This window comes from Euleptes europaea, chromosome 12, assembly GCF_029931775.1.
Source record: "Euleptes europaea isolate rEulEur1 chromosome 12, rEulEur1.hap1, whole genome shotgun sequence".
Lineage (NCBI taxonomy): Eukaryota > Metazoa > Chordata > Lepidosauria > Squamata > Sphaerodactylidae > Euleptes > Euleptes europaea.
In genome coordinates this window covers 62218198-62362376 of record NC_079323.1, presented here as the reverse complement: position 1 = coordinate 62362376, position 144179 = coordinate 62218198, and the positions used below count along the sequence as shown (strand labels likewise).

Here is a 144179-nt window from a genome sequence, read left to right as displayed (position 1 = left end):
TGTCATGGTCCATGCCTTATTTTGGGGTGCAGAGGTCATGTAGCTGTTCCAGTTCTGTATTCAAATATTCTTTACAATACAGGCCTCTTGGTGGTGACCCAAATATAAGCTCATGGTGCCAGAACCGGTGTTTGGACCATGCACCATCCTATGTCTTCTGGCAGGGGACAGTCTCTGGAATGTGAGGATATGTGATTTGGGGTGGTCCAAAGATTTTTGGGGGGGATGGACCAGGAACCAGCATATGTCCTCTTGGAGGGCAGAGTCCCCTGAATGTAGGGGTGTATGATATGTGGTGGCCCAAACCTTATTTTGGGGTGTAGAGCTTTTAAATTGTCCTCAGTATTTGTCATTGGGTTCACAAATAAGGGACTAGGAAGTGTGAATAAGGGAACCAACTTCAGCCTCCTCCATTCCTGCCTTTTATTGGAGTTGGCCTTCCTTTTAATCCCAACCTCGCAATCTCCTCTCCCATTCTTACATTCATAGACCTTCCCATCAGCACTGGCCTCTCAGACTGGCATCTTTTGTTAACTCCACCCACTACACTTCTGGTCTCGCGTAGACTATTTTTATTTTCCCAAATACTTGCTGTTATAAAGGAGGGTTTTAAAATTCTGTTTCTTCATAGTTCTTTCATTGATGTCTTTTTTCATAACTAATGTTGTTTGTGAGTTGGGGTAAAGTGTTTGAGACAGAAATTATATGGTATGTGAATTAGAAACTGCATATAAAAAGCTCATTTCTTCATATAGAATCATATGGAAGGGACCACCAGGGTCATCTAGTCCAACCCCCTGCACAATGCAGGAAATTAACAACTACCTCCCCCCACATCCCCAGTGACCCCAACCGTCCCCCCGCCATGCAGAATCCCACAATATAGAAATATGTAACACGCCCCCCTTCAATTCAACCATATTCTGGATGTTTTACTCATATACTTCCTCTTCCATATGGTTTAGGTATTCCTGAATTGCTGCTCTGTATGAGGGCTCATAGGCCATTTATGCAGGGTCAATTTTGATGCTCTCACAAAGCTCTTTTTTTTTTTTAAGGTGACCTTTAAAACGGTCCCGATGCAAAAGGAGAAATTCCACACACACCCCACTCGCCTGCTCCTTTGCTTGCATAGCCATTGGCAATGGACATTTGCATAGCTAAGTCGCGTTTGTGATTTTTCATGATTCTTTCAGTAAATGCTTCGGTGCGGGGGCAGAGCAAACACAAAAGGTCGCATTAAAGGGGCTCTTAAGGAATGCGAAACAGGTATGCGCCAGTTTCCAGTTACTTCCTGAATGACGGTTCAGCGTGAAAAACTAAAAACAAATACGCAGGGCGCTTCAGCCTGGAACGCGCTGCTAAATTACCAAGCATAAATGCCCACGGATGCTTTTTATGGGTGGCTCAGCCTAGCCCAATATCAGATCTCGGAAACTAAAGGGTCGACCCTGGTTAGCATTATGATGGGAGACCACCAAGGAAGTTCAGGGTTGCGATGCAGGGGTGTCCTAAGATAATTGTTCAGATCCATACTTCTCTGCAAACATTCATTCCATTTCTGGCAAAACTGCAGCTTCTAAGTTCTGAAGGCACTCTGGCGAATAAGCATGAGCCATTTCCCATCAGTACTTTTCAAAAAGGACTGGTACTTGAATACAAAAATATTTATTAAACTTATCTTCTGACAACAGATAACAGCTGCAGTATTCATTAGGTTTCGTTCAGTCTTTTCCACAGTAAAAATGTGTAAGTGTGTGTGCATATATCTGTTGACCTCCAAGACACTGAAGAGGAAGGGAGGGGAACAAAAGACTTTTTTTCTCCCTATCCCATTGATCACTGGATTGAGGTTGACATTTACAGAATGCTTCTATAGGCCAAATCCTGCCTTCCTTCCCTGCAGTTATATTGGCATGGAAGACGGGCTGAGCCCAGTCAGCCCAGCCTCGATCCCTGAAGTGATTGCAAGATTGAGTGCATTGAATGCAGGGAAAGCAAGCCACAGCCCAGGCTACACCTACACATAACTGGATCGTAAATATTCATGTCTTGTATTTTCTTTTCCAGACAGGACAACGGCCTTTGGCTCCTCCTTTACTCAGTCAGCATAGGCCGCCGCCGCGCAGAAGGCGCGATCAGGTGGGGTGCCTCATGTTTTGTTTTTGCAGTCGGAGGGGGCCATTAGCATCAGTAGTGAACTTCTACTATTCCACCCTTGGGTTTTCTGAGAAGATAAATATGATCAATGCAGCTTACATACTCTAACTTTAAAGAAAGGCAGCTGAGCAATTCAGTACATAAGTAAATAACATACAACATGTAAAATCTACACATTTCTTAGACGAACCAAAGATTTTTACAACATCCTTCCCCTGGCCTCTCCTTGGCACCAGACCTGTAAATCTTTCAACACTTAGGCTATTTATTCATGGAAGGTTTTGCCTTGGAGTTGCCATTCTTTAGATGCACTTTTCCCCCCATTCATATTCTCAAAACTCAACAATAAGCCCCCATGCAGAGTTTTGAGAATTCAGATGGGGGAAATGTGCATCTATAGAGTGGCAACTCCAAGGCAAAACCTTCCATGAATAAATGGCCTTAGGCATCTAATTCACTCAGGCGTCTCCAGAGGGCAAGCAGCTCAGGAAGGAGAGTTTGCTTTGTCTGGGGAAAGCACCAGGAAGCAGTTAATACCCTGCCATACCCAGCCCCGATCTGCATGTGGCCTCCACATAAGGTTGCCAACTTCCAGGTGGTAGCTGGAGATTTCCTGGGATTACAACTGATCTCCAGGCGACCAAGATCAGTTCACCCGGCCACTTTCGAAGGTGGAGTCGATGGCAGTATTCCCCACTGAAGTCCTTTCCCTGCCCAAACCCTGCCCTCCTCATTCTCCATCCCCAAAATCTCCAGGTATTTCCCAACCCAGAGGTGGCAACCCTACTTCCACATGGCTTATCAACTGCGGTTGTCTCTCTGAGGTTTTTTCCTCTTAATATATTTTCTATCAGCATAATCCAGTTGTGACATGTATTGCCTTTATTTTGGCTTGTTTTGACTTGTGCTTTGTTTTTTGAATTCACACTGCCGGTTTAAGCACTAGTAGCCACTCTTTGATTAATCACCTGGAGGTTGGCAACCCTACTTACTCACTATGGCTGGTCGCCATTGATGGAACTGTCCTCCATGAACCTGTCTAATCCTCTTTTTAAGCCAGCTACATTCATGGCCCTCACTGGCAGTGAATTCCACAGTTTAATTACTCATTGAGGGAATAATATTTCATTTTGTCTGTCCCAAACCTATCGCCCATTAACTTCATTAGATTCTCGTGAGTTCTAGTATTATGGGAGAGGGAGAAAAAGCTCTCTGTATTCACTTTCTCAACTCCATGCATAATTTTATAAATCTCTATCACCACCCCCCTCCACTTAGCTATCCTTTTTCTAGAATGAAAAGTTGCAGATTCTTCATTCAGTTTCATGCTAAATAGTAATAACTGGTCTGGCCAAACAAAAACTATTCTAGAAAGGGGGGGGGGTGAGAAAAGTACTTTCTCCAATCTAATTAAACAACCAACTTTTTAATGAGATAGAACACCCAATAGCTTAAAGTAGCTGGAACGGAAGATGAAATCAGCATTGTTGTGCCTTGTGGTACATATCCCTAATCACAATCTCTCTTATGCAGTGCAAAGGAAGAGATCAATATACACACATCCTGTATCACTCACAGGTTGCACTAAGTTCTTGTTCAATTAGCTCCCATCTTCAGCAGTCAGAAGTGCAGAGCAGTTGCATGTGGGACACACCCCATCTTGCCCCAGATTTGTTTGGAAATCCACAGTTACCAAACAGTTATAACTGTCAGCATTCTGGGTCCTGCAGGGTATACTGAAGAGACTTTCTTTCTAGGAACTCTAGGTTTGTTTATGTATTTATTTACTTACTTCATTTATACCCCATCTTTCTCCCCAATGGGGACCCCATGTGGCTTACTCCATTCTTGTCTCCTCTCTTTTATCCTCCAGCATCCCTGTAAGCTAGGTTAGGTTGAAAGTAGGTGACTGGCCCAAAGTCACCCAACAAGCTAACACGGCAGAGTGGGGATTAGAACCAGGGTCTCCCAGATCCTAATCCAACACTCTAAACTCTGCATGACTCTGATTCTTATTATTACAAATTGACAGGACATCTATTTGGTGAATTTCGGGAGACCACTTCTAAGATTCATGCATTTCTGGGTCTCCCAATCCTGTACCCTTTTAAATATAAAGACTGAGAGGCTACCTCAAGCAAGTATTCCAAGCCTAAGTATCTGAAGAGCCAGTGTGGTACTTTCCCATTACGGTAATATAGTCACATGACTCAAAAGGGAATGTATTTAAGGACTTTTCAATGTCAGGGCAGCATGCATGGCCAAATGGATTAAGATGAGATATACGGAACAAGCCACACTTGTCCTTCTGGGTTCTATTGAATAAAGGTAATGAAAAATTAGGGTGGTTCTAATTAGGGGTGCCAGCCTCCAAGTAGGACCTGAGGATCCCCTGGAATTACAGCTCATCTCCAGACTACAGAGATCAGTTCCCCTGGAGAAAATGGACACTTTGGTGGGTAGACTCTGTGGCATTTTACCCCACTGAGGTCCCTTTCCTCCCCAGGCTCCATCCCCAAATCTGCAGGAGTTTCCCAACCTGGACCTGGCAAATTTAGTGCTAATGCTGAAAAATGCTTCTCAGCAGCTTCAAGAGAGGTGAACATTTGAAGCCCTTGGCATTTCACAGCACAGCTAACCCTCCAAACAGAATTAAATAGCTGAAGTTTAAGCCTGAGAACATAAAATGAGAACATTTTATGAGAACATAAAAATTAGATGACTTCTTGTTGTCTGACTCTCCTGCACACAAAGCAGCATTCAGAAAAGGACAGCTCAGGTTTAATTTGTGACATCCCTGGGACTTTAAACAAATACCTGGGATTGTCACAGGAGAATCAGGTCAGTTGCGGGGATAAGGCAACAGGACATACTCAACCAACTGACTTAGGCCAATGAACAGCTACCAAGAGGGCTCTTGCTAGGCTGATGGAAAGCAAACAGTATGCAGCTTGTTTTTCTTCAGCCAGCAAAGATTCCTGCCCCACTGAACTGTCACCAAGGGCCTGAGCATGTGCTCTGCTTCCATGGATAATATCCGGTCCCATGAAGGAAGCATGCACATGCAGTCCTCACCGGCAGTTTTGGGGAGCAGCCCTGGAGGTAGGAGGCTGTGTGCTTTTCCTGCAAGGCTAGGCAACCTCTCACGTCATGGAACACCCTCTGCTATCCCAAGCCATCAGTTTTGTGCAGACTTGGATTCTGTACACCACACTGATTTTACCTTTGTGGGGAAAAACAAGTTGGCAATTTAATAAACAAAGAGCACAGCACATGAAAAAACTGCACATTTCTTACAGCTGCACCAAAGATTTAATTATAACTTCTGTAACAACGTATTACTTTAACTTTAACATGAACATCACTATTTGGAAAATGGGAAATGTGAAGGAAAGTTTCACCATCATATCTTAGTTGTGATCTGGTTGGACATTGCTGGACAAAACGGATGCAACAAGGCAAGTCTCATATTCTGATGGTCACTTCATATCTTCTGTTCCCAGGTACTGGCTTGTGCACGTGTTGACTTTTGGTGTTCTCTTTTCTTGCTGGTATACTTGAATCTAATATGATGCCATTAGTGACATGACTCATGCTGGCATTTATCTTCACGGCTCTTACCTTCAATGACATACAATTAAAAATACATCCATAGAACTAACCTTTCCTTGGCCTATACGAGATCTCAGAATTGCAGAGTGAAGTCTGTTATGGAAGCCACTGGGGGGAGTTCCGTGACACCTTAAAGACTAGCAAATTATGGTGGCACCAGCTTCTGTGGCATCCACTTCATCAGATGCATGAAGTGTGCTCTTTGTTGACAAGGACGTTTTAATACTGCCATTTACAATATTTGCCCCCATATCCATCTGTCAACCAAAGGCAACATACATTCAACGTTATGCCACAGTAAATTTGACTCTTCGAAACATTTTTTTGTGTGGGGATACAGAATTATCACTGCAGTAAGGGAGGGAAACTGGCTCACTGGCTTACTTCATAGGTGCAATGGAAGAAAACTGTTTATGCCCTAATTCCAAGAATACAGAAGACCCATCTCAACAAACAGTCCGTGTTGAGAACAATCTGTTCCTAGGGTGTACTAGTTCAGATAAGTGGCTGTACATCTGAATATTTTCTCACATAAAACTAACAAACCCTACTCAAAATCTGGCATATGCTTGGAAGAAATGTAGGCTACAACTTTTATTCCAGGAACATATTTTTTTTCTATACATGTGGAGGTGGGTTGTTTTTTGTTTAATATGGTGAAACGATCAGTCATCAAATGCCATAACTGCAATCCGAAGCAGCTCAAGCCAAGAACAATTTTGTCCTATGACAATGAGTTTGTGTAAACCAGGCCTAGTTTGAAAGTTAAAATAATTTAAAGCAATTAGTCTTATTTCCAAATAAACATGTTTGGATCAGAATTTTGGAAAACAACAAGACGAAAACAAAGGAAAAGCCAATGGTGAATGGGTGTTTTAAACTTTTAAAATGCATAGTAAAAATTTCAAAACAATATGTATAGGGCAAGGAAAGATTAATATTGATGGTTAGTGAAAATTAAATGGTATTGCTTGCAGCTTCTTGTATCTACCTTGCGACTGGATAAAGAATGCAGCACTCGGAACTTAGCCGTTTGTTGCCTATATAAAATGAGTATTTTTTTATCCTTGAACATCCTTTGTGAATTTAGGGATGACCACTTGGACATTTTTCATCGAAGGACTTCTCCAGTCCATTCCAGAACACCATCATCTCAGTATGTGTGACAAAATGGCTTGTGACAAGTTTCCTGTAGCGACATGGAGAGAATTCAATCCGGTCTACAAAAAATACTGGCTCTGAATGAAGTGCTTCCGGTTTGATTTTGAGATGAGAAAGACATAGACCTACAAATATGCCCTCCAGTTTAAAAAAAGGGATATTTTTAGAAACTGTGTACATACGACTAGCGACGTCGGTGGAGAAAACAAAACCAGCTCCTGAAGAATAGGGAGGGTAGTTGTTCCATGGAAACTCCTCTTTACTCACATACCACCTACTCTTTGGGTTCCTTACTGGACGAGCTTGCATTATTAAAGCGCCTGTAAAGAACCTGGTGGTTCTGTTTCTTTTCAAAAGCAGTTCTGTCAAATAAACGGGATTGACAAACATATCGGAGTCAGTTTTCATGACAAAACTAGATTGTGGACAGAATTTGTGAACCCATTCTAGGCCCATCAAAGTCTTTAAAGTTAAATTATAATAAGTATCCCAAAAATCCTTTTGGATGATGTCTTTGTATACTAAACTTTCCATCATAACATCCCTGTTATAGGGAAGCAAAGTACTTCCTAAAAGAAAAAAAGCCACAATGCGTTTGTCAGTGACTACTCTTTCCTTGCCCCACGTCTCCCGAATAGCCATCCGGGTTTTAATTTGGTTAGGATGAGATGTTACAAGTATTATCAGGAAGGGCGGGTTCTTTCTGCAATCCATATCCGGCACTTTCACAAAACCTTTGTTTGTCTGGAAAACAGACACGTCCTTCAGACAGACTGAGCAGATTCCAATGCATTTGAACAAAGTGAGTAGGTTGAAACAGGCTAGCGCCAATGCAATAATGACAATAAAGATCCGTCTCCTGAAGGCCATCTGAAAGAGGAAAACATAGTCTAGAAATTCCAACTTTCTTCAACACTATGAAAAGTCAGTGTTATAAGCTGTTTCTGTTGCAGAATAGCCTAATGAAACAAACAATTTTATTTGCAAAGATACAAAAGGTGAAAACACAAATGATATCCTGAAAAATATAGCGTCTCCATTGTCCCAGGTCTTTACAGAGTTTCCAGCCTTCCCAAGAACAGCTTCATGGATTCCAGTGACACACAGGCCAGTTTTATAGCACCACCATGGTGTAGTGGTTAGAGTGTCAGACCAGGATCTAGGAGACCCAGGTTCTAATCCCACTCTGCCATGGAAGCAGACCTTGGGACAGTCACACACTCTCAGCCTGACCTACCTGACAGGGTTGTTGTGAGTATAAGATGAATAACTATGTAAGCCACTTTGGGTCCCCACTGAGAAGAAAGGCAAGGACCCAAAGGAAACAAACAAACTCCACCACCAGGGAAACCTTTGAACTGGTGCTTATGTGCGGTGCAGTATTTTAAAATAAAAGCAGTATCATGTGGCCAAATTCCAGATGGATAGCTACAGTAGTTTAGCGCAGCAAAATAAAACAAAATGTTCTGCAGCCTCTCAAAGACTTTATAATTTGACATAAACTTTCATGGATTAGAGCTTGCCTCACCTGATGCATGGAGGATAGTACTCCATGCCTCCAATTAAACTAATGTAGTCCACAAACGTTAATCCCACAATGGCTTGTTTGAATGGATTTTTGTTTTATATTGTTGTATTGTTTTAGTTGTAAGTCACCTCCAGCAGGATACTGTAGAGGAGGCATTAAAATAATATAAATAAATAAAAAGTAATTTTAGTGATTCTATCACTAAATTTTATTTTATTTTAGATGTTTGTATTGTAGTTATTTTACTTTTATTTGTGATGTTGTAGACTGTGTTATCTTTGTTTTCCCTGCCTTGGGTCCCAACTACTGGGAGAAAGGTGGGCTGCTAATTTTTTTCTATCAGTACATAAATGTGCACTGACACAACAGAAATATATGATTTAACTTTCTACAGCATTTCATTGACTATTCCAATAGTGTTTCACTGTAGACTTTGAAGCTGTACCGCTACATTTTGCTAATGAGAATTCCTCCTTTTTTGTGTGCTTACACAAGAGATCCTTTCCTGAATTGCAACAAGAATTATTACACTAATATCAGGATTCACAATAAGGCAGAACTTTTTGGCATAAGCATAACACTGACATAACAAATTGAATGTCAGTGAAGGTACTTGTGAAAAGATGTAATTTGATGTATGCATTCTGACATAAATCTCAAATTATTAGCATTTAGTAATCATGCATAAGGTTGAACTGGGAACATCCATTGGGAACACCCAAATGACAAGAACTTGGCTTTTTAAAAAGCTTAATAATTATCAACAGGTTTTTTTTTAAGGAAAAGTAAAGTTTCCAAGGAACAGAGAAAGCAAAGGTCTCTCCTGGCTAGGGTTGCCAACCACCAGGTACTAGCTGGAGATCTCCTGCTATTTCAACTGATCTCCAACCAATAGAGATCAGTTTATCTGGAGAAAATGGCTGCTTTGGCAATTGGACTCTATGGCATTGAAGTCCCTCCCCTCCCCAAATGCCGCTTTCCTCAGGCTCTGCCTCCAAAAAACTCCCACCGGTAGCGAAGAGGGACCTGGCAACCCTACTCCTGGCCAAGTTCAGTGCCTTTTCAAACCATACCCACATTCAGCCATTCCAAATCCTGAAGAGCTGAAAAGCATACTTAATAGAGCTGTATGTGCCAAGAAAAAAATGAACAATTAAACTGCAGATAGGAAGGGTGGGCAGTGCACACCAAGTAGATGTGTATGGCAAGGATCCATAATGAGGATGCCAGCTTCCAGGTGAGACCCGGGGATCCCCCAGAAATACAGCTCATCTCCAGACTATAAAGAACAGTTCCCCTGGAGAAAATGGATGCTTTGGAGAGTGGACTGTATGGTATTGTACCCCACCTAGGTCCCTCTTCCCCCAGGCTCCATCCCCAAATCTCCAGGAGTTTCCCAACCTGCATCTGGCAACCCTACCCCCACCCATCCCCCACCAGTGGCCAAAGAGGACCTGGCCACCCTACTTCAAAGAACCATCCAACTGATTCTGCACATCCAAGAGAAATGTGGGCAGATCATGAAAGGGAGGCCAGGAAGGGTTGTGTCTGTGCTTGGCTCTTGTGGCCCTTTTTTTTATATGCCCAGGGAAATGCCAATCGCCCCTTCCGGGTGAGGAAGCAATTTTCCTCTAAGCCATATTGATAGGGTTGCCAACCTCCAGGTAGTTGCACTTGTCCACTTTGAGACCTACATGAATTTCTTTTGGTCCTATGAGACTGTGTTTTTTCTTTGCACTTTATTGATACAGATAGCTGATGAAGCCATGAGCGAAACGTGATTTGGATCTAGACAACACGTCCTAACAGCTTCCCTCCGTGGCTCCTGCCTGGGACTCCGCTTTCCAGCAATTTACAACACCTAAAGAAGTCTATATTTGAGTATAAAAATTTTCTTACCTGTACTCAGGACACTCAGGAATTGACATTGACTTACCTGACTCCCAGGATATTTATACATTGAACATTTTTGCTGCTGGACTGCTATTGATATCTATATGTGTATCTGGTTATTACCTTGTTGTATATATTGTTCACTTTTGCACCTTCCTTCACCTTTATAAATTAGTACTTTAATATATATTGTGTGAGTGCTGTCTGGATTCTTTCCAACCTCCAGGTAGTAACTGGAGACCTGCTATTACAACTGATTTCCACCTGATAGAGATCAGTTCACCTGGAGAAAATGTCCGCTTTGGCCATTGGACTCTATGGCATTGAAGTCCCTCCCCTGTCCAAACCCCGCCCTCTTCAAGCCCCACCCCAAAACCTCCACTGGTAGCAAAGAGGGACCTGTCAATCCTACATATTGACCAGTAGGGTTGCCAGGTCCCTCTTCACCGGCGGGAGGTTTTTGGGGGTGGAGCCTGAGGAGGGCGGGGTTTGGACAGTGGAGGGACTTCAATGCCATAGAGTCCAATAACCAAAGCAGCCATTTTCTCCAGGTGAACTGATCTCTATAGGCTGGAGATCAGTTGTAATAGCAGGAGATCTTCTGCTATTACCTGGAGGTTAAGCAACAAAACATAGGGCACCTCCGTGCCTGTACCAATAGGTTTGGAAAATAATCCAATTCCAATTCAAATGGGAACTTGCTGACAATACTGCTGCAGACTGTCGAATTGGAATTGGATTATTTTTCTATGTAATTGATTTACTTCAACATGGATGACGTATTTTGGGGCTGAAGAAACTTATGTGAAACGGCCGTCCCCCATTTCTTTGGATTTATACCGATACTGGATATCCTGTGGAACTGACTATCTTGAAATCCAGAAGAGGACTGTTACTCTCAGATGCATGACAAGGACTGTTTCAGATTTACCTGAGAATTTGTACATAATTAGTTGCTTAGTTTTTGTGTTCTGCACTTGTCTTGTCTTTCAGCACTTATTATACACTTGTCATTTACTACCTGTTTATGTGCATTTATGTATTGTAACCCCGTGCTAATTACCTGGAGGTTGGCAACCCTATTGACCAGGGATCTTGGAGGGGTGTGTGTGTGTGTTTGCCATCTTCTGGGCATGGAGTAGGGGTCACTGGGGTGTGCAGCGGGGGAGGTAGTTGTGAATGTCCTGCATTGTGCAGGGGGTTGGGCTAGATGACCCCGGAGGTCCCTTCCAACTCTACGCGTCTATGATTCGGTATAGAGGCTGAAAGAATGTCCTGACCTGGGAGGTCATTGTTGCACACATAATCTCTGCCACAAATGTGCTTGCTAGGGTTATGCAAGGCTCTCTCTCTGTCTGTCTCTCAACTGCTGCCCTATAGGGATTATTATACTGGCCTACTTTACTGCATTCTTGCACAACTACTACGATTAACATTGCATTGTTGTTGTTTTTTACCTTTGATGGAAAGAAACGGCAAGATTCCTCAAATACCAGAATTAGGCCTAGAGTTGCAACCTGGGCCTTCCATGCAAGTGTCCTCTTCGTGTCCGGGACCATGTGCTAAGGGAGGCCGGTGCCACCACTTCCTGCTTGCAGGGGGAGGTCTCTTGAAGGACAATCTCTGCGCTGCTGCACCCTGTCGCTGCTCACCGATGGACTCGCCCAGCCCTGCTTCTGTCCAGGGGGAGGCCGCTAAGCGGGTGGCAGCTGGGGGTTTCTAGCTGCTACTGTAATGCCTGAAATCATTATATGCTATGGGAAATGTATTGGAAATGCATTCATTGATTCTAGCTGCTACTGTAATGCCTGATATCATGATATGCTATGGGAAATGTATTGGAAATGCATTCTTTGATTTGAAATATATTCTTTGTACTCAATAAAGTATATCTGCACTCATGGACATGCCACACTCAGCATATTAGAGGTGGCTTGTATAGTTACCCCAAGCACTTGCATACGTTACAGGCCCCAAGTATAAGAAGCCCACTGTTGCTCCTTAGAAGCTAATTAAAGAATCCATAGATGGCCTTAGTATGCTTGCAAAAGCTGGTTTTCCAGAGATAAGAACCAGCTAGGAACCCTGTTCGGAGCCCCGTGGCGCAGAGTGTTAAGCTGCATGACTGCAGTCCAAAGCTCTGCTCGCGACCTGAGTTCGATACCAACGGGAGTCGGTTTCAGGTAGCCGGCTCAAGGTTGACTCAGCCTTCCATCCTTCTGAGTTTGGTGAAATGAGGACCCAGCTTGCTGGGGGTAAAGGGAAGATGACTGGGGAAGGCAATGGCAAACCACCCCGTAAACAAAGTCTGCCTTGGAAACGTCAGGATATGACATCACCCCATGGGTCAGGAATGACCCGGTGCTTGCACAGGGGACCTTTACCTTTACCTTTAGGAACCCTCTTTGTTAGCCTTGGCAGCTGCCAGGGTCCAAGATAAGAAGAACTGCAGTAATTTAGGACCAAATAGAGAAGCACCTGGGAATATGGGTCTTCACCGCTCATTAGTGAGAATGAGATCACCATTTCTATGTAACGCCTCCGAATCTCTAATAGGGCATTCAAATCCTTAAATATCTATTATTGGTTCTATGTATTGACGCCATGTATTTCGTCTTTTGTACCTCCCATTACCAAAGATTATATCCGTGCTTGCACTCCTCTGATGGGTGTGTGAATTGTCCTGCGCATTTGGGGCAATTTTCACCCAGTGTGTCTATTGGGCCTAATAAACAAACTGCTTTGAACGATCAGCCTCCTACTGTGTTCTTGTCATTGGGAACTGATACAGTCATACAGGCATATCACTACCTGGGTGGAGTTGGGGACGTCAATGACTGAGCCTTCTTCTGTCACTATACACATGCGCTCTAAATGTTTAGTTTAATCCACGCTCTAGGATCTCAGTATGCTCTGATTGACAAGAGCGTGAAGGAGTAGTTGGAAGTGCTTGGGTTGGGGGGGGGGGCGCGAATCCCTGCTTGGTGTGCGGGACTGAAGTAAGAGAAACTAGAGCCTCATTAATCCATCTTTGTTTTCCTGAACATAATGATATCTGTAGTAGGAAAGGGCCAGAGTCCAGTAGCCCCTTAAAGACTAACAAAAATATTTTCTGGTAGGGTAGAAATATTTCTGGTAGGGTAGGAGCTTTGGCTCACGAAAGCTCCTACCCTACCAGAAAATATTTGTGTTAGTCTCTAAGATGCTACTGGACTCTTGCCCTTTTCTACTACTGCAGACGGACTAACACGGAGACCCGCTGTGAATTATCATAATGATATCTGTTCCTTGAGCTATTTTAGAGCAACTGAAGGTAGAAAGGCATTGTATACGTTGATTATACGGGCTTACCTCTGGCTGTGCAGGACAAAAGGAATGAGCAACGGGGTCTTGTGGAAGATGTTCCTGCGCACCAGTGTTGGATGCAAATGCACTTTGATTGCTAGTTAGATTTTTTTACTACGAGCAGAGACGACACCAGCTTTAAGAAGCAAAGGAAGAAAAAAGCTTTTTTTTTTTTTATTTTGCCAGGCAAAAGAGGAGAGAATTTCAGCCCTTTGGCTTTAAAAGTGAAAGTCTCCTAACAGACCTCGCCCATTTCTCCATATTTTATACTCTTTCAGAACCTTTTGTTTTCAAGAGCCATCCTTCTTTTAAGTCCATCCCAGTTATGATCTCATCTTCGTAATCACGTGTTGTTTTTCTATACCACTTTGTTCCAGATACGAAAAACCACCCTGCTTTGTTCAGTTCAAATTAAACATCTGCTTTCTCTACTGGCTTATATAAGTAACTACAGCTTACAAATATAAATGTTATATTATATTTCCAATATGCTAAAATTAAATTAATTAAAATCTTACACACCCCACAGTCCCCCCTCATGATCAAAATTATTTTGAATTTTGATCACTTTATTGTATTTTATTAACTTATAATTGCAAAATAATAATAATACGGACACAGTGTTTCCCTAGCCACTTTTTTTTAACTTAAAAGACCAAATAATACATCAAAATGGCTTTTTAAAAGAGTTTTAAAAATTCATTCTTGTTCTTTAGCTAACAATTGTGCTTTGGTTTCCACACTAGAGTCATCACAAGCATGTAATAATGACTTGCCACTTGAGTGTTGAAATTAACCCTTTGGATTTGATCCTGAGCACGTAATCTTATTAACTGCTTCACAGAAGAGATTATACCTCCCCAATACTAATAACTAGGGTTGCCAACTGCCAGGTTTTGATAAGTTTCCTTTGATGTATGTTTACACTTTTCACTGTTTGCACTTTTGAATACATGTTTTTGCAGCTAATTGTGAGCCTTGTACTATTTTTCCTATAAACTGCCAGGTAGTAGTAGGAGATCTCCTGCTTATTCAACTGATCTCCAGCCGATAGAGATCAGATCCCCTGGAGAAAAATGGCCGCTATGGCAATTGGACTCTATGGCGTTGAAGACCCTCCCCTCCCCAAACCCCGCCCTTCTCAGGCTCCACCCCCAAAATCTCCCGCTGGTGGCGAAGAGGGCAACCCTAACTATTAACAGCTGCATTCGTGTATTTAATTTAATTTATTTTATTTAATTAGTGTATTTTATTTTATTTAGAATATTCTAGATGGTAAATAAAAAGAACTAGACTGAAATCCTCACTCACACCTAGGGTTGCCAGGTCCCTCTTCGCCACCGGTGGGAGGTTTTGGGGGTGGAGCCTGGGGAGGGCGGGGTTTGGACAGTGGAGGGACTTCAAGGCCATAGAGTCCAATAACCAAAGCAGCCATTTTCTCCAGGTGAACCGATCTCTATTGGCTGGAGATCAGTTGTAATAGCAGGAGATCTCCAGCTAGTACCTGGAGGTTGGCAATCCTATAAAAGCAGTTTACATCATTCTTCCCTTCTCTATTTTATCTTCACAATCTTGTAAAGTAGATTAGGCTGAGAGAGAGTGACTAGCCAAAGGTCACCCCACAAGCCCAGGTAGAGTGGAAATTAAAAACTGGTTCTCCCAGATTTTAGTCCAGCACTCTAAACACTATACTATGGTGGCGCTTGTTATGTTGTGCTTTTGGTTGTGCTTTATTAAGATGCTTGTATTAATTGGTAACCACCTTGGTTATTTTGGCGGGTGACAGCAAGTTATTTCTGCTAACGTTGAGTGATCACAAAAATGAAGCAAGTTGAAAGTTGTTGTTTTTTCCACCAGCCAATAATGTACCGTATTTGATCGTGCATTAGGCTTAATGCATGTTGATTTAGACATTGCCCATTGCACATTTATGTTTCCTGTAAACAGTGTGATTCAACCTAGCTCAGAGTTCAAGATGAACGTGTGGGAATGCCTATTTATTTATTTAGATTTTGCAGATTGCTTTGCTTGCTTAGATCCAAAATATACAATGTTTATATGGTTGGTAAATCCATGTTCTTTTAGAACCAATTATTGTTACCTGAGACACTTGGGAATGTTAGTCTGGAGAAGAGGAGGTTGAGGGGACAAGGTTGCTCTCTTTAAGTATCAGAAGGGTTGTCAGTTAGAGGAGGGCAGGAAGCTGTTCTTGTTGGCAGCAGAGGATGGGACTTGCAATAATGGGTTTAAATTATGGGTGGAAAGTTACCAGCTGGATATTAGGAAAAAACTTTTACAGTAAGAGTTGTTTAACAGTGGAATCAGCTTCCTAGGGAGGTGGTGAACTCCCTTTCACTGGCAGTCTTTAAGCAGAGGCTGGACAAACACTTGTCAGGGCTGGTCTAGGCTGATCCTACATTAAGCAGGGGGTTGGACTAGATCAGGGCTTCTTAAACCTTTTCCACTCGTGACCCCTTTTCACCCGAGAAATTTTTACGTGACCCCAGGTATATAGGTATATAAAATAAGTATACAAACCTTTTACTGTTGCCAAATTTTTTGCGACCCCCATATTCAGTTACGCGACCCAATATGGGGTCACAACCCATAAATCTGTACTAAGTCCTGTTGAAATGGATAGGGTTTAGTTCCAGCTCATGTGTGTAGAAAAAATTGAGACAGCTTTATTGCACTGAAATTTAAAAAGAATTAAACATGTTTCTATGAACGATGTACATCGCTTTGGCATCCCATCGCAATCAATAGACAATTCCAGAATGATTTGCAAACTGAAGCTTAAATATCTGGCTCTTGACAATATAATATTTTAAATCATCAGAATATCCCTGTGAAGTATAAGTGCTGGTACATGACACCCATTTCACAGAGCAAAATCTGAGACTTGGAGGCTATGATTTACTTTTGAGCATCATCTGACTCTATAGTTCAGTCTAGTCTTGAACTTAGAGCTAAAAGCCTTGATTTCTAAGCATGGAGGCACAGGTACTCTTGCAGCAGGAACTCTATGATGTTCTGAAAACTCATATTCCAGTTGAAAGTTTCACTGCATTAGATGACAACATGAAGCCAAGGCAGTTCCCCACAACAACGCTCAGCTAAATTCCTTTTGTGCCTTCTTAACACTTCCTTACATTTGAGTTAGTATGTTAGTTTATTCTAGAAGTAGAGTTGTTTTTTATATGCTGACTTTCTCTACCTTTTAAGGAGAATGAAACCGATTTATAATCTCCTTCCGTTCCTCTCCCCACAACAGACACCTTGTGAGGTAGGTGGAGCTGAGAGAGTTTGGAGAGAACTGTGACTAGCCCAAGCTCACCCAGCTGGCTTCATGTGGAGGAGTGGGGAAACCAGCCCGGTTCACCAGATGAGCATCCGCCACTCATGTGGAGGAGTGGGGAATCAAACCTGGTTGTCCACTGCTCTTAACACAACACTGGCTCTCTACACAGCTAGACCTTATGCTGTTGGGCTCCATAGCTGCCGATGCGGCCACAGTACATGTTAGGATTGGGTTGCTGACGCCTTGAAATTGGTGAAGAATTTGTCATAATGGGCTTCTTACTTCTTGTTCAAGTGTATCTTTGTCATGGTTTGAGTATACCTTTGGCAGAATGAGGTTCAGCGCAAAACAAATTGCTCCCTTACGTGAAAAAAGTAATATGGTATTAGATACCATGGCATCTACTACTCTTGTAGAACTCATTCAGAGATCCAGTGGAAAGCTGTTTGAGTTCTTCCAACACAAATTAACATCAGCTCTACAACTACAGTCATGACATCCTGAAATCAGGCCCAGTCAATGGGACCTGACCTTCCTTGATTGAAAACAAAGCAAATTCACACAACATGGCTATATCCATACATACTGGATATGTAATGCCCAGATATAAGGGCTGGTTTAGAACACTATGTATTCATACGCACACACATGGAAGCTTTGGGAAGTTGGCATCCGGGAGCCATGAACCAACAAATCATGCTCTCTGTGCCTGGTACGGCCTCTCACCAGTAGAGAGCTCTGAATTACGTTCATCTTCAGGAATGTGGTTTCTGGTTACTGAGCTCACAAGATCAGGCACTCACTAAGTGACGCCTTCAGCCAATATCTATAGGTTACGTTAATTAGAGTGAAGTAGACGCTTAATGTGCATTGGTGCTTTTGTGTCTCAATCTGCTTGTCAGCAGCCATGGGCCTGCCCCATGTGAATGCATAAATAATACTGACTTTCCTTTGTTTCTGGGGTGAGTAACTCTGCATCTTATTTGTGGGTTATTTCACCCCCCAGGTCTGTGTTTAGCTAAATAAAGAACTGTTGCTCTTTTTAACCTCCTCCTAGTTGCCTTGATTGGACTCTATAAAACAACCAGGGCACTTCAGATATTGCACTCATTATGCTATAGCAATCATCACACACAACTGCATTGGCATGTTACCATCAGAAAAACCAGTTACGAGTGGTTGCAGTAATAAAGCAAGAGCTTTTTTTTTTTTAATTTATGGCCTACCTATCTCACTGGGTCTCAGTGGCATGTTGATGCAGCCTAGAATGTTTTCTATTGGACACTGGGGAGACTCTGCATGTCTAGCTTTCAGTTTCATATATTTAAGAAAAGAAAAATATATATATATAGTTAAAAATTAGAACAAAATTACTCAGATCCCTTAATACTCGCATCTGCTTACATTGTTAAAATGCATCCCAGTCTTTAAAATGTTTGCATGTTTTAAAATGTTTGCAAGGAAGCACTCATAAAGTCATCCTGGACTTATTCACATCTTATTAAGGATCCTTGAGTAGACAAAAAAAAAGTCTTGTTGCCTAATGCCCTGTAAGAAAGCAAAATGTTGGTACATGAGTAAGAACACCACCACAGGAGGAATGGCCTTTTAATTATATTGTTAGAATCCCTTTGACTATATGGATTCTGATAACAGTACTTAAGTCAAGAATGCAGGATCTTGGTATTTTATATTTTGTGATGTGAGTAGCAATTTTAGATTGTTTTCGATGGTTAAAACATATCAATCACCTGAACACACTTTATCCATGGATGTCTCCAGTGCATTCCAGCGGACTAGCAAGTCATGAGGTTTGACAAAATGGCTTGTCACAATTTTCTTAAAATGACATGCAGAAAACGTCACTCCTTCTGGAAAGAATGTTTGCTCTGAATGGAGTTCCTCTGGTATAATACTGAGTTCAGCAAGGCACAGACCTATGAAAACATCTTCCAGTTTAATGAAAGGGATATTTTCAGAAACATTATACACCTGATTAGCAACATCAGTGGAGAAAACATAACCAGTCCCTGAACAAAAAGGAGGATAATTATTTCCTGGAAATTCACAGTTACTCACAGACCACTTGCTAAAAAATTGTCGTATTGGATGCTCATTCAGTTTTAAAAAGCCAGTGAAAAATCTGGTGGTCCTGTTTTTCTTTAAAAGGAGTTCAGTCAGATAGTAGGGATTGATAAACATGTCAGAGTCAGTTTTCATGACAAAGCTAGATTGTGGACAGAACCTGTAGACCCACTCAATGCCCATCATAGTCTTTAATGTTAAATTATAATAGGTATCTATAAAATCCTTTTGGATGATGTCTTTATATTTTTGGCTTTCAGCAGCAACAACAATCTGATTGTCATGTTTCAAAGTAATTCCCAGAAGAAAAAATGTCATAATGCGTTTGTTGGCAATTAATTTTTCTTTGCCCCATGTGTCGCGGATAGCCATCCGAGTGTCTGATTGGCTATCAGGTGATGATGTTACAAGAATTACCAGGAATGGAGGGTTCCTATTGCAATCTATATGTGGCAGGTGCAAAAAATGTCCACTAGCCCTTTTAAATAAAATATTTCCATTGCCTGTTGGAGAGAATATACAAATTCCGATAGAAGTCAGCTTGTAAAATAAATAGAATCCAGCAGAGAACAAAAACAAGGTGAAGACAAGATTCTTTCTTAGTCTCTTGGAAGTCATCTGAAAGAAAAGGAGGACAGTGGTATAAGGAACATTCTCGAATGCTTCACTGGTGACTAGTAAACCGAGGACTGATCCACACATCTTTGGGTATGATTGATTACAGATCACTCTGAGAGTAGCCGCCATTGAAACAAATTGTTTAAAAAAAGATGGCAGCTGTACAGTTGAAGGAAATTTGCAAACTGGAAAGCTGAGCTTTTGATACGGACTGCAGTTAGAACTGGTTTAAATGGTTTGGAACCTCTCTGTCCACGTTGGGGGTTGGATCCTGCCAGCTATTTTTGCTCTACCCCACCCCATTCCCCTCCTTACACCAACTCTTGTCCCAAATGGCTTTTATACATGCAGGCCCCATGATCCCAAGATAGCCTTTTTGGTGGTCGAAGGGAAACTCATCTTCCCCTTTTCAACAATGGAAAAGCTGGCTAGATCCAACCCACTAATAACTAACCACCTTGGTTTCACACAGGCAAATTGGTGAAGGAGAAGTACTACAAAGGCCGCATATTCCCTTTATGCAGTTAAGTTTTCAATTTCAAAGGGACTAATTCCACATACATCTCTTCACCTGAAAAGGGTATGGTTAGCATGCCTTTATTACTTCAAAAATCAAGGTGTTCGTTTACAGCTAACCAGCAAGAGGAAATGGGATAAGCGTACCCAACCAGGCTGTTATGACTTCATACTTTGCTCATTTGTGTCATAAACTGCCAAAAGGAACTTGAACCATCCTTGTCGTGGGCACACAAGGATTTACAACGTACATCAGCAGCTTGTTAACAAACAGTTTACACTATATTTATTTTGTAAAAAAAAAACAATGCTTGACCTAATTTCTACTTATTTTGTTCCTTAGCTGTACAATAGAATCAAAGGCTTCATGAAAAATTCAGATAAAAGTGAAAACTATAGAACATGTCCTGTTGCACTGCCCTTTCTACAACGATATAAGTTTGCAGTATAGTCTCCCCGTTTTGTCAACTTTTCCTGGGAGATCTGAAGAATCTAATGTTTCCCTTCTCTTAGCAGACTTTTATCAGGAGATAACCACCCAAGTAGCCAAATTTTGTCTTCAGTCTTGTGGGATGCGCAAACGGTTGACTTAAAATCTCACCCCATTGATGATTCTTCCTCCCCTCTCTACAAACCATCTTCCCCAGAATCATCACCATATTTTATTATTTTAACTTTTTAATTTTTATTCAATAAAACTGTTCCTCATTTTTATTCAATAAAAATTTAATTTTTATTGTATCGAAATAAAGATTTGATTTGATATTCAGATAATTATTATTATTTAGTGTAATTACATTTTCTTGTTATAAACAAATTATTATAGATAAACTAAAATCTACATGTATCCACATACTTCTCTTACCTTGGGCTGAAATTAGGAAGAAATCTTGAGTGCCAAGGCAGCATCTGATGAAATCCAGAACAAGAAGCATTTTAGTGAGGCCCAAATAGGTTTTACTCCCATGAATTTAATGAAAGTGTAAATCCTTACATTTATATTCACAGATTCACTTCCCAAAAGCAAAAAAAAGCATACTAGGAATTCTTTGTGTAAACATTTTATCTAAATTGAATAAATAACGCTTTTTCTAGTGTGGTTTCCACATGGGGATGAGTGTTGCCAGCCCCCACTTCATCTGCACATCCTCCCTCGCAGTCTGAATGGATGTACTGCCAGAGTAACACCATGAGCAAGTCCCACGAGGCACACATCAAACACGGGGAGCAACTGCCATATTGTGTGTCTCGCAGGGACACCCTTATCCCCCTTTTTTAAGTGGGGCAGTTATTTTGGCTGTAAAACCGTGATGAATAGCATGGCATTGTAATCTTCCTTTTTGTATTTTGTATTCCCCTTATATTGAAAATAAAATATATTTTTTTAAAGCTGCTTTCCCACAGCATTTTCTCACAATGCTTCCCAACACTGTTGAACCCAGAGCAGATAACCTGTGTGGAAATAGCCTAGGTGTTTATTTTCCATTTTAAGTATTATTCTTTCATAAGAACATAAGAAAGGCCCTGCTGGATCAGACCAAGGCCCATCAAGTCCAGCAGTCCACTCACACAGCGGCCAACCAGGTGCCCCCAGGAAGCCACTAACAAGACGACTGCAGCAGCACCATCCCGCCTGTGTTCCACAGCACCTAATATAATAGGCATGCTCCTCTGATACTAGAGAGAATAGGTATGCAGCATGACTAGTATCCATTTTAACTAATAGCCGTGAATACCCCTTTCCTCCATGAATATGTCCACTCCCCTCTTAAAGCCCTCCAAGCTGGCAGCCATTACCACATCCTGGGGCAGGGAGTTCCACAATTTAACTGTGTTGTGTGAAAAAATACTTCCTTTTATCTGTTTTGAATCTCTCACCCTCCAGCTTTAGCAGATGACCCCGTGTTCTAGCATTATGGGAGAGGGAGAAAAACTTCTCCCTGTCCACTCTCTCCAAACCATGCATAATTTTATAGACTCCCCTCAGCCGCCTTCTTTCCAAGCTAAACAGCTCTAAGCGTCTTAACCGCTCCCCATAGGACAGTTGCTGTAGTCCCCTAATCATTTTGGTTGCTCTTTTCTGCACCTTCTCAAACTCTGCAATATCCTTTTTTAGGTGTGGAGACCAGAACTGCCCACAGTATTCCAAGTGTGGTCTCACCATAGATTTGTACAAGGGCAGTATGATATCAGCAGTTTTATTCTCTATTCCTCAACTAATTATTATTATTATTATTTATTAGATTTCTACCCCGCTCTCCCCAACCCAAAGGTTGGGCTCAGAGCGGTTTACACAGTCTAAAAACACAATAAAACAATAACCCATTAAAATAGTTTAAGATAATTTAAAATAGCCCAGTAATGCCCCCCAATGGCGCCAAAACTCCAGAGACAGAAATTTGTATAAATTAATCTGACCACACCCTCAGGTGGTCTTGAAGGGGTGGTGCTCAGCCGCGGGGAAAGGGGGGCGAGGACTAGGGAGGCCAGTAATTATAATGAGAACCTTCGCTGGCCTCAACCATAAGCCCGGCGGAATAGCTCCATTTTGCAGGCCCTGTGGAAGTCCTGAAGGTCCCACAGGGCCCTGATCTCATTAGGGAGGCTATTCCACCAGGCAGGGGCCAGGGCCAAAAAAGCCCTGGCCCTGATCGAGGCCAGCCGGATACTCCTTGGGCCAGGGATCACCAGCAAGTTGGAATTACATGAACATAAGCTTCTCTGGGGAACATACTAGGAGAGGCGGTCCCGTAGATACGATGGTCCCAGACCGTGTAAGGCTTTAAAGGTCATAACCAGCACCTTGAACCTGACCCGATATTCCAGCTGGAGCCAGTGCAGTTGATGGAGCACTGGCGTGATATGTGCCCACGGTGAGGTACCAGTAAGAAGCCTCGCCGCGGCATTCTGTACCAGCTGGAGTCTTCAAGTCAGTCTCAGGGGCAGCCCTACGTACAGCGAGTTGCAGTAGTCTAGCTTGGAGGTGACCGTTGCATGGATCACCATGGCTAAGTCAGGGCAGGAGAGGTAAGGCACCAACTGCCGGACCTGGCGGAGGTGGTAAAATGCCGTCTGGGCCACGGATGTGACCTGTGCCTCCATTGATAAGGACAACCAAGAAAATTAAACACCCAATGCTGTATCAAGACTATGTAGGAAAACGGCAGCACACAGGCTCACAAGAAATAAAATAAACTACAATTTTTAAAGTTTCAATTCTTATTCTTATCACTATAATTATTTACAATATTTACAACCACATTCAAACAATACACTCACAGGTGTTTCAAAAATCATTAACAGAGAATGAAGCGAAAAGGGACCAAAGCACTTGCAGTTCCCAATATAATGGTGAAGAATGATAGAGCTGTGGCAGGGCGCAGATACTTCATCAGATAAGTCACAGTGTGATCCTAAGAAAGCGTCCAGAACTCACAGCACAAACACCCAGCTGGCTGAGGTAGTCTTCACCCCACAGGGCGGGAGACCGGGAAACTCCGGCACAACGAAGGAAAGTAGATGGAAGTAAATGGGAACGCTTTTCCCTGAATAAGTTCCCGCGTTTTCGCTATTAAGCTTCATCAGTCAATATCTCTATAAATACAACAATAAATGTTCTATAATACTAAACCTTACATAAACTTAACAAAGTTGAAAAAGAAATCAAAGTTATACATACCAGCAAATACACATTTTCATTATCCAACCTATAGGTTCTCTAGCAGGATTCACAAAGAATTCTCCAGCTGAAGTTGGAGCAATTGCTAGTCTTTTAACAGTGTACAGGTGGAACAACTGCAGCGCATTACACCCGTTTGTAAAGTGACATAGACTAATTAACCTCAATACGTTCTTTTTTGTTACATAAATCAAACAAGGAAACAGGAAAAAATAAACAAGGAAGTATACAAGAAAGTTGTAGCCAAGTTACAACAAGCAATTACAAAATGCATTACAAATAATGTTACAACGATGTTATAAAAAAGTTGTTATAAAAAACAAGACAGATCAAACTCGGTATTGAGGCCTCTAGGGGTAAGCGTTTGAAGCATATAAATCAGTCTCATTTCTTGTCTATGAAGAATTTGCTATACATTGCTCTCATTGTAAGAGTGCCCTTTGTACACCCCTACAACGAAGAACCTGAGGTCATTTTCATTATGACCCAAAGCGGTGAAATGGGAATCTAAGGGAGAGTCCAAATCTTGGCGCGTATGCAGGATCAATGTTCCCCAATCCTGATCCTAATAAGACTCGCCCACCTGTGAAGAGTCTTGGTATCCCTTTAAGTCTGAACCTAAGCAAATAGTGATCTGTCCATGACAAAGGAACCTCCACCCTCAGATCCCATTCCTCCTGCTCAGAACAAAATACCAGATCAAGAGTGTGACCTGCATACTTTTTTGGGTGGGTGGAGGAGAAAGGGTACTTTTGAATATTTTATATGACAATTGTATTGAATATTTGTATAAATACCCTTGTACACTTTTCTTTTTTCTTTTTTTAGTAATGTATTTCTTTTTTCTTTTTCTTTTTTGCTTATTTTATATTGTATTAGTTTGTTAAAAAAATTCAATAAAAATTATATTAAAAAAAAAAAAGAGTGTGACCTTCACAATTGTTTGGATTATTTCCAGTCTAGTTTCAAGCCAACATCATGACATTGTTAGCCAAATTGCCCTTTAACTTGGGGAATTATCAAGCAAGATGGCAAATTACAATATTTATTTTTATAGCGGTATCGCAACCTTTGTATATCAGAGCCGGTAACTGTGACCCTTAAATAAAGACAGAAGCAATGGATTCCAGATTAAAAGAGTTTATGTAGTTTTTCAATCAAATCAGTGTTGCATACACACATACAAAGAAATCTAGGAAAATCAAAGAGAGGAATATAAGCACAGATGCCAACGTGGCAGGAATCATTGGTGGGGTAATATCTACCTTCTTGAAGCGGATTTGTCCAAGTTCACATAGACTAAGACAGGGTGGGAAAATGAGCAAGATGGGGCAAGGGGTTCCCGTGGACTTGACCAGCAAGGCGGGAGGGAGCGTGGTCGGGCTGCGCAAAACCCAAACCGACAGAGTAACGGCAAAGGTGTCAGGAAAGACCTAAGGTAACATAATGGGATGGGGGCACCCCAGATATACTGCTTTTCTGGGGGCGGGGAGAGGGGGTTTACCCCTCCTAGGTTCCCAGGTGGCAAAAGGTGACAAAAGAATTAAGCTGTGGCTACCGGGGTGGGGTAGTGAGAATTTGGAAATCTATTCTAATTCCAATGGCTTTTGCAACCCGGGAGAAACCGGGAGATCTCTACTGAAGTGATTAACATTCTGGAACAATGGGTGCGATCTCTGCAAACGTCCGAGGATCGCTGCTGCATAGCTGGAGGAACGACTCATCGCTCTTATCAGGATCGCTGCTGACTGTCCATTAAGCTGCGGATGTCACAATGGGGAAGGGGGGTGTTGGCACTGACTATGTGACTGTCTACTTTCCATGACATGGCTGAGGCTGGAACAGTGATAGCACAGGAACATGGAGTCTCTCAGGTTCGCTGGAGTCTGCCCTTGCATCTGCTTCCTAGCTGCTGGCTCCACTCCTGTGAGTGGCCGTGTCCGTTTCAATGGAGCACGCAGCGACTGTCCCGTAGCGTTTGGGGCGGGCGCGCAGCAAGAACAGTAGTCGAGTGCCTGCATATGGGGCTGCCATGTCCGGTCCGGGAGTTTAGGCAGCCCATACGCTATCAACATCACTTCCAGTTTTTCACCGGAATGGTTGTTACATGCCAATGTGATGCCAATGTGTCTGTCCCTTCCCATACAAAATATTCCCGTTAGGCTGCTAGCTGTAACTGGCTGCAACTGGCAACCCTACCAACACCTTAGATTCCCCCCCCCCGCTTTTTTTGTTTCTGCAAACTGCTCTGGAGCCACTATTGTGAAACATTTTAGCCTACGTTTCTCTAAAATATGTACACTGTAAACATATACAAGCCAGTGTGGGATAGTGGTAAGATTGTGGGACTGGGATCTGGGGAACCCCGAGTTTGAATTCCACTCTACTATGGAAGCTTGCTGGGTGACCTTGGACCAATCCCACACTGTCTGACCTATCTCACAGGATTGTTGTGAGGATAAAATGGAGCAGAACAATTTAAACCCCTTTGGATTTTCCCTAAATAAACAAATAAATATCATTTAGAAAACTAGTTCTCAACCTTTTGTTTCTCACAACCTGCTAATTACTGTATCAAAGAACATGGGTCCCACCATGATAGAAACAAAAAAGCCCAATTTTCCCAAGAAGGACATTTATCTTTTTGTAGGCATTCTGCCATTATATGTATTGAAGTAAGTTTTAAGGACATTAAAATTGCAGAAGCACAGTGAATAATCCCTGACAGGTAAGGTCAGCATGAAATAGCACATCAAAGACATTTGCTAGTGGGCAGTGGGATACAGGGGATTAAGAGAACCACCAAGAGTCCCAGTTTATGGCTTGCATACCAAAAGGTCACCGATAGATAATCCACAGCAGGTAGGGTCAACACGAGATGGCATGTCACATTTGTAGGTGGACATGGGGAGAGTGAATTCTTAGTAGTTGTTGTGAAAACCCTGGGCCCGCCTAGACTACTCATGTACTTTAATGGTGGTACACATACCACGGGCTGAGAACCACAGAGTTAGAGGACATTGGTCCGATTTTACAGCTACTTAGGGACGCTGAGGAAGACAGTAATAATTGACTAGCCCGGTATCAGTTAGTACATCAACAGAAAATAATTTGTATTCAGGAATTAAAGGAATAATAAAGTATCTCTGAGTATATCCCCTTACCACTGAGCAACTATAGTCTCCCCTTCATCCATAGATTTAGAATTAAGAATTTACAGGTTGATGGCATACCTGCCACATGGTTAAAAGTTTCAGCACTTCTCCCTTTGGAAATTAAGCGTTTCCGTTCTAATTAAGCCCATTCTTTGTTTCCTGCTACCTCCAGCAAACTTTCCTTGGCTCTTTTTACCCATTGTCTGCCATCCCCCTTACCATTTGAACAGGACTAATATCAAGAATAGGGAAATAAAAATACTTCTGAGGATGTAGAGTGCCTTTTCCTCATCACTCAATAAGGACATCCTCCTGCCTACTGAAACACTTTGACTTCAAGAGCAAGTTTCCTCTGAGCATAAGTTAGGAGAATCTTCAAGCAGCGTGACTTTACCCCACTTCCCCCGCATTTCCTTCCTTTAGCAACAAAGATATGCTTTAAAAAAAAACTTGATTAACCTTGCTGAAGAAAGCAAGTTTCATTTTTTTAATGTTCAGCGTATTGCTTTGCCAATAAACTAAAATGCACGCATGGGTCAAGAAACCCATCTTCCACCACCTCTGTCTGGGTTCTGAGAAAAAGAATTAGCCTGTATCAGCTAAAACATCTAATCTATGTTTAACTGCAAGGATTTGGGGACAGCAGTTCAGTGGAGAAAAATCCACACGTGCATCAAAGGTCCATTTTCTGTGTCACCGTCATTAATTACATCAGAACTATCTGTACAACTTGGGGAGAATTCCTAGCTTGTGCTGCCCACTTTAGCTGCCATACCAGGACCAGAAAATAATAATAATAAAAAAAACAGCCATATCTGACTAGGTTAATCTGTGCTTTTTCTATTACAAAATTTACAGCCTTGGTTCTCTGTTATGAAAGGGCTCATGCACCTGTCACAATCGGATAGATGAGAAATGCAGAGAGTGCCCTGTTTCCATGCATTTATTTTGTTTAGGAAAAAATGTGTTGTGCCTTTCTTGCTTTCGAACTGGCACACAAAAAAATCTGCATGAGATCCCGAATCACCTTTCCTAGTTAACAAAAGCTGTTGAAGACTTTACAGGAGTTAATGGTTTCGTTTCAAATGTGCATAAAACCTGGGTTTCCTTACCTTCCTCTTCGGCAATGCGCACCTTTGCTTTACGAGCCAAGCGTGAGAGCTCCAGTCAGCCGTCTCAGATCTTTTGTTCAAGAAAAAAGATCAGCATTCTGCGCCTTTATTTCCAGACGCATCCTTGTACATCAAAGGAACTAACTTGATCTCTGACAACCTCTTTAAGCATTTTGGCCTGGGAGGGATAAAAAAAAAAACACCATCCATGTAGTAGAGGAAACCGGAGCCCTCTTCATTTCTTTCTCTCCGTCTCTCACAGAATCCCAATCGGCAGCAAACCACAAGTCAGGGACAGTCTGCAAGTGCTCTCGCTTTGTGCTCTGTGGCAAGGGGTGCGGGGAGCCCATGCCCATGCATCTTCTGAAGTTCTGCTAACGCGTTGTAAAACAGAAATAGTTAATGATTCAAGAGATCTGGAATACTTCCCAATTCATCATTCCTTGTTTACAATGTATCAGGCACTGTTAAAGACCAGACAACACATAAATCTCTGGGGAGCCCCTCCCTAAATCCCCCATGCCCCTGCCTCCATAGATAGTGGCAACGATGGCCCCTCCCTGTAATGTCATAGGAACACCTCTGGCCCAGCCCCAGCCCCCCCACCGAAACTGGAAAGTCTACGCCCCTGTGAGGAATGAAATGTTTTTGTGGGCCAAGATGGGAGTTGTCCAGTGGTTATAGTGATCAGCGATCTCCTCCTGTGCGTTTTTGAAATCCACTTTTAGGATAGTTACTTTTAAGATCTGCAAATATACATACCATGTGCACCGGACAAACTAATGGTCACAAACTTGACACTAAGAAAGGCAACACAGAAAAGCCCGAAGGGGGAAAAGTTTTCCTGGACGTTCGATTACAAGAGTCTTGTTTCTGCCTTGTTCATAAGGGTGACTTAGTACTGAAATTTACTAAATTATGGCATCATAGATGCCTTCATTTGGTAAATGCACGGTTGAAGCCTCTGAGCCAGGGCAGAATACAAAACAGTTGCTGTGCACTCAATTTCTGAGCAATGTACAGAGTTCAGCGTAGTAGCAGTCTTCTTCTCACTTCAAACTCATATCTTATAAGTGAGTACAAGCACCTTTTGAGGCAATTCAGAACAGTGCCCATAGCCATGACCCGAAAGAAAACCCACAGCTATGCCACCCAGGATTTTATGTACAAGAGGAATCTTCAGCATCAGAAAGAACTTTCCTCTTTCTTTCTAATTACAAATCTATCCATGGCAAATCGAATAGAGTGGTGGACTGAAAACAATTCAAAGGAAAATATCAGGATTCTGAAGGAGGAGAAATTACATATAAAAAAATAGAAGGGGGGTAGCCATGTTAGTCATAGTATCAGAGAACAGAGATTTCTAACCTGATCCTGAAGGCAAAAGGAAATGGTTAAAAGGCCTCAGATCTGCATCCCCCCCAGCCCATCTTGTTCATGCATGTTCTCATTGCTTCAGGGACACAGCACCCAGGCTGCCATTGTAGGAATTGTCCTTTTCTTCAATAGATACCACCTCAACATTTAAAGAAATTAAAAATGAAAGAAGAGCAGAGGAGGGGCTGAAGCGCCCCCTCCCAACTATCGTGACAAAAAAACCCGTTCTCAATCAAGGATACATGGACCCATCCCATGCCCAGCAGAAAGCAACGACGGTAGCAAGAAAGCAAACAAAGCTGTTGCAACAAGGAAACACAGGCACTACCCTTCCCTCGTGTTCACTTTCCAAACTACAATGTAATGATAGCAAAACTGAAAAGTAAAATAAAATAGAGACTTAGGTTTTCCCCAAATGTCAATTGGAGCCAAGCAAGTATGCTGGGCCCAAGAGAGGCAGCCTGACCGTTGCTGCCCTGGAAGTGGGTGCAGCCAGCCAGGGTTAACGGCGAAGCTCTTTTGTGTGAGCCGCAGGCACCGGTCTTTTAAGGCAGGGTATACATTCTTAATAAACACACAAATACATACTCGCAAACAGGAACCTCAGTTTTATTAATTGTTCACCACATCCTTATTTTGCATAATTCAAGATGGATTTTCTATTCTAATCATCAGCATTTTATACTCGAATAGCGAAATTGGCCAAATCTTGGGATTGGGCTGCCCATTAATAAATTTTCTCAGCACAAATGAATCACAAATTTTCCAGAAAGGAAAAACTGTAACTGCCATGAAGTGACTGAAAAGGCTTGATTTCATTGTTTGAACAGCACCTCAGTGGGGAGAAGAAATATTGGCAACTGACAGCGCTGTGAGAGATCCCCTCTCTCTGAGTTTACTTCTCCAAATCAAATGTTCAGACGTTGATACAGAAACAAAGGATTTATTGAAGACATCAGGAGATGAGACAGGCACAGGTAGAAAGTTGCAAGTGAGGCGCTTATCGGGGTTACAGAATATATTGACTCCAGGGCACTGGGGCACTGGGGTTCACACTTATTGTTATGGGAAGTTACAAGCTTGGCATAATACAAAACATCAAACGAGTCCCAGGAAGTCTGCTGGAGCTATCACACTTCCAAGGCCGCACCGGCCTGAGGGAGTACTGACAGGAAGAACAGCGGGGGGGGGGGAGATACTTGGGGCAATCAGGTCAGGCGCCTGAGACCAGTAAGTGTGAACTGCTTTTATGAGTTCACAGATAACAAAGCAGGTGAAGGAAAGCAGAGACACAGAGACCCTCACATTCTGCCCCCCTTAAGGCCCCCCTCCCGTGGCCTCGAGAGGACAAGGCTTATCGGGATAAGCGAGGTGGAATTCTCGAACTAAGCGAGGGGCCGCCATGTGGGGCGCGGCCACCCACTCGTCGTGAGCGGACCCAAGGTTTTTCCAACGAACAAAGTAATACAGTTTCCCTTTCTTCCATTTGGAATCTAAAACCTTGGATACTTCCAAATGGGTATCCCCTCCCACCACAGTAGGAATCTCTGGTTCGGGAGGGGGGTGGAACTGGGGAGCCGCCACATAGGGTTTGAGGAGGCTTATATGAAAGACTGGATGGACTCCCTTGAGGGTCTTTGGGAGTTCTAGTTCCACGGTAACCTCGTTGATCACCCTGGTAATGGAGAAAGGTCCCACATAACGGTCACTAAGTTTTTTGCAGGGACGAAGAGAGCGGAGGTTTTTGGTGGATAGATAAACTTGCTCCCCCACCTTAAGCTCCCATCCCGGAGACCGGTGTTTGTCTGCCTGTTCCTTGTACTTGCTTTTAGCCCTCTCAAGGTTTTTGAGCAGCCACGGCCAGGTAGACTTAACCACCTGTATCCACTCCTGAAGTTCGGGAGTGGACTGGAGATCTGGCGTGACGGGGGCGGAACCGAAAGGACCAAATTCCGTCCCGTAAACTACTTGAAAGGGACTAAAGCCGGTAGAGGAATGGGGCGCATTGTTGTATGCATATTCGGCAAATGGCAGCAGGTCGACCCAGTCGTCTTGGTGGAAATTCACGTAGCAACGCAAATAACATTCTACCACCGCGTTTACACGTTCAGTTTGACCATCAGTTTGGGGGTGATAGGCGGAAGAGAGGCCCTGTTCCTCAACCCCCATCAATTTTAGGAAAGCTCGCCAAAACTTGGCCACAAACTGGACCCCCCGGTCGGAGAGGACCTTCCTCGGGATCGAGTGTAGCCTGAGGACGTGTGTGACAAACAGTTTGGCCAAGCCCTGAGCTGAAGGAAGACCCGCACACGGAATGAAATGAACCTGTTTGGAAAAAAGGTCCGTGATTACCCAGAGAACCGTCTTTCCCCGACTAGGAGGTAGGTCGGTGATAAAATCCATGGCTATGACTTCCCAGGGACGGGAGGGGTTCTCTAGCGGTTTGAGAAGTCCGGGGGGTTTTCCCATCCGTTTCTTAGCTGTGGCGCAGGTGGGGCAGCTGCGCACATACAGCTCCACATCGGACCTCATACTTGGCCACCAGAATTGCCTCCTTACCAGGTGAAGAGTCTTTACGAAGCCAAAATGACCCGCCAGCTTGGCACCATGTACAAGTCCTAATACTTCCTTGCGAAGGGAAGATGGGACATATAGCTTTCCCCCTTGTACCCACCAGGTGTTTGTTCGTTCCATGCCCGTGGGGAGGAGATGGTGCTCCTCCTCCTGCAGGGAGGCGTCCCGGAGCCGCTGCTGGAAGGCTTCCGGAATACCCTTGAGCATAGGGGGGGTCCCTGGTCAATGGGTCTGGGATCGGGTAGTGACGGCTAAGCCCGGGACCTCCCCTCGCTGCTCGGGAGTGAACAGGGAGTCGACCGGACGGTCGAAATCGTTGCGATACTGGGGAAGTCGTGACAGAGCATCGGCTAGGGCATTCTCTTTGCCAGGAACATGCTTGAGAGTGAACCGGAATTTGGCGAAAAATTGGGCCCACCGAATTTGTTTGGCGTTGAGCTTTCTAGCTCCCTTGAGAGCCTCAAGATTTTTGTGATCGGTACACACCTCAAATGGCAGTTCGGCCCCTTCTAAGAAGTGTCTCCAAATGGTGAGTGCGTGTTTGACTGCTGCCGCCTCCTTCTCCCAGATGGCCCAGTTGATTTCGGACTGGGAAAACTTTTTGGAGAAGTAGGCGCATGGCCGCAACCGCCCCCCCTCATCTCTTTGCAATAGAGCCCCGCCCATTGCCACATCGGAGGCATCCACTTGCACCACAAAAGGCTTAGTGCAATCCGGGTGAGCTAAAACTGGTTCGGACGAAAAAAGTAGCTTTAAACGTTCAAAAGCCTGCTGGCAGTGGGGGGACCATTGCAAGCGGGCCGAGGGAAGAGCGGCGCTAGCCCCCTTGTCTTTGGTACACAATAGGGCAGTGAGGGGGAGCGCTACCTGGGCAAAGTTGGGAATGAAGTTGCGGTAAAAGTTGGCGAACCCCAAAAACTGCTGAAGTTGGCGGCGGGTAGTGGGGGTTTCCCAATCCCGCACCGCCTGGACCTTATCGGGGTCCATTTCCAAACCCTGGTGGGAGATCACGTATCCCAGGAACGTAATAGAAGGTTTGTGGAATTCACACTTAGACACTTTAGCATATAATTTGTGCTCCCGCAGCCGCTGGAGCACGTCTCGAACCAAACGCACATGTTCTTCCATCGTTTCAGAGTAAATGAGGATGTCATCGAGAAATACCACCACCCCCCGGAACAGCAAATCATGCAAAACCTCATTAATTAATTGCATAAACACACTCGGAGCCCCCGAAAGTCCGAACGGCATGACTAGGTATTCAAACATTCCAAAACAGCTGGAAAAGGCCGTTTTGGGTTCGTCTCCATCTTTAATGCGAATGCGGTGGTAGGCTTCTACCAAGTCCAGTTTGGTGAAGATTCGGCCCTCCTTCAATTGTGCTAAAAGGTCGGGAATAAGAGGGAGAGGGTAAGCGTTAGACTGGGTGACCGCGTTCAGCCTGCGAAAGTCAATACACAGTCTTAGATCTCCCGTCTTTTTCTTCACAAAGAAGGCTGGGGCCGAATAAGGGGCCTTGGAGGGGCGTATGAAACCTCTAGCCAAGTTGACATCCAGATAGTCCCGTAATACTGCCTTTTCACTGGGGCTCATGGGATAGACCTTCCCTTTAGATAATTTGCCTTTCCCCACAATTTCGATAGCACAGTCCGTCTCTCTGTGGGGAGGCAGTTCGTCACATTCTCTAACATCAAACACATCCGCAAACTGCGAGTATTCGGTAGGCAATTGGGGAGAAACCGAGACTGGGGCGGGGGACCCTACCAGTGCGGCGGCCGGAGCACTGAGCACCCGTTCCTCATCGTGTAACCTACAGGGGTTTTCGGGAAACGTGAGCAGCCGCTTAACCCAGTCGATGGAGGGGTTGTGCCCCCGTAGCCAGTTCATCCCTAACACCACCGGGGTTACAATAGGGGCAATAGTAAAATACAAGCGTTCCCAATGCTCCCCCACAGACATAATCACAGCCGCAGTTCTGTGGGTCACCGGGCCCCGTTTAAAATCACTGCCGTCCATTTGGGAAAAGCGGAGGGGTCCCGGAAGCCGCTTGCGCCGGACGCCCAGCTTCTTGGCTGCCTCCTCACTAATCATGGTGCGGGCACATCCCGAGTCAACCAAAGCGGGGAATTCTAAACGGGGACCCCCTTTGGGTAGGGATAGGTGAACCCTTATATACACATTGTCCTCTTGGTCGCTTACCATCGGTGGAGCTCCTTGCACAACGACAGGGACGGTCTGCTGCGGAGCCCCCTCTACAGCAGACCGACGGCATTTTTTGCCGGTTGTTCCCACTCCTCCTCCTCGCTGGAAGAGGGGGACGGGGTGGTGGCGATCTGAGACCCGTCAGAATCAAAAGTGGTACTTATAATCCGGGACCCCGTTGGGCCCATGGAGGTTGAAGCTCCATCCTGGGGGCGCGCCTGAAGAGCGGAGGGTGCGCCGGCGCGTCGGCCCGGTGGTCCGCTCCTGCGGCGGGACTGATCTTCGGCGGGAGCCTTCTCCGGTTCGGTCTGAGCCTGGCGAGGAGGGGTTGGACGGCCCGAGCGAGAGGGGCATTGCGACGCAAAGTGCCCTTTTCCCCCGCAGGTCAGGCAGACACCGGTCTCGAAGCGTTTGCGGCGTTCAGCGGCCGAGGGGCCTCCGCTCCCTCCCGGTCGGAAGTCCCGGCCACGGTCACTCCGGGGTCTCGGGTCCCGTCCGATGCGCTGCTTGGACAACGTTAGGAGTTGCTTACGGTTCTCAATGTCCGCAGCGTGGCGGACCCAGCCTTCCACGTCCGGGGGGTTCCCTTGCATGAAGGCCCAATGTTGGAGTTCCGGGTTGAGACCCTCCCTGAAGCACTGTACCAGAGTGGCCTCACTCCAGTCCAGGATTCGGCTGGCCAGGGACTGGAACTCGCTTGCATACTGCGCCACCGACTTGGTCCCTTGGCGCAGTTGCATCAGGGAGGCCTTAGCCCGCTCACCCAGAGTCGGGTCCTCGAAACGGTTTCGGAGTGCAACCATAAACTCGTCAAGGCTCCGCAGCACGGGCGAGCGGAGCTCGTACTGCAACACCATCCAAGCGGCCGCCTCCCCTTGCAGTAAAGAAGCCACGTACTGCACCCGGGACTCCTCGGAGGTAAAGGTCCGGCCTTGTTCCCTCATAAAAATGTCCACTTGGACCAAGAAAAAGGTTAATTGGTCTCCTGAACCGTCATACGTGACTTTCAGGTCCCGACGGGTCGGGAGGCTAGGAGGTGCGGGAGGAGCTGCCGGTACCCCATCCGGGGGATTACCGGTGGGTGGTTGCACTTTAAGCGCATCTAAGGCCGCGGCCATCTCACCCATCACGCGCTGCATGGTCTCAATCTGGTCCTGCATAGCTTGGCGGTCCTCCTGCCACTGCCTCCGTTCTTCGTCCATCACGACTTCCCTGCGTGCAGGGTCCCCCTCGAGTCCTGTACTGGGGAAGGTCAACCGGCGTCCCTTTGCCGCAGTCCGGGAGAGAGACCAACCCTTGGGAGAGTCCAGCCAATTGTTAAGGAAATCTCGGGGACGTCCGTCCCGGCCTTGGTCGGGGACAGGAGCCCTAGGTGCCTTCGGCTTGGCGCCCTCCTCCTTGGGGTCCGGTTTCTCCGGCACCTCAGGTTTCTCTGGTACATCGGGGTTAGGGGTGGTGTCCTCGTCGGCTGACATTCTGTCCCAAAAGGTACAGCTGCAGTCCGAGAGGCAAGGACTTGCAACTTAATGTGAGAGATCCCCTCTCTCTGAGTTTACTTCTCCAAATCAAATGTTCAGACGTTGATACAGAAACAAAGGATTTATTGAAGACATCAGGAGATGAGACAGGCACAGGTAGAAAGTTGCAAGTGAGGCGCTTATCGGGGTTACAGAATATATTGACTCCAGGGCACTGGGGCACTGGGGTTCACACTTATTGTTATGGGAAGTTACAAGCTTGGCATAATACAAAACATCAAACGAGTCCCAGGAAGTCTGCTGGAGCTATCACACTTCCAAGGCCGCACCGGCCTGAGGGAGTACTGACAGGAAGAACAGCGGGGGGGGGGGAGATACTTGGGGCAATCAGGTCAGGCGCCTGAGACCAGTAAGTGTGAACTGCTTTTATGAGTTCACAGATAACAAAGCAGGTGAAGGAAAGCAGAGACACAGAGACCCTCACAAGCGCATTCCTGAGAGGAATGCCTGCTCCGGGCTTAGGAGGCAACACAGCAGCGTTGCCTCCTAAGGAGGTTTCGGCACAGCTGAAACCTCTACCCAGCGCAAAAAAAAACGTACAACCCTCATAGGGTTGCATGGCAGATACACCAGCAAAAAGTGTAGCCAAAACGGCTCAGGAGGCTGACTGACGTCGGCCCCGCACCCTGGGAATGCCTCCTGGCTCGCCACCACAGCCTGTGCTGGTGGCCGGAGGTCGGCGGGAGGCTGCTGTGGGGTCCGGGCCCAGCGCTGCCGCTGCAGCGGCCAGAGACCAGCATCTGGGCCTGCACGCCAGAGCTGGGGCCACTCATTGTGGGCCCCTGCACCGGCGGAGGCCTTCGTCGGCCTCCTAAGGGCTTTGGGCGCGCCCGCCGGTGCACCTCAGGAATGGGCTGCTATTCTGACAAGCTAATCCATTTAGCTTGACATTTGATTAGTGTATCATGGGGTGTGTGTGTGGGGGGGGGATATAGCCTCCAAGTTTTAATTTTTATTTTGGGCACAGCTGAATTCTTGGTCACCACCCTTCCTGGTCACCTGGACCCAAGGGTAGGTGTAACAACAAATATTGTACCTTGCCTTTCTCCCAGTCATCAGCATCCTTCTATTGTATGGATATAACAGGTTTATTGGGTCTATTTCAATAAATTTTTGCCCAAGAATTATTCAGAGTGCAGGGATAAGACCTCTTTGTAGGTGGGCAATATGCAAATTTAATGAATTTAAAATTGTTCAACTAATTAAACTAATGCTTCTTGCTAAAACAATTAAATATGCTAACTCTTGCAATTTGCTGTAGTTCTCAGGCTCACGATGCATGTGCTAATATTTCGATCAGCCTTGTTTCTGTCACCCCTTCAGAAGAGAAAAGCTTTTGTTGCACAGATTAAAACTCGAGGACTGAAGCCTTTCAGTTTGAGAAAAGTCAAGACTTCACTTGCGACCAAGTAGTATCCATGGTTATTAAGCTAATCAAGCATATTTGCTTCAGATAAAGGCATAACTGAGAATGGTGGGAAAACAAGAGAAGCAAAACTATATTCCTAAGTAATGTCCCCTCTTAAAAAAGAACAAAAAGAACAACAGTCCAAGAACTGAGGGATAAGAATGGGCGATCAATCAATTACGGTAATGTATTTCAATAACCATTGAAAACTTTCATTAAATAACCGTTGTCCGTTACATGTGGCTATGAAGTGAAGGCACTTTGTACTCAAGAAAGAATTCCTGCACCATCGTGAGCTAGTATGTTGTTGCACTGGCATAGCAGTCGCTGTTTCCCAAGGTTAAATTGGATGTCACATTATTGGTGGGAATAGTTAATACAAAAATCACGACTTGTCTGCTAAACATAATGTACATACCCACAGTCGTATAGGTTTGATCAGCGGTCACACTTGTTTGGCCCTTAAAAGTCATTTCAGTTTCTGACCATGAGGAAGGTTTATATATAGGGTTGCCAACCTCCAGGTACTGGAGCAAAAAAGGCACGTTTACTATAAAAGTCAAGCTGAGAGAAAGTATAGTAAGCGCTCTATAAATGACATACAAACTCTTATTCTATAAGCCAGGTACTAGCTGGAGATCTCCTGCTATTACAACTGATCTTCAGCCAATAGAGATCAGTTCACCTGGAGAAAATGGCTGCTTGGGCAATTGGACTCTATGGCATTGAAGTCCCTCCCCTCCCCAAACCCCACCCTCCTCAGGCTCCACCCCAAAAATCTCCTGCTGGTGGTGAAGAGGGACCTGGCAACCCAACCCTCCCTACCCCCACTCACAACTACTTTGAAGCCTTAAAAAGAAGTAGAGTAATCTGATATCAGATTTCTCTTATGACGTATAGTTAGAGTTGCCAATCTCCAGGTGGTGGTGGTGGTGGTGGTGGTGGTGGTGGTGGTGGTGGAGAGAACAACAGCACGTGGCCTCAAAGGATTTTTTTCTGTGAAATAAATGTTATATTAAATGTCCATAAATAAAAAGGAAAATACTGTCCCAAAGAAACAATATTCAAAAAAGCTCAAATGTTAGTGTATTAAAGTCATACCACAATGAGTATGTGTCATACCACAATTTGGTATGACACATATTTTGTCATACCACAAATGCCACGCAGGGCTTAAGGCAGGGGTGGGGAACGTCAGGCCCGGGGGCCGTTTAAGGCCCGCGAAATCATTTGGTCTGGCCCTTCGTGGGTCCTGGCAGATCTCTAGCTCAGAAGGATCTAAGACTGGTGATCCACACCCTCCCGTGGACAGGAATAGCCTCTACTTAAGGCAAATGTGTGTTTGTTTTACCAAGAAAAGGAACCTTCCCCACCTTGCAGAAGAGTCATTAGCTATGGAGCTGCTAGGACCACCCAAGAAACCATGTTAACCCTTTCCCACCCGGGCCGTGGAGATACGTATTGGTAGGCTAATTTTTAAGTTGATAATTTTGTATGGCCCGTGAATGATGTTATAAATATCCAAATGGCCCTTGGCGGAAAAAAGGTTCCCCACCCCTGGCTTAAGGCAACAACAAAAAAGTGCCAAGGAAGGCTACAATACTCCGCTCCAGTAGGCGCCTACAATGAATATTGTTTCTTTGGGACAGTATTTTCCTTTTTATTTATGGGCATTTAATATAATGCTTATTTCACATTAAAAAAAAATCTTGAACCCACGTGCTGTTCTCTCCAGTTGCACTATTTCAGCATAGTTTTATTGTTGCTTGCAACCTCCAGGTGGTGGCTGGAGATCTCCTGCTATTACAACTGATCTCCAGGTCACAGAGATCAGTTCCCCTGGAGAAAATGCCCACCTTGGTAATTGGACTCCATGGCATTGAAGTCCCTCCCCTCTCCAAACCCCACCCTCCTCAGGCTCCACCCCCAAAATCTCCAGTTATTTCCCAACCCGGAGCTGGTAACCCAGGTATAGTTTGGCCCTCATTGTTCAAAGGAGGCAGTACAATTTAGTTTGTTTCCTATTTCCTTTGAATATGACTGGAGGGAGGCTTGAGCTGGCTTTCAAAGATGAAACACAGAATTGTGCCCTGAACACATTTACCGAATTTCATTCTGATCATTCAGTGTTCAATGGAGTGATTGCATTAAAAATGACATGACAAGCGGGCGACTTAAATTAAAGGCTGCAACTTTTCTTTTGTCTATCCAAAGAGGAACATACCTGTTAAAAAGCCCAAGAGGCTCAATGTCATCCAAAAGCATTTCTGAAGGCTATCCATTTAGTATACTCTTCCCTTGAACCTGAAAGAAAGAGGCATTCACTGTGTGGTCACGCATGTCAGGCTGCTATCTCGGTTTCGTTATTGCCTCTGTCTCTGTGCTGTATTGTCTACCCCCAAGGTCGCATACCTAGGCCTGGGAACTCAGCTCCTGGGAAACTGTATTCATGCGTGTAATCTCCCGCCTTTCCTGCCTTATAATATCTCCCAGCTAGTGAGCCTCTCATAGCTGTCATTTTATTCGTTTGCACTGTATGCCTATTTGATCAGTAAAAGCCATCTGTTTGGACTCTATATGACTTTGTGGTGATTTCTGGTTCTGTGGGCCAAGGGCTGACATTATGACAGCTATCACTCATCTTCACCGTTCTCCTAGCCAGGCTGGAGCCCAGGGGGGTTCGCCTGCCACTTGGATGGGAGCTGTGCAGCTCTCCAGGTGATCTACTACCCTGGAGCCCTTCTCAGAGGACCCTACTCTGTTACAAGACTTAATCGCTGAACTTTTCCGGACGACCCGAGAGGTTTGCCGCTTGAGGGGACTGGTACAGGCGCAGTGGCAATCTCTTACAGGACGTCTCTGGATGTTAACATCGGAGGATACTGATGCTCGTTTAGATCTTCAGGACTTGGATCAATTACTGGACGATGCCCGATTGGCGACTGAGGATTTACAAATATTAACTGGACTTCTGGATAATCTTATTTCTCGACAAACTCTTTCTACCATGGCGGGAGCCCCGCCGGAGGGTTTTTCCCTGATCCCGGATGCGGCCAGCTGCCAGGCTGAGGCCAAGCGAGTCGCTATTAGCACCGCTCTTCTCCTTGTGGAATGTACAAAGGACACCCCGGTAGCCACCTTGGCTCAAGTTTTGACCCCGACGTTTGGAGCCGAGGCATCCGCACTGGCGGTTCGAGTACAACCTCTGCTGGGCGGGGAACCTGACCCCATACTCTTGCTCCTCGAGACAGAACTTTTGCCGCGCATTACGGCAGAGACTGCCCTAAGACTTGAGAACGCCAAAGTTCTTGCGGATCAGCAAGCCGCCGAAGCGGCTAGGGTCGCAAGAGAGAGAGAGGCGGCGGAAGCAGCCAGGGCGGCTGCAGCAAGGATTAAGAATCAGGCGAACGTGGACACGCGCCCCAAGGACTATGTACTGGGACTATCAGGTCTAACTTTTTCCCCGGCGTTTGTCCCGTCGCGTGCGACCCAACGCGCACGCCGTTTGGCTGACCGACGTCGAGACTCAGATGAGTCTGAAGACGAGGATTTATATGGGGATAGCTCTCAATGGGCCACGAGCTTCCGAACCAGTAAGCCTCATCTTACTGGTGGCCCAAGTGAGGAGGTTCATCTTTTACGAGCCCAGAATCTGGAGCTCTCCGACCGTGTTGATCAACTCCAGGAAGTAATGGAACTTATGCTTCAAGAGAACAGGCAATTACAACAAACCCTGATAGCTCAGAGACAGCCCGTTCCGATACCGGGTCAGGGGGTACCCGTACAACCACCCGCTAATGTGCCTGCTCCACCCTTACCTCCTGGAGCTCCTGTTGCTCCTCCGCCCGGACCACCCGTGCAACCACCTGCTAATGTGCCTGCTCCACCCTTGCCTCCTGGAGCTCCTGTTGCTCCTCCGCCCGGACCACCCGTGCAACCGGGTCAACCCGCGCCCGGCCCTTGGAAGCAACTCAAATTGAGGACTACGTATGACGGATCTCTTGAGACTTTGCCTTGTTTCTTGCATCAAGTGGACAGTTATATGCGAGAACAAGGTCAACTTTTCCCCACGGAAGATAGCCGGGTGCGGTACGTAGCTTCCCTCCTGACAGGCAAAGCGGCTGACTGGATGGTCCTCCAGTTTGACACCCGCTCTCGTGCGATTCGTTCCCTCAACAACTTCATGACTGCCCTGAGAAGGAGGTTTGAGGACCCCTTCCTGGGGGAAAGAGCCAAAACGGAACTCTTACAATTAAAACAAGGCTCTGCTACAGTTCGGGAATTTGCCGATGAATTTCAGCGACTGGCAAGTAAAATTGTAGGTTGGCCCGAGACCACCCTAATCCATCATTTCAGGGAAGCCTTGCATCCTGACATTCTGAACTGGTCTTACATGCGGGGCGATCCCGATACCCTCGAAGGCTGGATCCTATTAGCCGAGGAAGTGGAAAGCCGCCGACGCTTTATTTCTCTCGTCCGTCAAAAGCACAAGGAGAAGGGCACCCAAAAGCCTCAACCCAAGGCACCACTGCTCGTCCCACGAAATCCCCCACGTCCGCTCCAGGAACGTGAAGCCCGATTTCAGAGGGGTGCCTGTCTTACATGCGGAGAAATGGGCCACTTTGCAGCCGTTTGCCCACGCCGCCAGGAATTATTTCGTCCCAGCACGACAACCCGCGCCCGAGGTCGTCCACCACGCAGAGGCACCGCGGCCACCCGCAGCGCAGCTCCGGGAAGGCCCACACCCTCTGCACTCCATGCCGGGGACCCAGCCTCCCTGCCTGCTTCCAACGACCCCGCCGGGTCTCGGATTACAAGTGCCCCATTGGGGGACAGCTTTCCCTCTTCGGATGAGGAAAATCCTTGGATTTCTCCAGCCTTAAACCTGGAATCTCCCCTCGACTTGTCAAAAAACGGCTCCGGTCTGTGGTGAATGGAGCATCTCCACAGACCTCTCAGGATCTTCCTATCAAACCGAATGCTCCTACCAAAATCAAAGAAGTGGACTCCACCGTCTACGTGGATGCAGTTTTACAACAACTTAACGGAGGTCCACAAATCCCCGTCAAAGCACTAATTGACTCCGGTTGCTGTCGCACTCTCATAAGCGAAGCCACGTTTGCTGCACTCAGAGCCGACTCAGAGGCTTTACCCGCCCCCGTCCAATTTGCTCAAATGGACGGGAGCCAATTCCAGGGGGGTCCAGTTGATCACCGCACCATAGGGGTGGCAATGGGAATTGGTTCCCACTGGGAACAAATAGACTTCACTATAGCCCCTATCCGATTTGAAGTGGTCTTGGGAATTAACTGGATTAAAGGACATAGTCCCAGTATTGATTGGGAAACAAACACTATCTCTTTCGCTAGTCCCACCTGCGACCAGCATCGGCAAAACTTTGCTCTGCCATTTCCGCCCGTTCCAGCATTAACCTCTACTGCCCCAGTACCACCCGCTCTACCCGCTGTATACCGGGACTTTGAAGATGTCTTCGACCTTAGGGAATGTGATGCCTTACCCCCCCACCGGGCCTCAGACTGTGCGATTGAAGTAGTAAAGGACTGCACATTAACCAAAAGTAAGATTTACCCTATGAGCGCTTCCGAGCGCACTGTCCTCCGGGACTTTTTGGACAAAAACCTCGCCAGAGGGTTCATTCGCCCTTCGAATGCCCCAAACTCGGCCCCCGCGTTTTTCGTCCGGAAAAAAGAGGGCGACCTTCGCCTGTGCATTGACTTCAGAAAGCTCAATGCGGTTACCCAGACCAACGCCTATCCTATCCCATTAATATCGGATATTTTGGGACAATTACAGGAAGGCCGTGTGTTCTCTAAATTAGACTTGGTGGAAGCCTACTACCGAGTCCGTATCCGCGAAGGAGATGAACACCTCACTGCCTTCTCTAGCTGTTTCGGAATGTATGAATTCCTTGTAATGCCATTCGGATTAAAAGGGGCCCCGGGGGTCTTCATGCAACTCATCAATGAAATCCTACATGACCTTCTATATCGTGGGGTGGTGGTCTACTTAGATGACATTCTCATTTATTCGAAAACTGTGGACGAGCATGTGACTCTGGTCAGGGAAGTTCTACAACGCCTGCGTAACCATCAACTGTTCGCTAAACTAGCTAAGTGTGAATTTCACCAAAGCAAACTCACGTTTTTGGGATACATCATCTCCCACCAAGGTCTTCGCATGGACCCCGCCAAAGTCCAAGCCGTCCTCGATTGGACTCCCCCCACCAACCGTAAGCAAGTACAGCAATTTCTGGGATTTGCAAACTTCTATCGGGGATTCATCCCTAACTTCGCCCAAGTGGCTCTACCCATTACGGACCTGCTGAAAACTAAGGGAAAAATAAGCTCGGCTGCCTTGCCCTCCGCAAAAATCCTATGGACTGAGCAATGCCAAGCCGCCTTTCTGGCCCTCAAACGCCTCTTCACTTCGGAGCCGGTGCTACGGCACCCAGACCCAAATCAAATGTTCATTGTGCAAGTCGATGCTTCCGATGTAGCCATGGGAGGGGCTCTCCTCCAGCAAGGACCGGACGGTCTTCTTCACCCTTGCGCTTACTTTTCAAAAAAATTTGCGCACGCTCAATTAAACTGGCCCATCTGGGAGAAAGAGGCCTCTGCAGTTCATCATGCACTGACTTTATGGCGGCAATTCTTGGAAGGGTCTAAAGTACCCTTTGAAGTTTGGACCGATCACAAAAATCTAGCTGCCCTCACGGGGTCCCATAAGCTATCGGCGAAACAACAACGGTGGGCGGAGTTCTTTGCTCAGTTCCGTTTCACCCTGAAGCACGTCCCTGGGAAGCAGAACGTTCTCGCGGATGCCCTCTCCCGTTTACCACAATATCCGGTAAAACTCGAAAGACCCACCAACTCTCTGTTCACCCCTATGCAACGTGGGGCCCTACCTATGCTGGCTGTGCAAACCCGATCCCAGCATCAGCACACCTTCCCTAACTCGCAAGCTCCGCCAGCCCAACCGGCTGCCCAGCCGCCACCGCAACAGACCGGAGTTCCCGCCCCTCCTACCCCTCCGACCGCTCAGCCGCCTGCAGTCTGCGCACCGCCGCACGTAAGCACTAGCCCTATAACTGTTTCTCAGATCTCCATGACCGACGGGGGGGCTCCCTCCAAAATCCCCATCTCCGAATCCTTTTTAACTGTCCTTCGGGACCAGTGCCTTTTAGAACGTTCCGCTCATACCCTACCTCCTGGTGTTTTGGAACAAGGGGGGTCCTGGTACAAAGACTCAAAATTGTATGTACCCAAAGCTCTCCGGAAGGACGTTTTACATTTAGCTCATGGAGCCAAAACAGCTGGGCACTTTGGGTTTCTGAAGACCCTTCACTTATTGCGCAGACAGTTCTGGTGGGGGGGAATGCGTTCCGACATTGACTCCTTCATCCGCAGCTGTCCCGTTTGTGCCGCTGCGAAACGATCGCAGGGCAAACCCCCGGGACTGCTACAACCTCTTGAAACGCCCAGCAGACCTTGGGAAGTGATTGCTATGGACTTCATGACTGATCTCCCTCTCAGTGGGGGTAAAACTGTGTTGTGGGTTGTTACTGATTTGTTTTCTAAGCAAATACATTTGATTCCATGCGCAGAGATCCCCTCTGCTCAGAAACTGGCCCGCCTCTTCGTGACGCATATCTTTCGTTTACATTCGTTTCCGCGTAAAATAATTTGTGACCGCGGAAGTGGTTTCGTTTCTAAGTTTTGGAAAGCTTTCCTCAAGTTGGTGGGGGTGGAACAGGGATTGTCTAGTGCATACCATCCTCAAACTGATGGTCAAACTGAACGTGTCAATGCTGTACTTGAATGTTATTTGCGCTGTTATGTTAACTACCACCAGGATAACTGGGTGGAACTGTTACCTTTAGCAGAATATGCCTACAATAATGCCATGCATCAATCCACAGGTTTTAGCCCGTTTTTTGCTGTGTATGGACAAGATTTCAGTCCCATCGCTCCTACAGATGATGTAGAGGGGGAGGGGAACCCCGACATTGCCTCCTGGGCACACGCCCTCCGTACCACTTGGCCCTGGCTCGTTAGCAACCTCGACCGGGCCAAACGTAAATACAAAGCGCAAGCTGACAAACATCGCTCCCCCGGGGGTGATCTGCAAGTGGGTGCTTTGGTTTACCTTTCCACCAAAAATCTCCGTTCCACCCAACCGTGCCATAAGCTCAGCGCCAAATTCATTGGCCCTTTCCCCATTACTCGGGTCATAAACCCTGTCACAGTGGAACTGGCTCTCCCCAAATCCTTGAGGCGTGTGCATCCTGTTTTCCACATAAGCCTCCTCAAACCCCATGTTGCTTCTCCACGGTGGCATCCGGACCCACCGCCTGCGCAACCCATCATGGTGGGGGGGGAAGAACACTTCGAAGTCTCCAAGATCCTTGACTCCCGTATTCACCATGGCAATCTGCAATATCTAGTTCGTTGGAAACATTTCCCCCCTGCCTATGACGAATGGGTGCGCGCACGGGATGTCTCCGCTGGCTCCCTCGTGTACAGTAAGGCCAGCTTGTGTGTATTTAAAGTGCTCTCAAGTCGCACCCTAATTATGGTGACCCCATAGGGAATAACTACCCTGGAATTCCTTGGTGGTCTCCCATCCAAATACTAACCAGGGCTGGCCTTGCTTAGCTGCCGAGATCTGCCGAGATTGGGCTAGCCTGGGCCATCCAAGTTAGGGCTGGATATAGTTTGTGTGTGTGTAATGTTCCATCAAGTCACAGCTGACTTATTATGACCCCATAGGGTTTTCAAGGCAAGAGACTAAAAGAGGTGGTTTGCCATTGCCTTCGCATAGTGACCCTGGAATTCCTTGGTGGTCTTCCATCCAATTACTAACCAGGGCCGACCCACTTTCTGAGATCTGATGAGATCTTGCTAGCCAGGGCTATCTAGGTTAGAGCTGGATAAAGGACTCTGCAAACCCAGAACATTCTGAGGTGTGCCAAAATGAAAGCTTCCAGTGGCCAGTGTGAGAATGAAGCAAGAAGTGAGCCAGAGCCAGTGCAGGGAGGGAGAAGGCGAGACAACAAGCCCTTAGAAGAGGACAGAGAATCCGGAGCCAACAGAGGCAACATGCAACTGAGAGAAGGAGGAAATGAGATTTTTCTCCTCATGGGTCTCCTCTTTTGAGTTTGTGTGCATATTGCATATGTATATATTATACATATGTGTGAATATGTGTGTAAAGCACAAAGTAAAGAGCAGATAAATTAGTCCAGAGGGCTGTGCAACCATAAGCACCGTCACACATTTCTAAGTCCATTAACTTTAATATTGGAGGGTTAACATCCATTTCCTCAAGAGCTTTCTTTTATCAAGTACACAAGCTGTGGATGGTTCCACCTTGGGCAGAAGACAAGAAAGACGGGAGCAATTTAAGGCTTCCTTCCCAGTAATTTCTCGAAGGTGCTACTGGACTCAAATCTAAGCGTTCTACTGCAGACCAACACGGCTGTCCTCTGAAACTATCTTATCTGCTTAAAGTCTCCCTTTTCTCTGTTTTTCCCCACCCCAGGAGAGAAAAGATACAATGACCTGTGCCTTTAATTACTTGGAGACCAATAGCCTGTCCACCCACAGATTGGGAGTTACTTTATCTTTTTATCTGTGGATCATAGCTCGAAAGCCTCTTGTGAATTCCCAGTGATACTCTCAAAGAAGAGAATTTCGTCTTTGCTGTCTTTAGCATCTGAATGACCCCACAATATGTACAATCAGATTATCCATTTGGTTTCACTTCACAATTCACTGGAAAAACATTTCATGCCATTTTTGTTTGCTCTGGCCTGCAAGACTCTTGTCGGTAAGGTTTTATGCCCTGGTGAATTTTCTTGTGTGGACAAGTCAGTCAAGCTATGGCCCCAATGATAGCTCAGCACTCAATAGATGCAGCCCGTCTGTTTCCATTAGACATTTAATTCCATACTCTGGGCCTTCCATCGATGGGCAGCAAATTGTGTATTGTAAATGCTAATAAGCCAACCACATAGTTCCAGAAAATAATAACATTAAAAACCCAATGTTATAAATAAGGAAGTCTTATAAATAGTTTAACGGGATATTTACACGATAAATAAAACTGGGCTTTCCAAATTTTTCCAGATCTTCCCATATCCCTCTGACCTTAGAATACAGAGGAGGATTAATTACACCATTCTGGGAGCCACAATTCCTTGCTTTCAAAAAAAAAAATCCTTTCTGTTTATTTTTCAGTTTAAAACAAAAATCCTGCTGACTATAAAATTCTCTACATGGACAGCAGATTTTCCTATAACCCTCTTCTTATTTAACACCAAGCACTGTGGCACTCTCATCTTAGCTCAGAGGGCATCTTAACTTACCCATTCTCTCTAGTATCAGAGGAGCATGCCTATTATTTTGGGTGCGGTGGAACACATGCAGGATGGTGCTGCTGCAGTCGTCTTGTTTGGGGGCTTCCTAGAGGCACCTGGTTGGCCACTGTGTGAACAGACGGCTGGACTTGATCCAGCAGGGCTTTTCTTATGTTCTTATGTTAACTCAGAATTTGCATATGAATTTTACTTCCTTTTCCAACTGTCCCCAGAGTGCACATTTCCTTGTTCAGCCCTTAGAAGCTCCTGTCACTTTTTCCTCAAAACCGGGGCATAAACTTCAGGGGGGGCAGCAGGGCTCAATCTCCTACTGGGATTTCCATGTGGGGGCAATGCCCCGACCCCAGTCTGCCAGGTAGCATCATGAAGCTGCTCAGTCTGTCAAGTTCAGTCAGGCCTGTTTGTCTTTGTAGCAACTTAGCAAGTTCATAGGAGGCACAAGTAGGGTTGCGCACTCCCAATTGGGAAATACCTGGAGATTTTCAGGACAGAGCCTGAGGAGGGTGGTGTTTGGGAGGGGCTTCAATGGGGTATGATGCCGTAGAATCCACCTTCCAAAGCTGCCATTTTCTCCAGGTGAACTGATCTCTATCAGCTGGAGATCAGTTGCAATCCCAGGAAATCTCCAACTACCACCTGAAAGTTGGCAACCCTAGGTACAGAGCTGGTTTTGTTTGTGTTTGTAAAGTTAAGAGGGGAGGGAGATCTTCAGTGGGGGTGCAGGACATGAATCTTTCTAGGTCAGAAAATATCTAGTTGAACCATTGATCTTACGTTCCCTTTAAGAAGCTCAGGACCTGTATCCTTTTCTTCAGCAGTTGGTGAAGACTGTTTGGTTTTGTTTGGCGTCCAAGAAACTTTTCCTCAAATAGAATTGGACCGGCTGGCAAGACCTAATCTCATGTGACCAAATAGGTCTTCCCTCAATTAGAATAGGATCGGCTGGCGTTTCTTGGACTTACTTACCATCTCTGAAGTTGTGGATGAACACACGGAATCTATATCCTTGTGTTATATTGAAACAAAACGAAGTGAAAGCTTCAAGCATGATCATGGCTCCACTCAATCCTCTCCAGGCTAAACTTACCTGGTTATTTCAACCTTTCTTCATTTTCCAGATCTCCAGTCACCTTTGTTACCCTCTTTTGAGCCCTTTCTCATTTGTCTCTCTCTTAAAGTGTAGCATCAAGACCTAGACACAATATTCTAGATGAGGTCTTACTAGAGGGGAATGGAATTATTATAACTAATCCTTGTTACCCTGAAACAACTGTAGTTTGTTTCAGGAAAGCATCAATTACAGTATCTCCTTTTGGTAGTCTATAGTAGACTCCAGCCGCTGGAGAGAAAGGGGCTCTGATCTCCAAATTATTGAGGTTTAAATTTGGCACTGGGGATGAAAGTCTCAATCTGGGCTTCCTTGGACTTCCTCCAAAACAACATCAACTGACTTAGCCTCTTCCAAGATTACCTTTATGATTGTACCAGAATGAAACTCTTGAAGGTCTTTTATGCTCCGCCATCAAAATTCTTCTCTCATTGCTTTGAGCATATCATATCCCTCCTTAAATTCCTACATTGATTTACTGTCTCCTCTCAGACCCAGGATACACTCCTTGTTCTTTCCTTGAAAGCCCTCGGTGGCCTTGCCTCCCTTCATCTCTTGGTTCTCATATCCCAAAACGTCTCTGCCTGTTACTTTTGCTCCTCTTATTCCACTAATCAGAACCATCTAAAGGTTGCCTGCTCCCTCTAAAAATGCCAGCCTTTCTCCCTTGCTGCCTTATGCCTCCCAGAAACACCCTGATGTGATATTACCTCTTTCATTTCCCTCAAAGCCAACTTTTCCCATGAAGCCTTTGGCATAATCTTTCCCACCATCCCCTACTAAACCTAAGTCTATGGCCATTTATGCAGGGTCGATTCTGCTCCTCGCTCAATGCTGATTTTTTAAATTTGACCTTTAAAATGACTATTCACAGACCCAACTATTTACAGACACCCCCCCACTCACCTGCTCCTTCGTTTCTCCATTTGCATAGCCATTAGCAATAGTCATTTGCAAAGCTAAGCAGCAGCTGTGATTCTGCATGCTTCCTTCAGTGAATGCTTCGATGTGGAGGAGGAGCAAATACAAAAGGTCGTGTTAAAGGGGCTCTTAAGAAATGTGAAGCAGGTATGCACTGGCTTTGCAATGACGTTTGGAATGACGGTTCAGCGTGAAGAAATTTAAAAAAAGTACGGTACTTCAGCCTGGAACGTGCTGCTAATTACCAAGCGTAAAAGGCCTATATGTATACAATGAAATGAATGTATATTCTTCCCCTATTTTCCATTCTCTCCTTCCCTGGTGACAAACTTTATATAGGAAGCTACTTGGGCAGTGACCTATTTTCCTGCAGTAGGTATAGTATAATGCACATTGAGGGTATTATATAATAATATAGTTATATACTAAGTCATTTATTGCATACTAAGCATGTTTGCTTTCAATTTCAAATGTACACCTTTGTTATGCATCTCTTACAGAGACACCAAACTTCTCCCAACATTCAGGCTGCACTGCAGTATTTTGTGCCTACATTTCTTCTCCCAAATGGTACATTCATTCTGATTGAAATTTCTGTACAGTATCACTGGCTCCTCGTGGAGAGTATGACGAAGAGAGTGAAACAACTTCTGTTCCCCATTTTCCTTCAGTTTTATTTTTATTTTTTAATGGAGAATAAGTGTCCCCCTGACCCACTGTGCAACATAAAAATTTCATCAAGTTTTTTCTTAAAAGATGGGAACTACAGACTCTGCTGGAGCACCACCATAGCAAGGGTACCTTCTCCTCTTTGCCTCAATGCTCCACCATTTTATTGGTTTAATTTACTCTTATTTAAAACATGTTGTCAATCTTGGCCAAAATCCAAAGAACAGTGCAACTCACTCCATGTACCCAAGGGCACTCTGGATTTCTGCATAGCCACAAATACAAAACACTTTTCAAGTTGAGAGTACTTTCAAAGATAGTAGCTGAAATGCCAAGGGATTCTGCTATCCCAAGAAGAAATTTGAACATCCCAATGAACTCATCCAAGACTTTATGCCTGTCTAATGTAGCTCTTTGGATCGTGGCCTAAGTGTTCAGTATTATATAAATTCTTTTGGGCTGTGTACTCCCCTGTCTTGTGTAAGAGGGAACTCTTAGCACTAGTAGCAGATCAACACCAAGATCAGAGGATGACACTGATTACCCACCCACCCCTTAAGTTTGTTTGGCCAGGAAACTTCACTGTTGTAAGTGGAAAGGAGCGTAGGGCACTATTTAGTCACCAACACTACAATGCAGATGATTCTGAAATATGATTTTTAACTGAAATGAGGGGGCGTGCCAGAGAGATGGGGATGGCAATAAGTAAACTAATTCCTGAAAAACGGGGAAGCTGACTGTTACCATTACCAGTATTAATGAGATCTGATTGTATCTAGATGGGAAATGATGACTGCGAGCCCGGACATGCTCTTTGCGCACTGAGAGCATGAACATTCAGCTCCAGTTTGGCAGCTGAAGGGTAGAACATCACCTGTACTGGATGGCATTCAAATGTTGGTCACCAGAAGAAACTACAAAGCATACTAGGGATAATTCCAAATGTTTACATTGTTAAGGTCCTAAAAGCAAACCTAATGTGATTCTCTTTGAACATTACTTTGTCGTATGAAAATAAATGGAAACAGACAAATGGATAAAAAAGTTGCTTTTAAATACACTGAAATCACCAGCAGCTGTCACACCATACAAAAGCACTGGCAGGAATAGTCAAATAATTTGTAGCACAGTTGTTAAGGACACACAGTCAGCTTGCCTCTTTTGCTCTCTTCTGCAGCCAGGAACTCATCTCCAATGGAACCTCATGTGCATAACAAGAGAGATAACAGGCTTGGCCTACACGGTCAAGAGGTAAAGTTCTGGTTCTTCAAATAATTGGGAGGAAATGGTCAGCCCCAAATTTTAGGTTTTATCTACAATGCCAGTCTTACTTGAGCTGGTTAGATGCTGTGCTGCCAATTGTATAATTAAGCCAATTGTATAACTAACCCAATCCTGCCCTACTATGGACAGCAATATTTACTATTATTTTCATTAATACAAAGGTCTGTGTTGGCAGTCATTTGTAAAGCCTGCCATTCATGGGCTGCTATGACTCCCAATGGTTAGAACAGAGAAGCGTTCTCAGTGGAGACAGAGATCTAGACTCTCCCTCTCAGATATAAATCAAGAAAGTGTCATTTCGTTAAAGGAATTTGTGTAAGTAGGACAAGACTAAGGACACCATTAGCACATTATTAGTGCAATCCTAAGCAGTTACAGCCTTCTAAGTCCATTTTAAAATATAACTATGTTTAGGATTGCACTGTGTGTAATCATGGTTTTTAGATTTTTCCATGAAAGTGCTTATGTGCTTCACAGTTGGAAAAGGGAGAGTAACTTTCGTTTGGCCACAATCCTCGTACTTTAGAGAAGTTTAATTCCTTTTAATGAAACTATTTCGGAATAAATGGTGTTCGCTTATTAGAATCATACTGGGTATCTATAAAAGTCATATATCCTCTTAAGTGGAGCTTGAGCCCTTTATAAACCTGGTATTTTTTTAAGACACATCACTTTGCAATGAGAACTTCCCACAAAAGCAGTCTGGCTGAAAATGCAATAGGATGGCCTGGAAATTCAAAAGGAGAACGTAGGGTCACTGTTCTGCAAATCATATGCTGCTGTCTTTTAGTGAGTATCTCATGCGCAGCAGTATGTTTTGCAAACTTCCACCTTTATGAACAATTAAATCAGGGCAATAAAACTTAATGTTGTACAAGACTAATGTCCAAAAAAGATGAGTAAGAAGAAGGCTTACGCCAATAATTGTTCTTCAGTGCAGCTTCCACACAGGCTATAAGCATACATTTAGCTGTTGTGGTTTTATCACTTACTGTAGTCAATGCCGGTAGGGAACAAGCAGAGAAAATCTGTTTATTTCTATTGCTGTACATTAAAAATCATATCCATTCCAAAATCCAGTTTAGAAGTAAGCAGGCACACACACAGGGAGCTTCTTTGGCATTTCCAGTTACCCTCACTGCCACGTGCGGCCAGTGCAAGCCCTTGGGGACACAACCACGGAGACTGAAACATTAGAACCTACATCCTAACATCAAAGTCACAATGTTCATTGGCCATCAAGTTCTGAAGATCTCAAGATCCACTTTACACCAAGCCAGGATACCAAATATATAAAGATTGCCCATGGGACTGTCTTAAGTGACATCGATGTCCATATATGGTGCTGGAAAGAAAAGGCAACACATTCACGGAAGGAAAGGGATTCTTTTTATCTTCACACTGTGGTGATGACATAGGCCTCTGCTTCCTAGAAATAAGATTTAAAGGTTGCTGTCAGTATCAAGTTAAGCACACAGCAGGATAGACTCAGCCCCAGACAACATATATAACAACAATAAGAAAGCGGAAGGACAGTGGTCAGTCATATTGTGTGTGATCTGCAGATTCCTATAAATGCAGACTCTGCTCAAATAATCTTCTGAGTCAATTAGATACCAACAACTGTGAGGAATTTGTCTGGATCTGCAATGCTTTTGTAAGTTGTGGACACATTATAAGATGTATGAAAGTGTGAGGGGTTGGATATTCCCTGGCAAAAGCTGCTTAAGCCAGATACTTCTTTGACCAATCTTGCAAGGCTTGAACCTGGACACCCCCTCTTCCTTGTGCTGAGAACCTCTAGAGGAGGAGGAGGTCTCTCCCTGTGTCGGAGAAGTGGTACATACCTTGTAACTCTCCCCTCCCCTGCTTATACATGTGTGAGGAAGGATCTGGAGCCCATGCTGAGATATTCATCTTGACTATTTCTGAGAAAGCTGAACTATAAATGCTGTAAAATAAATAAAAACAAAATACCCCATGCTACTCAAGCTGTAGCTGGAATCCCAGGATTTATCCAGTTTCTCCTTTATTTGGGTATGCCAAAATACAGGCAACAAGGAAGAGAGGCAACAGATGTCAAATGCAATGCAATGCAATGAATGAACAAGAAGCGGCCCTTTTTGGTGGCAATCATACAGGATTTCAAATGAGAACACTGTGAAGAAAATAACAGCATTCCCCAAACTGTGAAGAGCCAGATCCTACCCTTATGTAGATATGCATGAGACTTAGGCTTACTGATTCCACTGGGGCTTATGTTTTGCAGAAGGTTCAAAGCTAACTATAAAACAGCCAGTCCTCCCTTTCTGTGTACCCATTGGCTTGGATCCATCAGAAATTTCCATGGACAGAAGGGATTTCTGTCTATCAAGTGTGATTTTCTAGCTTCCCCCTTTCCGTGCAGCTGAAGATGCCTCCTAAAATGCTGCTCCTGGGGAGGAACTGGAGTTCTTCATCAGGAGGGGAGTTAGTGAAAATCATCCCTTCTTCTGCTCATGGAAATTTTCCATGGGACCCTTTAGGAGTAGTTAGGGGGAGTTTAGTGATTTGAAAGGACCGCCACTGAGGCATCTGGCTTGCTCTGAATTAGGAAAGGAACTCAATGGAACCAGGGGCTTTTCCAGTTCAAGTGGAGGTTGAATTTTCCCATCAGAATAACAAGAAGGAATGATGTGGCGTGTTTTTTTAAAGGATGTTTAGCCTATCCAGGATGCCCAGATGATTTCTGTAGTTTTGTAATATCTACTCTTGTTTAAATTTTTTGTCTCCAGTCTTCCCAAAGGTAAACATATTTAAATCTCATTGATGGCAATAAGCTTGATAAACATGTACTTTCTCCCGCTGAAAATGATGTGGAAAGAAGTGCCTTATAAGGATTGGATTGTGCCTTATTTTTCCTCCATTAAAATAATGAATGTGAATGGCCATGCTGGGGAAAAAGTGATAGCTATTATTCGAATTTTACACATGTTGGGTTGGATTCAAAAACTCCCTTTCTGTATCCATCCCATCTGCACCATCATAGACCTGTGATGTCTTGGGGCCATAATTGCTATGAATGCCAACATGGTTACTGCCTGTACGGCCCTGCTGCAAGGCCATTTGTTTGATCCCAGGCTTGTGTGGTTTCCCCTTAGGAGTGGACCAGTGGTGCTGCTGTTGTGCTGGCCATCTCGGCCATGGCAGCCCTCAGGATTGTGCCCATTAAAACAGAGGGCTTAAGAGTACTGTGTTCAGTTTTGGGCACCACAATTTAAGAAGGATGTAGACAAGCTGAAATGTGTCCAGAGGAGGGCAACAAAGATGGTAAGGGGTCTGGAGACCAAGGAAAGGTTGAAGGAGCTGGGTATGTTTGGCCTGAAGAGGAGAAGACTGAGAGGGGATATGATAACCATCTTCAAGTACTTGAAGGGCTGTCATATGGAGGATGGTGCCAAGTTGTTTTCTGTTGCCTCAGAAGGTCTGACCAGAACCAATGGGTTGAAATTAAATCAAAAGAGTTTCCGTCTAGACATTAGGAAGAATTTTCTAACAGTTAGAGTGGTTCCTCAGTGGAACAGGCTTCCTTGGGAGGTGGTAAGTGGTCCTTCCCTGGAGGTTTTTAAGCAGAGGCTAGATGGCCATCTGTTAGCAATGCTGATTCCATGACCTCAGGCAGATCATGAGAGGGAGGGCATCTTGGCCATCTTCTGGGCATGGAGTAGGGGTCACTGAGTGTGTGTGGAGGAGGTAGTTGTGAATTTCCTGCAATGTGCAGGGGTTGGACAAGATGACCCTGGTGGTCCCTTCCAACTCTATGATTCTATCGGAGTAGCTCTGTATAAGATTGCACTGCCAGTCAACTATAAAGACTGAAACAATAAAGAGTAAAACAATAAGGATTTTCAGGTGAAGTTTGAAGCAGATGATTGTCAACAAAATTACCTGGACAATATTTGAAGGAAAAAATTAATAAACATATACTAAGATTCTTCCTCCTCCTCCTCTTCTTCCTCCTCTTCTTCCTCCTCCCCTTCTTCCTGTGCTTCTTCCTCTTCCTTATTTAAAAAAAGATATAGAATGTTCTAATATTAGATTTTTAACAATTAGAAAAATAATTACACAAAGAGATAAATCTCACCTAAGTATTTTTCCTGGATTTTTTTTAATGTGTGTGTGGGGTTTGCTACAAAATCTGGGCACATTTTAAAGGCAAACAGAAAAGACAGAATCTGGTTTCTTCTTCAGGGAGATCTTTCTGCAATATTTTTACATTTCAAGTGTGCAATTCCATGAGAATGATGTACAATAATCCATTTGCAATAATAAGTTGCTAGTAAATTTCATTTTTTCTAAATAAAAAAGGCTTTTAAAAAAAGGTATGCTGCTGAGTTGCCTTTTTATAAACTTTCACACAGGACAGCAGCTTTAATGTATTGATATGATACAAAGAACTCACTAAAAACTGTACAGTTAAGCTGTAATAATAAACAGTAGTTGGCTCTGCAAACAATAGTACAAGTGTAATAAAGTACCAAACAGTCAGAATACCAAATAGTTAGAATGATGGTGTGACAAGAACAAAGTGGATAACAATTACAATAGTGTACACAATAACGATAACAACAAGGTCAAGCAACAATATTTACAGAACAAGCAAAAATAGTGCAAGCAAGCGGACGCAACAGCAAACATTCACTGTCTTTTCATAAAGTTCATGGTAAAGGGACAATGTCCAACAAAGTCGTCTTGGCTTGTTGCTAGACGCTTGCGCAGTCAGGCAAAGCGGAGGAAATGCCTTTCCGGATATGAAACAGCGCTTTCGCCACAAAAGTGGCTTCTTCAGCCTTCAATGTGCTATCTATCATGTAATTTCAAATTTCACTCTCCCAAATGGGCTGCTATTTCCTTGTTAATTAACAAGGAAAGGCGTTTCCTCCGTTTTGCCTGACTGCACAAGCGTCTAGCAACAAGCCAAGATGACTTTGTTGGACATTGTCCCTTTACCATGAACTTTATGAAAAGGCAGTGACTGTTTGCTGTTGCGTCTGCTTGCTTGCACTATTTTTGCTTGTTCTGTAGATATTGTTGCTTGTCCTTGTTGTTATCTTTATTGTGTACACTATTGTAATTGTTATCCACTTTGTCCTTGTCACACTGTCATTCTAACTGTTTGGTATTCTAACTGTTTGGTACTTTATTACACTTGTACTATTGTTTGCAGAGCCGACTACTGTTTATTAATGTATTGCTAAGCAGAAAGGAATATAGGCATCCTTTGTTACTTGAAATACACAATTAAGGTAGTAAATCTGATAACAATACACACACACACAAATGTTAACTATGGATAGTTCCTCATAATAAGTAAAACTATTATCTACCTTAGATATACTAGGCTACATCTTATATGCTATATATCTCATTTTACTCCTACATCCCTAATATAAGAGTTAACTGTACACATGATCAGAAATAACCTCTGAATAGAGAAGCAATGTGTTTTATTGGAGTGGTATGTAGAGCATCCAATTTAAAAGTATAGCACCAATCTGCACATGTTGCTGGTCCCTATACATGATCATACTGAACTGAGTCATGCTGTTCATTTAGGCTCAGAGTGACATTTGTCTACAATGAAATAGGAAACACACATGGGCTGTTATTCTAAGCACTCCTACTTGAAACTAAGTCCCATCAAAATCATGGGGTTTACATCTGAATTAAAAGACCTGGGTGTGAATAGATTTCTTTTGGATTGGAATGTCAATTTGGATTTCAGGCTCTTTTTGATAAGCTTGATAAATGGTGGTTCATGTGCTGGTCTATGACCATAACAATAAAACTAAGACTAAATGGTGGTTCTGCTGTGTAGGCAGAGACCTGCAACGAAATGTTACAGGGCATTTCAGCTTGCTGTGTCCATCTCCCCTTCTCCTCAGCCAATTTGATTGGTTTTAAAAGGCCTGATGATAAAGCTGACTGTGGTATCACAAAGTTCGGGATGACTTTTGTTGTTGTTTTGAGTTATAATGTCTGCATTCTTTTGGGATTTTTCTTTTGGGATTTTTCTGCAAACTTGGCAGTTTCCCCAGTCTTGTAGAAAAATCCCTCCTATCTATACTTTGTCCTATTGCTCAGATTTTTTTTGATCTGCACTCCAGAGCAACATTCAGAATTAGATATCAAGCCTTTGTATCATGATAACATTTCAATGTACTGGGCTACAGAACGGCACATAGATAAATAGACTGTTTATTTTCCCCTCTCTGATAGAAGGAAACAATAGCCAAAGCTAGATATCAAAACCTTACCCATTTGGAAGTGGCTGTCTGAGACCTGTTATCTACATAGTGCACATAACCTAAAATATATTTCTTTGCTTTCCCATCAAACAGCAATGATGGCAGGAGTTTCTGCCATTGTGCCACCCTATCTACCTCCACCAGGCTTCTGCAGGAGACTTCCCCACACAACATAATTGGGATCCTAACTTCTGTATTTTGCGGCAAAAACCAAGAAAAAAACTGCATGTCACCTTTCCATTTGTAAAAATCTACAGACAGTTTACCAAAAAAAATACAAATTACACAAAAGCAACAAAATATTGATAAAATGGCAGGAGCACCTTAATAAAAGTCAAGGAGAATTAAACCAAGCATCAGCCAAATACCAAGGAGAACAGAGAGGCCACAAGCTAGTGCCTGAAAGATTACATTGGCTCAAGCTGAGTATCATGATCAGGGCACCACCACTGAAAAGGTCCTGTTTCCAGTCAGCCTATCCTTAGAAAGCGAGGGCACCCCAAGGAGAACCTCAGAAGATATTTCAGACTGACTAAGACAATGACTTTACAGGAGCTTCCCAGATCAGTGCACAGCACACAACTGAAAGTAAGAGTACTGAGGGAGGTAGAGAGGATTATTCTACAAGAGATTGTGTGCATTTTCCCACTACATGGATTCCATTCCAATCACTACCAAAGATGGAACACAGGGCCCAGTTACTATGCTACCCATCAGAGGTGGATATAGGGCCAGAACGAGTGTCATGTGGCTTTCCAGGACAGGACAAACTGAATCATTGGTCTTCTGCCAGGATCACAGTGGAATGTTAGAGTGTTTGTGAGTGGATCCAGCTCAGGTACATGCAAGGATCCCCAAGATTCCCAGCTCTCCACTTTCCCAGCAACCATTTCAGACCCTGGGAAAGTTTTTTTTCCCCTGGGGTCACAGGACCCACATGGAATAATAAAGCCATGGGGGGCTATCGCTTCTTTCTGTCTCTTCCAGCAGTGGCGCTCCAATCAAGCAAGAGGAAAGAGGGAACAATATTAGAAGCAAGATATTAAAAGCCTTCTTAAAAAATAGATTCTAAACAATCCAATAGGTGGTGACAAAACTGATTTCTACCTCCCAACATGCATGGCTATTACTCCATGCAGGTACTCTTGACTCCAGGAAGAAACTTTTCCAGGGATCGAAATAACTGCTTGGGGGGAAGGGAGAGCCAGAAAGACCCACGGCGGTCAGTGCTTGCTGCTGATGGATCATGGGATCCAACTCTGTATATGAACAAACACACATATTTGCTCAGGTTAATGTCGGAGTAGTTAAGTAGAAGCCATTTTATTGGGCTTGAACAGGTAGTTATCTTGCAGATTCTAGTTTAGATCACAGTTTTGGATGTTTTGACACAGGGGGCCGGAGAGTTTGTGTTTAGGTTCTTGTGTAAATCTGCAAATATGCATTTTCTCACTGTTCTAGCTAACTTAACAGTTTTCAGCCTTGAGACGAATAACTTACGAATCAGCGGCTTTATGCCTTGAATAGATCCTAGAACAAATGGAACAGAGTTTACAACAATTATGTTTTGGGTTGCTCAGAGGTGCCTTTAGAAAAGCAGATTAGATGGTTTAATAAAGTCCTGTGAGGCTCACATAATTGTGTCTATATGATAGCCACACCATAATTCCCCTCCCCCAGTCTCTCAAATATAGGTTGTGGGCTCCGACTGACCGAAGAGTCCCAGTTTGCGGGCCAGTGCTGGGGAGAACTGGGAGCCAGCATCGGTTCTCCAGTGTGGGGGCTGGGAGCTGAGTGGGTGCTTCAGGGAGGCCCTATTGAGCCAGGTGCATGTAATGGCAGAGGGCAAGGAGGGGTGGGGGAAGGAGCCGTGGCTTCCTAATTGTGGCGGGAACAGTCCAGCCTTGCCGTATTCAAATGGGCCAATGACTGGCAAGCTACATACTTGAGTTTTTCACTCAGGTCCGTCGGGCGGGTATTTAAAGGGGTCCTCACTCTGCTCCTGGCTCAGTTCTCTCTTGGAGTTTTCCCACCCACCCTCCTCATTTTCGGGCTGTGGAAATATATATATGTGTGTGTGTGTGTGTTATATTCGTCACAACTTTGTGGCTAGCTGTTTTGGCATGGGGCTAGATCCAGTTTGGGGGGAAAGCCGGCCTGAGTGCCCCCTTTCTCCCACTCCGGGGACCCCAATAAGGGGTTTTGAGTGAGGCCTGGATTGGGACATGCCCAGCTCGGGGGCTGTCAAGGTGGCCACCCACCAAGTGGCAGGGGACCACAATGCAGGCTTCTGTCCAAGTGGGTCCGGGTCCCTCATACTGCCATCCCAGGCTACTCCCAGTAGGCGGGCTGGGTAGTAGGAAGTACATCGGTTGGCAGGTGGGTCAGCTGATGTCTTGGATCCAGCTCCTATGCTACACCAATGCCTGATGCTGTAACCAATAAAGTTGTGGCCATTTTCATTCCAACAATGGTCTCTGTGCCTAGTAAACGTCGGGATGTGACGTCACCCCATGGGTCAGGAATGACCTGGTGCTTGCACAGGGGACCTTTACCTTTTTTTTAAGGCATCTTAGCTCAGGGGTATATGTGGGATGGTTGTATGCCGAGGGTAGCTGGGTTGTGGGTTTTGCGAGTAGCCGGCTTCAGGACACTTCCCAATTAGGCACTGGGTCAGCAAACTATTGTCTCTTTCCTGAAAAGGTTTGGCAAGAATTTGAGGCAAGAATTAAAATTGCATTTTATCTTTAAATGCAGGCTAGATGTCACCCCATGGGTCAGGAATGACCCGATGCTTGCACAGGGGACCTTTACCTTTTTACCTTTAGGTAGGAGAATGGATACATGTATGCTTTTTATATATGATCTCATTTATATATGCTGGTGTTTTCTGTATACTGATTCTGGTTTATTTAATCTGTTCAAGAGTAACTACAGTGATTTTAAATAATGTTCTTAAAATACAACATAGAGTGATCATTGGCTGGGATACAACATTTTCACCAAGACCTGGAATAAATAAACTCCTGACCTCTTTCCAGTCAAAAGACTGGAATGAATGATCATTGGAAAGACTGAGAATTCTTCACACAGCCTTGTGATTGCTTGGTTAATATGTTTCTTTACAACAGTCAAAATGATGTTTGGTTTTCATGTGTCTGTTTTAAGTAATGCCCACCCACCCCTCACAGTTTGGGAGTAACTCTGTAATAGTGGGATGAATATTTTGTGCCCAGAGGATAATCAGACCCTGACAATAAATAAATGTCCCTTGCTGGTCTCTAACACTAACTTGAGTTCAGTATGTAGTTTGGGAAATGACTGCTGTCACACAGATAATTTAAAGCATTAACACGATACAATGAAAAATAAAGTGCATGCTACAACAAAGGATTTGAAGAGGTCACTGTACTTCTGTCTGTTCCGGCTGCTCTTCAGCTTCTTCCTGCAAACAAGATATTAAAAGCCTTCTTAAAAAATAGATTCTAAACAATCCAATAGGTGGTGACAAAACTGATCCTGAGAGGAGCTTTGAATCTGTTTAAAGTGAGCTGTAAGGAGGAAGTCACTGCCCGCATTCGAGGCCTCCGTCTTTGCCCCCAGAGACTTAGTGCTTCGGGGTACTTGGAGACATTATTTCCCTTTTCTCCTGCCCCAAGGAGCTGCAAATAAAGTGGAAGCAGGAACAGCAGAGAATGAACAGTAGCAGAGTAGATTACATGTGATCAGCCCTGTTAGCAGTTTTGCCAAAACGTCTGAAATGACGCTGCACAGAATGGAACCCCACATGCTAAAAATCAGGTTTGCTTCCTAACTTCTTGGGCTATAGTGATATTGTGATTCCCCAAAAGCATAGTGCAAGCATGTAGTTTAGTATTGCATGTATATTACTTTTTGCAAATTTTAGTTTTCATTTTAAAAAGCAAGCCTAGACCTGATGGCTGCAAAGATAGGCTTGAAGCAGGAATAGCTCGAGACTGTTGCCACCCTGCAAGCACGCTTCTTGTGTGCTGCCCAGCCAGGTGGAAGGCAGAGGCTGCCTTATACTCAAGCTGGGCAGTACAGGCAGTAAGAAGGGTTGTCTCGCGCCAAACCAATTTGCTGCCTCAGGTGGCCGCTTGCTTGACTTTGAGGTCAAGCCAGCCCTGGCTTGATGCCATAATGGAGGAGTAGAAAAACAGTAGGGCATCCAGTGGTGCAAGGGATGGGGTTTTAGTACCTGTGCAGCTCCTTGACACATTTCATGATTAAGTAGAACAGAATAGCTTATGCAAAATAAGAATAACAATTATTTGCTTAGTTTGTATCATTTTATCCAGGTTGCAATATTTAGCCCAGACTGCTACAGAATTTGAGTTACTTTGAAGTAGACTTTTGACGTGGTTTGTATACACATCTCTGAATATGCCTCCTTCCCAAACAGTGACTGGTTAGTGTCTAAGCCTTGTCCTGTCCTTCTGCATAGGCAGATTTCAATCACTCACACAGTCTCAGACTTTTGAGGGACCCATGCATTCCATGTGGCTTCAGAAAGAAATTTGAGCAACTATTGGTTGTTATATTTTCAGCTGGATGGCTTCCATTTTGCTGCTTCTTTCCAGAAAAACAGGGGTGCAATTAGACACCAGTTAGCCACACTCTGACACCACTGAACTCAGGAGCACATCCTATATAAGATGCAGGCAAGGAGGCCTTAGGATTATGACCTTTCCCCCTTCAACTCCTTCTCTTTTAAACATTCAATCTGATAAAAGAGTTCTGGAGAACTCAAAAACTTGTACGCAATGTATGGTGTTATATTTGACTGGTCTTAAAAAAGGTATTATATAGCTTTTGTTTCTGACAATAACAGAAGTTGATATAAAATATTCAGATGTAGATGTTTCCTGTGGATAACTCTACAGCCAGAAAATCCCCTCCCAGGGTTGGTCTTCTACAGAGAGTTCCTAATACAAGACACACATAGAAATGATGTTTTCTGTTTTTATTCCAGAGTAGATTTCAGTCACCTTCACATTATCTTATTTGCATATGAAGGTAACAGCTGCAGCTCCCAGTTTTCACTCTCCTCCTAGCATACTGTCCAGACATGCTGCCTCTTAGAATGAACCCTGCTGATGGTGAAGAAAGGCTGCTAGCTAGCAGGACTACCTGCTGTTCTGAGGAAAGGCTGTCAGCTAGCAGAGCAGCAATGGTGATTAATTGATAAGTTAGATGATGCTGGCTAGTGCCACTGAATGCCACCAAGAGTTTTCACAAAGAGTTTTAAAGAAACACTTTTAGTCTGCGGAATATGTTTTGTTAATTTTGAAGCAAGACAGAAAGCGGGATGGAGCAACCTGTAAATCAGATGTAGTTTCTGCCAATTTTGGTGGCATGTTCATATTAGGTGGGAAATATGAAAACCAATATAGCTGCCACTTGTGAAGGCCTAAATGTGGCTGCTAAATGCTTCCAAGGGGAACCTAAGACTGATTCCTGCATACATCTACATTACACAGTGCAGTATCACTCAAAGGCATACCTGTGAATTGCCTCTACTATTTGAGGTAGAAGTTATGAATAAAAGCTTGTTTTAGAGTGTTTGATCTAAGATAATTGCTTCACATGTGCAGGTCATCACTTCACTGAATGGCCAGCATGTATGTAGGCGTTGCTTCTAGCAGCGACTGGGAACAGTTACATATCTTGTTGTTTGAATTGGCTTTCCTAATAAGAACCTGTTTATAGTACAGGTTGAGTATCCCTTATCTGGACATCCGATATCCAGACTGATCCGAAAACCGGACCTTTTGAGCCGGCATGCAAGCATTACTCACAGGCCCTCAGAAGTGCCATTGATGGTTCAATGTACACAAAATTATTTAAAATATTTTTTAAAATTACTTTCAGGCTATGTGTATAAAGTACACATAAATGTCCGTTCTTGCAATAATCTTCAAGACTCCTTGTGGTATATGAACAGACAGGTATGGGTGTCTGGAAACAGTACATTTCATATCAATAGTTCATCAGCCTGTTTCATATCATTAGCTCAAATCTGAGGGGACCATAATTTTGAAGTCATTCTTAGGTAAGCTGTTAATTCATTACTTATCCTTATAGAGAGTTAAACTGCAGAGTAAGCTGCTAGTACATGCCCGTGAACGCACCAGCAACTTACCTCGCTATTTAGATGTGTCCAATACACAAGCATCCAACACGACTTTAAATTTCTGTTCCCACTGCGCCGCCTTTCTCTGCTGCATTTGATAAGCCAGGGTCAAATGAAGACTGGTGCGCTCCCACGCATGCCCAGTCGGCGCTCAAAGCAAGGACGGTGATTGGTCCAGCGTCAGTTAGGGAGGCAGGGGGGGAGTAGGGGGGTGGGCTGGCAGCAGGAAGTGGATTGAACACAGATTGCATGTTCGCACTTTAAGGCTCCGGGTGAGAAAGCCATTTCATTTTATTAATTCGCCGTATAAGCGGATGCTCTTAACGCAGAGAAATTGTGCTCTGGAGACGTCTCCGGAATCCTTCAGTTGAGATGAAGTGCGAACATGCAAGGAAAGCCCGCAGAAATTGGAGCTGCAAACGTGCAGTGCGGACATGGTCACATGTTGAGTTCTTATGACCTTACCACCTTACTTACTCACTTAATTACTTACTTACTTCAAAATTATGGTCCTCAGATTTGAGCTAATGATATGAAACAGGTTGATAAAGTATTTATATCAAACGGACTTTTTCCAGACATCCATACCTGTCTGTTTATATATCACAAGGAGTCTTGAAGATTATTGCAAGAATGGACATTTGCAATTTTATGTAGTTAGCAATTATGCTACTTACACCTGGTGAAGTACTGCCTGCTTTGTGCATAAAACAGCAACTTGATGTGGTTACATGCCTTTTCTACTTTACCTGATGAAATGCTTTCTGTAGTATTAAGAAAAGGTTTATTATAAATAAATGTTAAATTTAAATACTTGTTAATAAGGATTTCCTTTGTTGTATATAACTCCCTATCTTGGTATAATATGCTATTTAGTTGTATTACAATTTGTATTGTAGCATAAGTGGTATATATTTTGTAGTAAAGTACATATAAAACATAAATAAATTTTCTGTTTAGACTTCCCCAAGATATCTCATTACATATACGCAAAAATACCAAAATATTCCAAAATATGGAAAGATCTGAAATACGGACCACTTTTTGTCTCAAGCAGTCTGGATAAGTGATACTCAACTTGTATTCTTTTTTCAAAACATTTTATGAATTTGTAGCAATGGATATAAAACCAGTTGAACTCCCCCTCTGAATGCATAATATAATGTTTTTGGAGACGAAGCCCAATGACTGCAATGCAGTGCTAAGAATTTTATAAACATAATGGAAGCTTGGAATGAAAGAAATGACAAAGAAATAAAAACTACCTGTTGTTCTACTGTTGGCTCTTCAGTAGAATCAGCAACTGCTTCTACATTGTCTTCTGTCTGCTCCTCATTCTCCTCAATAATGTCAGATATTTCAGTGTCCTGGCAACAAAGGAAAGGCCAGCACAAATAACACAAGAATGGCAGAGAGGGAAAGACAGCAACAACTGCACACACTGACCATTTCTTAAAAAGAACAACCCTGACATTTTTTTAAATGTTGCCACAATTCCAAAACGGTCATGTTTTGCCTTCTATAGGATGAACGCACATTCAAACGCTCATTAAACCCCAGGGCAGCCCAAATTGTGCAAGGGAGTCTCATAGAGATATAAATGGCAGCATCATTTTCTCAGCCACAGCTCGTGGCTGACCAGAGTTTGCTCTGAGTCTTAATCCCTGTGGGTTACTTTCAACTAAGAACAGACATATTCAGCCACTGAGCAAAGGCATATTCTAAAATGTTCAACACAGAGAATTCCTCCAAGTTCTGCATTTTTTACTGCAGGCTGAGCAACATTCTTGTGAGGCTCAGAAACAGCCTCCCCTGTACTCACAGACTGTGTTTTCAGCTATCTTTTTCTCTCATTGGATAAAGCAAAGCAAAAAGAGAAAAAACAAAGTAAACAATGCAATTAATAAAAGTACTTAAGTGATTATTGATATGTTGAATGGCAAAAACTCTTGCATTACTTCTGTAGTTTTGTGTTCTTCTGAAACTTCACCATTTGGCACAGTCTCCTCAGTAATCCACCCTTCCTGTGAGAAGAAAAACAAACATCTAAAAATCTCAAGAAGGAAGATTAGATTACTTTTTTCCTTATGAAAGAACTGGATCAAATAGAGAATACGCTAACTCTGTAGGCAATTTAAAGATTCCACATACCAGCATCAAACCAAGATGCACAGTTGGTAAGCTGGAAAACATTCACAAACCTTTAAATCACCAAAAGAGTCAAGTTTGCCACAGCAAGTGGGAAAGGGGTGTAAAAGCACAGAACTGAGAAGCAACCCAGTAGAAGAAGCCACAAAGGACAGGTCTTCCAATGCATTGGAGGATTTAAAGGTATATGAACATTCACTGACTGGAGCCTCAGACTGTGTAACATTTGAAAGGAATTTGTGAATGTTTCGTAAATTTCCTAGTAGCTTCTGTGTCTCCACTTCTGATTTTTGGTCCGGTAGATTTTTGGTCAGGCAGATTACTTTAAAGAAACATCACCATAGGGGTTGCCAACTCTGGGTTGGGAAATTCCTGGAGATTTTTAAATTTATTTTTCAACTCAAGAACATTTTAGTTACACCAGGATTTAAAATAGCTAACATAAGGGATGTCTGTGTGTATTTATATTACAAAACTATTCCAATATATTAATTCAAGACTTACTTCCAAGCAGGGCAGAATTCAGGCATGCAAGCACCTTACAAAACTTCCAGTATTGGTGTGCACATGTGAAAATCAGGCAATTTTAAATGTACTCATACTGGATGGAAAGGCAGGAAATGTGATTAATAATATTATGCAAACTTTCCTTCTACAGTGCATACAGGGTTGCCAACTATCTGGAGAAAAAAATACCCTGCCCTTTTAACAAAGGCTTAATGGGATGTTATTTATTTCTGTGCCAAGAAAAGCTTTCACAGCCCACTATCACACATTAAGCCTCTGCTTTTTCTCTCCTGGTTGTTGGCAGTCCTAAGTACATGTACAATTTAAGTCAAAACTGTAGACTTAAGCTGACTGCAGAGGAAGGCTCTGCAGAGGAAGGCAATGGCAAACCACCTTTGCTTCTCACTTGCCTTGAAAGCCTCTTGCTGGGCTTGCTATAGGTTGGTAGCGACTTGATGGCACTTACAAATGTACATATAAAGGATGGTATTCTGGCTTTTGCTGAAAATAAACTTATTCATTCATACAAAACATAATTGACAATAGAGAGATTTGTATTAAATTAAATTAATGGAATTATCAATATACCTTAGTTTTTAATTATTGCTGACTACTGAGTCAGCAATAATTAAAAACTAAGGTATATTGATAATTCTATTAATTTAATTTAATACAAATCTTTCTATTGTCAATTATGTTTACTTAAGTTTATTATTTTCTTTACACCCTTTTCAGTTTCATCCTAAAAGATCACCACTCACCTTTACGATACTATATTATTTCAAAAGAGATATGTTATGACATTTAAGTTAAATAAAATCCAGTAGCTGATTTCTGTATTGGCATGCAAGTATTCTTCAGCATTTTATTTTTATGAACAGCAAAAAAAAAAAGTTTATATATACCAGATATATACTACTATATTTTAAAAATCAGCCCTCTCATCTTTTATTTATTAAGATGGGGATTCTTTGCACTGCCAGGAAGGTAAATGTTCTAAAAACTATAAGGGTGGCTCTTCCTGAGTAAGAACACCAATGCTGCAGAGAAATATACTTTACTATTGCAGCATTATAAGTGGCCATTCCTCCTGTCCTGCTGCTCTATTATTTTAAATGGTTTCCTTTCTTTTTTTCTTTTATCAATTCATCTTATTATAAGATGGAAAACCTGTGGAACTGCATGGCTATGCAAGAGTCATAAAGAATCTCGACAACAGAGATGTCACACTCTTTCCTTGCAGCACAGCCAGCTGTCCCACATTTTCACTGTTTCAAATTACATCTTTGTAGTTAAAGGAGGGTGACTTCTCAGGAAGAAATCTGTCTCACTTATCACATCAACTTGGTGATAAGTCGGATGACTTCTCAGGCAGCTCTTAAGCCGCAGCGCATTCTGAGTTGTTGCAGTCCTTTGTGATAATCCTCCCCTTCTCACAGCCTACAAGAGTATTCTTTTCTTTTTCCTTTGGAAGTGTCAGGTTTCTCAGCACTCAAGAAACTATGGGGAGTCAGAGTTGCCTGGTTTTCCTAGGATTTTTCACTACTTGAATTTCTCCTGTCTCCTTAGGCCCCCACAAGTACAAACTGAAAACAAAACCTGAAGGGGCAGTGACCGCAACAGTAGGGGAATCCTTGTACATTGAACTTGGTCAAAGATCAAGTTACGTCAACTCAGAGCACAATAAAGACTAGTTTGTCTTTTCGTTCATGAGTTCCCTTCTGAGCTATCTGCCAGTGGCACTTGGGGAGGCGTGATGGTTCTGGGTGGGAGAAGCAGCGCTAGGCAAGGTGAAGGCCTATGGGTTGGCTATTGCCAGGCTCTGCTCCACATCGAGCAGTTTGATTTGGTGCATGTCAGACAACATCGCTGCCGCCATCAGACACTAGTTAGCATCCTGGGTAGGGAGGGGTGTCACCATGGGCTTCATGGTGATGGATGGCGGCAAAAACGTAAGTTGGTAGCAGCGGCATTGGGCCTGGAGTCACGGAATTACTATGTGGCCCACCTTCTCCACCTTGTGGTGAGGGATGTCCTGGGTCTGGGCTTCTCAGAGGAGTCCAGACTGGACAACTTGTGATTTCTGGAATATCATCATGAAATACTGGCACCTCATGGCTCATTTCTCACAAAGTTTGAAGGACAAATTTCTGCTGCATGAGAAGCAGACCCAGAATGGCATGCCGGAGCACCGCTTTAAGAGTGATGTCAGCACTTGCTGGGACTCCACCCATGCCATGCTTGAGCATTTGGTGGAGCAGAGGAGAGCCCTCAATGCATTATTTTGTGAGAGCGATGTGTTGTGGCACAAGAGCCACCTCAACCAGGACAAGGGGTTGACTATCTCTCAAAGCTTGGAGGTCCTTTAAGCAGCCCTTTAAGGACTGCTCTTGTCTGACACAGCGACACTGGCTCTGGTCATTCCCATGATGCACACACTTCATGAGAGGATGGCTGAGTTTCTGGAGCCAGCCGAAGGATGTGCAGACTACATTCCAGCAGTGCTCTTGCTGGTGCTGAGACTGCAAAATGATGTGACAACCCGTCTTCAGCTTCTTGCCCAGCAGCAGATCTACATGCTGGCGACCATCTGTGACCTGCGCATCAAGGGCAGCATTGCCAAGCGGGCTGACCAGCTGGTCCTCTCCCAGTGTTTGCAGCAAATGCAAGCCCAAAGGGCTACCTTGCCAGTGGAGGAGGTGGTGGGGGGCCCAAGCAGCTCCTCTGCTGCTTGTCCCCCACCTCCGCCAACCTGCCACATCCCCCCCAGGGCAACTGCAGAGATGAGCCTGGAGATGGAGCTCATCGGGCAGGCACTCAGCCCCTCTGGGAGTACAAGGCACACAAGAAAGGACACAGGGGCTACAATGGTGAGGGAATACCTTACAGAGCTGTTTGAGTTGCAGTCCATGAGTCCACTGACCATGAAGGAGTCGGTCTGACTGGGCCTTTCTCTAGTGGCCCAGAAGCTCCTCTCTTGCCCTCCAATGAGCGTCCAAAGCGAGAGCCTTTTTTTCCCATTTGGGTGACACACTCAGCCCACATCGCTCACCCATGGAACCCTGGCATGCAGAGCAGTTGGTCTTCCTCAAGGTCAAATTGCCTCTGTTTGGCTTTCCAGTTCTGGACTTTGAGGGTGATTGAGGTGAGCACATGCGTGTGCCTGCATCCCCTCAGGGTCTGTCTTGGGAAATTTGGGTGAAACGCTCTTCCCAGAATAAAGAAGTCAACATTAGAAAGAAGTGGTAGGTCAGATTTCCAATTTGATTGGCGGTCCCCTCCTCAACCCTTAATGCCACCTGCACGCATACCGAGGCCTCCGTTGACCCTTCGTGGCCATGCGGCACAGGGGAATGTTGAAGATGGTTCTCAGCTCACTCACTCAGTCCCTTGGACATGCAACCTACACCAAATTTGCATGCTGCTGAGATTGATGCAGCTGCACCAAAACTGCTCTTCATCTTTTCAGAGACGAAAGGGATGCAGTAGTATAGGGGCCAGCATTTTAAACATGGTTACATGGCAGAGACCAACAGAGTGGCTACAACAATAATGAAGCTATTCAAGTGTTTCCCCCTTAACTTTCTTCTTTGCAGGGGTGGGGGTGGGTGGAAAGAGAAGAACCAGTGATGATGAAAGGTAGCTGCAGGACCAGTTTCCACCTAGTGGGCTGTGTGAAGGTGTGCAAGACTGCAGAGAGAGGAGGATCTGGGTGCATAACGACCCCCCCCTCACTTTCTGAGGCCTTCCTTCCAAGGGAAAAGTGTGGCTATGTATCTTTGTTGCAAGCCTGGTCATTGTTGAGTTTTGCCCTGTGTGTCAGATTGGCTTGGCACCACATCTGGGCTGGCAGCAGTGCCCCCAGACCTCCAGCTACTTGGCATTGTGTGGCTGGACGTGGGTTTTGTTGGGCATGTGCCACCAGAGCGTGCCTGGGTGCCGGTGTTTGGCCTCTGCCCTGCGCATAGTGTAGGATTGTGGTTTCGTATGGGATGGCAAAAGTGCCCCCACTTTTGATTTTGTTGTGGTGTGTTGTTTCAGGATTTTTGTAAAGAGTCTCAGCTCCATTATACTTCTCTATGTGGTTTGTTGTGCTGCTGGATTGGGTTGATGTCTGGTTGCATAGGGCTTGCGTGAGTTCTTGGGGAGGGAGGCATTAGTCTGTGCTTACTCACATGCCTCTCTGCTTTTCCACTGGAACTTAGACCTGTCCTCCCATTGCTTTGCACAGGCCCATTGAAACCAATGATGAGAAAGTTGGCTTGGCAATTCCCAGCACATGTGAAATAGGGCCACTGTAGTCTATGGTAGAGATCCCAAATTTTCAGGGTAGCTTCAAAGGACTCTCCTTGTGTGAACCCTGAAGTTTGGTGACGATTGGGTAGGGAGGGTCCAATTTTATGGGGTCACGAAGGGGTCGACCTCCTACTCCATAGAGAAGCATTGTAAACTTTACCATACTTCTCTATGGAGGAGGGAGCGACCCCTTCCAAACCCTATAAAATTGTACCCCCTGACCCAATCTTCACCAAACTTTGGGGTTCATGCAAGGAGAGTCCCTTCAGGATACCCTGAAAATTTGGGAACTCTACCTCAAAAAACACCCCCACAGGAGCTTAGAAATAAAAATCCCCATAGACTAAAATGGGTTTACCAAAAACATCGGGCCCAATAAACCCAAACCCGAAATTTACTGACTGGTTTTTTTTTTTTTTTTTGCACAACTCTACTGCTGAAAGAAAAGCAATGGGAGGACCTCGGCTCAGATGCAACTGAATGGCTCTGCCAAGTGTTGGTGTGTTTAGAAGAGAAGCAAAGCACCACATCAACAGGCAGATTTTATTTTGCCTCACATCATTGACAAGTTTCCCACTTTGGGTGGATTCAGTTTAGAATGGGGGGTGGATGGGTGGGGTCTATGGGAACAATGTTCCATTTATTCTGATAATCCTGGGGCACAGGGAGATGGTAAGGTGCCTTTTTAAAATTCACAGCCATTTTATTGAGGGGAAGGAAGAGGAAATGGGCCAGTCACGCTCTCTCTCACTCTCTCAGTCTAGTCTGTCTTAAAGAGATGTTGTGAGGATATAGTGATGGAGGTGATGCATTCGGTAGGCCTGGAGCTTGCGAGAGGAAGGGCAGGATATAAATATGAGGAATGGAGGAGGGAATGCATGGTGCACACAGAGATAGCCAATTATTATTTTATTCATGCTAAGAACAGAACATGTGATTTGTTTTAATAGGATTTAGAGTTGAGTTGGAGGGGGGCAGAGGAGTCTCCAGAATTTGGTGGCTCTTCGCAGCCTTACTTTCATTTGGGTGAGATTGCTATGCAATTTAAAAAAATTGTTTTACGTGATGAATCCATATCTAATTTATTACTAAATTAAGGTGAATAAGTTGCAACAAGGGATATAAATTCATACCTTTGATCCTGGTGGAGGAGCAAGGCCTAGGAATGAATAAATAATGTTTTCTTCTTTTGCAGAGAAAAAGGAGTCAAAGTCCTGAAAACAGAATTCAAACATACACCAAGAAGTTTATAAGAATCATATTTAAAAGGGATTAGACTCTACAAATCTCTCTCCACAGCCAGAAAAGTGGAAGCACTGCTAAGAAACAAAGCTGTTTTAAGCAGCTTAACTGTGCACAGGATTGCAGACGAGAAAGTTATTAGCTGCTTTCACATATTAACAATAAAAACAAAAGCACCCCAATCCACAGCCCCACATGTGTTCCCTGAGTGGGATTATGCATGTATAGGTTGCCCCCTTCATTTCAATGGGGAGAAGTTAGGGTTGCCAACTCCATGTTGGAGAATTCCTGTTGATTTGGCAATGGCAAACCACCTCTGTTAGACTCTTGCCTTGAAACTCTACTGGGTTGCCATAAGTCGGCTGAGACTTGACGGCAGGGCTGCTTCGTCTTGCTAAAGGTCAGATGAGCATCAAAGATTTCTAACAAAATAATTGGATGATGTATGTATCCCTCCTTGGCCATAAGGTGATGTCATTTTGACTATAAGAGATGATAACATATGTAACCAGTCAGAGAATCTATTAAGAACCTCTCTCTGTAATTCAAACTATAAATAAAAACATTTTCTTTTGAAGTCCTTTGTTTTTAAATTTGAACTTCTGAAATCCCCCCCCCCCCCGTAGCCATATCAACAACCCGCCAGGTTACAAAATCCTGCTGTTAAATACCAGGAGGTCAGTGACAAGAAAAACAGCAGCCAGCCAGGATTTAATGCTGGATGAGAGGGCTGACCTGGCATGTATTACTGAGACTTGGCGAGGGGAGGAGGAGGGGCTAAGCTTTCTCAGTTGTGCTCTCCAGGGTACTCAGTTATAAAATCAGCATAGGTCTGGCAGGTGTGGCGGTGGAGTCACTGTAGTCTATAAAGATTTCCATTGCTCTAAAATAGTGGCTCATCCAGGACACTACCGGTATAAAGGCTGTGTACCTAATGTTGGAATTGGGAGACACCCTGCTGCTTAACAGTCTCCTTGGCTGAGCTGACAGAGGTGGTCTCAGGGGTAGCATTGAGAACTAGGCTGGTTGTCCCGGGGGACTCCAACATGCATGTTGTGTGGTCAGGAGCAGCGGAGAATTTCATGGCCTCCATGACAATCATGGTATCATGCCCACGTATTTAGCAATCATGGTATCATGCCCAGGTATTTTGTTCTGGGCAGAAAGAATGTGATCTGGAGGAATTGACAACGGTTCCTTTGTCATGGACAGATCACTATTTGCTTGGGTTTAGACTTACAGAAATACCATGACTCTGCAGGGGTGGGGATCTATTAAAATGATCTACCCTCCGAACGAGATAAATCCTAATAGCTTTCTGATAGCTCATTGGGATTTTCCTGTAGATAAGGTTGGCGCTCCTGTCAATGCCCTGGCTGACCTCTGGAATAAAGAAATGACATGGGTGGCTAACACAATAATTCCCAGACACTGTCTCTCAAGTGTTAAGAGTTCAGGTAGCCCCTTGGTTTATGGTTGAGGGAAATTAAAAGACAAGGGTGAGTGCTAGAGAGATGGTGGAGGAAGACTCAAGAATAATCTGATACGACACAGGCAAAAGTTCATTTTAAGACATAGGCAAAAGCTCATTGGCAGTGATGGCAGCAAAGAAACAACACTCTTCTGCTACCATTGCTTCTGGATAGTGTAGGCCAGTGGAGCTGTTCCAGGTGGTCAGAAGCCTGCTGGGATCTAGCCTGCCAGAGGAGGTAGAATGCTCACTGACCCACTGCGACTGTTTTGTTCGGCATTTTGCAGATAAAATCTCTCGCATCTGTTCCAACTTGGACTGTACAGCAGCAGTGACATGGTCAGATAGTGCCAGGGTGCCAACACATCCAATTGTTTGGAATAGTTTTCCGTTTATTCTGTCTGAGAATGTGGACAGGATCCTTTGAAATCTGAGGTCTATCGCCTGCTTGCATAACCCTTGCCCTTCCTGGTTATTTAAAACTGCAGGAGAAGGGGGGGATGACTAGGTCCAAGTGGTAGTTATTTTTTCCTTTAAAAAAGGGGGTCATTGCCCTAGCTCAGTGATGGCGAACCTTTTAGAGACCGAGTGCCCAAACTGCAACCCAAAACCCACTTGTTTATCGCAAAGTGCCAACACGGCAATTTAACCTGAATACTGAGGTTTTAGTTTAGAAAAAACAACTCATACATTAACATCCCCACTTCATCCCATGCTAACAGAGTCGCTCTGCAGAGGATCGCGCGGCCGGACGGTGTCCGGGGGGCGCGTCCCTCACCTTATAGAGTGTGTAGTGCAGGTACAGGTAAGGGGTGCATCGCTGGAAGTCACACAGGGTCTCAGCCGGTGGGTAGCGGAGCTGGAAGACGGGCAGGCCACACTTGAAGTGCTGCAGACAGGAGGCGTGCCGCAGGATGCGGCCAAAGAGCTCCAGCTCAGCCAGCCCCTCCTCTGGTGGGGCGCCAGGGCCAGGCTCTCCAAAGGCCGGCTCCCTGAGCCAGGGCTCCCCTGGCGCCTCACCACCACTGGCCCACTCCTGGTGGCAGTGCGCCTCGCTGTTGCGCAGCAGGCGGTGGAGGCGCAGGCTGGCCTCCAGGGTGCGGACGCTCTCCTTCCAGCCCTCGCCCTTGTACTGCTCCAGCGCGTAGGGGCGCTGCAGCGGCCGCAGCTCTGCTGCCGGGAAGCCACGAAAGCTGTACTTCTCGTACTGCGCGCAGGCCAGGGCGGCCAGCAGCAGCCCCCGGCTTCACCACTCCTTGCCTGCCTCGCTGCCCCTGCCGCCTGCTGCTGTTGCTGCTCTGAAGCTGCTTGGCCGCTCGGAGGCCCATCAGGAGGCTCCGGGAAGCAGGTAGGAAAGGAAGATGGAAAGGAAGACCACAGGGTCTTAGCGCGGCGGGCGAGGGGACCAAATGGCCAAAACGCATGGGAGGTTTTGCCTTGGATTTGCAACTCTCTAGATGTGCTGGGGCGACGCCGTCTGTGCCCACAGAGAGGGCTCTGCATGCCCCCTCTGGCACGCGTGCCATAGGTTCTCCACCACTGCCCTAGCTTGTGGTGTATTTACTTCCAAAGAAACCTACCCTGGCCCCAGGAGATCTCAGTAATTATCGACCAGTCTCAAATGATCCATTCTTGAGCAAGGTGATTGAATGGGCAATGGCTGGATAACTTTCTGATCCCTTCCAATCTGGTTTCAGGCTTGGTTATGGAACTGAAACAGCCTTGGTCACCCTGGTGGATGACTTACACTGGGAGATGGACAGAGGGAGCGCAACTCTGTTGATTCTCCTGGACCTCTCAGCAGCTTTTGATACCGTCGATCATGGTATCCTTCTGGACTACCTATCTGGGCTGGGAGGCATTGTTTTGCAGTGGTTCCGGTCCTACCTGGAGAGTAGGTTTCAGAAGGTGGTGCTGGGAGACTGCTGCTCAGCCCCTTAGCTTTGGGTCTACGGGGCCCCACAAAGTTCTGTCTTGTCCCCTATGCTATTTAACATCTACATGAAACAGCTGGGTGAGATCATCCAGAGATTAGGTCTGGGTTGTTTTGTTTTAACGATGTTTTAACTCTGCAATACTGGTCAAAGACCACAATAAATTATTATGGTATGGTCTGAGTTGTCACCCCATATGCAGACAACCCTCAGCTCTATCTTGCACTTCCAGTTGACCCCAGTGAGGCTGTAGAAACCATGAACCAGTGCTTGGAGCTGTTTTGGAGAGGACATAAACTAATAAAGTTAAGCTTAATCCTGACAAGATGGAAGTATGTGGGTGGAAGGTCTGACCTGGGATTTGGGGTGTCACCTGTTCTTGATGAGGTTACCCTCCCCTTGAAGGTCCATTGTCTGAGGGGTGCTCTTGGATCTAGTCCTACTGTTGGATATGCATGTGGCAGCTGTGGCCTAGAGTGTATTGTACCCACTTTCACTGGTTAGCCAACTGCAGCCTTTCCTGGGCATTCTCTGGTTACATCAAGATTATATTACTGCGGTGCACTCTACATGGGCCTGTATTTGAGAAGTGTTCAGAAGCTGGTACAGAATGCTGCAGCCAGGATGTTGACTGGAGTGGGTTGCAGGGACCATATCACTTATGTCATGGCCCATCTGCACTGGCTCCCAATTTGCTTCCAGGCACAATTCAAGGTGCTGGCCTTGACTTTTAAAGTCCTATATGGTTTGGGACTCCCTTATGAGACCACCCAATCACTACAGCCCTGTTTGAAGCCCCTGCTTCAGGTGCCCCTGTCTTCTGAGATTAGGCAAATGGCAACCCAAGAGATGGCCTTCTCAGTTGTGACATGACAACTCTGGAATTCTCTCCTTAGGGAGATTTATCTAACCCCTTCTGTTGACATCTCCTGCCAGTGGGTAAAGACTTGTTTGTTTTGTCTGGTGTTTGCTCCCTCCTTACAGACCAATGTTTTAATTGTAATTATGTCTTTGTATGCATTTTAACTCTGTTTTAATTGCTTTAATTATGTGTGCTGCACTGTTTAATGGTTTCAAAATGTGGGTTTATTATGTGTGTTTTAATTTGTTAGCCGCCTTGGTGGTCCTTGTAAATAATAAATAAATAAATACAAAATATTTAGTCAAACTGGGGAGAAATAAGGTTGCACAGGGCAAATTTTTGTGCAAATTATTAGATACAGCAGTGGTTACCTTTCAGACTTTCCAGGACTATTTCTATTTCAATTTTCATTGAGCAATCAATGGAAGCTTCTGAGGCACACTCCTGAACTCATTGGGCAGACAGTAGCTTCCCAGGGGCCATTTCAAAAAGAGAGGGCAGTGTGGGAAAGGCTTAACTTCTCTCCAGTCTAGGGTTGCCAACCTCCGGGCCTGAAGTTCTCCCAGAATTACAACTGCTCTCCAGACAACAGAGATTAGTTGCCCTGGAGAAAACAGCTGCTTCAGAGGAAAAACTCTATGGTATACCATACATTGTAGGTGAAATTCCTCCTCAAATTCTTCCCTCCACAGGCACAGCCCCTAATCTCCAGGAATTTCCCAAGGCCAAATTGGCAACCCTACTACAGTCCCAACTGGAGTCAGGGCCCCTTGACTTTGATTTCTCAAAGGAAAAAACACACACACACACACACACTTATAACTCCCAGCATCATGTGGAATAGAGACAAGGCACTTCCTACATCACCCATTTGCCTTATGGGCATAGTAAGAGAGGATAAGCTCAGACCAAAAAGAGAAAGGCACAATAAGGAAATTGGTGCCAGCCATGATTGGCAGTAGATAGTTCAAAGGCAGTACTGTGCACTGTTGATGTACTGTGCCTATGGTTGTCATAGCACCAAACTCTTGTGTGATATTGTGCATGAACCAAGCCAATGTATGAAAAGCATTTTGAGCACTTAGGAAAAATATTCTATCGATAATAAGCATATCAGTATAACTTTCTAACATCACGGTATATAATAACATTACACACCCGTTGTGTGGATGTCTATAGGCTACACCATGTTTTTTTGCTGGTGTAACTTTCTGCTGGTTCTGAAGGTGTTCCTGGGCTGGGGTGGCTTAGGGAGCCAACTACCTCCTGCCACGTCCCTGGATCCACCCCTTCCCCTACCAGCGCAACTGCTTGTGCCAGTGTTGCTCTGGGCCGTTGCCACACTGGTACCCAGCTGGAGTGCCCCGTCAGCGCATCTCAGGGATACGACAGTGTAGTGCTTTGATGGCCCCCTATGAGCTTTTGCCCCCCTCCCCTCAGGATTGTGCTGATAATCACCTACGAGTGATTTGAACCGTACTGGGCAAGGAATTATTGATGATACAAATTACTAGTTTTAACAAACACCACTTTTTATCATATGTGTACACACTAATACGTGTACACATCACACAGAATTTTGAACAGATAGGAGAGCTAATCCTTATTTTATAGGAATGTTTAACTAAGAATTATGTACAGTTACAGCATTGGGCTCCTACTTTTATCAGAATATAAGTTGTATGGTTATTTCCCTGAAAAAGAATTTACACACAGAGAAAGGGTCACTTAGAAGCTGACATACTACCTGCTGTACACAAATGTTCCCTTTCTTCCAAAGTAAACGTACCTGCCAACATTTGACAGATAAACATAGGTACACTTTATGGGGCAGATGATGCAAACAAACCACTTTCAACGGACCTAACTGTGGCTGTACCCCAGAGAGGTTTTTGGAAACATCAGCTACAAAATGTTTGTTCCCCCATCACCAATGAAGAAGTTTTTTAGCTATCACAAACTCTGTGCACAATCCAGCCAAAGATCAATGCTTTTAAAACCCGTTGATTACAATAGCATGCTTATACCTCACACACCGCATTCAATTGGATTTCAAGTTACTTAACTTAGACTGGATTGTGCCCTGTGTTTTTCTTCTTAACTTCACACAAATCTGTTCTCAAAATATAATAACATGCAGAACCTGAAAAACCAGTACATACTAAAACAAACGGTAAGATTCGTTACCAAAACTATGAAAAGCAGCTTTCCCTGAGTCAGGAACATTTATAGGATGTGTTCCAGAATTAGTTAAAATTCAGTTCCCAACAGCCACAGGTACAGCTAGTGGGGGCGGAGGCCCTGGGTCAGCTAAATAAGTACACAGTCAGGGGAGGACATTCTTTTTTCATGCAGCCAGGACTGTGGAGGGTCACCATAGACCCCGAGACAAAAATTCCATCTGGGACCCCCCCCCCAGACCCTGATCCAAAACAAGTACCGTAACAAAACAAATCACTTGGTTTCTGTTACTGTGAATAGAATAATAATTGTTACCTAGAAGAAGCCCCATTAAATTAAGTGAAACTTCAGTCTCTCTCAAACTGTATTAAACTGTCAAAAGACTAAAAATATTTCTACTAACCCCAAACAGAGAAACTCACAAGATGCTTAATTGGTGAAGGAAAATTGGGGAGATGTGAGAAGTCAGTTTCTTCATCCAGGGAGAAGAGGCAGGTGAGCCAAGTCTCCAGATGGTGTTGTCTTCCTGCACCTGCGTTTGCTTTAGAAAGTGACTCTGGTCCCTGGATGCTGAAATCCAACTAGCTCCAGCTCTCTCTTCCCATCCCATCTAATTTCCGTCTCTCCTGCTGCTGCCTCCTTAAAGAGAAACAAAGAATACAAGAGAGAGCAGGGGCAGACTGGGCAACTGAAATTACCCTGGAAATAATTTCTAGAGTGGCCCAATCCATGCTGCTGATCAGGTTGGTGGTACAGATCTTCAGTAGATCAAAGGATACAGAATTGACTAGATCTTTTGGGAGTAATCCTAAACAGGTATCCTTAGAAGTAAATCCTGTTTTATTCAATGGATCTTACCCCAGTTTTCTCTTTTCCTTGCAAACTAGCTTTTTTAAAAAATAATATATATTAATTTAAAATTTAATATATAATATTAACTGCAAGGTATCACAGCTCCAGCCCTGACCTGGATGGCTCAGGCTAGCCTGACCTCATCAGATCTCAGAAACTAAGCAGGGTCAGCCCTGCTTAGTACTTGGATGGGAAACCACCAAGGAATACCAGGGTCACTATGCATAGGAAGGTAATGGCAAACCACCTCTGTTAGTCTCTTGCCTTGAAACCTCATAAGGGGTTGCCATAAGTTGGCTGTGATTTGATGACTTGTTACACACACACACACATCATAGCTCCAGCTCTGACCTGGATAGCCCAGGCTAGCCTGATCTCATAAGCTAAGCAGAGTTGGCCCGGGTTAGTATTAGGATGGGAGACCACCAAGGAATACCAGAGTCACTACTGAGAGGCAGACAATGGCAAACCACCTCTGAATGTCCCTTGCCTTGAAAACCAGGGTTGCCTTAAGTAGGCTGTGGCTGGATGGCAAAGAAAAAAAGCCTTCCTCCATAGCATGCATTTTAATGAGAATTAAACAAACATTTCCCCAGATGTGTAATAATATCTGCAGACGGATAATTCACTTCATGCAACTATTAAAACAGATGCTATCCATGCAAGCCGGAACTACAATAGATGTTACTTTTAATGGCAGCACAAAATTCCCTTTTGGTTTTGCTACAACAAACTAACATGGCTAATCCTCAAGAATTTGTCTTTTCTAGTTATGCGGTTTGTGCAAAGATCTCACTAGAACTTTGCCTAAGAGCTTGTTTTCAGCACAGGCTGAAATCAGTTCACCTGGAGAAAATGGCAGCTCTGGCAATTAGAATCTATGGCATTGAAGTCCCCCCGCAAACTCCACCCTCCTCAGGCTCTGCCCCAAAAATCTCCAGGTATTTCCCAACCCGGAGCTGGCAACCCTATTGACGAGTGAAGCCTGGCCGTCATGCCCTTGTCTGTGGGAGTGCCTGCCATGATGCCCAACCCTGCACTATCCCCGAAGGCTTCAGATTGGGAGGCAAAGGGGGTGGCATCACCTTATTCCTTTGCTCCCTGTGCTTTACCAGACTTTGCAGCCTCGTGTCTGGGAGCAGTTCTCCTCACTGGCCCATTTGGGATCCCTTTTATTTCCTTCTTCCTTCCCTTGTCCCACCTCCCTTTCCCCTTGGTAGGGCTTCAGCCAGCTGCCCCATAGGCTTCCCCATCCCTCACTCAACAAACCAAGCTGCCTCCAAATATTAACTATAAAAAGGTCTTTTTACTTGAAATATGTCCCTTCTTCAGAAAGCAAGTGATAACAGCCTCCATGTCTGAAACTTCTGTGATATGAATCAATAAGACTTTCCTTTCTGTGACCTCAAACCAACTACCGATGCACATGCTGTACAGTGATCACAATAGGGGATGTGCAGACATCAAATTCCATGGGAACTGAAGAAGTAGGATGCTGCACAGGTACACCTGCTTCAGCCTCACATGCAAATCTTCCTTGCTGGATCAAGTTTTTCTAGAATCTGTTTGATTATTGACTTGGACTTCTGTTACATTGCAGTTTGGCCAATGTTTATCTCTTCATCAGTGAAATCCTCCGGAAATGCTTGGAAGCAGGTCATTTCAGGGTCTTTACAGAAAGAGGTTGTAAGGGTTTGGGGTTGCACAGTACCTGCATGGTTGTTATTTGGTAGTTGCACAGGATCCAGAAATCTCTCAGGCTAGCACTTCTTTTGCGTAAAAATTGTATCTTTCCAAAACATACACCACTGTACCTTGTTGCTGGGGAAATGAGCCTCAAGAGGCACACATCACCCCTATTGTTCAGGCTGAATTTGTTTAAAAGTTTTTTAACTGCTTAGAGCTGAGCAAGGCCTGCAGTTACCTCTCAAGATTCAAAGCATTCACGTTAGGGTTGCCAACCTCCAGGTACTAGCTGGAGATCTCCTGCTATTACAACTGATCTCCAGCTGATAGAGATCAGTTCATCTGGAGAAAATGGCCGCTTTGGCAATTGGACTCTATGGCATTGACGTCCCTCCCCTCCCCAAACCCCACCCTCCTCAGGCTCTGCCCCAAAAACCTCCTGCCGGGGCCAAAAAAGGGACCCTAATTCACGCAGACTTTTTGAAAACGCTGAATGGTAAACTTCAGGAAAGCAACCTGCTCCTTTCACACCAGTGCCTTTTTACTTCATGATCCTTGCCCTTTCTGCCTCTGTGCTTCTTTGATTTATACGTGCTCCCTTGCTCAAGTGCTGCAGCACCCATAGCCATCCTTTCTTTTTAAAAGTAGCCAACTTTAATGAGGCTTTCTGCAGTTAAGTAGTTTGCTCCCTCTGCATCGGGGTTGCCTAGAATCCATTAATTGGGGATGGGGTTGTCCTGGTGTTGGTGTGGGTTTGCAAAATTGTACTAAGAATAAAATGGGTTTCTTTTAAGCATCTGGAAAGGCCTGTAGACATGTAGCTTTGATATGTCGGCTGCTAGGTGCCCAAAATAGTATCTTGCAGAGTGAGAGATACTGTATATTGCTAACTTAGAGACTATGCAGACATTTGATAGCAGCTGCTCTTTGGTGATATACACGTTCAGTATAACTCCTCTGCAATATTTCTGAGTTGACAAAGACCACCAGAATGAAGAATGGTTTAAAACAACTTTAATATGAAGAACAACTAAAACATCTTGTATTGCAGTCTTGCTCTAGAACTATGGCCATGTGATCTTAGGGCAAATCCTCAAACTACTGGTTCACTAACATTAACATAAGGGAAAGTCTCTAAATAATAAATTATATCACTATATTCTCTCTTTTACCACTCTGGACATCATACGGGGTCGCTAGGCTGCAGCCTGGAACTCCCAGAAGCATTTGAAGGATATGGACAAGTGCACCAGCATCGTGCCAGGAGTGACATCACTCCCACACAAAAAAACAGACATGATGTCATGGCATCTGGAATGGGACACTCTAGGATTTGCAAAAACTCCATGATTAAACCTTAGAGATTTTGGCAAATCCTAGAGCACCTCCCACATAGGGTTGCAAGGTCCCTCTTCGCCACCAGCAGGAGGTTTTGGGGGCGGAGCCTGAGGAGGGAGGGGTTTGGGGAGGGGAGGGACTTCAATGCCATAGAGTCCAATGGCCAAAGATAAGTTGTAATAGCAGGAGATCTCCAGCTAGTACAGATATGCCAACGCAGAGAATGTTAACAGCCAGCATTGGTCTCTGAAGACGGCGTTAATCGCTGAAACAGAAAGATCACCGGGCTTCTGTTGAGAACAACTGCACTACTGAATTGCTACTCTCAAGAAGTATATCTGTGGAAGAAAGGGAGGTTGGCACCCCCTTTCATGGACTTACCTATAATACTGTTATTTGTTTGTAACAAGGCATAGTCCTCTCTTTGGTGTTACTTTTAAGGCAATAATTAACAACACATGTTTTTGCCTACATACTATCAGTGGTGGATATGTTATTAAATACCACTACTTTATAATCATTGTGTCTAGCTTGTGAAGTGCTGTTTCTAGTTTGCTGAGTATCCTACAGCACGCTAACCTTTGTTTACCACAGTACCTGGAGGTTGGCAACCCTACCCCCACATCATGGTGTCACTTCCAGTTTTTGCTGGAAGTGACACTGCATGCTAATGTGATGTGCCAGTGCATCCCCTCCCCATTTATCTCCATTTCCCCCTGCTGGCCTTTCAGGTATTGGTAGGCAATGATGGGGACTGCCAGGAGGTCTTCTGTCATACCGGGAGACCTGGAAACCCTAGCATCACAAGTGTATGGAAAAGGGAATATTTTGAAGGACTTTTCTTCTTGGGCAATATTCAATGCTTTTTTTGTAAAAATAAAATAAAATAAAAAAGTGCTGATTGTGCCAATTTCCACCAATCCCCCTTGCCCTCTGCAGAGCCCCACTAGGCTGTTCCCTATCCCACAGGAACATCATTTTGGAGGGCTCAGTAGGCTGCAACAGAAGAGGGGGGTTGCTACTGCCCGTTTTAAATAAAAGGGTACCTAATTTGTCTTAATGGTGTGGCTGGATACAGGTCATTATCTGGTAATTCTTACAAAAACCCTATAAAATAGGTCAGTATTATTATCTCCAGGGTGTAAACAGCTGTCTGAGACTGAGAAACTGTTGCTTGTCTCACCTAAGGCTACTACCCTGTCCGTTGAAAGCAGTGGTGCGAGTGGGACTGGGACATTTCAATTTTATTTCTACTCCCTTTCCAAATATGCATTAAACTCTTCAATTGTTGATTTTCTGGCAGAGTTGCCAACTGATGAGGAAAAAACCCTGATCTAATAAAATGTGGGGGGAGGTAGTTGTGAATTTCCTGCATTTTGCAGGGGGCTGGACTAGATGACCCTGGTGGTTCCTTCCAACTCTATGATTCCATGATTCCAAGAGGCTGATTTGCAGAAAGCAGGAAAAGTCTTTTTACAATATGGAAATGTGCAGAGAAAGACACCTTTAAACTTGTAGGGTTGCTAGTAGGAGGCCTCCTGCAATTGCTGCTATTGCAAAAATGTTGTGGTTGGTTTTACCACAGAGTTTCTGGTGATTCCTAGAGCTACCGACTGTCAGTTCCAGGTTGTACGCGAAAGTGATGTAGGCACAGACACACACCCTGTGTCCCTGCCCCTAACCCTCCCACTGGTTGCCAGGCCTGGCAACCCTATCTTAAAGACATAAGAGTGGGTGTTTGTTGAAATTTAAACTTCTGAGGTCCTTCTGAAGGTAGCTCAAACATTACTCTTTTGCTTTAGGAGGAAGAAATCTCACTTCTACCCCACAAAGGAGAGTGAGTAGGAAAGCAGTCAAAAGAATGCCCCTTCCTCTTTCTCCTCTACCAGGTCTTCCTCCTGCCACCTTCCCTTGCCCAGCTTCTTCCTTGCTAGCTCCTCTGACTACCAGGCTCTACATCCACCAGGTCCATGAGGGAGCAGCAGCTCCTTGCCTCTGGGGCCACAGCAACGTGCCCCACTGCCAGGCCTGCCACGCCTCACCCACCCAGCCTTCTCTTTCCATGCCCCTACAAGGAAGGGAGGAAGAACAGTCAATCACAGGCTACTTCTCTGCTGCTGACTCCCCCTCCCCCCATGGCCTCTCCCCCTAAATTTCTCCTCCACCACCCAGCATCTTCTCTCGCCAGGTCCTTTGCCAAGCTCTGCAGTGGCGGACCGACATTTTTGGGACTCTGAAGCTTGAACTGGTATGGGGGGCACTTTGCAAACAACAACAAGGCCTGGGTAACCACTGTTATCTTCTTCAATGGGATTGTTCTATAGCAGATGTATTGGTTCATTTTCTAATAGAGAGGGAGAAGGTCATCAGAGGGGGCTCGTTAGGATAAAGAGGTGAAAATCTTATTTTTGGTGTTAAAATGCAGAAGTGAGATGAGTGCAGCCTGAATTGAGAATTCAGATGTCTTTTTATGGTTCCGATTGGCTCTAGCCTAAGGGCTGAGCTATAGCACTATTAAGCCATGCACCAACGAAGGATCTGAGGAACCAGCTGCCAAACTGTAGACTATGAATAGATACTGGCGAGCTCAGCAAGCCCATATAGCTGGGGGTTTGGGTGCTGCAAGCCCCCAAGAACATTTTGAAATTTGACCAATTACAGGGACATTTTGAGGCCATATGAAATGGGTATTAGAGCATATTCTAAGGTCAATATTAAGTACTTCAACCCATTGGCTTATGATTCCATCACTAAAATAGCCTTATTTTAATAACACTTTAAAAAAAACCTCCATTGATTTTGTTGAAAAATCCACTCATTAAAAAAAAAAAAGTTGCTTCAGGGCCCCCCTGGGATTAGGAGCCCTGAAGTTTAAACTTCATTAGTTTCATAGATCTGCCACTGAGGCTCTGTATCTAGCTGGTTTGCAGGGCAGTTACAGCTCCTTACTTTCTGGACCCATGGGGATTCACTTTGTTGCCTGGCCTTCCATCACCCAGCCCATCATCACTCCATAAAGGAGGAAGGGAGAGAGCAGGCAGAATAGATTAGGCCTGGCTGGGCTCCTTCTTCCCACCTGGCTCAAGTGCAGTGTTTTCAGGGTGTGCCTGGGTTCCTGCACACCCGTACCCATGTCTACCTTTTGCAGCAGTTCGACTGATGGTACACCCAGATCTGTGCACCAGTCCTCACCATGGTGGCTTGTGTCCCTGCACATCCCTCCCAGCAGCTCTGTGTATGCCTGCCTCAACCTACATCCTTTCTCATTCTCTGGCTGAATGGGGCAAGCTGGCACATGAGGATCAGGGCTTGGAAGAGCCCTGAAAAAAGGAACCAGTTCGCAGTACCAGTGAGTTCCATCACAAATAAGCGTTACATGTTAAAAAAAAGTGCCTTCCTCAAATGTGCTACCTATGTCTTATTTATGTATTAGAAAACTACTTGGGCAGGCTCCGCAATTTTTTTCTTGACTGATATACACTAAAAAGTGGCTATAAATTGTCCTGTATCATTCTCTTTCTTCTCATAGTGTCTACCTCTACTTTGAACACAATGGATTTGGCAATTTTATTCACAGGGCTACACGCCCTCATTTATTCATTTGGTTTAGGAATCTATGGTGATGTGAAGAAAAATTACTAGATCCACAAGGCAAGCTGACACACAAAATGGCTAATTGCATAGTAGTAGTAGCTACCATGGACTGCAGTTTAAAGCAGCCTCCACACTAGCTGTTTGTGTTCACTGCCCCCTAGTGAGGCTCATTAGCCTGGAGAGCATCTGGAAAATCACTCATAAGGTTATGACAAGAACTGGAATCATAGGAAGAGGAACCATCCCTTAACCATCATCTATGTGGCTATTTTGTAGTACAAAATGAAAAGAAAGAGTGTGTCAGTTATTCAGCTGCTGAGACATTGACTCAGGCCCAAACCACATGTGTGTTTATGAAGCGCAAGAAGGCTGGAATAAAGCTATAAATCAGCCTTCATGGTTGAGCCAGAAACCTGACCTGTTCACATGAACATGACAATAGTGGGAAAGAGACTGAAAAGTGTTTTAAGTGGCACACATGAATTCAGTCTCAATGGCTATTTAAACAAAATGTAACTATTAATGGAAAAGACTGACAAAAACACAGTCTTCGTATCTAGGCTACAACTATGTGTGACTTGGGCAGGTAGGGCAGAGATCTTAGGTCCTAAACATAAAATTTCATTTCTCACTCCTTTTTAAAGGAAAACCATATAAGCAACCAAGAAGAAGAAGAAGATGAAGAGCTACTTTTACTGAACCAGGCCACTGATCAATTAAGGTTATATTGTCCACTCACACAGTAGCACCCCTCCAGGTTATCAGGTAGAAGTCTTTCACATCACTTACTACCTGATCCTTTTAACTGGAGATGCTGAGCTGGTACCTTTTGCATGCCAAGCAGATGCTTTACCACTGAGCCACATCCTTCTCTGAATGAGCTTATTACGTCACTGTTCCACAATAACTTGGTGTACTCCTAGGCCCCATCATCTTAACTTACTCAGCTACAGGCTTGCTTAGAATGCAATCCATAGCTTCAATCCAGTCTCCTTCTGAAAATATGGATTGATAAAGCTGGAAGAGACCAAAATCCCAGTGATCTAAACTGTCTGCTCAAAGGAAAGATCTTCCACAGATCAGCCCAGACATATTCATCCACAAAATGCTCACTGCAGTGCACCACCATAAGATAGCCAGTATGAACACTATCTTAAAGATATCTTCAGAGCAAACAGCTTCAGGATGATTCAAGGAAACAAACTAATCCATAAATGAGAAGGAAAGTTCTCCTACCACCACCATGTATAGACAGCAAATTATCTTTAGCAAACAAAAATTGTGGGAAACTCTTCACAGAGGTGAACAGTTGTGAGTATGGTTGCCAGCCTCCAGCTGGAGGCCACAGATCTCCTGCTATTACAACTGATCTCCAGGCGACAGCGATCCATTCACCTGGAGAAAATGGCTGCTTTGGAAGGTGAGCTCTATGGCATTATACCCCATGGAAGTCTCTCCCCTCCCAAACCCCACCATCCTCAGGCTCCACCTCCAAAATCTCCAGGTAATTCCCAACCGGGAGCTGCCAACCCTATTTGCGAGTGACTATTCCCAATACTCAACCTCCCAAGGAAGCCCATTCCTTGCCATCTTCCTTTGCTAAACCAAGTGTCTCAGCAAGGATATACAGGAGCAGTCAGGAAACAAGATAATTTATTTCAACATGCACTTTTGTCATCACAAAAGATCAAGTCACAGGGCCAGGGCCTATGAACATTACTTTGCCAGGGTCTGAATGGTTTCTGGGTGGTTCCATATTAGCCTTTGCATTTGTTATCATTCACTCAAGAAAGTGTCTGATATAAGTGAAGTATAATGAAGGCAGGAAGCCTGCAGATGTACATTTGGGAGCTATGTAATCAATCAAAAATGAATTCCAGGAAGACCCAAATATTTGGCAGGCTCATTCTGGGTAGGGGCACAAGTAGTGCTCCTGGTCAATTAAGCATAGCTATGAGGTTCAGAGTACACTGCAAAAAAATATCTCCCCCAACTCCTCCCACATCTACAGTAAATTGTCTCCCATTCCTCTCTTACCAGCCTCAATTGTTGTTGAGTCTCATGGCAGTGTTAGCCACAGCCAAAGCTAACCAGCATTCAATAACTAGAAACTAGGAAAATTAAACCATGGTTAAAATAAAACAGAAAGTAAATGCTAAGTATGGATGAATTCATACCAAAAGGTTCAGGGTTGGGGACTGCGCATGTGCTCAATCGGATAAGATGTCTCAACCCTCGCCCCGTCTCTTTGTAAAATTTATGACCTACTGACAACCTAAGGTTTTCTAAAAAGAACTGAAAGTACGAACGTGCTTACACCGAAGAGAAACTTTGAAAATAGCAGGTTGATTTGCGTCTGTTGCACCGGTTACAGATAACTGTCGGACAGCCGAAGAACGATGGCAGCAAGGAATTTTAAAGAGCTCTCAGAGATGTTAGCCTCGATGGAGCAAAATATCCTCGATGGAGCAAAATATCCTAACAAAAATTCAGGCTGTCCAAACAGAAGTACAACGAATCCATGTCGACCTGGCTGCTGAAAAACTAACGGCAGATACAGCAAATAAGAAGGCAGACGCCAATCGGGAAAAAATTCAAGAACTTACAAGGAAACTGGCGGAATACAACTCTAGACAAAGAAGAAGAAATGTGAGGGTTTTTGGAATATCGGAAGATATTCTTCCCAGCCAGCTAGAACTAGAATTAACACAGTGGATGCAAGGTCTGAACATTCAGATTGAGCAAGAGGATATAGAAAGCGCTCATCGTGGAGCAAGACCTGGGGGTCCTGGGGGGCCCCTAGGGCGGTGGTAATGGCTTTTGCAAGAGAAAATAGGCGTGATGAAGTTTATAACGCCTTGAGAAAGTAGAAGGACCTACAGTTCAGAGGGAGAGCGGCATACGTCCGACAGGACTTGAGCCCAGAGACCCTAAGCTTCCGCAAAGAAATGCAGCCATTTGCCACAAAACTTTTTGAAAGAGGAATTAAATTTACTTGGGCGCATCCAGCTATCATTCTGGTGTTCAGAAATGGGAAAAGATATCGGGCCAGGAATCCAGCTGAGGCAGAGAAGTTGTTATAAGACCTCAAAAAGAGTCCAAGCTCAGAGGAGCAGGATGCGATGGAGGCACAACAAAGTGATCCTGAACAAGGACATCCATCACAGACGCAAGTTAAGAGACTCAGACTTGCAAACTCCCCACCATAAGAAAAAAATGAACTTGTGAAAAGTTAAATGAGAGGGTAAGCAGGGGGTCAGTGGGCTAAGGTGTTTCTTAAAAATGTATGGATTACAACTGGGGGGAGAGGAGTTGGGACCGCAGTTCTCTCTTTTTTTCTTTAAGTGTGGAGAATGGGAGTTCTTTTTCTCCCGGTTGCTCTTAGGAGCTTTCTCACACTTTATGGAAGGGCGAGGGGTTGGAAGCAAACAATAAATCATGAGCATATTCTGAAGGAAAAAGATAATGAAAATGGGTAAATTGATTAATATTGCATCTCTTAATGTTAATGGGTTGACTTCAAATACTAAGAGATATAGAATAATGACCTTAGTAAGGTCACTAGGTGTAGGTGTGCTATGCCTCCAAGAAACACACAAGGCCAAGAGATTGCAGGCCTATGATAAATTTAAGGTCGTATGGGGTCGTAGCAGAGTCACGTAGTACAAAAAATGCTAGGGGAGTAGCAGTCTTAGTCCATACCAATTTAAACATAGAAGTGTTAGAGATAAAGAAAAATACAGAAGGTAGATATGTTTTTTTAAAAGCAAAGATTGAAAGTAAACTATTTACAATAGTCAGTATATATGCCCCAAACAAAGGACAGAAAGGTTTCATAGGGAAAATATGCAAGAAGTTACAAAATTTTTACCAAGGCAAATTTATAATAGGGGGAGATTTTAATATGGAATTATATCAGGATAATAAGATCATCAAAAGCTGGGGACTGAAGAACGTGTATGAAATTCTAATGCAAAGACCCAAGTCAACCTATTATTCTAACAGATATAAGAAATATACTTGTATTGATCATATATTAATTAAACATTCGGGGGAGCTTGAAATAAAGAAGGTGGATCCCCAACCTATTACTATATCAGATCATGCCTTAATTACAATACAGGTGGAGATCAGTGGGGAGAAATCTGTTAAAATATGGAGATATAATAATATGGTTATGGCAACTAAGCAAGATAGAGAGTATATTTTACAACAACTTAAGTACTATTTCCAGGAAAATGAGGGATCTGTTTCAACTACAATTTTATGGGATGCAATGAAAGCAGTGGTCAGAGGACATTGTATTATGAAAGAAAAACAGATTAAGAATAAATGGTTTGATCATAGACAGGCTAAACTTAAAGAATTAAAAGCATTGGGCCCTGAAACTCCCACAATCATCCTAAAGCTAGAGGTCAATTTTGAGTCTCCTAACTATATTCTCTGATGAGTTATACTTGTCATAAATGGTCAGATTGACAGATAGGCCAATTCTTTTATTGCTACTGATTCTTGGTAATAGCAAGCAAAATGATTTGTTTTGTTGTAATATTTGGAGCAGGGTCATATGTGGGGGCAGGTGGAATCTATCTGGAGGCCCATAGTGGCTCTCAGCAGCCCTGCTTGTAACCACCTTTTGAAGTATGCACATTTTCTTAAAATAGGAAACATATGTTTACATTTCTTACCCCACAATACTGTTCTTCATTGAAGATTTGTGGAGGGAGAGGTATTCCATTTTGTGGCTTCTTTTCACCTGGAACATTCTCTCTCATCCATTTCCTGTTGTCTTCATCACAGGCTATGTCTAATTCCTTAAAGTCAATCTTGTTGGCTGCTAAAAAGCCCACTACCTCTTGCTGTTTCTTCTTAATCTAGTTAGAAAGGGGAGGAAAACATAGCACTGCTATAAAATAATCCAACATGGATATTCAGTGTGACTTTTTATTCAATCAAAGATTGCCATTCAGTTCTGGAAAGAGTGGAAAATTGGTTCAAGGCAGAGAAGGCAATGAGCCCCAACTACATGTAACATGTAATGTGATCACCATGTAGGGTTGCCATCCTCCAGGTGGAGCCTGGAATTACATGTGATGTCCAGACTACAGAGATCAGTTCCCCTGCAGAAAATGACAGTTTTGGCTGGTTAACGCTATAGAACACTGGTTCCCAACAGGGGGTCCGTGGACCCCAGGGGTCCGCAAGAACTAAATTAAGGTCCACAAAACAAAGTTATAAACCCATAATAAATTAATATTTTAATTAAAAGTTCTGTATTATAAAAATATATATTCAAATATTATTCTAAGTTTAATGTTTAACTAACAGTTATGATTAAAGTTTACATGGCAGCTGTGAATGGGGTGGGAGCAGGTAATTTCTCCCCTTCCCCCTAGTTTGTTTCCCTGGTCAAAACCAACCCATTCCCATTGCTGGACCTCAAAACAAACCAACAAACAAAAAAGACAGGCAAAACACAGGTGCAAAGTCTTTTCCTCTTTAGAGCTAACAAGTGGGTGGGGGGATGTGAGACTTACAGGGGGAGGATCCTATCTCTCCCCCCACCCATTGCTGATCCCAGTGTTATTCCAGGCCCCACCATCCACTTTAAGCCCAGCAGCAGTGGCGATGGCGCCTGGGAGCCACTCTGAGCAACTAAGTGGAACCAGGCAACCTCCACCAGAGCAGCTGTACAGGCTTTGAATGTAACATAAGGATTTAAGGTTGCCAGCTCCCTCTTCACCACCGGCGGGAGGTTTTTGGGGCAGAGCCTGAGGAGGGTGGGGTTTGGGGAGGGGAAGGACTTCAGTGCCATAGAGTCCAGTTGCCAAAGCAGCCATGTTCTCCAGGTGAACTGATCTCTATCGGCTGGAGATCAGTTGTAATAGCAGGAGATCTCCAGCTAATACCTGGAGGTTTGGAAATTAGCACGGGAAAGTGGTACACAAATGCACATAAGCAGGTTGCCACCTGTTTATGTGCATTTGTGTACCACTGTCCCGTGCTAATTTCCAAACCTATTTGGTATAGGCACGGAGGTGCCTTTTTGTTTTGCTCAGTACCTGGAGGTTGGCAACCCTATGAGGATTACTCAATGCACACATAAAGAAAAATCAAGTCTATAATTTACGTAGATTTTATGTTCATTCGTTGTAACTTGTGAACTGGGCCACAGAAGAGATGAAAGCAGGATATAAGGCACAAGAAGGTCTACAGTCCACTGGATGTTGTTTTCTCCACACCTTCCCCCTCCTTAGAGAACTTGAGCGAGTCAGAGGAACTCAGAGTTCTAAACTTCCACACTTAGGGGGCGAAAACGCACGGTCGCTTTAGCCTCCTTTATTCCGTTTTAGCCAGGATTCAGCCAGGATCGAACGCACGTTCGGCAAAACGCACGCGTTCGATCCTGGCTGAATCCTGGCTGAAACAGGGAATAAAGGAGGCTAAAGCGACCGTGCGTTTTCGCCCAGGGTGTTTTAACCCCTAACATTCTTGTATACTAACTTTCGCTGTCTTTGATTTTTCATTCAGTAAGCAGCCATATATTTATTTCTGTCCCTGCCAATTAACATTTGGCAACTGGCTTAATTAGAAGATTGATGAAAAACATGTTCTCCGTTTTTAAATTACCCCATTCATTAATGCTGTATACAGTCTGACAGAAATGTCAGGGTTCACCTCATACACAAATGAAGTGAGGCTGGTCAGGAAATGGGATTTTTAATCCTTTGTCCCTTGAAAACCAGGACAAACCTTCAAAGGTTGGTCTTGTCCAAGACTGCCAGCCAGAAAAACAACCACCACACAGCCCTGTGGTTTGGGGCCTCTTGGATCCTGTTTCTCGGCAAGAGAGTGAAAACTTTTTTTTCTTACCCCATAAATTTTTCATATTGACATTTATTTATTTATGCTTTGCGTATACGTGGCTTATGCAAGCAAAGAAAGGCACAGTGAAAGCCATGTTTGTATGTAGTAAATTTAAAATGGTCATCATTCCTGCTAACAACCTTTTTACATGGATCAGGCAACTGACTCATGCAGAGCCACTGGGGTGACAGCAGACAGTCCAGCCCGCAGCCTGCACTCCGCAGAATGATGTGCAACATGCACTGGCACTATAGAAGCCAGGACGTACACTGTGGATTGGAAGGGGGTGGCCATCAAAGAGGACTGCTTACTTCATCCTGCCAGCACTGTACCCGAATTGCTCCTTAAATGGGGAAATTAGCTTGAGCAATCGGAAACTACAATATTTATATAGCGTGGTCAACCAGAGCCCGTTATCTGTGACCCTTGAAATCAAGACAGAGGCAAAAGGATTCCAAATTACATAGTGTTTATGTAGTCAAGCATTCAGTGATGCAACACAGACATACAGAGAATCTAAGAATTCAAAAGGTAGTAGAGTGGCAACAGATGCCAATGTGGCAGGAGTCGTTGGTGGGGGAATACTTTACAGCTCTTGTAGAGGAGTTGTCCCAAGCTCCAGTAGACTAAGATAGCAGAAAATAGAGTAAAGGCGAGGGCAAGGGGTTCAAGTAGACTCGGCCAGCGAGGCGGGAGGGGGACGTGGTCAGGCTGCACAAAACCAAACCAACAGACTAATGGCGAGTATGCCAGGAAAGACCTAAGGTAACATTATGGGCTGTGGGCACCCCAGATATACTGTTTTTCTGGGGGCAGGATTGATTGGATTACCCCTTCTAGGTTCCCAGGTGACAAAAGGGTGACAAAAGATTTAATATTCGGCTGTTGGGGTGGGGTAGTGAGAATTTGGAAATCTATTCTAATTCCAGTGGCTTGTACAACCCGGGAGGATCTCGCTGATGTGCTTAGTGATCTTAAACAATAGGCGCAATCTTTCCTAAAGTCCGGGGATCGCTGCTGCATAGCTGGAAGAATGAATCATTCGTTATCTCAATGTCTCTGAAATGGCTTTGCTTAACCAGTCCGATGTTACAAGGGGGGGGGGTGCAAGGATGCAGCCTACGTGCCTCTGCGCTTTCTCTGCCATGGCTTCTGCTGGACCGGAGCTGCTCAGGAAACATGGAGTCCCTCTGGTTCACTGGAGAGGGGTGACCCGGCCTCAGTTGCTCAGCTGCCGGCAGCTAGGTACACACAGGAGCGGTTGCGTCAGTTTCACTCGCCGTTGGCGCCTCCCCTGTAGCGTTTAGGGCAGGCGCGCGGTTGGAACAGAGCGCACACGTATGCTGCTTGGGGTTCCCATGACCAGTCCGGGAGTTCGCGACCCGTTTGGTAACAGGCCTACTCAGACGTCCAGCACTGCTGCCTTGACTTGAACACATGAAGTTGCCTTATACCAAACTAGACCCTCAGTCCATCAAAGTCAGTATTGTCTACTCAGATGGGCAGTGGCTCTCCAGGGTCTGAAGCAGAGGTCTTTCACATCACCTATTTCTTGCCTAGTCCCTTTAACTGGAGATGCCGGGGATTGAACCTGGGACCTTCTGCATGCCAAGCAGATACTCTACAAACTGAGCCACAGTCCTTCCCCTTGCTGAGACAAGTTCGCTGCCTGCCTGTTTATCTATCTGGGGGTGGGCAGTAGCCTCAGCAGACAAACAAGGACAGAGTGGGGGCAGCAGTCTGCCAGAAGCAGCAGCATCCCATGAGCGTGTGTGAGGAATCTCTGGTCTCAGTTGTCTGGGTCTTGTTCTTTCACGGTGCTGACCAAATGTTTTTGGCCTCACCATAAACCTGAATGAACGAAGAGCGTGCCCAAAATACACTCAATAACACCCCTCCCTCAGCTGAACATTGCCATTCCAGGAATTATGCATTGATGGGGTAAGGTATAATTTGTAAATACATCCATAAAAATAAATTCATTGTGGATGGGCATGTTGCTGTGGAAGCTCATCCACCATTACTGAGGATCTGCAGATAAGCTTCTGAGGAACCCCACATCTCCCTAGAAAACAGTTTTAGAACTGCGAGGTCTATAGGAAGGAATGCTGCAAATTCCTCTCAATGTTAGGGCTCATCTAACTTGGTATGAGGCAGCTCCTACGGTTCAAAGTTAGCAAGGAAGGAGGGGGAAAGGGGAAGTTCCTGATCCTGCTGTCACCTTGACGGGATGAAGCCATGAGTTCTCTGGAAGAGGGAGAGAGAGTTGGGGGGCTCCTCACTGGGAGTAATATGGTCTTGTTTCTAGCCAACTCATCAGGTATCCACAGTCTTTATCTAGGAGTTGGAGATCACAGCCTCTAGGTGCTGAGATTATTTATTTACTTACTTACTTTATATCTTGCCTTTCTTCCCCATGGGGATCCAAAGTGGCATACGTTGTTCTCCGCTCCTCTGTTTTATCCTCACAACAAATCTATGAGGTAGGCTAGGCTGAGACTATGTGACTGGCCCAAGGTCATCCAGCAAGTTTCCATGGCAGAGCAGGGATGTGAGCCTGGGCTTCCCAGATCCTAGTCTGACAGTTTTTTCCACTGTACCACCTCATCATCTCTGTCACTTTCCAACCCAACTGTATGTCCAAGAAACTGCAGCAAGTCAAGTCACACAATATTCACAGTGATAAAAGAATAAAACAGTTGCACTGATCCACAATCTCCAAATCAAATGCCCAGGTGAACAAAATTACTGTAACATATCATATTCAGAAAAACATGTGCCCTTACCTTGAAAGAGGAAACAAACCCCCAATCAAGATGTCACTGCAACACTACTATCTAATATCAACCTCAAAGGCTGGTAGGAGACTATAATAAAATAAAAGGGAGGGGAACCCTCTAACAAGCCAAAAGGAGATGGAATCCATTTGTTCCAAGTTCATTACAAAATTCAGGTATATTCAGCAATAATTTGAAGTGACTAAGTTCATTTTCCTAAAAGTTGTTATCTTTTCCCAGAAAGTTGGCCAGAAACAAGAATGACATGCCTAAGGAACAGAGACATTGGTCCTGGCACCAGGTCAGTAGGAATACTATAATCAAGCTCCTTACCATCAGCTTGCTGACTACTCTCCATGGTGATTTATGTGCTCATTTGCCTGTTCTGTTGCTCTAGATTTTTTGAGAAGGCAGTTAGGTGTATATGCTATCTCAGAGGTTCCCAGTGTTTTTGAGATGGTAACCCACATGTACAAATTTACTTCATGTGGTGACCCATTCAGGGCTGGCCTAAGGTTTTTTGGTGACCTAGGCAAACTGTGACCTTGGCCCCCCTGTATCCCAGCATTCCATTTTCTACAGTGTCCAGCCAGATGTTTTTAAGAAACCAACAAACATCACACGAAGGGTTGCAGCTGCCTCCACTATGAACCCCAAACAAGTTGGAGTTTATCTCCTATTCCTCTGCCAGCTGGGCCAGAGCCAGAGTTTCGGGAGGAATGCTGGAGTGAGGGCACTGTTTGAGGAGATAAGTGAAAATGGCAGATGGAAGAGGCTGGTGGCAAGGGGCTTGGTGCAGTACATCTTTCACAGCAGGTAGAGGGCAATGAGGCACTGCAGAGGAGTGGAAAAAAGGATGGGCAGCTGAAGGAGCTGCACCAAGACAGAGCCCATGCACACACACATTTGCTTCTTTCTTTCTATTATGTATGCATAGGTTACACACAAGGCCAGAGAAAGAGTTCCAACAGCAACTGCTTTATTCAGTTAACAGGGAAGAGAGAACTAACTTAACTGCAAAACACCCCAAGTTATATACAGTTCCCAACCATCCGGAGCCACCCCACTCCCCTGTCTGTGATTGGACAGCCAAAGTCCACTGTCCAATAGGAGAAACAGACCACAGAGCCTAGAGCAGAGCCTCAAGGTCAACACAGTTCAGCACAGTTGAATTAAACTGTTCAGCAGTTCAATAGTTCAGCATAGTCCTTGAACCAACTAAATACCCTTCTCTCCTAAGAATGAGCTTACCTACTTTCAGCACACATAGTCCCGCAGGTAGCTCTGCTGACACCGAGTCCTTTGAGAGCAGCGCGGCCCCTCAGTGGCCACAGCTGTAGGCTTGGCTGGAGCTGACACGGTTGCTCCTATGGTTTCTGTTGGGATCTCCCAGTCCGCAACGTTCACTGGAGGGGGCTTGGACCAATGCTGGTGTTGGAGCCGCTGGGAGGCTCTCCCTGAGTTCAGGCTCAGGTAAGGCCACTGGAGCCACCCCGTCCATTGGGGGGTCTGGAAGCCAGTGCCACAGCTGGTCAATGTGGCACCAGAGGACCCACCCGTCAGGGGTGGTGACTCTGTATGAGACCGGAACAGTGGCCTTGCTGATGGTCACAGGCACCCACAGTGGCCTCAAGCCATAGTTCTGGGCATTCCCTGGCTCATCTTGTGCCAGGGATCTGGGGGGCACTGGAGCCTCCTGACCTGGAGGTTGATCGGACATCAGGTCTGGATGAAAATGGTCCAGGAGGGTCTTCAGATGGTGCCCCATCAGTATCTCTGCCAGGCTCTGACCGATGGCAGTGCATGGTGTCAGGTGCTGTGCAAGGAGGAAGTCCGCCAGGTGCACATCCCAGCTTCCGTGGACCAGTCAGCCCAGGGATTCCTTTGTTGTCTGCACCATCTGCTCTGCTTGCCCGTTGGTCGATGGGTGGAATGGTGCCGATGTTACATGCCAGATCAGGTGGCAACGTCTGAAGCATGGAGTGGCGGCTCTGGCAGCGTCTCCATGGGCATGATATCATGGGCTGGCAAGGGGTCTGGGTCCGACTCATCTTGAGGCAGGTGGCTGAGGGCATCGGCATGACTGATGCCCCGACCAGGATGGTGGTGCAGCTCAAAGTTGTATGTGTTAAGGAAGATGGACCATCTGAGCATCTGAGGAGACAGGATCTAAGGCGTTGCCAGTCAGGAACAAAGAGGCCCAGAAGCGGCTTGTAATCCATGACGATGGCGAAGGGGCAACAGTAGACATAGTTGTGGACTTTTTTTATGCTTACAACCACTGCCAGAGCCTCCTTGTCGATCTGGGCATAGTTCCTTTCTGTTGGAGACAATGTCCGTGAGTAGTAGGTGATTGGGGCCTCCTGGCCATCCAGCAACCTGTGACTCAAGATGGTGCCAATACCGTATGGTGAGGTGTTGCAGGTCAGAACGACTGGCCTCCATTCGTCGAAGTGGACCAGAAGACTGGACGATGACCGTAACTGCTTCACAGCATTGAAGGTGGACTGTTGCAGACGCCCCTAGGAGCATGGTGTCGTCTTATCAAGGAGATGGTGCAAAGGCTCTGCAATGGATGCCTTGTTGGGCAAAAAAGAATGGTAGAAGTTCAGGAGTCCGAGGAATGCCTGGAGCTCCCGTTTGGTCTTGGACGGAGGTGCATTGTGGATAACCCTGACCTTTACAGGAGTTGGGTGGATTCTAGAAGCATCAATAAGGAATCCTAAAAATTCTTCTTGTGGTAGACCCAACTGGCATTTCTCTCTCTTGACGGTGAGGCTGGTGGCCTTGAAATGACAGAGGACTTGACGAACACAATTCATGAGTTCCTCCTCGGACTCACCAGCGGCAAGTAGGGAATGACCCCTGGAAGACCGTTTAGAACATCTTCCATTAGGCCTTGGATGATCCCCAGTGCCGTGCTGACCCTGAACTGGAGGTGTTTGACACAGAACGCCCCCTATGGGTAACGATTTTCTGAGCTTTGGCAGAGGCCATATTGACTGGAAGCTCTTGGTATGCCTGGGCGAGGTCGAGTTTGGTGAAGACTTTGCCCCCGACCAGGGATGCGAGGAGGTGACTGAAATGGGCACCGTATATGTGCTGCTGAAGGGCTTTGTTGATAGTACACTTGTAGTCAGCACATATTCTTACTTCACTGTTGGACTTCAGCAGCATGACAATGGGTGTTTCCCACTTGGCATTGGGAACCAGCTCCAGGACACCTTGTTCGATTAGACGGTCCAGTTCGGCATCAATCTTTTCCTTGAGCGCAAATGGCACTTGACGGGGCTTGAGTCGGATTGGCGTGATGGTTGGATGGATTTGAAGTTTGACTGGTGGGCCCTTGTAATGGCCGAATGATGCATTCCAGACACTTTCGAATTCCTTCCATATGGCCTTGAAGTGCGAGTGGTCGATGTGCTTCACACTGACCATGTGGATCCCCAAGGTCCTGGAACCATTCGAGCCCCAGGAGGCTGGCACGCTGTCCCTGAACGACTACAAGGCGAAGAGTACTAGAGAACTGCTTGTAGCATACGTTGACTTGGGCGATGCCCTTGACGGGGACCCTTCTCTATTGGAAATCGGCGAGGATGAGGCTGCTTGGTTGCAGGCGAGGTGGTCCCCTGTTCGCACAAAGTCACTTGAATGTTTCTGCAAAGACGATGGAGAGGGCAGACTCCGAGTCAACCTCCATTTCACACGGGATGCCTTGTATTTTGACGTTTACGCGGATCTTTTCCATCGAGTGTATCTTGTTGAGTTCCACACTCTGGATCTGTCGTTGACGAGTGCCCCAGCATTTGCTTGTCGCTCCCCAACTGCCATGGTACTCCCCAATGATGCAGTGAGCTGGGTGGTGTTTGCTGCCTTCCCTGGAGGGAAAATTCATGTTGCCCCTGGGTTTCCTTGAGCAGCAGACTCTTGTGATTGGTGATCGTCCTGGTCTCCGCAGCTTGCACACGGTTTTTCCTGCAGGCTGGAATGCTTGGAACCCCTGGAACTCAGCTTTTGTACTTCCTCCTCCTCGCTGTCATCCTCGAAGTGGACAGGAACCGGCCTTTGGGATGATAGTGGCAAAGATCGGTCTGCGTGGCGCACCTCGTGAGTCATTTTGTCGGCCGCCTCTGCTGCTAGGGCTTCTTCTAGGGCGGAGTTGAAGGTGACATCCTTTTTTGAGAAAAGTCACCTCTGAACCTTATCACTGTAGAGGCTGCAAACTAGCCGGTCCCTGAGTGTGGTGTCGAGGTTGGCAAAGTTGCAATAGCGGGCGGCCTTACGCAGGACCGTGACATATGCAGCGACAGACTTGTCCAGGGCTTGATTCCACTGGTAGAATGCATTCAGAATGATAGTCCGTAGCAGAGTCCTGACAGCTGCCTGGCAATCTCAGACGGTTGAGGCATGAAGTGCTTTTGCAGAGCCTCTAAGATGTCTGTGAGTTGTGTCTCTTTGAGTTTGGTGGGATACAGTAACACCCGTGCAAGTTCAAATGTGTCTGCTCCACACACGCTGAAGAACGTTGTATTTTAAAGATCAGTGTCGGTGATCTTGATCGCCTTTAAGTAGAATGCGAGTCACGTTGCGTAGCTGTCCCACCTCTCAGGGGTGGATGTATTGAACTCCTCAATGTAGCTCTGGGTAGCCATCGTGGATTGTGTTGCGTCTCCCCTCATGGTATCACCTGCGATCTCAGCTTGTCCAAGGCTTGGCCTTGGAAGTGATCTCAGCTGGAACTAGCTGGGCTGCCTACCAGCTCAAATATCCCCCCTTCATCATCAATATTATATATGCGTAGGTTACACACGAGGCTGGAGACAGAGTTCCAACAGCAACTGCTTTAACAGGGAAAAGAGAACTAACCTAACTGCAAAACACCCCAACTTATATGAAGTTCCCAACCTCCTGGAGCCACTCCCCCTAGTCCGTGGTTGGAAAGCCAAAGTTCACCATACAATAGGAGAAACAGACGACGGAGCCTGGAGCAGAGCCTCAAGCTGAACACAGTTCAGCACAGCTGAGTTCAATAGTTCAGCATAGTCTTTGCCCCAACTAAATACATTACACTATCCTTGTCTGGTTTTTCAATGGCATGCTGAACAACCTCCTCCCCTTCTTTCAGCTACTGCCATAAAGTTACCAGACTGCTTCCCCCCCGCCCATTATTGTCGCAAGGAGGTGGAAGTAGGGCTGCCAGGTCCCTTTTCACTATCAGCAGGAGCCTGAGAAGGGCAGGGCTTGGGGAGGGACTTCAATGCCATAGAGTCCAATTGCCAAAGCGGCCATTTTCTCCAGGGGAATTGATCTCTATTGGTTGGAGATCAGTTATAATAGCAGGAGAACTTCTGCTACTACCTGGAGGTTGCCAACCCTAGGTGGAAGTGATAATGTGAGAAGCTGAAGAGGAGAAAAGGAAGCAAAGGGCAGGAGCAGCCATTATAGAGGGCTGGCCTGCAACCCACTTTCAGAGGCTTTGTGACCCCCTTTTGAGTCTCAAACGAGAAGTTGGGAAACACTGTGCTATCTGACTTTCTGTTCTTCTTGACATAAACAAGACCACCTGTCTCTGCAGAAACTACTATATCAACAAAACGATGGATTAAAAACAAGCCCAAAAAAAACTATCCAGCGGCACAGAAACATCATTGCCAGGAAGCATGGAGGCTCATAAGCTCAGCTTGTTTCAAAGGCCCTCCAAATAAACAGCTCTTAACAGATCACCAGAATGACAAGAACGAATGGGACAGATGAACATTAGGAGGCAAAACTTTCCATAATTTCGGGGTAGCAACTGGAAGGCTGCTGTGTGAAACAGGATGCTGGACTACTGGTCTGAGCCCACCACTCCTTATGTTCTTAAGGGCCTGACCCATAAGCCTTCTTAACTCCACTGTGACCCTAAATAGCCTGAAACCAAAGTCAAAGTTATCACTTTGCTGAGCCTGGAAACAAATGGGAACCAGTGCATCTGACACAACACTGGTCTTACAAGTTCACAATGGTGGTTCCTAGTTATAACCCAGCAGAAGCATTTTACACCAGTACACGGCTGGGGAAGGCAATAGCAAACTACCCCGTAAATATAGTCTACCTAGTAAACATCATGATGTGACATCACCCCAAGAGGCAGTAATGACCCAGTGCTTGCACAGGGGACTACCTTTAGAGAGCCAGCGTGGTATAGTGGTTAAAAACGGTGGTTTGGAGCGGTGGAGTCTGATCTGGAGAACCGGGTTTGATTCCCCACTCCTCCACATGAGCGGCGGAGGCTAATCTGGTGAACTGGATTTGTTTCCCCACTCCTTCACACGAAGCCAGCTGGGTGACCTTGGGCAAGTCATCTTATCACATCAAGGTATTTATATTATTCAATCTGGCACTAAGTAATTAACACTTCAGTTTTGCAAAAAGCTAAAGATGGCACACAAAGCCAGTAGATGAAGAAGGGGATGATATCAAGGGGAGGAGGAAAAACTGTACCTCTTGAAGCAGTTGCTTTCACACTAGAATATTTCTGTACTTTTAAGTCATTCCTTTTCCACAATTAGTTGTAAACAGAATTAAAGCCGAGATTCCACGTGGTATTTACATAATATTATATTTTCCCTCCCCCAAATCCAACACTGCCAATCCCCATGGGCAAGATCCTACTATATGCTATTGTAATACAGGTGTTAAGCAAAGGTTCAACTTCTCCCTACAACTGTCACTTTAAATTTGTTACTTTGTTCACAGCTTCTACTATTCTGCTTAATTATTAATCACTTCCTGTCTATTCAGAGTTAGCTGCAGCTTTCCGTAAAGGTCCCCTGTGCAAGCACCGGGTCATTCCTGACCCATGGGGTGACGTCACATCCTGACGTTTACTAGGCAGACTTTGTTTATGGGGTGGTTTGCCAGTGCCTTCCCCAGTCATCTTCCCTTTACCCCCAGCAAGCTGGGTATTCATTTTACCGACCTTGGAAAGATGGAAGGCTGAGTCAACCTTGAGCCAGCTACCTGACACCAACTTCCATCGGGATTGAACTCAGGGCGTGAGCAGAGCTTGGACTGCAGTACTGCAGCTTACCACTCTGCGCCACGGGGCTCCTACAGATTTCCTAAGGGGGGCCTTTATTTGCTTCTTTTTGTTTACAGCAGATAGTGCCTTCCCCTCAAGGAAATGTGGTTCTGTTAGCAGTACGGCTGTTGTTCCAAAGGAATGGAAAATTATGATCCAAGACAGAGATACAATAAACTGCATGGTCTGTCAGGAGGATTTTCTATAGATAACTAAGGTCTCTAGAAATCAGTATATCCAAATGTTTTTTGAAACATTCTCCCTCGTCTTAGTTTATGCAGTCTTCCATGGCTGTGCCCACTCCAAAATCTCATACCAACTAGCTCTTCGGCAGACGTTACACTCTTTTAATGCACAGTAGTCTGTATTCTGCTGAAACAATGAATGAAAGTAAAATGATATTAAGGATAATTATAGCAGGAATTCCACCCCTTTCTTTCATCACCCCCCTTGCCCAGGAAAAAGTCCCAACAATTTGCTCTATACAGTGGCCTGAATGACAAGAACAGCCTTTTCCCAGCTGCTGCTTTGGATGTTGGCGGTGGGGGGGGGGGGAGGACTCACAGCTGCAGGTTGTCTTCAAGTAACAGCTGATGCCAACAACCTGGAGAGAAAAAATCCTGCACCTTTAACAGAGGCTTATTGTGTAGAAATGGGAAGGTGAAGCTTTTCATGGACAGAGGTAAACATATAATCACTGGTAAATCATATCCCAATAAGCTCTGTTAAAGGGGAAGGATATTTTTACTCAAGGTTGTTGGCAACCATACTTAATCTGTTTCATGGTAACACGACTGGCTGCCCTCTCCAGAGCCCCAGCTGTGTTGTAACATAACCGAGTTAGGTCAAATCACTCAAACCACCTTTTAAATGAAAAGGTCTATTAAGAAATTTTAAAAAGTCAAAAGTAATTAAAATGCGAGTACAGTAATCTTAAACACTGGCAAAGAAAATAACAAAGTCTTGCTGATTATACTTACAACTCTGCTACAAGTTCCTTATTCTTAAACTAAGCTGGTTCAGGCCTTAGTTTCTTGCATTGCTGCATTGCTGTAGATGAGCAGAGTAACGTGCTAAAGCAGTTCAGTTGATGATGATAGTTAGGATAGAATAAGCATGGCTAAACTTATGGCAATCTGGACCCTAGTTGGATGACCCATGACTTCCAATCAGTGGTTAAAAGAAACCTCTAGATGGTTCAGGCCAGACTGGGTCCTAGGAGTGAAGAGTGAGATCACCCCCCCCCCCAACTTCCCACAGATGAAACTAGCTCCCAATTAGGCTGGTATGCTGGCTCAGCCTTGAACAGGTCTTATCTGTCCGGTAACAGACTGCAGGTGCATCTTGTTATCCATGGTCTCTGCTAGGCCTCTACAATTACAGAGCAACAGTTTCTTAAGCATTCAAAATGGAGAATAGTGATGCTAAGCAAAAGCTAACACTGAATGGCTTTTCCTGACTTCACACATGGTTAAATCAGGAGAGACACTGAAAGGTCTGTGAATGGACTCTCCCAGCCAGTACAAGCAGTGCCAGGTCCTGATTCAGACTGTGGCTACATTAGGGTGTGTGTGTGTGTGTGTGCGGGGGGGGGGGGGTAATTCTGTCTCGCCACTTGATTTGATTTCACTGATCAAAACTAACTACCTCCATGCCTTTTATTAGATTTCAGAAGAAAAAACGTCAGGCAAGAAACAAGCTGTCCATCTTTCTCCCTTTGAAGGCTAATGACTGATGGCACAGTGGTGGTCAGTTTCAATCTGCAAAGCAGTATGAGGGAAGTTAACCCTCTCACCCTCAGCATGGCTGCAGTCTGAATCACACACCCTCATTCCTTCCGCGCGCGCGTGTCTGTCTGTCTCACACACACACACACACAACATGGCTTCTGTTATGATTTCAAAAACACTGGGAGGATCCAATCATGGACCTCCCAGCGTCATATCTGCTTTGACTCTCAAAAGCCCCCGCACTTGTGATTCTTCAAGTATTGAGCCAAAGTTACTTTGCCCATAGCAAGTTACTGTAGAGAAGTATTTTTCAAAACAGGCTGGTTGTCCTCTTATGAATGAAAAGTGCAAGGAATGCGGGGGAGACAGACAGCTGCCCATCGCAGCCTCCTTGCAGGGCTATCAACCTAGCTGAAAGTCCATGGCTAAAACAAAAAAGTGACACCATAGAGAAAGACAGTAGTGGTCTGAACCTTTGCCAGACACCTTGATCAAGGAACTGTGGGGACCTCTATAACTGAGCAACTGAATGCTTTGCACATTTGCTGCTTCCAGAAAATGTTCTCTAGCCTTTTCTGTCTTATTGAAGAGCAGACTCAGGAGCAAAAGAAAGGTGAAACAATTTACAAGTCCTAGTTTTAATGGCATTGTCCCACCTCCTTTCCCCCAACATCTCTAGCCTAGAAGAATCCCTGAGTGACACTATTATGAAAGGGCAGGATGGGGTAGTGGTTAAGGTGACAGACGAGGATCTGGGAAACCCAAGTTTGAATCCCCACTGTGCCATGGAAACTTGCTGGGTGACCTTGGGCCAGTCACACACACTCAGCCTCAACCCCAGCAAGCATTTGGATGGGAGACCTCCAAGGAATACCAAGAGCACACCTCTGAGACAGGCAATGGCAAACCACCTCCAAACATCTCTTGCCTTGAAAACCTGTTGGGGTTGCCATAAGTCAGCTATGACTTGATGGCAAAAAGAAAAAAAAAGACAAGGGACACAGAAATGTAGTAAATCCCTCCCTCTTCAGGCTCTGCCCCAAAAACCTCCCACTGGTGGGGAAGAGGGACCTGGCAACCCTAAGCACAGATGAGCCACTGCATATTATGCTTTATATTTAGTTGTTAACTGATCCTTAAAATGTTTGCTGCTTTTAAATCCTCATCATTACACAGATGCTGCTTTTATGCTGGTATACATAGTATAATCTGTTGGGGGGAAATTATGCAGCTGGTTGGTTAGTTCTTAGTGATTGCAGGATTCTGACCAAAGCATAGTAGTCGCAGGAACTCAAAACCTGCCAGCAGGGCACCTGAGCCTGATTACAAGGCTGAGGCTTGGGGAAACTGCCTTGCTGGATCAGCTGGTCCACTAGGCGCATAACTGTGTGTCAGCTCCTTGCCTCCAGTTCTAGCTCCTGGTTACCAGCACCTGTCAGTACTCCCAAGCCTTGCTATCTAGGCCAGAGGACACTGCTCCAGAGGAGATCTGGCAGGGCTAGCCTGCACAGCACAGGACACCTTAAAGATAATGAGATTCTGTACATTTATTCACACACTTTCCTGTGATAAATCCCATTGAATAGACCCAAACAAGATTCTAAGATTTAGGTTTGGCAATGTCCGAGAGCATGGTGCTTACTCCCAGGAAAGTGTTCTTAGGATTGCGTTGTTAGAATCACTGCAGAAGCCACTGGTCCTTATGTTAGAACTGCAGAAGTCTGTGTTCTAGCATTTTGATGATTGTAAAGAGTAACCATGCTAGTTTGTCATAGTAAAATAACAGTCCAGTGGAACCTTAAAGATTAACAACGTATTTCAATATAAGCTTTCACGAGTCACAGCTCGCTTCTTCACACAGAAATGTGAAAGGAAAATTGTACCTACAAACATAGAATCATAAAGTTGGAAGGGACCACCAGGGTCATTGAATGCAACCCCCTGCACAATGCAGAAAATTCACAACTACTTCCCCCTCACACCCTCAGTGACCCCTACCCCATGCCCAGAAGATGGCAAAAAAAAAAACCCCTCCAGGATCTCTGGCCAATCTGGCTTGAAGGGAAATTGCTTCCTGACCCTAAAGTGGCAATCGGCACTACCCTGGGTATGCAAGAAAGGGCCCCGAGAGCCAAACACTGATGCAAAACTTCCTGCCCTCCCTTTCATGATCTGCCTGTCATAAAATCAGCCTTGCTGACAGATGGCCATCTAGCCTCTGCTTAAAAACCTCCAGTGAAGGAGAGCCCACCACCTCCCAAGGAAGTCTGTTCCACTGAGGAACTGCTCTGTTAGAAAGTTCTTCCTAATGTTTAGCCGGAAACTCTTTTGATTTAATTTCAACCCGTTGGTTCTGGTCCAACTTTCTGGGGCAACAGAAAACAACTCAGCACCACCCTCTTTATGACAGCCCTTCAAGTACTTGAAGATGGTTATCATATCACAACTCAGTCATCTCCTCTCCAGGCTAAACATACCCAGCTCCTTCAACCTTTCCTCATAGGATTTGGTCTCCAGACCCCTCTTCATCTTTGTTGCCCTCCTTCAGACATGTTCCAGCTTGTCTACATCCTTCTTAAATTGTGGTGCCCAAAACTGAGCACAATACTCTAGGTGAGGTCTAACCAGAGCAGAGTAAAGTGATACCATCACTTCGCATGATCTTGACACTATACATATGTTGATACAGCCCAAGATCACATTTGCCTTTTTAGCTACAGCATCACACTGCTGACTCATGTTTAGTGTTGGGTCTACTGAGACCCCTAGATCCATTTCACACACACTACTGCTAAGACAAGTCTCCCCCATCCTATAATTATGCATTTGATTTTTCCTACCTAAATGCAGAACTTTACATTTATCTCTGTTGAAATGCATTTTATTAGTTTTAGCCCAATTCTCCAGCCTGTCAAAGTCGTCCTGTATCCTGGCTCTGTCTTCTACCATATTGGCTACCCCTCCCAATTTAGTATAATCTGCAAATTTAATGAGCATTCCCTTTATTCCTTCATCCAAATCATTTATAAAGATGTTGAACAACACAGGGCCCAGGACAGATCCCTGAGGCGCTCCACTAGTCACTCCTCTCCAAGTGGACGAGGAACCATTAAGAAGCACTCTTTGGGTGTGATCTGTCAAACAATTACAGATCCACCTAACAGAAATAGGATCTAAACCACATTTTCCCAATTTGTCAACAAGAATATTATGTGGAACCTTATCAAAAGCCTTACTGAAATCAAGATAAACTATGTCTACAGCATTCCCCTGATCCAGCAAGTAACTTTCTCAAAAAAAGAGATAAGATTAGTCTGCGATGACTTGTTCTTGAGAAACCCATGCTGGCTCTTAGTAATCAGATCCATCCTTTCTAAATGCTCGACTGACTTTTTGATGATTTGTTCTAAGACTTTCCCAGGTACAGACGTCAAGCTGATAAGCCAGTATTTACCCGGATCGTCCTTTTTTCTCTTTCTTGAAGATGGGGACAACATTTGCCTCCCTCCAACCTTCTTGCACCTTGCCTGTTCTCCAAGAATTCTCAAAAACCATGGATAGAGGCTCAGAAATTACATCCAATAGTTCTTTAGTACCCTTGGATGCAATTCATCTGGGCCAGAGGACTTTGTTTCATACCTGAAAACCTTCCTGTAAGATTTCCAAATAGTTTTCCCTTCACATATCTATGTAAAGAAATGAGCTGTAAATCACAAAAGCTCATATTGAAATAAATGTTATTCTTTAAGGCAGGGGTGTCCAACCCTGTTCTTTGTAATTTTGAGAAGGTGTGGTGAACACCATCCCCCAAATGGCTGCAGTAGGAGACGGAGCCATCCCAAAATGGCTGCCGCAGAAGGTGGAGCCAAATGCAACACATCCCTTTTCACTTTGCAAAAGAATCACAGAAGGTGAATGTAAAGAAAAGCAACCTTGCTCTTCTTCTGATCACCAAACTTTGGTTCAGGCTGCGGCCTTCTATGTCTTCAATGTCTTGATATCAGACTAGGAGCTGATGACCAGCTCTCTCTCACAAACCATTCCCGTGGGAAACCATTTCCATTTCCCATGGGAAGCCACTTCACTTTGGGGGGAAAGGTGTGGAGACCGGAGGCATTGCCACCTCCACTTCAAAGCACCTCCATTTCAAAGCCTTCCTATTGTAAATCAGCTATCTGTTCTCTTGGTGACAATCCTGTTAGAAGCCTGACATCTCAAAAGCTTGAAGGAGCCCAGATGTTTTGTATTGCTGCAGAGATGCAAATACATCTGTAACTTCAAAAGGCCTAGAGGTGTCATGCCAAATATCTTACAAGTTTATTGCGTCCCCAACATCTCATTGGGTGGAATGGCCATCACCCAATGAGATGGGAGAGATAAATATGAACTCTGTTCTAATCAAAATCATGAAGCTTGGGAGGGGGACATGCTGGTCATGTCTCCAAGCGATCATCATCTTTTGGCAACCAGGAAGGACTGACGCTCTGCGTGTTAGGACCAAAACCTGGTTCTTGGTAACTATAAATCAACTAAAACCTTGCATTTGTTACTCTCTTGGAAACTTTGCCTATTTTGCCTGAAACTTAAAGAACTACTGTGAAGTTAGAGATTGCTAATATTTCTTGTTTTTTATGCTATCTGCCTCACAAATAATTTCCTTTCTGTAACGAGCACATTTTATTAAATAAACTTATAGACTTTATATTGAAGTCTGAGAAACCTTTTTTGGGTCTCAGGGCTAAATCCAAGTGCCTGAGTGTGTGTGTGTGTGAGAAACCACCTACCCTAGTGTTTTGTGGCAATAAGCCTCCCCTGGCAGAAGCTCTACTCTGCAGGGACGGTTTTTGCTTGTTTTGACTTTTGGGAAACTGGCTGGGGAAGAGTAGCTCTCAGCTCATCCCTGGGAAAGCCAGCCTTTTGGAATTGAGAGCTGGGGGCGATATACCTGTACTACGCTCAAAGGGGGAATCCTGGGGCACAGTAAGGAATTTGGGTTTCCTTAGGGAAACATTTGGTGACTTTGAACTACAGAGGAATCGGCCTGCTGGAGAGCAGACCGAGTCTTCTCGACAAGGCAGCAGAGTCTATCCGCATTGTGCTTTAGGGAGAGTCCTGAAGCCCAGTGGGGAGTTTGGCAACTTTTGACCCTTTTGCTGGAGGGCAGGCCGGACCTCCTTGACATGGTGGCAGCGGTGGGATCTGAATTGGGACCCTGAAAGGTTTCCTTAAATCAATTTTGTGCTGAGGTTGCAGCGTGAGGCACCTAGCAAGTTTTGTTATTTTTGGAAGTTTGAGTTAGGACAGCAAAGGCAATAGGCAGGCTGTCGTTTGAGAGCCAGGAGGAAAGCAACCTCGAGATGGTTGACCAGGCTGGCCTTTTGGAAGAAACGGTGGCCGAACCCACCATTTGGACTTACCCGAAGGAAGAGTGGGCAAGCCGCTGGAAGGAGAGGCGACTGCGTTTGAACGCCGATAACAACATTGGTGAGCGAACTCTGCCCAGCACCTTTGCCCTCTTCTCTGATACCTCGAGGGCCGGGAGCCCTGACCCTCTGGCCAGCAAGCGGTGCCCAGAGATGCTGATGGAAGAACCCCGGCGCCGACAGAGGCCAGACGAAGAGCTATGGCTGGAAATGCGATCAAACTGGGAACGCGAATGGGAGCAGCCTCGGAAACAGAAGGTGACCCATTACAGCCCAGATGTCTACTCTGGTGAGATTGGGAAGGGGAGAGAAGGGAGAGACCGAGCCCATTCCCCAATAGCCCAGCCCAGGGATGTAGAAGAGAGGGGGCGGCCCTGCCAGAGAGACTATGTTTGGAGGGAAGAGGAGAGGGAGTATTCCCCTCACCTCGACCGAGAGCGATCTTACCCTCTGGAATACAGAAGGGCGGGGGGGAGCCCCAGCAGTGGAACGCCTTCCCCAGAGCGGCACCGAGACCGGAGGAGGGGCGGCCTTGACGGCGGGAGGGAAGACTCTGAGCCCCCGAGGCGCCCACAGCGAGGGAGGAGGGGAAGGAGAGACTACTACACTTCGGATGAAGATGAGGATTTTTCTCCTTACCGGGCCCGATCCCAGAGGGACTCTCTTGCAACTTGGAGAGCCAACAAATCTTTGCTACCGCCGTACAAAGAGGGAAACGACCTCCTCACATATTTCTCCCTCTTTGAGGATTTTTGCCTGGATTTTTGTATACCTATGAGATATTGGATGAGGGTTTTGAGGGGTCAAGTCTCTGGGAGTCTCCTCGACCTCATGGGTAATTTGCCCCCCCATGAAATGCAGGACTATACCCGTTTCAAGAGGCTTGCACAGCAACATTTTGCCCTGTCTGCCGAGGCCTACCGCCAAGCTTTCAGGAAAATAGACCAGTCCACAACAGACACTTTCCCAGCCATGGCCTCGCGGTTATCCCGTAACTTTCAGCACTGGATAAGTGCTGAAAATGTGAAAACATTCCAGGGACTTACGGAGTTAATTCTTCTGGAGCAATTTTTTCGCTTGCTGCCGGGAGAGCTAGCAGCCTTGGTGAAGGATAGGAATCCAGTGACTTTAACAGAGGCTGCCAATTTGGCCAATCAGATGTGGATGCACCGACAAAAGGAGTTTGGACAACTTGGAATTCCCACCCGCAGCCCCGCGCACGAGCAGAGTAAGATGGGAAAGGGAGATAGGAAAGCAGCGGCGACCTCCCCTGTGAGAGCAGTTAACCCTCGCGTCTCTGTGGAATCCGGCCTGTGCTTCGTTTGTAAACAGAGGGGGCACAAGAAACTTGACTGCCCTGTCATGCAGGAACGGGAGGGGAGGAAATCTACACCCCCCACTCCTGCTCCAAGGATGCGTCTGATTGAACCCAGTCAACAACCTGCGGTGGGAGATTGGGAAGCTGAGATCGCTACAGAGAGCAGGGCGACGGCTTCAAGCGACCCAGCGAGACAGCGGCCTGCCGGGAAACAGCTGCCAGAAACTGCGCCTGCTGGGACATCTAGAGACTTAGAGACTGTGCGGATGGCGTTTATTGATTTTGGTTGTGAGTTGAAGGGGAATGATACGACGGTTGGGAGGGCATGTAACCCTGTGAGAAAGGGAGAAACAAGGGAGGTGGGGGAGAGAAATTCCTCTCCGGTGCTGACAGCCAGCTCTTCTCCTACAGCAGAGACTGGTGTGAACTCTTCCCTTGCAAATGCTGATGTTGTGGTTGAAAGAAAAGGAGCGGGGGATCCTTCTTTCCCAGTCTTGCGGCCAGAGGGCCCTGTACATTCTTCCCTTACAGGTGCAAATGATACACTTAAGGGGCATGAGATGCCGGAAAAGTCTTTACAGCTAAAAAACCCTGTACATCCCCTGGAACGATGCTATGGCAAATCCCTAGGATGCTAGAAATATCCTCTGCTTGCCAACCACCTGGAGAGTCAGAGGAGATGGGGCTAGATCCGGAGGTGAGAGACATATTAGCTGCTAGGCTGAATGTGATGGTGGAACAATTTGGGGCAGTAAATCCCAATTGGTTTGGGAGAACTGCAAGGATTAATCATGTAACTATTGCTGGGGAGGCCTTGCCTGTAAACACACAACCCTGCGGAGTGCCAACCCAACAGGGGTCAACGAAGGCTGAGGGAGGGGAAAGGAGGGGGGACATGGGACCCCATAAGCCTGCCAATTCCCCCTCGCATTCCTGTGCGGCTTTGACTCCTAATGATGAGGGTTTGACTCAACCCTGCATGAATTCTGGGCAACCTGATAAGCTGATGGCTGCTGACAACTTGCCTGTGCTGTGCCATGGATTAGCTCAACTGACGGATGGAGTTGCTGAAGGACCAAAGCAGTATTTTAATAAAGTTTCTGACACTCTTCCTGGTCCTGTTACCTTAAGGTCGTGTTTTGTGAGAGCTCTGAATTATTTTGTAAGCTAAGAGGTTTTAATCTTGTTTTCCCTTTTGTACTGTGTTATGATATTTTGAGTATACAGTCATGATTCTACTGTTTGACCTTGTTTTGCTTTCTGTATGTGATTTGTCTGCATCAGTATGATGCCATGAGTGTATGTGTTGCTCTAAGGCCTATATGCCTCATATGTGTTTTTGATAATAGCTTATGTTCCAATTTAGATGTTAGGTGATTTTGCTTGACTGTTGTAGTTTAGACCTTCTTTAAGATGAAACTCAGCTTACTTCTGTAGTTTCATCTCCCCGAAAGGGGAAGATGTAAAGAAAAGCAACCTTGCTCTTCTTCTGATCACCAAACTTTGGTTCAGGCTGCGGCCTTCTATGTCTTCAATGTCTTGATATCAGACTAGGAGCTGATGACCAGCTCTCTCTCACAAACCATTCCCGTGGGAAACCATTTCCATTTCCCATGGGAAGCCACTTCACTTTGGGGGGAAAGGTGTGGAGACCGGAGGCATTGCCACCTCCACTTCAAAGCACCTCCATTTCAAAGCCTTCCTATTGTAAATCAGCTATCTGTTCTCTTGGTGACAATCCTGTTAGAAGCCTGACATCTCAAAAGCTTGAAGGAGCCCAGATGTTTTGTATTGCTGCAGAGATGCAAATACATCTGTAACTTCAAAAGGCCTAGAGGTGTCATGCCAAATATCTTACAAGTTTATTGCGTCCCCAACATCTCATTGGGTGGAATGGCCATCACCCAATGAGATGGGAGAGATAAATATGAACTCTGTTCTAATCAAAATCATGAAGCTTGGGAGGGGGACATGCTGGTCATGTCTCCAAGCGATCATCATCTTTTGGCAACCAGGAAGGACTGACGCTCTGCGTGTTAGGACCAAAACCTGGTTCTTGGTAACTATAAATCAACTAAAACCTTGCATTTGTTACTCTCTTGGAAACTTTGCCTATTTTGCCTGAAACTTAAAGAACTACTGTGAAGTTAGAGATTGCTAATATTTCTTGTTTTTTATGCTATCTGCCTCACAAATAATTTCCTTTCTGGCAGGCACCAGAAGGGCACCTTGGGCACCTTGTTGGGGAACCCAGCTTAAGGTGTCATGGGATTTTTGTTCTAATATCATGTCGTCATACATTTAATGCCTATGGCTGACTGAAAGTATACCCCTCGGTATAGGTTTCAGCCATGTCCACATTCTTTCACCATGGAAACCAGATGTGAAAAGAAATTCCTTTTATAGCAGTAACCCCTTACTGCCCCAGATATCTGACACTTCAAAATTAAATGCCATTTTATACTAATTTCAGAAATGTTTCTCCTTGCTCCTAATTATTGATTACTCAAATGTTTTAAATGTTAGTCAAATAAATTTACTTTGTATGACAGAAAAAACAAATGTTCATCCAATTTAACTTCAGAAGTAAGTCTTAAACCAACACTTACAACGCATTCCTGAGAGGAATGAGGGCGCCGAGCTTAGGAGGCAACCCAGCAGTGTTGCCTCCGCCCGGCGCCAAAATTCCATGCAACCCACATAGGGTTGCACGGGAGATGTGGGATATCTCGCTAAAAATAAATCTCGCTAAAAGGTGGCATATCTCGCTAAAAATAAAAGGGGGCGTTTCCAAGCCGAAATGGCTCAGGAGGCCGCCCCGGGAACGCCTCCAGGGGCGCCATTATGCTCTGGGAACGCCTCCTGGGGTGCCGGAATGCCTCCCGGGTCGCCACCGCGGCCTGTGCTGGCATCTGGCTTCCGGCAGGAGGCTCCGGCAGCATCCAGTCCTAGTGCTGCTGCAGCAGCGGCCGGGGACCGGCTTCCGGACCTGCATTCCGGCACTGGGGCCACCAAGTGCCTTCCAAAGGCCTTTCAGCGCAACCGCCAGTGCATCTCAGGAATGCGCTGTTAATATGTTTGCTTGATACTTAAATCCATTCATTTCCATGTTTTGGAATAAGGGTCCAATCGGTTTCTATCCAGGTTTTTCAGTTCAAATGATCATGTGTTGTTTAGGATATCTTTTAAAATATTACTGCAGCAAGGGTGACAGTTTGGCTTTTTACCCTTTAGTTACTATTTTTGTGTATTATGTTATATGTTATATAACATAAGATTTATTTGCGGCCCTTGGCCAGATAAAACAAGATACATGGACTAAAATGGTCTTACCAACAAAGGTTTACTGTTTGAGTCTTGTCACTTAAAAAAATAAAATAAATAATATCCAAGTTACATTATGTTATGTATATTATTGTCTGTATTGCACTGTTGCAAATGAACACTTTTTGTATTGGATTGTTTTCCTGTTGTTTACAACAAACAAAATGCTTTCAATACGTGTATTTTAATTATTTTAAATTTATTGTGTACACTCAAGTGTGAGCAAAAGTTGGAAAATAAACACATGAAGCTCCTTTATACTGAATCAAATAACTGTCTACTTTGACTGGAAGCAGTGTTCCAAGATCTCAGATGGAAGTCTTTCACATCACCAACCACCTGATCCTTTTAGATGAAAAGGCTGGGGATTGAACCTGGGACCTTCTGTATGCAAAGCAGATGTTCTAGCACTCAGCCATAGCCTCCTCCAATGGTATATATGTTTTATAAACAGACATATACACATCCTAATAGCCTTAAAGCTATTGAGTCTATTACGACTTATACCTATTGGTTTCAATGGACATGTTTTACTCTGTACTGAATTATGGTTATAGTGGTCAAAATGTACCTATACTGTAGTTTTAAAAAGGAAGAAGATATAGAATTGGGAGATTTGCATGACATAGTATAGATTACAATAAAATAAAATATTTGTTTAAACAGGGTCCATATGTCTATGATGAATGAAAGTTTACAATAGCCAGAGGCTTAAAGGGATACTTTCCCTCTGAAACCAGAGCGTGAGAGCCTACCTACTCCATATGAAGATGCTCCTTGCTTGATTTTTACTCCTACTTGAACACACACTAGTGAGCCAGTAAATGGCTTGCTGAGCTTCTCACATTTATGACTTTATTCTGATTGTGGCCATAACACTGATCATATAACCAGCGGCAGTTTCAATTCCAGTTGCAATTCTATACGTAGCCAGTTACCGCAATAGCTATAAGCAGTGTTTGCAACTACTGTGGGGGTATGCAGAAGTCAGTATAATCGTGCCACGAATGAGAAGGAAATGGCTTGTGAATACACAAACAGAGATGCCACACCTTTACACCAATGGCAATATTGGATGTACATGGAGCCCACTGGGAGCTTTGGGAGACTTGTCCTTGTGTATATTAAATGCAACTTGCCCAGGAAAGGTAATAACCTTTTTTCTTCTAATCATTTTCATTCCTTCTTCTCTGGAAATTTCTTGAGGTTGTGTGAGAGTGAGCCAATTACCAGTTACCAACTACACAGTTATGTGCAAGCAGCAGCTAGGTTGTTTAGAAGTGTCTCTGTGCCGGATTGCTGAGGCAGGACTGCAATTTGAGCTCATGTGGGAACTGGATATAAAAGGAAACAGTTCTTTCCCAGTTCCCACTGTCCAATCTTCTCTTTGCATGTCCTTTGCTCGCTCAGAACATAACGGTTCTGATCACTCACAGAAGCTATGTCCCAAACTCTTACGGAATTACAATATACAAATTTGTACATTAAACTTGAAAAGTTTTTAAAGATAAAATTTTCTCAATGCTTTATAGGTTTTCTTTTTTTGGTAATCTGTACTCCTTATCTAACAAATATTTCCCAAAATAAAGGGTAAGAGTGTTTTCTTCCACTGCAACCAAACTAGCTCTTTTTCTCCAATAACAACAATAACAAACCTCAAAATGCAGGTAACATTTGTGAAACGTACTAAAATTAAATAATATTTATACGTAAGTATGCGAATGCAAAAAAATCACATTGCTTCTGCATACTTCTTTCCATACTGAGTCTTTTGTAAAAATAACTGAGTCTTGTGGCATGAAGACAAACATACATTGTAGTGTTAGGTTTTGTGGACTAATGCATGAAGTTGCCACACATTTACAGTGCAATCCTAAACAGTTATACCCTTCTAAACCAACTGACTTCAACGGATTTAGAAGGGTGTAACTCTGTTTAGGATTGCAATGTAACATAGAAACTTTTCTGAAATCTGTAAAAAATAAATTCTGTTTTTCCTTTTTCACACTATACGATCTTGTGGTAAGTAACTCTACCACGCCCCTTAGTTAAAAAGTACTCCAAAAGCTTCTGGAAGCTCATAGATACGCATGCACTGCAAACGTAAATCACATGAAAATACCTACCGCTGTAGACCCTGAGGACGTTGCTACGAACACTTTGATCACCATTTTGATGACAGCCACAGGGAACTAACAGCCCCCAGCACGCCTGCTGTATCGAGTAGTCACGAGAACAAGAACAGTGACCCAGGCATGCAGCCGCTCGGCAAGCTGAGAGAAGAATCCCAACTGAATATCCACTTCACATCAGTCTGCCTGGAGCCCTGTCATTCCTCCCTTCTCTAGTTCATTGGTTCTTGGGTATTTTGGGAACAGGCCAAGCCACAAGGCGATTGGCTGGTAACAGTATCCGTTGCGGAGGGACTGACACCTGCCCCCAGACTCATCACTTTAGAGTGACCGGTGACAGCCCTAAAAAGGCAAGGGACAGTAACACACCAATCAGGCAGGGCAAGAGGAGAAGAGGGGGTGCCGGGAGAGGAGAGTTCATTGCTAGAAGAGTTCACAATACAGGGCTATGTTTAACAGTCCTCCCCACCCCTCATTCAGCTTCTAGAATTCAATTATTTGTAAAGCCCCTTGTCAAAACAAAATGCTTCAGGCTGAATGTTCTGCATAGAAAACTGGACAAAAACTTTATTTTCCCCTTTATAAAAAAAAGTATGAAGTAACTACAGTGAAAACCACCACCACCCCCTCAGTATACTGCTCCAGTTATTGGATTTTAAGGTAGCTTGTATATCAGGGTCCACATTAACACAGGAAACTGAGTCAGACTTTTGGTCTGTCAGACTCAGTATTGTTCACTATGATCGGCGTCAGCATTCCAGTGGTCTCAAGTCTTTTACATCATTTGCTACTTGGTCCTTATAACTAGAGATGTGAGAGATTGGACTTGGGGCTTCCTGCAGATGTTCTACCACAGAGGCATCCTTTTTGCAGCACAGTGACCCTTGATGCAGCCTGGAATCCATGGCACCATCTCATCTAATGAAATCTGCAACACCTCCTGCGCTCCATTTAAAGCTGCTTTTAACCATGTACTGGAGGCTTTGTCATCATGACCCAAAATATCTCCCCCCATTTGTTTATGAGAAGAGTCACTGGAAAAGACCGTCATGTTAGGAAAAGTTGAGGGCAGCAGGAAAAGAGGAAGACCCAACAAGAGATGGATTGACTCAATAAAGGAAGCCACAGCCCTCAATTTGCAAGATCTTTGCAAGACCTGAGCAAGGCTGTCAAAGATAGGACATTTTGGAGGACTTTGATTCAAAGAGTTGCCATGAGTCGGAAGCGATTTGATGGCACTTAACACACGCACACACACACACACACACACACACACACCCCATTTGTTTATGCTACTGGAAGGCTGCTTACTACTTTACATTTTAGTTGGTCCCTAACAAATGTATTACACTCCTCTTGCTTTAAGTATTTTTTTTAATGGGCCCACATAGTTGTTTGCAGTTTTTATGATTTTCAGTATGTCAGTTGAGTCAGATTCTTTGCCCTAATTCAGATGAAAAACAGATTAGATTGTCCAGACCGAAAGCACTCCTGTGCAATATTTATTTGCTTCATTCATAATCTGCCTCTCTGATGTCTTCCACATGGGGATGGCATTTTGTAGTTTCCTTGTGGTTGCCAAACTCCAGGTGGGGCCTAGAGTTCTCCCAGAATTACAACAGATCTCCAGAAGACCAAGATCAGCTCCCTTGGGGAAAATGGCAGCTTTGGATGGTGGACTCCATAGGGGCTGTGGCTCAGTGGTAGAGCATCTGCTTGGCATGCAGAAGGTCCCAGGTTCAATCCCTGGCATTTCCAGTTAAAGGGACTAGGCAAGTAAGTGATATGAAAGGCCTGAGACCCTGGAGAGCTGCTTCTGGTCTGAGTAGACAATATAGACGCTGATGGACCAAGGGTCTGATTCAGTATAAGGCAGCTTTGTATCCATGATATTGCCTCTGAGCTCTCTCACCTCCCCAAACCCTAATCTCCTAGGCTCCACCCCCAAATCTTCAGGAATTTCCCAACCTGGAGTTGGCACCTTAGGTTTCCCCACTGCCGGGGCGCTGCAGATAAAATGCAGCAGTAATGGGGTTTCCACATGAGTTTTCCCTGCAGGTTCCCTGCCCCAGTCCCCCAGCAGCAGCCACCACCACCTACTGGACAATGGGGCTTTTGCAATTTAATAAATAAATTAGCACTAGAATACTGTTATATTGATATACCATTGTAACTTTAGGTGTATCAGGTTCTCTGAATTTCCAACTTCATTTCTCTTTTTAAAAAAGTAAATGTCTAACCCCTTCTCTTTGATGATATGCCCTTTTCTTCATATCTCCACAAAGCAAGGGGTTAGAAGCTTAAAAAAAGCTGAAAATTCAGAGAACCTACTACACCTATTGTTACAACAGTATATAGATATAATGGTATTCTAGGTTCCTTTTTTTTTAAGTTCCCAGGTAGCAGGGAGAGAAAATGGATGCAGGGAGGGGGGGCAGGGTCAGGGAAAATGTCTTACCATAGGGACTGGAAAATGCTATTTTTTTCTACTCAAACACCAGCCATTCAGGCTTTACTGCAATCTTTCCCAAAACTTCTAAGCAAAGCAGGTTTAAGAAAGATCAGAGAAAAGCCAGGGAAACCACCGGAGGTGCACAAATGCACCACGATGGTGTAGGGAAATGGTGTAGCACAGTGGTTCCCAAACATTTTGGGCCACCGCCCCCTTGGTTCCACAAACTCAACCCCAGCGCCCCCTACCCTATCCAACAACACAATAGAAGGGACCCACCTCTAACGCCCCCTTGCTGCCCCCTTGTCTCTTAGTGCCCCCCAGGTAATCCCACCGCCCCTCAGGGGGTGGTACTGCCCACTTTGGGAACCACTGGCAGTACCACCCCTGGGGGGCAGTGGGATTACCTAGGGGGGCACTAAGAGGCAAGAGGGCAGCAGAGGGGCGCTAGAGGTGGGCCCCTTCAACTGTGTTGTTCACTAATTTACAATAGATCAAGCTATGGCACCATGCTGGCAAATTTGGTGGAAACGATCAGAATTTTCCCCCAGACTTTGAAGAGCTGGTACAACTGGATCAAGTTCGTCAGTTTTGTTGAATAAATTTCAGCTAAAAAGTTTTAATTTGATTTTGAATCAATGTGCAATTAATTGGTTACTGTTTTGAAATCTTGTTGTTACTATCTTCTTTAGTGAGTCATGCAAACCCCTATTTTGAATAATGCTTTTTATAGGATAGGGTAGGGGGGCGCTGGGGCTGAGTTTGTGGAACCAAGGAGGCAGTGGCCCAAAAAAAGTTTGGGAACCACTGGATAACCAGAACGGGAGATTCAAGGTGGATGCAATAAAGACAGTATGATACATACCAATAAACAGTGTACTAAAACTTGATTAAAGGTAAAGGTAAAGGTCCCCTGTGCAAGCACCGGGTCATTCCTGACCCATGGGGAGACGTCACATCCCGATGTTTTCTAGGCAGACTTTGTTTTGCGGGGTGGTTTGCCAGTGCCTTCCCCAGTCATCTTCCCTTGTTGTGTTTTCTTCTTTGAGAGACAGGGATGTGGTGGGGACATTAAAAACATAAGCGTAGCCGCGTTGGATCAGACCAGGTGGGTCTATCTACTTCAGCATCCTTTCCCCCACTGTGGCTGACAAGATGCTCCAAGAAAGTCTACAAGGAGGACACAGAGGCCAGATCTTTCCTGTGCTGTTGCCCCACCCCAAGCATCAGCATTCAGAGAGAGTTCTTCTGAACTTGGAGGTTTGCATTTGGTCACTGCGGCTAATAGCTGTTGCTGTACCTTTCCTCCACAAAACTATCTGGTCCCCTTTTAAAGCCAGAGTAGCTAAGTGACATCACCACATTCTGGATTCTCTTCTCCAGGCCTGTGAAATGGAGAAAGGCATTTTAAAAGGTAAAGGTAGTCCCCTGTGCAAGCACTGGGTCATTACTGACCCATGGGGTGACGTCACATCCTGACATTTACTAGGCAGACTTTGTTTGCGGGGTGGTTTGCCAGTGCCTTCCCCAGTCATCTTCCCTTTACCCCCAGCAAGCCTGGGGACTCATTTGACCGACCTCGGAAGGATGGAAGGCTGAGTCCACCTTGAGCCGGATACCTGGAATCGACTTCCGTTGGGATCGAACTCAGGTCGTGAGCAGAGCTTTTGACTGCAGCACTGCAGCTTTACCACTCTGCGCCATGGGGCTCCTAAAACTTGATTACATAATTAAAAACAATAAAATAAATAAACAAATCCAATAAATAAAAAAGAGAACTATCTAAATGTTAATTCCCAGTGGGTAACCGTGTTAAGTCTGTCTGCAGTGGTAGAAAAGGGCCAGAGTCCAGTAAACCCCTTAAAGACTAACAAAAATATTTTCTGGCAGGGTAGGAGCTTTCGTGAGCCACAGCTCCTACCCTGCCAGAAAATATCTTTGTTAGTCTTTAGTCTATTTTAGTCTTTTTTTAAAGACTATTTTAGTCTTTTTTAAAGACTATTTTAGTCTTTAGTTAGTCTTTTGTTAGTCTATTTAGATAGAATTCGTGAGACGTGACAGCTCATACCCTGCCAGAAAATATCTTTGTTAGTCTTTAGTCTATTTTAGTCTTTTTTTAAAGACTATTTTAGTATTTTTTAGTCTTTTTTAAAGACTATTTTAGTCTTTAGTTAGTCTTTAGTTAGTCTATTTAGATAGAATTCAAGCTCCTACCCTGCCAGAAAATATTTTTGTTAGTCTTTAAGGGGCGACTGGACTCTGGCCCTTTTCTATCTAAATATTAAGACATTAAAATTACAGTTTCCAAATCGTTTTCTAAAAAAAGAGTCCTCTTGAAGAACTCTGTTTTATTCGACCTTTCTATAGCAAACGCCCTATTCATGTTCCTAAGGCCTCGTTGTGGTAAACCACGGGAAGGCCCGGCCCTGCCGAACGGCCCTTCCCGAAGCCCTACAGGGGGGGGGGTTCCCCTGGAAACCAGCGCCCTCGCCCCGCTTTTGCCCTGCTTACGGGCCTACAAGTCCCATGAGCCTCCGCGACGTTCCTCGGCTGCCATAGCAACGGGGACCTGACAACAGCCTCTGCCGCCGAGGTTTTCAAACGTGCCAGGTAACGTGAGCGGAGCGGGCGGGGCTGGAAACCCCTTTCTGCGCGCGGGAGGAGGAGGAGCAGGAGGGGAGCTTCAGTTGAGCGGAGGCCTCCAACGGCCGGGGGGTGGGGGTGGGGTGGGGGTGGGGTGGGGACAGCGTGATGGTTACGTGGGAGAGGGTCGAAAGGGCGTTCGCTCTCGGCTTGGCCGTTGAGTCGAGCTCGATCCACTTAGTGGCGAGACCCCGTAGGGTTGGGGTGCGGCTTTTCTCTTACTGTTGTCCCGTAGTTCCCAGCGGGCAGCCGTGTTAGTCGCCCTGCAGGTGGAGAAAAGGGCCAGAGGCCAGGAGCCCCTTAAAGACTCCCAAAAATAGTTTCTGGCAGGGTGGGAGCTTTCGTGAGCCACAGCTCACTTCTTCAGATACTGAATCTGAAGAAGTGAGCTGTGGCTCACGAAAGCTCCTACCCTACCAGAAAATATTTTTGGGAGTCTTTAAGGGGCTACTGGCCTCTGGCCCTTCTATCTACCTATCTATCCATCTATCTATCCATCTATCCATCCATCTATCCATCCATCCATCTGTAGTCCATCTATCTATCTATCTATCTATCTATCTATCTAATCTATCAGTAGTCCATCTATCTATATCTATCTATCAGTAGTCCATCTATCTATATCTATCTATCAGTAGTCCATCTATCTATCTATCTATCTATCTATCTATCTATCTATCCATCTATCCATCTATCTATCCATCTATCTATCCATCTATCCATCCATCTGTAGTCCATCTATCTATCTATCTATCTATCTATCTATCTATCTATCTATCTGTAGTCTATCTATCTATCTATCTATCAGTAGTCCATCTATCTATCTATCTATCTATCTATCTATCTATCTATCTATCTATCTATCTATCTATCTATCTATCTATCTATCTCTATCAGTAGTCCATCTATCTATCTATCCATCTATCCATCCATCTATCCATCTATCTATCCATCTATCCATCCATCCATCTATCCATCCATCTATCTATCTATCCATCCATCTATCTATCCATCCATCTATCTATCCATCTATCCATCCATCTATCTATCTATGTATCTCTATCAGTAGTCCATCTATCTATCTATCTGTCTGTCTGTCTGTCTGTCTATCTCTATCAGTAGTCCATCTATCTATCTGTCTGTCTATCTATCTGTAGACTGTCTATCTATCTATCTATCTATCTATCTATCTATCTATCTATCTATCTGTAGTCTGTCTATCTATCTATCTATCTATCAGTAGTCTGTCTATCTATCTATCTATCTATCTATCTATCTATCTGTAGTCCATCTATCTATCTATCTGTCCATCTATCTATCTATCTATCTATCTATCTATCTATCTATCTATCTATCTATCTATCAGTATTCTGTCTGTCTAGCTAGCTATCTATCTATCTCACAGTGGGTAGCCTTGTTAGTCTGTCTGCGGTAGTAGAAAAGGGCAAGAGGATAGTAGCCTCTTAAAGACTAACAAGAATATTTTCTGGCAGGGTAGGAGCTTTCGTGAGCCGCAGCTCACTTCTTCAGTTATCTGAAGGGCAAGAGTCCAGTAGCACCTTAAAGACTAACAAAAATATTTTCTCGTGAGCTCACACTGTGGCTCACGAAAGTTCATACCCTGCCAGAAAATATTTTTGGTAGTCTTTAAGGTGCTGCTGGACTCTTGCTCTTTTCTACTATTGTCCCATAGTCCCCGCAGCGGAGAAGCGCGTGAGTGTGCAGGGGTGATGTACACATCTTCATGGTTCACTGAGGTCATGCAGAGCACCTCTTCCTAAATTATACACCTGGTTTTTTAAAAAACACTTTTCACCGTATGCAGTAACTAGATCCTTCTGAATGTTTCAGTTAGCATTTTGACTTTGTCAGAAGTCCTTTGATAATATGTGTGCCTGTCTTTTCCATCTCCTTTTGGGTTATTTCTTCCCCCCGCCCTCTTTAGGTAGTCCCCTGTGGAAGCACCGGGTCATTCCTAACCCATGGGGTGACGTCACATCCTGACATTGACTAGGCAGACTTTGTTTGCAGGGTGGTTTGCCAGTGCCTTCCCCAGTCATCTTCCCTTTACCCCCAGCAAGCTGGGCACTCATTTGAATGACCTCGGAAGGATGGAAGGCTGAGTTAACCTTGAGCTGGCTATCTGAAACCCACTGCTGCATATTATCCTGGCCCGGTTTTTGTTCCATTGTCCTGTTTAACTTTTCCCTGCTCTTCCCCCGAGTTTTTCTGACATTACAAATATATTTCACAGCCTTTTATTTTCTGCTGCCAAGCCTTTCTAAAATGAAGATCGACTCATTTTCATTGTGTCCTTTATCTACACATTGACCATCGTGGTAAGCATGTTTTAAAAGGTGTTAAAATAAATGCATAAAATTCAGGATCTCGGATTCTTTGTGGGCTTCTGCAGTAGCAAGAAATATTAACCTAAGAAGAGCCATGCTGGATCAGACCAAAGGCTCACCTAGTCCAGCATTCTGTTCACCCACTGGCCAACCAGCTGACTCTGGGAAGCCCACAAAGAGGAAGACTGCAACAGCATACTCCTGCCTGTGCTCCCCAGCAACTGATTTAAAGAGGCATACTACCTCTGATACTGGAAGAGTAGATATCATTCATAATTAGTAGCCACTGATAGCCCAGTCCTCCATTAATTTGTCCACTCCCCTTTTAAAGCCTTCCAAGTAGGCAGCCATGACCATATCTTGTGGCAGTGAGTTCCACAACTTAACTATACATTGTGTGAAGAAATACTTGCTTTGGTCTGTCCTGAATCTCCCACCCTTCAGCTTCAGTGGATGACCCCGGGTTATAGTGTTATGGGAGAGGGAGAAAAGTTTCTCCCTCTCCAATCTCTCCATACCATGCATAATTTTATAAATCTCTATCAGGTCTCTCCTTACTCGCCTTCTTTCTAGGCTAAACAGCCCTAAGCATTTTAATTGATCCTGATAGGGAAGCTGCTCTAGCCCCCTGATCATTTTGGTCAATCTTTTCAGTACCTTTTCAGGCTCTACAGTATTCTTTTTCAGGTGTGATGACCAAAACTACACAATATTCCAAGTGTGGTCTCACCATAGATTTGTATAAGGTCAATACGATAGCAGCAGTTTTATTCTCTATTGTCTAATTATGGCCAGCATGGAATTTGCCTTTTTCACAGCAGCTGCACATTGGGTTGACATTTTCGTTGAGCTATCCACTACCACCCCAAGGTCCCTATCTTGATCTGTTGCTGCCAGCTCAGATCCCATCAAATGTGAGGTTGGGATTTTTTGCTCCAATATTTATCACTTTATACTTGCTCACGTTGAATCTTATTTGCCATTTTAATGCCCGTTTCCCTAGTTTGAAGAGATCCTTTTGGAGCTCTTCACAATCCATTTTTGTCTTAACCACTCTAAATAATTTGGTGTCATCTGCAAACTTGGCTTCCCCACTACTCACCCCTAACTCCAGGTCATTTATGAACAAGTTGGAAAGCACTGGTCTTAAGATAGATCCCTGAGGGACCCTGCTGATCACATCTCCATTACCATTTATTCCTACTCCCTGCTTCCTGTTTTTTAGCCAGTTGCTAATCAATATCCTCCTGCTATCACATGATTCTGAAGTTTGCTCAGCAGTCTTTGGTGAGCCTTCTGGAAATCTAAATCAACAATATTTACCAGATCATTCCTGTTCACATGTTTATTAACACTTTCAAAGAATTGTAAAAGGTTACTGAGAGGATTTACCTTTGCAGAAGCCATCTTGGTTTGTATTCACCAGGACTTGTCCTTCTATATACTTGACTATTTTATCTTTAATAATGCTTTCCATCAATTTATCTGGGACAAACATTAAGCTAACTGGCCTGTAATTTCCTTGATACCCCACCCCCCAGATCATATTTTTTTTTGTAATGGGAGTTACATTGACCTATTTTCAGTCCTCTGGTACAGAGGCTGATTTTAGGGACATGTTGCATATCTTAGAAGATCAGCAATTTCACATTTGAATTCTTTAAGAATTCTAGGATGGATACAATCTGGTCCTGGTGATTTGTTAGTTTGTAATTTGTCTGTAAGTTCTAGAACTTCCTCCCTTGTCACTGCTATTTGCCTAAGCTCCACATCTTCCCCTCCTGAAAACATCCATTCAGGAACAGGTATTTGCCTTATATCTTCAGCAGTGAAGAGAGATGAGAAGAATTCATTTAGCTTCTCAGCAATTGCCTTATTCTCCTTTAGTACTCTTTTATTTTCATTGTCCAACTGCTTCCCTAGCCAGTTTCCTGCTCCTGGTGTAATTAAAGAATTCTTTATTGTTGGTCTTTATGCTTTTAGTGATACATTCCTCAAATCTCTTTTTTCCCATCCCTAATTGTCTGCATTTCCTTTGTGCAAGTTTGTGTTGTTTTGCCTCATTCAGGTAAGCCTTCCAGTTTCTGAAGGGAGGCCTTTTTACTGTGCTTGTTAACCATGCTACCATGCTGGTGACTTCTTAGACTCTGTACTACCTTTCCTGAATTGTGATATACATTCTAACTGAGCCTCTAGTATGGAATTTTTGAGTAACCCCCAAGCCTTTTCAAAAGATTTGGCCCTCTTAACTGTTCTTTTCAACTTCCTTTTTATCAATTTCTCATCTAAGAGAATTTTCCCCTTTTGAAGTCAAATATGACTGTGTTGGAGTTCCCCGGCACTTTTCCACATGTGTAACTTGCCACCACCCCCATAGTATTTTCCTGGGGATGGATAGCCTGAGGGAAGAGTTTCTTATGTAGTTTTAAATATTTGTCTGCATATATGATGTACATATGATTAGCTCCTCTCCCCAAGAAATCAGAGGCCAAACCTTGTGCCTTGAGAACTGCTGGGCTGGAAACATGTACTCTATCATGTAAGCACATCCCATCTTCAGAGAATAAATCATATAGTAATGAGATTTATGTTATAAAGGTTTATCGGTATGGAATCAGGAGGGGGAGAGAACTACTTACGAGAGCATAAAGGATGAATCCTTGAGCTAGCAGTAACAAATAGCGTGATTCCCAGTTCTAATTTAAATATAATGTCTTGTTTTTTTCAGTTTTGTAAATAACTGGCAATCTTTCTGACTTCCAGTAGGTTATGCCTGTTGATCATGATGTACTGTAACAACGGAATAACAGCTTCAGAGGACTGTTTCCTCCGTTTTATAGTCCAAGAAGATGATGAATGTGAACGACATGCAAGAAATGAAAGCCCGAGTGATTCTCCTAGCAGAATCTATAAGGGAACCCAAAGCAACAGTACTAATAAAGTTAATAATTGTAACAAACGTAACAGTCAGTGTGGAAGTGGATGTTTTCAGCTTGACCATGCCAATGACTTACATTCTAATGCTTCAAGAAGAGCTAGCAGCAATAGCAGCAGTTGTTCAGAACAGAACAACTGTGGAAGTGCTCAGAAGTTGTACAGTGAAGACTTTGACACAGTCTCTTCAGAAAGTGTTAGTAGTAACAGTAGCAGGAGCAGTCATTTAGACCAACCAGAAACCAAAAAGGAGGAATTACCAAAGGAGAAAAAGGAAAATAGTCACCAAGCAAAAGGTGAGAAGATATTTGGCAGCACTGATCATTACTAAGTTCATGTGTAGATGACAAATTACCATTACATTAATGTAGTTCAGGGTTTTACTAGCATATTGGCTGTTGTTTATTGATGAAGTGTCCCTGACAACTTCAGCTGCATCAAATATTAAGTTTTACCTACCTGGAAGCCACTTCTGTAATAAGAAAAAAGGATTAAATCAGTGTGTTAGACCATCACGTATTCATGACCATATTTGCTGTTATATTTTAAATAGAGGCCAGGATATTGGTTAGATTGTCACACTAGGACCAGGGAGACCTGAGTTGAAGTTCCTATTAGTTCACTGGATGACTTTGGACCAGTCATGATCTTACAGCCTAATGTATCTCACAGGACTTTATGAGGATAAATGAGGGACCCACCATGTGCACTCCCCAGAACACCTTCAGTGAAGGCTGGGGTACAAATTTCAGGGTTGTGACTAAAAATGGAAGCAACAGTGGAAGCAGCTAATTGCATCTGTTTGGGGTGGAGATAGTAAAACTGTCCCAAGTGAGTTCACATGGGTCCATAATGGAAGAAGAGGTAGTTCATTAAGATCTGAGAAGAATGATTTTAGAGTTACCTTTTATCCTAGCTCATTGTTGTAAATTAACAAAGTTCATTATGGAAAAAGGTATGACATTTGACTCAGCAAAGTCAAATGTAGTTCTCAAGCCTAAGAAAATGTCCAACTCACATGTATCTTCCACCAGAGGAAAAGTCACAAGTTAAAGGAAAGCTACTTAGGTTGGAAGAAGGCTCAGAATAGCAGAGAGGAATTGCAGGATACAGGCCATTAAAAGATGTGCCCTATATTTATTTTGCAGCGTATCCAGCAAGAAATCTTTTCCAAAGAACACTGAACCCTTAATTAATTTGTGTATTTGTAGACTGTCTTCCAACCACAAAAGTCCCCCATCATCAACTAGTTGCTGATCAAGTTGAAGTTTAGGAATTAACTATAACTTCCCCTCCTGCCATTAACAAACCCTTGATCCTCACCAAAACTGTTTATTTTTTATATTAACAACATGGTCAGCAGTTTAAGGGACTGTGAATTCCATCATCCCAAGCTAGCTGATCACAACTTGTCTGTTCTGTTGTATGCTGATGATGAGGTTCTAATATCTAGAACCATGGTGGGCCTTAGAAGAGCCTTGAGGAGGCTAGCTCAATACTGCTCTGATGAACAGCTAGAGACCAAAATCATGGCCTTTGGTAGATGTCCGAAAGTGTGAGCATGGAGTATAAATGGCCACAAAATAGAACAAGTCGCCAAGTTTAAATATCTTGGAGTAGTTTTACACACCTCTGGTTCAAGGGGAGCCCACAGTGAATATGTAGCAGAGTTAGGACAAAAATCTGCATTCAAAATAATTAAATTCTTAAGAGCTGAAGGAGGGCACTATATTCCAGCTGCCCTCAGACTATACCAGGCAAAACATTGGCCCAAATGCTGTTTAGGACCTTCATCATGCTTTGCTCCACTTGAGTGAGTTTAAGCAAAATTCCTGAGAGCAGTCTTACACTTGCCCCGTTGCGTGCCTAACACACTCATATGACTGGAGACAGGAATGGTGAGGGTAGAATCAAGAGTGCCTTGCCTCCATCATTCTGTGGCTTAAATTAAATTTAAATCCCCAAGGCTTATCACACTGATTCTGCAGGACAATTTTCAGTCCCTGTGGCTTAAGGAGATCTTCAACAAAATGGTTGGGCTGGGCTTCTCTCCAGTATCTCTTTTGGAACAGGACAAAGATCAGGCAATATACCTTTTGGAACAAAAAGTAAATGACACCAAATGCCAGACAGACCTTGGGAGATCACTATCCTTTTTGTTATCTGAAAAATCTATGTTTTCTTCCTGGCAGCTTACCTAACTCATCTGGAAATTATTAAGCATAGGAAAGCCTTTACTCTTGCCAGGTGACAGGTGCTTCCATCGGCGGTTCTGGAAGGAAGATACAAGAAGGCTCCCATAGCGGAAAGGTTCTGCCCCTGCGGGTCAGGGGATGTTGAAACCACAGAACATGTCCTGATTAGATGTCCATATTATCAGGAAGTCCATATAAGATTTATTTTTCCACTGGTCAAAAATTTCCCTGGCCGATCAGATTTATCCCTGGCCAAGCTGTTATTAAAAGTTGGAAAACAGGTTTCTCACCAGCCCGCTAAATTCTGCACTGCAGCTATTAAAATCCGGCATACCTGGCTAGGAAAAGAATAAGTGGTTCAGTATACTATATTAAGGGGTCTTGCATTTTTAGCCTTATCTTTTAGACCTGTAATATGAAATTAGGTACAGGTTACTATGCTCTGTATTTGTATTTGCCTTGATCCCTGGAAAGTATTATGATTTCGTTAACCTTTTTGATTTTTTTCCTGGCTATTTTGACTTAGTAGTGTCTTTAAACAAAAAGTATATCTAGAAATTGTTAAGCTTTTTCAACAATATTTTATTTTCTATGAAGTCTAGTATAGGCTATTGAAATTTGAATGCTCCCATTGCTTATCCCACAGTGATCATGCCTGTATCTTTGTACCATTTAACTAGGCAAACTATTCATCCAGATTTGCTATTTTGCCCCTCTCCTTTCCTCCTGGCACTTACAGAAACCCATTGTGTACCAGGCCTGGAGTTCCCCATTCTGTATACATGTGATATATGTAACCTTGTATGTGTGCATGACTCAACACAATAAAGCTTCCAAGTGGAATATCACCTGAACCTATCTGCATATGTGTCGTACACTGAAGGAATCTACATCTAATGAATTCCTAACTGCTTATAATGTTTCTTTACCTGATTATGAGCATGTAATCTGTCTAGGATGAAGGGCATTTTTCGGAGAGGTGTCCATAAAGTAAGGAGCACTGTTTTGAGAATCTTAAGATCTGTTCATTGATAGAGCTGTAACTTTTGGAAAGAAGCATTAATAGATACACTGGCATCATACATAAACTGGACAAAATACATCAGTGACAATGTCTGTGTAGTAGATATGAAAGCCTAAAATATTTCAACATTCCTTTGCATGAATTACATTGTTTCTGAAATTGTACTTGATATCGAAATAATATTATCCAATACTGGGCCTAGAAATTATATAGACTTATTTGTGTCTCATTTATCTTGTGTTATACTGTCTTGGTTTGATTTGAACATAGGAGGAAAGAAGCTACCTAAGAAGAAACAACAGAAAAAGACTTCTTTTGCTTGTGACAGAAATTCCCAGAAGAAGAGTAATGTGGCTCGCCGCGTATTGTCAGCCAGACTTCATCAAGTTAAGGAACTGAAAAACGAAGTGTGTGTTTTGAAGAATAAATTGGAAGCATCCAATATGGAAAACCAGCTTTTGAAGCGTCTCCAGTACCGACATTTAAAAGTAATAGCGAAATATGAAAATGCGGAGACTAACCTGCCTGATCTGTTGGAAAAACACTGTGGAGAAGTGAGGACTCTAAGAGTGCTTCTCGGGAAGTCTCAGGAAAAGGAGCGCAATACATCCAGGAAGCTTAGAGAAGTTGAAATACAACTGCTAAAGACGAAAGATGCTTTCCAGGCACTGCAGACTCTTAGTGAAGACAAGAATCTTACTGAGAGAGGGGAACTTCAGCTCAGATTAAGAGCCCTTACTGAAAGTAAAGAAGCCGGTGATAAGAGAATTCAGGTAATATTTAGCATGCCAAATGCATTTTCACAACTGAAATATTCCATGTGAGGATGATGCTAGACTTCTAATGCATTGCTCAGATGCAGCTGCTGCTTGGGTGCATCATGGGAGCACCCTTTCAGATGGGAGATACAGTGATTTTCCTAAAGCCTGCTCTGATGAATAGCTAGAGACCAAAATCTAGGGCAAATTGAATAGTTTTGCCCAAGCTTGAGTACTTGTATCTCATACCAGTGGGTGTTATTTCTGAGTCAGTACGCTTGGTACCACAGCCTTAATCTCAATTCAATTTCACCCTGTTGTTGCTAAAATCATTTAGGGGGGGGGTCATTCATCAAGTGTAATTTTTGAATTAGTAGTATATCTAAATGCTGGACAGCAGAATGAATCTGAGGTATGTGTCAGGAGGTCTCAGAGCATGACATTCAAGAAACTATCCTAAGCTTATAGCATGCACAGATATACACAGACATAGTTCTGGCTGGAGGAGGTCTCCTAGTCATTTCAACTTTTGAGGAACCCTGCTGGCCAGATTTGCAAGCCTCTCAGGCTGATGCCAGTACTAGCTGCTAGGGAAAGAGTGTTATTTTTTCCCCTAGATTTCATAAGAGGCAGAGAAAGACTCATGTGTGTTCCTAGCCACTGTGATTTAGTGGTGAAAGAGACTAGGACTGAGTTTTCGGCTAAACATTAGGAAGAACTTTCTAACAGAGTGGTTCCTCAGTGGAACACTCTTCCTTGGGAGGTGGTGGGCTTGCCTTCTTTGGAGGTTTTTAAGCAGAAGCTAGATGGCCATCTGCCAGCATTGCTGGTTCTGTCAACAGGCAGGTCAGGAGAGGGAGGGCAGGAAGGGTTGTGTGTTTGGTTCTCGTGGCCCTTTCTTACATGCCCAGGGAAATGCTGATCACCACTTTGGGGTGAGGAAGCAGTTTTCCTCCAGGCCAGATTGGTCAGGGATCCTGGAGGGTGTGTGTGTGTGTAGTTGTGAATTTCCTGCATTGTGCAGGGGGTTGGACTAGATGACGTTGGTGGTCCCTTCCAGCTCTGTGATTCTATGAGGCTAGGATTCAAATCTCCACTCAGTCACTAAACTCACTGGGTGACCTTGGACCAAGCACTCTCTCGCTTACACCAGTCACTGTAGTGACGATAAAATGGAGCAGGGGAAAACCATGTATGTTGCCCTGAGGTCCTTAGAAGAATGGCTGGATAAAAATGGATTCGATTTTTCATGTACCTCAGATTGTGAACCAATGGCTTTCCTTTTTATGGAGGCTATTATTTAATTTATTTGTAATTCATTTTTCTATCGCTAGGGTACTGAATATCTTCCAAATAACTAATCCTAATTTACAGAGTGATATAAAGTGATGGTATTATATGTGAGATTGGGGCTGTTCATCTTCCCAAAGAAGTTTATTACAATTTCCAGTTTTGGGTGGTCCTTCTTTTTAAACATGATACTTTGTCATACTTGAATCTTTAGTGTCTGGAAAAGGAGCTGCTGCTGAATAAAACCTCCTTTAGTCATCAGTTAGCTGCTGAGAAGAAAAAGTCAGTAAAAGTTCAGATTAATTCCACGAATCTTCAAATGGAAATTATATCACTTAATCAAAAAATTAAGGTATTTGAAGCTTAAATTACATATCTTTTACTATCAGTGTGTATTGTATTTAATATGCTCATTTTAGAACATTGGAAAAGAAGCTGCTTTAGAACATATGAAAAGAAGCTGTATTACATTAAAAACATAACAGTGGGTGAAATCCTGTTCTGAAACAACCTCTTGGGTTGGCAGAAAGCTCTTTGCACCAGATTAATGCTCTGTCATTAGAAGAGTTAGAGTGCTAAGCATGTTTAATAAAGTCTGAGGTAGAGGATTAGAGTTCAGTTAAATCTGATATCATAACAGATAACTGTATGTACTTTCCACACTGTTTGGCATCAAAATATTTTGTAATGACTCTTTTGAGACCAAACTGGTACTTTTAGCCAGCCTGTCTCACTGGTGGGACAGCCACATTTTTAGGTGAGGCATTAAAAACAAACAGAAAACCAGGGTTCCCCCCCCCCATAACCATCATACATTTCTACATTCTAGTGGTCTAGTGCATGTGTTTGTGTGCAGTTTAATGTGTATGAATTGTTAGCTGAGTAAGAATAATTTTTTATGTTCCAAAATTTTGCCTGTTTATAATGGCCATTTCCCCTGAATAAATGAGAACTTACTGACATAACCATTTACCTCCTTTAAGCATCTTGCTTCACTCACAGTCTTAGCAGCTAGAGGCAGGAGGGGTGCTAGGAGGGAGTCAAAATTCCAGATGCCCTGATCACCTTGGAGGCACTTGCAGCTGGGAAAGTTATGCAAATTTGTTTTGTATAGTGCTTGAAGTCCAGGTGGGGTGAAGGGGACCCATAGGTATCTTTGTCTGAGGGCCCATGGCGGTTCTCTGCAGACTTGACTAGAGGAAGTATTTTGTACGCTAACTTCAGCATGATAAGGTATAAAGGGGAGGAGGAATATTAGATGAGTGGAGCTGAATTAAATTAGTTGGGGAGAGTTTGGAGTGTTTCTACTGTAGGAGGGCTCCAGTATCCATTCGTCTTTGCTAACTAGAAACTTCATATTCTAAAAAGAAGCATTGCAAGCTGTAATGTCACAAATTAAGAAAACTATTTTAATACATTCCTAGTTGAGATAAATCAGTGTGCTAGGTATGGTGGTGCACTCACTTGCCCCACTCTGGCTATAGCCCTGCTTTTAAGAAAGGGAAAAATGTAGCGGAATCCTTATTCTTTCACCTGCAGCTATGAAGTTCAGGTGCTGTTTCAATTAAGACATAGAGATGGAGTCCCATTTTGTAAAATGGAAAAATTAAATAACATTTAAAATTTGGATTCTGAGTTAAGTTCATCCTCTAGATTGAAAACAGAATGCTTTAGAATGTGTGGTCGGGGTGGAGGAAAAGGTCGATTCCTGATGGTTTGATTTTTGACAGTTCTCAAATACTGCCAGAGGTTATTTAGTTATTTATAATTGGATGTGTAGGCTGCTTTTCAGCCATTGACCTCATAGTGGCTTACATAGCAATAATTAAAATCACCCAACAATCATAAAATGCAACAATTAAAAAGAAAATCAGTCCACATGCTTAAATTGAGATGGCAGCTCAGACCTCAAAAAACGTGTCCAAACAGTTGAGTTTTCAGCATCTGCCTGAATCTTTCAATAGAGTGGGCCAAGCCAATTTCTCTGGGAAGGAGGGGGTTCTACAAATGCCACCATAGAAAGTTGCAATGGCAAGGTCTCTAACTCAAAAACTAAGTGCACCTGAACTGTCAAATTCAAGACCTAGCTTTATTTATTTATTTGATTTATATCCTGCACCTTTCCCGGCAGAAGCCAGGCTCAGGGCGATTTACAACGAACAATACAACAATAAACAGACAATAGTGAGTACAACAGTTAAAACCATTTCATCAATCCAAGATCGAAGTTACATCAAGCACTGTAGGCAAGCTCGGCAGTCAACATTTTCAGTGCCATTTTGTAGGGAGCAGCTTTGGAGTTGTGAATTCCTTAAGCAAGCCCTAAAAAGGCATGTTTGAAGAGGCTCACTAGATAAAGGAGCTTGAGGAAGCTCCTCAGAATGAGCTGCATTTAGCCAGCTGACCTGACAAGTGTACGAAACATTTGCTTGATTAGAATCATGGATAAACACACATGCTACTAAGCTGCTGTAAGCCAAGATGTTAGGTATGTATGACTATTTAAATAAATAAATAAATAAGTACCTCTGAATGCTTTGATATGGTATAACAAGGAGGTGAATTTAGCTAATCAAGGTAGATGGCATTCATTGTGGTGCATGTAACACATTTTACTGTCATTTCTGAAGTATAATACTCTATTTTTGTAGGAACAAGCACGAGAAATTAGCATAAAAAATATTTATGCAAACCGGCTACATAAAAGTCAACAAGACAAATGTGACCTTGAGTCTTCCCCCAAAGGTAATTTTATTAGAGACGTTTTTAAAATGTGTCCACTATTTTAAAGTGGAATATACCGGTAGGCTGTTTTATGTCTTCCATGTGTCACAAGCCTGATGAGAAGGTTTTACAGCCAGCGTGGTGTAGTGGTTAAGAGCGGTGGTTTGGAGCGGTGGAGTCTGATCTGGAGAACCGGGTTTGATTCCCCTCTCCGCCACATGAGCGGTGGAGGCTAATCTGGTGAAGATGTGTTTCCCCACTCCTACACACAAAGCCAGCTGGGTGACCTTGGGCCAGTCACTCTCAGCCCCACCCACCACAGAGTGTCTGTTGTGGGGAGGGGAAGGTGATTGTAAGCTGGTTTGAGTCTCCCTTAAGTGGTAGAGGAAGTCGGCATATAAAAACCAACTCTTCTTCTAACATTTGTAACATCCTGCAGCATTTGATGTAAGGCCCACCACTTAAAAGTGCTAGAATAGGGCTGCTTTATTGTGAGGGGAGAGGGAAGGAGGCAAGAATAATGGACATTGAGGAAAATTTTGTTCTTGCTGTATTCAAGGGATCTTACTCCAAAGTAACAATGCAGTTGAGTTAAGATGCCTGTTCCTGCCTTCAGAGTAGATAATCAGTAACAGTGATTGTAATTCCCTGAGCTAGGCTGTGGAGAAGCTTACAAGCTTCTCCACAAGCAGCACCATCCCATTGTTATGGGAAGAGAGAATGCATGCACTTTACAGAATCTCTTCTTGCCCCATCTTAACCAGTCAATGGTCCAATAATGCTGCCCCCCCATACAGAGTCAGTAAATCAGCAACTTAGTTGCAGTACAACAGTACATTCTAAGTTGCAGGAAAAGTTTTTTACTGGGTAATATCAAACTACTTTACAGTTTTTTCATAGACTGCAGTGCTAAGAATGACTGGGCTGATAATAACTGTGGAAGAAAAACTTTGACTGTACTATACAGCTAGATGTACTGCTTCCCCTAGTCTGAGGACTAAGGAAACTTACACAGATTTCTCCTGGTTCAGTTCCTTGGGGAGACCTGCATTTGATGCAGCAACAACAGAACTTAGAAAGACGTCTGGTGACGTATTAAAGACTGGACAATTCTTTGGGGTATAGGTTTTTATGAACTAGAACCCACTTCTGATGTGTGTCTATACATGAGTATGGCAAGTGATCTGTTTGAACTAGGATGCCAACAGGTCTGGAGAACAATGTCCCGTCCCTCTAGAGGTGTAATGCATGGAAATAGGCAGGCAGTTGAAGATTTTCATGGCTTGGAGGTAAGGAACATCACCTGGTATTTGCTGCAGATCAAATAATATTAAAGGGACAGCCAGAGGGACCAGTTTAAAAGCTGGCAACTTTGATCTGGCAACTTTGCAGGTACTAAGTACCTGATTATAAAATCTGTTTTTATATGTATTCTTGTATATTATTTAATTGGACTAATGATGTTTAAATATAGACAGGTTTCTACACTGTGCATCACCTTTACTGAGAGGAAACATGATATCCCATATTCATGAATGTGAGTTGTCTGTACAAAGGGGTCACAGTCCAGAAATCTGTAAGCAGGTTGCAGACCTATTGTAGCATACATGGAGCGCCGCCCCCACCCGCTTGGGGAAGTGACCACCGTTCAAACTCCCCCCCTCACTCTTCTTCTGATCAGTTCAGGGAAGGAAATTCATGAACACTGTTGCACTTCTAAGTCTGTAGAACTAGGCATATGTATGTTATTAGAGCTGCAATCCTATACATATTGGGAGTAAGTTCGATTTAAATCAGTGGGACTAAGGGTCAGGCTGCATGTCAATGATCTTTTTGAGGTTTTACAGTTACTGGATCTTATGTTCATTTTTCAATAAGTTAATGTTTTCCATTATTAATTCTTCCATTATAGATGTTAATATAAGCAAAGCAGTACAAGCAGATAAAAGTATTAAAGTAGAAACAATGACCCCACTTGAAAAGCATGAGACAGAGAAAAGTGCAGTTTTAAAAGAGGTATGGCAGACCGGATTAAAGTTGTCTTCTCTGAATCTAATGCTATATTTTTTTTCTTCCTGTAACATTGGCACTTAACAGTTCTCAGATTTTCTGGAGCGCTTTAGATAATTGAAAATGACATGTTCTTTCCATATTGCTAAATGGCAATGTGACATGTATTCATAATTAAGAACTTTTAATTGTAATAAATGTAAAACTTTATGACATTAAAGACAACCTGTAGAAAAGTTGCTACAAAAATAAAAGCTAGATGAAACAAGGGTCCAAGTGTTACCAGAGGGAGCTCAATACTCTGGCAGTGCCAGTTTGATTGGAGCAACTTTGGCACAGGCCACCCATCCCCAGTGATGAAACCTAAGGTACCATTTCTGCCATATGTTAAGAGCAGGGTCCCCAACACTTGGCAGGTGCCAAAAAAGGTGTCAGCAGGCACCATGGCACCCACAATCACCACATTGGGGACCCGTGTTAGAGCGGGACAATATACCTCCCTCTAACTCAAGATGGTAATACTTTGTAGCATCAGGATAGGGTGTGGGGGAAAGGTAGGCTCTTACTGCACAGTTGGCCTTCACAACATTACTAGGAAAGGAACATGAAAAAAGGATTTTTAGGTTTTGTAGTTCTGCTGAACTGGTTGGTGTGACAGCCTCACCTGCTTTCCCACATCTTGGTTGTGCTTCTTTTATACCAAGATTCCAATCTGTGATTTATGATCTATGATCCAATCCTTCATTTTTACAAGCTTTTGATACTACAGTAACTAGGAGAAAATAAAAAGGCCACACCAATCATTAAGAGATAAAAATAAGTCAAAGGCCGATGGTGCAAATAAAGTAAAAGATATTTTATTACGCAGTTAAAATTCCCTATGTGTCTCACCAATAGGCTTATTCTGGGGAATCTGTAATATATAATATGCAAATACATTGCGGCGTTGTCATAAACAGCAATAGTTATTTAGTTAAAATTTTGTAAATAAAGCATTGTGTTAAAAATCAAAATTATAATTTGCAAAATATAACCACTAGAGCTTATTCTGCCCTTATGATTGCATGAAGGAGAATGATGGAGAGAAAAACTCCCCATATGTGAGATAAGAAAAACTGTCCAGCACCCAACAGGTTTTGGCTCAGTTTGAAAAGAATCTTCTGCCTAGAAAAATGTTACAAACCTGTTAGTCTTGCAGTGTTTCTTAAACAAGGGTACAAGATCAATAGCAACTGCCGATGGAAGGACCCTTGTTTATACAGGTTGAGTATCCCTTATCCAGACTGCTTGGGACCAAAAGTGGTCCATATTTTGGATCTTTCTGTATTTTGGAATATTTGCGTATACATAATGAGATATCTTGGGAACGGGACCCAAGTCTAAACACGAAATTCATTTACGTTTTTACATATGTTTTATGTATACTCTATACCAGTGGTTCCCAACCTTTTTTTGACCAGGGACCACTAGGACTTTTTTGTTCAGTGCAGGGACCCCAACGTTCAAAATAAAAATTCAGAGAATTTGAAAATAAACTTTAATCATAACTGTTAGTTAAACATTAAACTTAGAATAATTTTTGAATATATATTTTTATAATAGAGAACTTATAATTGAAAATATTAATTTATTATGGGTTTATAACTTTGTTTCACAGACCTTAATTTAGTTCTTGTGGACCCCTGGGGGTCCACGGACCCCTGGTTGGGAACCAGTGCTCTATACACATAGCCAGAATGTAATTTTAAACAACATTTTAAATTTTGTGTACATTGAACCATCAATGGCACTGCTGAGGGCCTGTGAGTAATGCCTGCATATCGGCTCTAAAGGTCCGGTTCTAGGATCAGTCTGAATATCAGACATCCAGATAAGGGATACTCAACCTGTATCAGTATTTACCTGAAACAACATCTCTCTATTTAACATAAGCTGACACAATTCCAGAGACAAATTTAACCCTTTCGGTGTCAGCATCTCAAGTCTCACAGTCCAAATTGCTTTTTTTAGTAGCAGTCTCTCATGCTGATAAGTTAATTTTTTCACAGCCAAAAAGGTAAAATCAGAGGAACCATGATTATTTTCAATAAAGTGTTCAGCCAATGGGGTGCTTGTTTTCAATTTTTCTTTTCTGTTCTCCTATGCATGTTTTTGGCCTGACCTAGGCAGCCCCAGGCTAGCCTGATCTTGTCAGAAACAACCTCCAAGGAACACCAGTTACGACATAGAGGCAGGCAATGGCAAACCACCTTCAAGTCTCTTGCCCTGAAAACCCTATGGGGTTGCTATAAGTCCATTGTGAATTGACGGCACACAAAAAATAAAAGCATGCTCTTACGTTCCTTGTTATTTTATTAAAGGGGCATTGGAAGATATATATAACCCGTGTAGTTACATGTTGTAAAATCTGGTAGTATATATTTTTTATTTGAAGGTTGATGAAATATTTCATATTGCATGTTAATTTACAATGATTACTATTTCCACAGGCAAAATGCCCCTGGGAAGGATTAGTGCCTGGTAAAACTCTGGTGACTAACACATTTATGAGTGTTACTGTGGACTAGGTGTTCCCTCAGATTCTCAGTGATACTGTTTCTTTTAAACTCCCCCCTGAACCACAGCAGCCAGATGTATTGCCATTCTTAAAGCCAGTGTTAATCTTGGGGAGATCCAAATAGTTTCCCTTAATTTATGAAGGATTTGAGAACTCCTGCTTGAAAGGACTGAGATCAGAGTGATGTTATTAATATAGCAAATACCTTTATCATTCACTACATTGTCACTGCTCATGGATTTTCAGAAATTAAAAGATGCAAATATATTGCGGTATATTTTCTCTTTCTGACTATGTGTTTAAGGAGAAGACAACACAAGATTCAAAACAAAAACTATGTGATGTGCATGAAGAGACAGAACTAAAATCAGAAGTTCATCAAATTGAAAAATCTCCAAAGCAAGAAGCTTCAAATATAACATGCAAAGGTATTTTAAGAGTATTTCAGGCATTGCATGACTTTATACCAGGGATGGGGAACCTCAGGCCCGGGGGCTGTATGCGGCCCCCGAGGACATTCTTGTGGCCCTCAGGAGCTCCGGGGCCCTGCCACAGAGGGGCGAGGCAGGGCAGCCCCCCTGAGGGTGTTCCTGGGGCCACGACTTGCAGAGGCGCTGCAGCACGCTTTGGACCTCCTCTCACCGACTGACAGCTGTTGGTCGGTGAGAGGAGGAGGAAGGACGGTTCCCCCAAGGCTGCCCCCTTTAGCTGCAGCGTGCAGGAACGCCAGGGCACTCTGTAAGCCCCTCACTGCCTGTCCGCTGTTGAGCAGCGAGGGAGAGGGAAGAGGCCCACGGCTCCCAGCGGCAGAGCATGCGCGCAGGAGCCGATCGGGCTTCGGGGGCCTTTTGTGGACTCTGGGGGGGGGGAGGGCATGGAGCCTGGGGCCAGGTTGTGTGGGGCTGGCGGGTGTGAGTTTGTGTGGGGGGAAAGGCTTTTCTCTCTCCCTCTCTGTCTCTTTCTTTGTCTCGGTCATTTTCTTTTTCCTCCTCTTTCTATTTCTTTCTCTCTCTCCCTTTCCCTCTTTCTCTGTTTTCCTTCCTTCCTCCCTTCCTGATCGACCGCGTGCTGCGCCCCCCTGGCGCCTTGTTTGCTCGGGCCCACCGCTGGCTGCCCTCCTGCCTGGGGGAGCGGGGGCACCCTCCAGGCCTTCTCTGCGTGGCCTCCCCTGGGGTTGCCAACCTGCAGGTGGTGGCCGGAGACCTGGCAAATCTAGCCTCTCCCCCCCCCACCGGGAGATCTACACCTGGTATGGCCCCCGGATGACGTTATAAATGTGCAAATGGCCCTTGGCAGGAAAAAGGTTCCCCACCCCTGCTTTATACTATATATGTAAACAAATGTCATGGTATACAACACTCTTGAACATTTTAGCCACGCCAGTCCATTTCCTATAGCAATTCAATGGTAACAAGTTTTCCAGTATCTTGGGAGAGTGATTTGTATACAAGATTTTTCTTTTGCAAGAAAATGTTTGGACTGCTGTGCAAACTAGTTGCAAGATTTGTTGTATATTGAAACATATAATCCTCCTTTCTAAGCTTCTCAAAGTTGATTTTTTTAAAGAATTCTCTGTATGAAGAACTACATGAAATCAAATCTACATTTTTTTTCTTAGACTGCTAGAATAATAGAAGGCAACCAATGCAGGTATTGGAGCAAGGGAACTGCTCCCAGAATCTCTCTCTTTTGGTGTAACAAAAGAAGGGTTAGTAGTAGTCCTCAGTCCCGTAGATATATAGTAACGGTGACGGCTTTTCTTTGAGTACACAATGGGCAGCTATTTTGAGAGTGCTAACTCTGTTTGAGAATTTCTAGCTGCCAAATATATAGTTGTGTCTTCAGTTCATACCATTTATTTAAACTTTTCATTGTCTTTCATACTATGTAAAAAAAAATAAACTGTTGAAACAATATTTCCTTCTAGAACTGTTAAGGGAAGAAATATGTCCAAAGGAAGAAAAATATTTCAGTTGTGAATACATAGGACAAAAGACAAGGAGAGACATGCAAAGATTAAATGCTGACATTCTGAAAGATGAACTTGAGAAATTAATGGGAGAAGGATCTTTTCATCCTAATGATGTCATGAAAAATAAAAATAATCTGGAGGAAGATATAGTGGAAAAGCAAAACAATGAGGAATGCAAGGAAGGTGGTGAGAAAACAGCAAAAGAAACAGATCATGATAAGCTGGCAGTACAAAGACACAAAATGTCATCTAAATTAAAGAAACAGTATGTGTTTTCAGAGGTCATTGAAAATTTGCACCAAGGACTTCCATCGTCAGGTCCCATATCCAATACAAGCACTTTCTGCAATAGTAGACAGGGGAGCAGGCACCAAATTGAAATAATGGGGGGAAATTCAATTAATACCTATGAACCCTCATTTGGTAATGCTACCAAAACAAGGCAGGACACTTTTTCAACACACAGTGAAGGCCACACTCCTACAGTGTCAATGGAGAAGAAGAAAACTCTTATGGAAGAACTCTTTGGTCCAAGCTGTATCTTAAAAGACAGTCATCAAAATCTGAAAGAGCTGAGCAAGCGAAAAAAAACTCGGCAGAGTGAAATGATGTATGAAATCGATAGCTTGCACTGTGGCGATTCCAAACAAAACCAAATAAAGGTTTTACCTGCAACTGCTACTTTGGAGGACCCTAATTAATTCCTGTATTTATAGTGACTTGCATGTCTTTGCTTCAAAATATACTCAGTATTTCTTAATCTACTGAAAAGCACTGAAGCCTTTCTCTCTTAAAACTAATGTTCCTTCTAAGGTAATTTAAACAAATCTGATGTATTCCTCTAAAGAGGCAGAAATTTTTATATTACATTGCAAGGAAACGTGTGCAAGATGTGGTACTAGTTTATACTTCATTTAACGTGTCAGCATTAAGAATGAAGCCATTATTCTATGGCTTCTACCAGAGAAACTGTAAAAAATCCCCAAATAGTTGGAAAGACGTATTGAAAACGAGCTGGTGGTGAAGTCTATTGCAAATAAAGTCAGTAAAGTCCTATTTGCAATTGTAACATAATACTCTGTAGTTTCTCTTGCCAGTTTAGAGCACTTTAAGGTATCTACATGGTTAAAGACTTGAACAGGGCTCCAGTTAGGTTGGTTAGTTCTGATTAAAGAGAAAACCAATTAGTTAACCAGTTCTGATTAAAGAGAAAACTAGGATTTATGACGTCCAGAATGGACATACAGAGCACAAAACATTTCAGAAGTTTGATTCTTGTTGCCATATAGCTACAACTTAATGCTGAAATTCTTGGTTCAGATTAAAGCTATTTACCAAAAGCCAGTAAACCAATCCTTCTACTTTATCACCCCCAAATTTGGCATTGTTTAGACAGAGATTTCAAACTTCATCTAGCTACCAATACAGGGATGCTAATGTTGATTATTGCAATTTCAGCAGCTAGAAATGGAACTATGCACATTGTTTTCTACAGTTGTACTTTAATACCTTAGTATATATGGGGATCAGTAAACCAGTCTCCAAACATTTTTTATAATCTAAGCATTAATAAATATTATGCTACTCACAACTTTGTTGTCTTTATTTTTCACTTTGGATTGAACAGTATTTGGAGGTATGTATAACACATTCAACAAGATTAAAAACACAAGAGCAAAATTTCATTATGCAATATGTTCTCAACAAATAAGGGCCTAATCCTATTAACATTTTATACCTAAAAGGACTGAACCATCTCCTTCCCACCCCTAGAACCCACATTAGTCTGATGGCACAAACCTATGTGTTTTTATGTATTTTAAGGAAATTTTAATTAACAAAAAGTTTAGCCAGATACTTTCCCCCACATGCTCTACACAGGACATGCTTAGTCATCATAAATGTTCCAGCAGCACCTAAAAGACCAAAAGGATTTCTAGGGTATAAACTTTGTGATACAGTATCTGACAAAGGGAGCTTTGACTACCAGACACTGATGCTTGTAACATTTTAATCCAGCATACTAAAATGTCAAAATATCACTGACCCAAACATGTGGTCTACTAAGGATTCTTAGATCTCTGCCAGGATGGGTCAGACAGCCCAGCAATGTGTCTTTCTGTTCAATGTAGTAGCCAGTCTTTTTATATAATACACCTAAACTTATGGTCCAGAAGTTTTGTAGAGCCCATAATAAGTTTGCTAAAAAGAAAAAATGTCACCCAAGTTTACAATGCTTTAAACTTATACTCATTTTAAAAACATTTCAATTTACTGCTGTTACATTAGCTTCTGCCGTTTTATGATCTTGCAAACGAAGAGTTGCATGAAATGACTTGGTGAGGCACAATTCTTTGATACACAGGATAAGGAAACTTAACAAAACTAGAACATACAGTCTCTTGGGGTCAAGGGAAAAAAGAAGGAAAAGGCCACCTTGT

At 44.1% G+C, this 144179-nt stretch overlaps 4 protein-coding genes across 4 annotated transcripts; 1 reads left to right on the top strand and 3 right to left on the bottom strand.

The window, feature by feature from the left end:
• Positions 1-6858: 6858 nt before the first annotated feature.
• Positions 6859-7803, bottom strand: LOC130485115 (beta-1,3-galactosyltransferase 5-like). Its single transcript, XM_056858227.1, has one exon. It carries the CDS (start codon positions 7801-7803, stop codon positions 6859-6861), a length of 945 nt encoding a protein of 314 aa, XP_056714205.1.
• Positions 7804-18743: 10940 nt separating this feature from the next.
• LOC130485471 (beta-1,3-galactosyltransferase 5-like) lies at positions 18744-19709 on the bottom strand. Its single transcript, XM_056858678.1, has one exon. It carries the CDS (start codon positions 19701-19703, stop codon positions 18744-18746), a length of 960 nt encoding a protein of 319 aa, XP_056714656.1. The 5' UTR covers positions 19704-19709.
• A 35901-nt stretch (positions 19710-55610) lies between these two features.
• Positions 55611-116902, bottom strand: SH3BGR (SH3 domain binding glutamate rich protein). The gene is made up of 6 exons (XM_056858292.1): positions 116826-116902; positions 90886-91071; positions 72171-72251; positions 66045-66110; positions 65352-65453; positions 55611-55655 (listed from the first exon to the last, which is right to left on the bottom strand). Exons 1-6 carry the CDS (start codon positions 116868-116870, stop codon positions 55611-55613), a joined length of 525 nt encoding a protein of 174 aa, XP_056714270.1. The 5' UTR covers positions 116871-116902.
• Positions 116903-127044: 10142 nt separating this feature from the next.
• LCA5L (lebercilin LCA5 like) lies at positions 127045-142439 on the top strand. Its single transcript, XM_056858226.1, has 7 exons — positions 127045-127504; positions 130698-131200; positions 132690-132827; positions 135127-135220; positions 137112-137215; positions 140071-140194; positions 141694-142439. The coding sequence occupies exons 1-7, from the start codon at positions 127057-127059 to the stop codon at positions 142437-142439; spliced, it is 2157 nt and encodes a 718-aa protein (XP_056714204.1). The 5' UTR covers positions 127045-127056.
• The last annotated feature ends 1740 nt before the right edge of the window (positions 142440-144179 follow it).

What these genes read in the sequence shown, in the direction of transcription:
- LOC130485115 (XM_056858227.1), bottom strand. Translation starts at nt 7,803, where the DNA reads ATGGCCTTCAGGAGACGGATCTTTATTGTCATTATTGCATTGGCGCTA.
- LOC130485471 (XM_056858678.1), bottom strand. Translation starts at nt 19,703, where the DNA reads ATGACTTCCAAGAGACTAAGAAAGAATCTTGTCTTCACCTTGTTTTTG.
- SH3BGR (XM_056858292.1), bottom strand. Translation starts at nt 116,870, where the DNA reads ATGGTGATCAAAGTGTTCGTAGCAACGTCCTCAGGGTCTACAGCG. An exon ending in ATGAAGAACAGTATTGTGGG is followed by an intron (nt 72,252 to 90,885) that starts GTAAGAAATGTA and finishes TTCTGTTTTCAG; the next exon opens with GACTTTGACTCCTTTTTCTC. An exon ending in CTCCTCCACCAGGATCAAAG is followed by an intron (nt 66,111 to 72,170) that starts GTATGAATTTAT and finishes TTCTTCTCACAG; the next exon opens with GAAGGGTGGATTACTGAGGA.
- LCA5L (XM_056858226.1), top strand. Translation starts at nt 127,057, where the DNA reads ATGATGTACTGTAACAACGGAATAACAGCTTCAGAGGACTGTTTCCTC. An exon ending in CACTTAATCAAAAAATTAAG is followed by an intron (nt 132,828 to 135,126) that starts GTATTTGAAGCT and finishes CTATTTTTGTAG; the next exon opens with GAACAAGCACGAGAAATTAG. An exon ending in CCTTGAGTCTTCCCCCAAAG is followed by an intron (nt 135,221 to 137,111) that starts GTAATTTTATTA and finishes CTTCCATTATAG; the next exon opens with ATGTTAATATAAGCAAAGCA.